The 144179-nt window shown below is 36.9% G+C and overlaps 7 protein-coding genes across 8 annotated transcripts in view; 3 read left to right on the plus strand and 4 right to left on the minus strand.

Moving 5' to 3' along the window:
• The first annotated feature begins 3670 nt into the window (after positions 1 to 3670).
• On the plus strand, positions 3671 to 18108 carry LOC105438948 (plexin-B1-like). Of its 2 annotated transcripts, XM_030983044.1 has the most exons (21): positions 3671 to 3841; positions 4284 to 4383; positions 4862 to 5098; positions 5752 to 5940; positions 6636 to 6858; positions 7367 to 7509; positions 7862 to 7983; positions 8579 to 8644; positions 9503 to 9577; positions 10101 to 10167; positions 10750 to 10896; positions 11406 to 11559; positions 12237 to 12346; positions 12866 to 12965; positions 13755 to 13846; positions 14602 to 14691; positions 15249 to 15412; positions 15724 to 15871; positions 16864 to 17004; positions 17399 to 17476; positions 17883 to 18108. In XM_030983044.1, exons 1-21 carry the CDS (start codon positions 3711 to 3713, stop codon positions 17913 to 17915), a joined length of 2610 nt encoding a protein of 869 aa, XP_030838904.1. In that variant the 5' UTR covers positions 3671 to 3710; the 3' UTR covers positions 17916 to 18108. The 2 variants fall into 2 exon arrangements, with proteins under 2 accessions (XP_030838904.1, XP_030838905.1); XM_030983045.1 differs by lacking the exons at positions 15249 to 15412; positions 15724 to 15871; positions 16864 to 17004; positions 17399 to 17476; positions 17883 to 18108 and adding an exon at positions 14914 to 14990.
• A 7374-nt stretch (positions 18109 to 25482) lies between these two features.
• Positions 25483 to 26800, plus strand: LOC115923319 (plexin-B2-like). Its single transcript, XM_030983771.1, has one exon. The coding sequence runs from the start codon at positions 25736 to 25738 to the stop codon at positions 26768 to 26770; it is 1035 nt and encodes a 344-aa protein (XP_030839631.1). The 5' UTR covers positions 25483 to 25735; the 3' UTR covers positions 26771 to 26800.
• Positions 26801 to 28248: 1448 nt separating this feature from the next.
• LOC100890886 (plexin-A4-like) lies at positions 28249 to 61640 on the plus strand. The gene is made up of 35 exons (XM_030983046.1): positions 28249 to 28558; positions 29338 to 29475; positions 30715 to 30830; positions 31100 to 31232; positions 31966 to 32119; positions 34925 to 35024; positions 35757 to 35871; positions 36293 to 36430; positions 36799 to 36897; positions 37510 to 37603; positions 38076 to 38266; positions 38907 to 39061; positions 39504 to 39618; positions 40168 to 40301; positions 41314 to 41490; positions 41928 to 42027; positions 42517 to 42753; positions 44157 to 44345; positions 45111 to 45333; positions 45831 to 45973; positions 46703 to 46824; positions 47413 to 47478; positions 49658 to 49732; positions 50069 to 50135; positions 50800 to 50946; positions 52654 to 52807; positions 53805 to 53911; positions 54435 to 54534; positions 55175 to 55266; positions 55860 to 55949; positions 56498 to 56661; positions 57488 to 57635; positions 58700 to 58840; positions 60273 to 60350; positions 61238 to 61640. The coding sequence occupies exons 1-35, from the start codon at positions 28529 to 28531 to the stop codon at positions 61268 to 61270; spliced, it is 4365 nt and encodes a 1454-aa protein (XP_030838906.1). The 5' UTR covers positions 28249 to 28528; the 3' UTR covers positions 61271 to 61640.
• A 9508-nt stretch (positions 61641 to 71148) lies between these two features.
• Positions 71149 to 111416, minus strand: LOC588557 (plexin-B1). Its single transcript, XM_030983048.1, has 35 exons — positions 111195 to 111416; positions 110392 to 110529; positions 109398 to 109513; positions 108968 to 109100; positions 108018 to 108174; positions 106844 to 106943; positions 105195 to 105309; positions 104600 to 104737; positions 103814 to 103912; positions 102045 to 102138; positions 101384 to 101574; positions 100959 to 101113; positions 100435 to 100549; positions 99779 to 99912; positions 99029 to 99205; positions 98490 to 98589; positions 97770 to 98006; positions 96594 to 96782; positions 95641 to 95863; positions 94989 to 95131; positions 94496 to 94617; positions 93968 to 94033; positions 93115 to 93189; positions 92524 to 92590; positions 91805 to 91951; positions 80547 to 80700; positions 79786 to 79895; positions 79165 to 79264; positions 78285 to 78376; positions 75207 to 75296; positions 74651 to 74814; positions 73951 to 74098; positions 72806 to 72946; positions 72331 to 72408; positions 71149 to 71915 (listed from the first exon to the last, which is right to left on the minus strand). Exons 5-35 carry the CDS (start codon positions 108064 to 108066, stop codon positions 71883 to 71885), a joined length of 3846 nt encoding a protein of 1281 aa, XP_030838908.1. The 5' UTR covers positions 108067 to 108174; positions 108968 to 109100; positions 109398 to 109513; positions 110392 to 110529; positions 111195 to 111416; the 3' UTR covers positions 71149 to 71882.
• Positions 111417 to 111560: 144 nt separating this feature from the next.
• LOC105438254 (plexin-B2-like) lies at positions 111561 to 114103 on the minus strand. The gene is made up of 3 exons (XM_030983574.1): positions 114019 to 114103; positions 112410 to 113463; positions 111561 to 111581 (listed from the first exon to the last, which is right to left on the minus strand). The coding sequence occupies exons 2-3, from the start codon at positions 113421 to 113423 to the stop codon at positions 111561 to 111563; spliced, it is 1035 nt and encodes a 344-aa protein (XP_030839434.1). The 5' UTR covers positions 113424 to 113463; positions 114019 to 114103.
• An 11294-nt stretch (positions 114104 to 125397) lies between these two features.
• On the minus strand, positions 125398 to 132257 carry LOC105444132 (plexin-B1). The gene is made up of 8 exons (XM_011677976.2): positions 132161 to 132257; positions 131517 to 131607; positions 130679 to 130761; positions 129392 to 129502; positions 128682 to 128848; positions 128022 to 128160; positions 127558 to 127695; positions 125398 to 126627 (listed from the first exon to the last, which is right to left on the minus strand). The coding sequence occupies exons 1-8, from the start codon at positions 132185 to 132187 to the stop codon at positions 126541 to 126543; spliced, it is 843 nt and encodes a 280-aa protein (XP_011676278.1). The 5' UTR covers positions 132188 to 132257; the 3' UTR covers positions 125398 to 126540.
• A 492-nt stretch (positions 132258 to 132749) lies between these two features.
• LOC105444137 (plexin-B1-like) overlaps positions 132750 to 144179 on the minus strand; it is a 20180-nt gene continuing 8750 nt past the window's right edge. The window contains exons 8-18 of the mRNA XM_030983575.1: positions 143794 to 143893; positions 143058 to 143294; positions 140724 to 140912; positions 137210 to 137432; positions 136520 to 136659; positions 136093 to 136214; positions 135388 to 135453; positions 134891 to 134968; positions 134132 to 134198; positions 133539 to 133685; positions 132750 to 132920 (exon numbers count right to left, since the gene is read on the minus strand). Of these exons, the coding sequence (XP_030839435.1) occupies positions 132750 to 132920; positions 133539 to 133685; positions 134132 to 134198; positions 134891 to 134968; positions 135388 to 135453; positions 136093 to 136214; positions 136520 to 136659; positions 137210 to 137432; positions 140724 to 140912; positions 143058 to 143294; positions 143794 to 143893 (1540 nt within the window). The remainder of the gene's footprint in view (positions 132921 to 133538; positions 133686 to 134131; positions 134199 to 134890; positions 134969 to 135387; positions 135454 to 136092; positions 136215 to 136519; positions 136660 to 137209; positions 137433 to 140723; positions 140913 to 143057; positions 143295 to 143793; positions 143894 to 144179) is intronic.

Below are 144179 nucleotides of genomic sequence, written 5' to 3' on the forward strand. Positions count from 1 at the left end.
TTAGGGTTAAGGTTACGTTAAGGGTTATGATTTTTATGATGTCCAAGTTATGTACTCGATAGGGTTAAATGGTTATATATATGCCTTCTTTCCACCATTTCTTTCTCCTTCCTGCCCTATATTTTCTTCCCATCTTATTCTTCTTCTTTACCCTTGGCACTTTTTTGTACCTCTTATCGCCATTTAGCTGCTTCTCCATTTTCACCATTTTTTCTTCCCCTTTTTTCTTTTCTTACTCCATCTTCTGCAATGCCTCAGTATTTTAATAAAAATCCAATGGCAAGGGTGCATACATGTATCGTATGATAATAATAACGATATGTCCACTGATATAGCGCAGGTACTATTTAAATATACTAATCTACGCTACAAAGTATCATATTATTACCCCGGCTAGTTTTCAAGGAATTGTTTTTCCCACCTGGCACCAATTTACTTCAGTTTGTGGATCCGTAGTCCGGTGACATATCCATTAAACCATGACCCCTATCATGTATTTGGAAATGATTGCCCCGACCTTTTCATCTATATATCATCTTTACCTTCATTTATGCTAACGAAGGCATTCTCATTGCACCTATTTATCAATTCAAACTTTACACTATATTTGTTTGAACCTTTTATTTCAGTACATGTACAATGAGAATATCCTCGAGAAGAATGTAAGCGTCTCGGTTCAGTGGAATGGGCAACACGACATAGATGATCCGACAGACACTTATGGTATGACACCCTTTTCGTTTTGTACCAAACATTCTTTCATCAATTCAAAAATATTCTTTGGATATACGATCAAAACAAAATGTCACCTCAGCCCTTCTTTAAAATAAAATAATTATCTCAACTTTCTAATGCATGAAAATGTACTTGTCCTTTTTTTAAAACTTAGATGAAACCTTATAAAAGAAGCCAAGCCTTTGATTTCGTACAAATCTACTGTTAATGTTAGGAAGAAAGTTGAAAAGAATTTCGACCAAATTAATTACCATTTATAATTGGAACATCGCCTATTAGGCTTCATTTGCAAATTCAACTTGAAAATACTATTATTTGTTCTGAATCATTTTATCATAGCTCAGGCATATCATACATGCATCTTGAAAAACGCATTAGACTAAGGGAGTAATTATGTTCGATTTAAATAGAAATTTACTCCCATATTCTCCCTCCTATTTCATTGAAGTGACCCTGTACAAGTGCTCGGTTAACAGTGGAAGTTGCAGCCAGTGCCTGTCAAAAGAAGTGACTCCATCGAACTTAAACTGTGGTTGGTGTGATGATGACTGCAATGTCATTCAGAGTGATGTTTGTCAGAATAGTCAGTTTCTCAGCCAGAATGAGACCCAGCTCTGTTCAGCACCAGTTATCACTGACGTAAGAAAATAATATATCACTATCCGATTCAAAAATACTTACGTGATATATTATGCAAGGTCCCGTAAGATATCATATCATTTTGGTTTTTATTCTAATTTGTTAATTCTAATAATATATGAGATATGTAAAGTGTCAAATCAAATTGAAATCAAGTTGTCAATATGCACGAAATCATTCATTTTAGTGCGTGATCTATGTGTAATAATTTTATCAATCATCTAAAGTCTCAGTTACTTCCAAATATCAAATAGTCATTCGTGATTATTGTAACAATGAATAAATTAATTTTATAAAATAATGTGCATGTGTTTTTAATAATATTGTCGTGTTTTTGGTGTTTAGTTTTATCCCATGTCAGGTCCTATCAATGCTCAAACGAGACTAGACATTAAGGGAACCGACCTAGGAGTAGAATTTGATGACGTACTGGAAATAGTCATAGGAGACCTTGTGTGTAATCTGACTGACATGGGCTCGTTTTATCAGGCAGGACAGAGGTAAAAGAAACTAACAAAGCTTTCATGTGTTCGATGTATTCGTGTTAATAAACGTCTCATGAATGGCCACAGAATGACTACTACTATACCGGATGATGACTTTTATTAGTTCCTCCATGAACTTGCCGTTATCACCGAGAGTGCTAAAATGCGGAATATATGTTGGCAATACCGTCTGCATCAAATGGTTCACTCAGTTGATATGCTCATGTACTCTAATTTGGCATCCCCTTACATATATACAAAATTCTATTTGCTATTCAACACATAAAATGTGCATGAACGTTTGAGTTTTTTCAAACTTTATGATATCATCGCGTGAATATAAGAAAAACGTACATAATAAAACCATTCAAAAATAAACAATTTTGGCTGCAAAAATTGATATGTCAAATGATCGTTTGTCTGATTTCTTTCTTATTGTCAGTGTGAGCTGCATGACTGGGATATCAAATGAACTAATATCAGGACGCATTGGAATCACAGTTAGGTCTGGTGAAAGTACTAAGAACGGAAGGAGTACTGCAGAATTCTTTTACAGGGTAAGCGAATAGCAAATCACATTGATATTCCAATTTACGAACACATTCCCGTTCTAATTCTTTGAGAACCATTGCCGCGGGCTTTTCGGTTGATTAATGCGATGTCATAATATAATACGCAAAAATGTTGGTGGACTTTGAAATATCTTGATTCATGACTTGTCAAAAAAACTGTTATAATAACGCCAGTCGTGCCAGTGAAGTAATATGAATGGGCCAATAAAACAATACAAACTTACAGGTAATGTTACCTCTTCTGATATTTCTTTGACAACAATTCTGTTTTGAGGTTTAATTGGTATTTTCCCAGTGAACAGTTTATAAGGCTTTTCATAATAACGTATTGGGAATTTTCCCTACAAGAATGAATAGATATTATTATGAAATATCGAATTCTAACATCGGGCTTTGAGAGGAAACTATTGTAATAATTGAATACAACATGAAAAACGATTCAGCTATAACCTACTTCGTATTGATGTGTAATCCTCTGAAATGATTTATACGATTAAGTAATTTTCTTGCTATAGGATCCCATTATATCAGGGTTTAGTCCCATGGAGGGGCAGGTAGCAGGAGGTGCAGAGATCACAATTACTGGGATGTATCTTAACACCGGGAGGAACATTGAAGCTACATTTGGAGAAGCACAATGCACACATTTGTGAGTATCACTTATATATATATATATTATGTACCTTAATGGTCAATTTTTTCTATAAGTTTTCAGTAGCATTTATTGTGTGTTGATAGATACAATTGTAAGATTGCAGATGAACTGGTAGATGTACCTCGAACTGCATTTTACTGACAGGTGGATATTTTTTTATGTAAAAGGATTATGGAATTTTAAAATTTACAATGTAATCACAATCACCAAGTAGAATTCAGAAAGACGCACGCACACATAAACACACGCACACACGCACAGACGCACACAACATACACATTGCACCCACGCACACATGTACTTGCGCACACCTACACTGACCGGCCAGGAGAAGTGAGTCGCATTCATAAACATTACCAATACATATACTTAACACTAAAATATTGAAACACATAAGTATTCGGAAGTTAAATACCCCCCCCCCCACTCTTCCAGCATGATATATAGAGCTGTAATATAATGAAATGTGTTCAGAAGACAGTTCTAGCATTCTGATTTGAATGATTAATAATTTCGATGAGCCTGTTTCTAAGACATTTTCATAGATAGTTCTTATGTATAGATTTTTTTTTCTTCAGGATTGTTGAAGATACGACAGCGACTTGCGTCACAAGCAGCTTACAAATGAATGAACAAGTCTCTGAGTTCTTGACCATGACATTCGATGGAGTTGAAAAAACTTTCGAAGACTTCACATTTACCTACTACCCAAACCCAATTATCGATGGCATTGACAGAACTGTGGCTATCATGTCGTAAGGAACAATATCTTTATTCGCGTGTCGAACTGGCGGGAGCCTTTTCAAATACTAAGACAAATGGATCCTCTTGCTATTCTTAATCAATGTATTTTTTGGCAGATATCTTATACACAAAATGTAAAGAAAATATGTGTAAAGTCAATAGTTTATATTTTAATTGAGCGTGTAACGAGGTGTATTTTTGGGTTCTGTGAAACTCTAGTGGGGACAAATAGACAACAGTGAACGAATGGACTGAAAAATAAGTATTCTCAATTGTATCTAAATATCTCTCCACTTTACAATTCAGATATTATTGTACATCTTTCCCCAGATAATCTTTTAAGTTTGTGGTCCATTCCTCAAGTGAGATTTTTAAACATAGCTGCGTATATGCAGTTAAAATGTTCTTTCAATAGTTTAAATGAAACATGTGATATTTCTTCTTTTGATACAGAGGAGGTCTCGATATCAAACTAACAGGACAAAGATTTGATGTCATCCAGGAACCCCGGATAATAGTTTCGTCACTTACAACAAATGCTAGTGACTCTGAGGTATGTATGTATTACTCTGCTCGTTGTTGTCTGCTTTTTCGCAAAGCAGACATGGTCTGCTAGTGTACAAATTGAAAACATATCATGCAATATTCAGACCGTCAACTTCCCAGGAATCGAAAGACCTCGAGAACGACAGACGTCAAAACCCTTAGACAACTACTTGAATCATTTTCAGAGGGTTCGCTAAACTAACTATGTCGGTCTCGTAAACTGTCGGTCGTGTGGGATGATGGTCCCGTGGGATTCCGATCAACTGGGATGCCCCTTTTGTCACATGAATTTGGCTTAATCGTACCGCTTGTTGTTGGGACGCTACAATCAAATTTCAATACTTATATTATTTTATGATTTATATGGTACCGTGGAAATTAATAGCGAAACATTAGATCTTCTTCCGGTACTTGATATAAAAGTCGCTATGAATAAACGTTGATTTTTTTTTTAAATTCAAGACATGTCGATTTATGTTCTACAGCTCTGCAATGGAACGGAAACTCTTCTCATCTGTCCAACCCCAAGCTTTCCTGACGAGGGTATCTCTGCCAGAAGAAGACGAGCTACAAATGGCGTTATGACAGCAAATCTGACCTTTGACTTTGATGGATACATCATCGATGACGGCTTAATAGAGTACTACCCAGACCCTATGTACGAAAGCTTTATTGGACCAAACAGAATCTATGAAAGTGGGAACAGCCGGCTTGAGATCGCAGTGAGTCGTTCCCGTTTAATCTAAAATATTTATTCTAATTATCGTTTCACACTTTTTCACGAATGAAACAGTGGCTTTCTAGAAATGTAATTCTGTTGTCATTATTGAAAACCCATTGACTACTGACTCTTCTTATTCCTACAGGCTAATTGCAGGAGCCACCTGGTTCCTGTAGTCAATGGATTATAGAATTATGCATTATCATATGAGAGACTTGAAATTACTGTTTCCTCCCCATGAAAAAATTAGTAATATCGTTTATTGTGTATTTTGCCATTTTATATATTTTTTAAGTTCCCATCCGAACCGCCGAGTGAAAAAAGGGTATTTTTGTGTGTTTCCTGTCTTTATTTTTCCGTTCATTGCACATGCATCTCTTGGGGAAAGAGAGTTTGACGATCTAGTAATATGAAATAAATAAATAACCTTCAATATTCGTTATCTGGCATCACTATTGAGAATTAACATTAGTAGGAGAACTATACTCCCGCCTAAGGCTTACCTAAACTCGTCAGTGATTGAAAGCAATGTACTGCTATTATCACAACATATCGTGTATATTGTGAGTGTAATTTGTGTTTTCACTCATTGACAGTGTCTGCTAAACTGTATACATACGCTCCTTGCACCAATTATTTTCTTTTCATTTCTAGGGAATGAATTTGGACTTAGCAAGCACAGAGGATGATATTCAAGTTTTGTTGGGTCCCGATGGAGTTTGTGATGTTGATGATCTTGAGATTGATGTATTACGATGCCAGCTACCAAATAAGAAGCCTCAACCAGGAAACATCAATGGTACAGTGGAGCCTGGACCTACCCAAGATCTACCAGCTGTAACGGTATGTCTTTTTACTTATCTAACTAATTTCCTATCATCATTTTACTACCAAAAGATGTCTAACTTACTTATTTCCAAAATTTTGGGGATGAATTTGTAAAAGATTCCATTTTGAGGTCTAATCTGAATGTATGTATTTGTATTTTATTCGTATTTCAAAAAGAACTTTGAGATTCTCATTTTTAAAATGATTTCAAAATCGTAAACATAGTTAAATTTCTTTCCCCCTATAAAAACAGTTACTGATTACGTCCTACCTTTGAATATTAGAAGTAATTTGTTACAAGAGTGTCAAATATTTTGTAACCCTTTCTATTGGCTACTAGTATCGAAACTCGATAGTGTAACAACACGAGTGAACACTTCTCCTCTCAACTACCTGATGTATATTTCTCAATCATTAGGACAGTGTTGACAATTTGTGTACGATTTCATTCGTCTTTTTATTTTCCTTTTCCGAATAGTCAAATCAAAATGAAAGAGTTGAAATTATTAGGACATTATAAGGCTTGTGAATAACAAAAAATGTTTTCGATAGGCTGGGAAAATTTGAAAAATTTACAGCAAAAATTGATCATCTTTGATGACTCTTACATTGAATGTATCAAAAAATATCAATCAAGTGTCACTTTCACATGAATGCACATGATGATCGGATGATGATAGAAACCAATCAATCATTTAATTCAATTACAGGTTATCCATGGAAACTTGGTATTCTACCCTGGATACGTAAAGTACTCTACGACGTCCATCAACATCGGTGCCATTGTCGGTGCTGTGATTGGGACCGCTTTGCTCATCTTCATCCTCGTCATCATCGGCGCCATCATCTTTAGACGAAGTCATCAACGATTAAACAAACAAGTCCAAGTGTTTGAAATGCTGGAGAAGAAGATTCAAGACAGAGTGGAAACTGGTAAAGTTGACATATTTCATTGTTTGTTAGAAACGCTATCCTTTTTACTGTAACGGAAAAATTCTACACCCAAGGATACAATTCATTAGTAATAAATGATTGTATTATGACAATAATACATATTCGGTGTTTCTCAATATAGTAATTACTGTCATGTTTCGCTAAAATACTTTGATGACGCAATCCCTTCTTTGCAAATAATTGTTTAAGTTGGTCTTGCATCTCCCGCCAACATGTCTCTAAACTGGAGGAAATTTTCAGGAACATGTCTGCAAGATGACCATTTGTGGACTCTCAATCCAAGAAGTAGCGAAAGAAGTAATATTCCTCTCATTGTTTTACGTGTTGATTCATGTGGATGAGATTAGGTAAGTGATTTCGAGTGACAACTTGCAATCAATTTATTGAAGGTCCATGTATGTCAAAATGGGCAAATTTATCCCAAAATTTGTAGTATTTGGATATTATTGATCGATTATTTTACTCTTGTTTAATATGTTTGTTGCAGCTTTTCATGAACTACAGGCTGACATGTCTGAAGTAGAGGAACAAATCAGCCATCTTGGTGTACCCTTTGTGAATGCACTAGATTACTCCAAGAATATGCTCTTTGCAGGACTGGCTGTTTTACCACCAACCACGGATCCTGAGGTATATATTTATTCATTTTAATGTGGCCTATTATCTTGCCAAAAGACATTAGAGTCGGGTTGAGATTCAGCTGAGCACACAGCCATCTACTACAAGTTGTTTGGAAATGTCTGAATCCCAATCGATTTAATTATTGCTTGGAAATTTATTTACGGTGGGATATAAACCACATGTTTATGAATTTGAACATTGAAGAAAGGAACAAGATGATTGGAATGGATGGATTTGCGAATGGTCTGTAATCAGAACCTCTTTCGACTCTTCATCTTCACAGTCTAACCAAACGTTTTGAATGAATAACATAAGCTTTGCAATTTTCTTGATTATATTTACAATTGTTTTTAATCTGCAGTACATGAACTCTGACCTGGAGACTGCAATGATCATGTTCTCTAGACAACTCGGCAATCCTGACTTCTTGACTAATTTCATCAAGCAACTTGAAGAACAAAGAAAACCCAAGAGACGGGATAGGTTTGTAACAATCTAGTGCTCTTTAGATTGCCCAAATCATTATGTTAATGAAGTTATGAAATGAAGAAAAGGGTTTTTATCTGTAAATGTTTGTTTAGTCCTCACACCCTTATGTCTTATTAATATGTAGCATCCAATTTCCCCCCTGATGTTGTCCTTTCTCCTGTTCCCTTCTCTGTCGGTCTGCATACATGTCCGTTTGTCCACCATTCTCTGCCTGTCTGTCTTCTGTTTGTCTATTTGTGTGTGTTTTTCTGTTTCTTTCTTTCACTCCCTCTCTATCTCCTCGTACCTTTATCTTCTCTCTTTCTCTTATCTTCTCGTTTCCTCCCTCATTGTCTCTCTCTCTCCATCTGATCTGTTGATCACAACTTCTTTGTTGACAATAATCGTCCTTGCTTTCACGAAGTGACGGTAGTGAGGAAAATCGTAACGCAAAGTGAATGTAATTATTTTCCCCTACCGTCACTTCTTGAAAACAGCGACGAATTGTGTCTGCAAAATATTAATGGTAATCAAACAATGCACACATATGAAGAAGGAGAAAGAAAGAGACTCTCCTAACTGATAGACATTTTCTTTTGGTCTATCATAGAGTCAACATCGCCTCACTGATTACCGCCCTCTTGGTGACTGAAGGAAAGTTTGGATATTTCACAGAGTGAGTACAATATATCACATCCACATCTTATGATAGCGCTTACAGCTACAAAGGTGTGATTGGTCGACAGCTCGTCACGTGATATCTACTGCGAGGATCGTAATTTAGGATGTTGCACCCCCAGTCATTTTTCTCGATCATTTGTCGATGGTTATATTGACCATAGTTATGATCAAATTGGTACATACTTATAACCCCTCGGTGAACATATAACTTCATTTTTGGCGGTCCAAAGACAATACCCTATCAGGCAATATCTTTATATTTGTAATATGATCTACTGTGCCTATTCTTTTATAAATTGTGTGTATGTTGAAAGTTATTTTCAAGCTTACTTATTTACAAACAATTCATAGAATCAAGAGAATAGAAATATCATCATTATTAAGATTCTAATTGCTACCGAATTCTATACCAATTGCAATATACATGTTGAAAACTATGAAAAATAGAGCTATAGATGGAAATATCCTCAAAAAGGCAATTCGCTAAAAAGGGTTTTGAGCACATAACCAAATGATAAACTTGTGCAAATTTCATCGACTCTACTTTGCCAACTAATGGTCGCCAGAAAATGTATTTGATTTAGGACTCATGAAAAACAAGTTGATGACAAGATTTATTATAGAAGAGTGTAGCTGTTGTATACGACATTACAAAGATAATCATGATGATCACTAACATGGTAACTGCAATGACACTCAGACTTTCATGTTGATAGTGAAGAGAATAGCGATAATTTCAGTTGAAAGCTTAGATTATTCATTCTTATTTGTTATCTTTTTGTTAACCATATACTATCTCTCATCTAATGACGAAAGAAATGTGTGATATTTGTATTGGTCTATTTCTTGACAGGACTCTGTTCAAGCTCTTGGAAGAAAGTATTGAAGAGGGGGCAGAGAGCGGTAGAGCAAGGTCACTCTTCAGAAGGTTCGATACATTAAGAAGTTCAATTAGTAATACTTCAAATTAAAGATTATCACGATCGCAAAAAAATGTAAAAAACAAAATCAAAATCAATGCAATATCAATAGCATTGCCCTTAAGTTGATTTTTCTAAACTCATTGCAATCGTGTTGTTTAAAAAAGTAAATATAATGTGTAGGTTGAAAAGAATATATGCTGTGTAGGTTGCTTAAATTAATAAAACTATTTTGATATCTTATTGAAAGTCATTTCAATATTTTTGTCTTTTACAAATAACCATGACTCACTCTAATAACCTTGCAAAAAGTAGCAATTACGAAAATTTGTTGTCAGATATAAAACACTTCTTTCTTCGGAGGCAAGAGCACGTTTCTTTATTATACAGTCTTTAATATCTTACTTTGTAGTACTGATGTCTAAACCTTTTTCTTTTGTATCTACTGTGATGCAAGTATAATGAATAAAAATCACTTTAAATCACGATTTAGCATCCGTGTTGAATATTACTTTAATTGTATTTGTTCAGGACTGAGACCATCGTTGAAAAGCTCCTCTCCAACTGGATCTCCCTCTGTATGTATCAATATCTGAAGGTAATTAAAGTTTTACAAAATTTCATTAGCATCGAGTATAATAATACGCTTATACGTATATGGGAAAGTAATACCAAACCCGCTGTGACCATTTTGATGGTGTTATACTTTAGACATGGGATCAAACTAAAGAACAACAAAATACTTTTAAATGGGATGTATCATGCGTAATATAAATGACGGTACAAAGTGAAATGGTTCATCCTCATGATACATTTCACATAAATGCCAAAATCTAGTCTAACCAGAATTAAATAAAATATTGTAGTCGTGTCGTATGTATATCACGAATTATCAATGGTCTCACATCTGACCAAGATGCGGGTCAAATCAAATTAATTCAGATTCCAGGATATCGTGCATAACGTTTTCGAAACATCTATTACTAAATGTAAATTTTGCTACAATATTTCTCACATTTAACGAACAACATCAGGTATAATAGTTAATTGTGTCATATCATACTTCAAAAGATTACAGAACGAAAATTTGCTTTGGCTTCCAATGTTTATTTTTATACCCATATATTTTAATGGATCTAATCGTGTTCTCCGCGTTGTATATCTGAATAAAAAAACACAGAGGCAAGTGGCTGAATCTCTGTACCTGCTGTACCAATCCATCAAGATTCAGGTTGAGAAAGGACCTATTGATATCACCACTGGACAGTCTGTATTTTCTCTAAACTTTGAATGTCTCTTGGAAGAAGAGGTGGAGTTCAACGAGTTGGTAATTTAGCTTTTTAATTGTTTCTGAGAAGAAGGGGGGGGGGGGGAAATCGATTCTACATTTCATTGTATTAAACTTGTGACTTATATTTTTAGGTTCATGATGTATCACGATGATGATGACTTTCAAACAAGTCAATTTGAAAGTTAAGGCATTGTAAAAGGCAAAAATTGCGTTATTAAACAAAGGTTAATTTGGACTTGGAGAGAGAGAGAGAGAGAGAGAGCGAGTTATATACCCGATTCCTTAAACATGACCATTGGTTGTTGTTGATGAAAATGATGGTGATGTGAAAACTATAAAGCTTGCGAAATCAACGTGGACAAATACAAAATTACGGTACAATTAGTACGTTTTTTTAAACGATAATGTGAATGCAGGACCTGTAACAGACATAATAAATGGTTATATCATGTCGTTTAGACTTCAAAAGCATACGGGCGAGGCATATTTACTGATAATTGATAAAATGGCTCATACTCATCGATCATTTTGGAATAATTTCACAGACCTTGTCAGTAGTGGGCAGGGACAAGCACCACAAGTACTACGTCAAGGTTCTAGATGTTGATTGCATGACTCAAGTCAAGCAGAAGATACTGGACGCTGCCTACAGGAACAGCCACATTGTACAACAGAACAGAGCTCATGAGATGGATCTTCGTGAGTATGCCATTGATCCTCGACTTTCTTAAAGTTTTAAGAAAAAAAAAAAATTCTTAAAGTTTTAAGAAACCTTAAGCCACTTCAGGAGGGGGGCTTACAGTCCTCATTAGTACATAGGATAGAATAGAATAACATCGCAAAGATAGGATCCCCTGATAGGCGCCCCTGTTATACATGTATTTACACGCTAGTCTCTCTCGCTTTGTTCCCTTAGCTTCCGATTATTTTGTCAGATTCTGGCTTTCTGTTTATTATTGCTAACATTATGCTTCCTTAAATGCAAGACAACAAAATTTAATATGTTTGCATCACGAGGAAAGTAGTCACATTTCTAAAGCGCATACTATTACGGTTCTAAGCGCTTCTCGTGTAGTTATTAGTACCTCAGTCACTGGATTCAATTGCTGATCTGCATATGATAGTGCACACGCTCTGCTCCATGGGGAGTATTTCAGCCGACCACATTTACGTTCGCATCTTACCGGGTGTTTTTTTAATACATCGATGCATAATTTCAAATGTAGTTTAAAGTCTTGACAAAGGACATTAGTGCCGTGACAAGATTCTAACCGCAAACCATGTAACACCTCGACAGTATTTTAGCTCCTACTCATGCATTCATGTAAACCACTAGATGTAAACCTGACATCAACATCTTTTTGTTTTTTTCATAGTGTGGTACCATCCCGGTGGGGAGGAGAGAATCCTGAAAGATCGAGACGAATTGAACAAAACCATTGGGAACACCAAGGGTTTATTCATCAATACAATCAAGACTTACGGGGTAAAGAAATACTACAACTTTTATAGCTCTATGTTACCGTACACATCCGGGTCCCAAGCTGGAGAAAACAATCACAAAATTGCCATCGACTGTTTCACATCTGCAATGTCTGCCGACCTTTTTGTGACGAGGGTTTGAGTAACAAATCCATACTCCCTCTAGTGGTGAACCTGTTCATATGGTAGATAGAAGATAAATATATCTCAGAATGATATTGTTTAAATGCGATTTCCTTTCTTTTTAGCATGATGATGACTGTTTATGCTCTAAATTATTTCGTGTTTCGGATTAAGAATTACTCATTGTTCCTGTCATAACTAGTATATACAGAAATTGGTTCCAATTGATATCAGGATGTCATTTGCAGGTCTTTAAAATGATCTACACAAATGAATAATCACTGAGTCTCAAAAAGACTTAATTCGGAAAACAGAAGATGTTTGTTTATCATATACGACAGTGGTCTTGCCGAAGCTAATACGACTTCATAATAAGGTTTTGTTTATTATGATTATGCAGGTATCTGATGGGTGTCAAGTAGCTCTGATTGTCAAGGCATCAATGAATGAGACAGGGACGTATCAACCTGTTACACCAGGGGTACAACTCTTCCAACAATGTAGGTTACTGGTATAAAGAGAGAGGCATGTCGCTGGCATGTCCAGCATCTGATGCAGCCGTCATAACCAGCCCTCCTCTGGCTGAATGTTCAGATAAAGACAACACGCCCCCAAAGGAAAAAAAGGAATATATTTTCCTCAGTGTTTGTGGCATACGCACATGATCATAACACCTTCATGTATAATACGCCCATTATTTCACCCCTTCTCCAGGTTTGGGCAAGAACGTGCATCCACCGTTTAGCAATTTCTAGAAACGCCCCTGCACACTCAAGTATTTTGATTAATCAATATGAATATAGCATCAGAGACTGTAGTAAAAGCTCCTGGGAGCGTATTCATCTACTCTACTCCCCTCCGTCATGTCTATAATAATACAAGTTACAAAAAGGAGCACTTTTCTATTCGTTACTTCTCGCAATGCCCCGAACATCCTCCACCCCTTGTAATTAAATCGCAAGTTTGAGATCGTGCATTTACTAACGAAACATTGTACGTAATGTACATGTGCATTTAGAAAGTTTGAAAGCGTTAGTTTTTTCCTGGCGGGTCGATTCCTAGAGCAGTGTTGTAATGTTTTCAAAGCACAGTGAATGGATTTATTTCTCACTATGGCATGTGAATTTGAACGAGGTACATACATGCCTCAATTCATTTATCGATACTTTAGGCTTCTTTCATAATACACCATTCCATGATACATCACCCTATTTTAGTGCAAAAATTTCTTAAAACATTATTTTACAATGAATAACTTTAGACTATACATTTGATGATATATTATCTAGACCAAGAACATGCTGGTCCGGATGATGTCCGTGATAGAGACTACATTCGAATCCGGACTATGGAAAGTGGCGGATCTCGGATCATGCACTTGGTAAGAATAATCATTTTGCTAGCTGTCATCAACAAGACATTGACAGTAGACTGACGAATGTTAAGATGTTAATACAGGAGATAACTGTAAGGCAGACAATAGGATAGAACAAGGGTGCATGACAGAGCGTGATAGAGGTGCATATAGCCGCCAACACGTTCCGAAGGGACGGCACTAGATGATGATGATCAGAAGGGATAGGCAATTGCCTGAAGAATCGCGAACAAGTAAACAAATGTTGTGTGTGTATATTTAAGGTATGCCACATTGGGGTTGCACAAAATAAAGGGGTGCTGCTTTTGTTCACCCCGACCCTCCTCATAAGACCTGTCTAAAACTCGACAGTAATTTTAATGTGAGACTTTTCTTTAAAGAATATATTCTGTACACATACCGTTAGGTATCGAGAGCACAATTATTAAACGAGTGAAAAGCCTGCATACCTCAGTTTTGCGTATGTGAATGGAACAAAAAATAGACAATTAGGCCCATTTTCTTTTCCTTTTTTTCTTACAGTTCAAGGTAGATTGTGCACTCTAATTCAAATACAGTAACGACTATTAAACACAAACCCTAGTCTTCCCATTCGTTCAACAAAAGGTAGATGTATAGATGTATCGAACTCATACAATTGAAAGGTGTCTTTGATTTTGATAGTCTTTACACTATTTTGTTCTGTGATCATTCTAATATATATATATATATATATATGAGAATTAAATAATATCCACTATTTCGATTTGTTCACCTTTTAGGTTGCCGAGAACCAAATACCCACAGAGAGCAGTACATCCCTGACCAAGCTGGATCGTGAATTCTTAGCCCCGCGTTTGCTGGTTACTAAAGTAGGAAAACTTAATGCTTTGTCACACGATTTATCTTCTTTTCAAGCTGTATTTATGTATGTGTGTTTACACGAGCCACACAAAAGCAAACAATGGCTTTCCTTAAATATCAAACTCAACTCGAAATCGTGCACACATTTTTAAATATCATACCAATGACAAAGACATAACGTGATCATGATTATTATTTGTTTTAAATCTATTATTATCTCTTCTTACCAGAAAACGATTCAGACTCGCCTTGATGAGTTCCTTGCATGTGGCTTTCCTTAAATCTCAAACTCAACTCGAAATCGTGAACACATTTTCAATATCATACCAATTACAAAGACATAACGTGATCATGATTATTATTTGTTTTGAATATATTATTATCATTTTCTTACCAGAAAACGATTCAGACTCGCCTTGATGAGTTCCTTGCCTGTGGCTTTCCTTAAATCTCAAACTCAACTCGAAATCGTGAACACATGTTAAAATATCATACCAATGACAAAGACATAACGTGACCATGATTATTAAATGTTTCAAATATATTATTATCATTTTCTTACCAGAAAACGATTCAGACTCGCCTTGATGAGTTCCTTGCCTGTGTCTTCAAGAAGCCCGCCGAGACTCCACTCACCATCAAATATCTTTTTGACTTCTTTGATAAGATGGCCAATAAGTACTGCGATGAGAAACCCGAGGAGATTGCTGAAGCATGGAAGAGTAACAGGTATTTGATTTAGCAGGAGTATCCACCATTTAGGGCGGAACCAGCGGGCATCGCTCCCGCCTCCTGCTCTCCTCATTTTCGGGGCGATATAAGACTCCCTCTTCCGGTAAAAACTGGTCAAGCCTAGAGGGGCGTCAGTAATGGCCTTATGATCAAAGTATCAGTACAGTTTCTGTACAAATAGTCGGATTATCAAGGTGATTGCAGTGTTACCTTATTTACATACACATTGCCAATTAATTGATTCTTGAAGGTCTTGATGATCGATGTATTCGTTTTTTGTTTATTGCATCATTCCTTCCCATTCTCAGCCTACCACTACACTACTGGATGACTACATTGACGCATCCCTCCTACGTCTTTGACATGCGTCAGTCACGGTCTGCTGACCAGAGCGTTTCGGTCTTGGCTAACATGCTGGACAATGCCTGCAAGAAAATCCGCTCAGAGAATACGCAGGTCCGTATAGAAATAGACAAGCTGAAGTAGTCATTCTTCATATGTATTGGATCATTATTCGCCAGACATATTCTAGTTCTTTGTCCTACCCAAAGTAGTTTGTTGGAAGATTTCTTATCAAATTTACGTTCTTCAAACACGTCGACTGACAGCTTTGTATGAGGGTCTTTTAGATTTGCACATCGACATAATGGACTACTACGTGAGACGTCCTTTTAAGGCACCGGCACCGGCTTAAAAGGACGTCGCATTACCTGAAAAAGACGTCACACGTAGCAGTCCACTATGTCGACGTGCGAATCTAAAAGTCCCTATTGTCAATGGCAGTCACGGCCTCCTTGAAGGCAGACGACTTTTATCAGGTCAATGTCTTCTTTTTTTTAAAGTGATTAGTCATAACAAAACATTTTAAAATATTTTTCCTAAATGATTGATAATCAACTGAAACGTACATATTTCAAAAACATAGTGAACATATAAATGTGTAAATTGTCAACATACCGCGCATATCATTCAAATTGTGTTTCTCTTATGTTTAAGTGTTACATGAACTATACAAAATACCATTTATATTTATTTAAACAAAATTACAAGATATTCAACAATAATAAAACATAAAATCGGGCCAGATTTTCCAAAGTACAGGAACAACAAAGCAAAACATTCAAATGAATAAGACATACAGCCAGGTCTGACTGGAGTGATAGGTTGTAAGTTTCCAACAACATGTTTGTTTATATTCCGTATGTATAAAATTAGCAATATTAATGTTAGTGTAGTTTCAACTTCAATGTGAGACTTCCAATACCGGTACATTGTTTACTATCAAGGATTAGGTTTGCATAAGATACAAGCATCATATTTCAGTTGATAATGATTATTAATAACATACAAAAGCAGAATTCACACTGCAACTACTTCATAAACTTATCCGTTTGTTTAAAGTTTACCATTCGTCGACAAATTAATTGTATCTTTGAACCCTCTTTCAGGAGTCTGCCCTCAATCGGGTCCTGTTTTACAGGGATCTTCCAGGCCACATCAGAACCATCGGTGAATACTACGAGAACATCAAAGGGTTACCGCCACCAACGACAGAAGAACTCCAGGAGGATTTCAACAGAATTACACAAGTGATAATTAATTGTTGCTCTTCATTAACTTTGCACTATTTTGCTCGTAGCCATATTTCTTCAGCAAACGACACATCCAAACAGATATTTGTCTGTTGCAGTTTCCTTGTTTATTGTTCAGAACGCTTCATTAGATGTATAGAATATATACTGATAAATTAAAGGTAGCTCAACCATGGGCATTCAAAGTTTAACCAATTACAATTTTGTTTAATACGCCGTAGAACTTCAATGTAATTTTTTTTTATCATTGTAATGATGAATGTATTCCGTATGACTTAAGAGTTGTTGGCTTGACGTAGAAACATGGCTAGTCTCCTTGCATGACAACATGATACAGACTATATTAGAACTAAATAGCATTCCTATGTTTGTCTGTTTGTTTTTTCTTTAGGACTTTTCTGGTCTGTTCAGTCGAGTGGCAACCCTCAGCAAGTTGTATGACTTCACATCTCATGACACAGGTCCTCTGGTTAGTAGGCCGATGATTACTTCATGAATGTTTAGCAAAAGTCAGGAATTCTGTTTAGGTGTTTGGTATAATAATACTGGATATTTATACAGCGCACATATCAACCATAAATGGTGCTCATGATCAAGGCGCTCCAACTATTAACCCGGCTCTGCTAGGCTGCCGATTTCGGCGCTCACAGCATTCAAGGAATTCCTTCCTACCGGTACCCATTTAACACATAGGTGGAGAGTGGCAATGTAGATTAATATCTACAGATCTTAATTGTTCCGCTTGAACTTACCCTCTCCCTTCTCTCTCTCTCGTTTTTATTTCTAAATCTTTTATGATGCTACCAATGTTATTTTGTCATATTGATTTTGTATTTTTGATGCTTGTATTTTCTATCATTTCCCCTAATCCACAGTTGGATTCGATCACAGAGCTGATGCCAAACTAGAGCCTTAGTCATCATCGCACTTTCCAAGCTCTCCTCGTGGTTCATGGTACTACATCGTGATTACGACTTCAAAATGCTTGTATCCAGATGGACCGTCAAAAAGGCGGCAACATTGTGTATAATACAGGAAAATATTGATACTCAGATTTTTGCTCTTTAGTTTTATAAATGCAAAGTACTTTAGGTTTACTATTAAAGGTGATGTGGAAATAAATGTTTAATTACACTAAGTAATCGTTGTGTATTCTAACTTCAGTAAAACAGTTACCATTTCAATTCAAGTCGTATTCTTTTCTCGCAGTTTGCTATTGTTTAAAAATTGTAATATCTTCTATGTTTATATATACATATTGTAGTCTATATATAGTTTTGTTAAGCCTACTAAACAAAATCGTCAGATTTCCTTTGGTTATGTTATGGTTATGAGAAAACAATTAAAAATGTTGAGTATTTTTCGATTTTTGTCTCTTTTTCCTCCCATTTAGTGTTAGATAAGGCTAACAATTTGGTTAAATTTAATTTAGATCACCTAGCCGTTTATATCGAAATTACATTTTTTTTCCTCACGCTGTCAATACAAATTTGAATCGTATCTTTACACATGTATCATAAATGAACGACTTTCTGGAATAGACTACATTGTTCAAATGACTCCAAATGTCCTCAGATCTTTTACACATAGGGTAGACCTAGTCCACACTTCATACATCATAGAATAGTCATCATTCTAGAAAGCCTCTTGTTTGCCCTCTTGGGAAGAATAATTTCAGCCGCGTTCCATTGAATGTCCTGTCTGTGCACAAATAAACAATGATTATTTTTATCAGCACGTATCCAGTATTCGTCTTGGTTGGTTTTACAATTTGTGTATGAATAACGTTTATCTGCCCATGTGCACCATAAAGCTACGAACTGGCTTATTGATATTTCTCTATAAAAAAAAGGGCTGAGACTACACATGTATTATGTTTTTATCACAATAGCGGATTGATACCCTTCCGTTTAATAAAAATCCCTGGATGTTCATGATTCCAATGCATTATCTTATCAGTATAAATCCTAAACATGAAAGCGTATACGAATATTTTTGTAATGGTTGTTTTGGTCTTAAATTTGCGAAGAAAATGTTTACATAGGGAAATGTAAAGTTAAAGATACTTCGTCCAAAAATAGAATTTATTTTAAAATACATTAAAGAGAAGGATGAGTTCTGGGAAGAGGTGAACAATAATTTATGAGCATTTTCATTGTTATTATGCAAGTGTGGAAGAAAATTCAGAGACAAAATGCTCCCTGTAAAGCATGGCTCTTCAAATGCCTTCTCATTCTAAATATGACAGGTAAGAGCTTAAAAATGAGGACCTCGGTTTTTGGCCACACGTTTGTGTAGTCCCATATACATCTTTCTGAGTACAGTGCTTTAAATATTAACAAAAATTATAAACCAAAGAGTTGATATTCTAGTATGGTATGCCAATATTAGGTAGATCATAACTGGGAGAAATATATCTTTCTAAAGTTAACTCTCCCATGAAGCACCGAAGCCATGTAATCTCTGTATTGACTAAATTATACGTGCGAATGAAAATGCATGCTGCAACGGTGCAGCATTTTGTGTATACAAATTTGCTCTACTGTTTTGAGGTGTCGTTTTTAGTTATCAAAAGTGGTGCATGCATTGTAAAAAAAGTTTTTATTAATAAGTTAATGTTTTCCTTATGATCAGTCTTTCATTTAATATTTTTACGAATAGATTTGCTGTACATATCAAGCGAGGGAATGTCAGGAAAAAAGAACTATTGTGTTTTCAGATTAATTGTACCTTAGATTAAAAGCATGTATTCAGGAAAAACTGTTCGTTTTCTGAGAACAAAGGATTAACCAAAATCTGAAAATAATCTATAAAAGTAAAGAAATTTTCCTTGATCAAGTTTTAAAATGCTAAGGAGTTAAACTAAATAACAATCATGATAATTCCTTTTAAATTTCGCATTTCCCTCTTATTTGTTTCTCTTGCTTTATTTCTCTCCTTCCTTCTGTTTCCATTCCCCTTCCTGTATTTCTCTGATCAGCCTCTATCTCTCTTTCTCTCTCTCTCTCTCTCTCTCTCTCTCTCTCTCTCTGTATGTCTATCTCTCTATCTGTATCACCTTTTCTGTCTTCTAAGAAAAATTTGGTGTATTCTATCTATAATATGAGCTGCTCTTCTGTTGTCATAATTGGGTGATAGTGAATAATAATAAAGTATCGATTATAACCAGGGATTCTGTGTTCCACTTTGTTCATTTCTTTTTTAAAACTGAATTAGTAAGCACCAATCTTGATGGCTAGCTGAATGACATGATTGAGATCATAAAGCAGTTTAAATGACTAAAGAATAAAAACAGTAACAAAAAATACAGGATGTTATAATTTGAACCATTTCCCTTGTATTTAATAAACATACATGTAACATGTAAACACATAAAATATATATGAGAAAGAAACATGACATAGTAGCAGGACATAAAATATCTTTGTCTTGTTCGACTGGTGATGCATTTTGACAAATAATTGAGCTTCACTATGCTAAGCAATAAATAACACGTTTAGAATCTACAAAAAAAAACTACGTTATTTAATTCCATACGGCAGTACGATAATTATGCAATAGACGGCACTTCTACTAATAATACATCAATATTATTGTGCGAGCAAGACCATTTCCATTATTTTCGGTTCACTTCAAATAGATTAATCAATATAGGTCAGTTTGGAATACGTAAATGAGAATATGTAAATGGAGGGCATAAAGATCGCAGGATTGCTAAACAGTTTTCTAGTACATGATACATGAGATGGATTAAGTATATCACATGATCATGGTACTCCTCCCCCCCCCTCAAAAAAGTAAATAATAATAATTAAACATACAAATATATATGATATCAAATCATGATAATAATAATAATATTGATAATAATAACATCAATAACAATAGAAACATAAATAAATATGTTGTTGGAAATTATATGACTGGTATGCGAAGGTATTGAAAACATCTTTACTATGAATAAATCCGGGTATATAACGATCTATAATTATTTTCTTTAGACATGTGACCTTACCTCTTTAAACGTTTGAAAGATTATAAGGTATTTTATGTGTATGATATGCGATGGTTTCAAGGGCTGTTATTAATTATTTTACATGTATTTTTTGTTAAAGCGAAGGTTGAGTACTGGTAAAAAAAAGAAAATTATTTCTCACAGAATCAAACGAAACTTACACTGAATGTTCAAGATTACAAATAAATGACAAGTGCCAAACAATTTTGGAAGAAAATGTATACTGGCTGAGTAATGAGCATAGAAAGACAAGGAATCAAGGTAGTACCAACCCCGACACCATGCGTGTTGTCCCATACATAGCTTTCTGTGTATGTGCTTGTTACTTTACCAAGACTCGGTCAAATTTATTATGATTTTGATGACTCCAGAGCCTTGCAGTGCACACCAATACTTACATGCTACATGATCAACTGTTTCTGATCCTTTCCACACCTTTTCTTTCACAATGCAATCGCATTACCAGTATTAAAGTTTATCTTTAACATACACAATCTTTAACTCCTCATTAAACCAAGGTTGTTTTTGTCATAACACAATATTAATGCATATATATGCATTCCTGTCACATTAAGATGTGCGAAATATAACAATGAGGTTAGGGTTAGTTTGGTCGCAAAGGCTTTACAGCCCCACTGCACTACGTATAGCTTCTTGCGCCCTCTATATTATAGTAGTGAGCACTACACAAAATAAAAAACATTTTGCCTCCGACATGAAAAAAGGTCCGCCCAAGGGGGGGGGGGGAGGGTTAAACCCCCTAAGCACCCCCCGAAGATCCGCCCCTGAAATCAAATAAAAGATGTTGCGCTTGCATTCATGTGTGTGTGATACATGAGAGAGAGACAGAGAGAGAGAGAAAGACGAAAGAGAAAGGTAGGGAGAAAGAAAGACCAAGAAAGAAAAGAAAGATAGAGAAAGAGCGAAATACACATGTATAAAAGCCTATATCTAGCAAGAACGGGAGACGGAATAAAAGGGGAAAGGGAGCATGGGGGGGGGGGTGGTAGGGAGATATACATATACATATATATATATATAGAAGCAAGATACACGTATACATCTATACGAATGTGCATAGTGCATAGGAATGAAATTACTGGTTAGAAAGAAAGAAAAGAATATAAAATAAGTACATTAGTGGGATGGATTTTGTTCCTTTTTTAAGATCAATAACCTGAAAGATTTGATTACACTTGAAACTTCAACAGATAGAACGAAACCTCTTCATGCTTCAGTCGAACTTTATTTTCTGATCTCGAGGGGGGGGGGGGGCGGTGTTATTAATTTTTTTCTCTCAAACAGATCCTAAAAGAAGAGTAATAAGTGGAAAAAATTGATTAAAGTCACGCATAGTATACACCATCCTTGAAACTGTCGATAGTCTAAAACGTCTGATCACAGGGGGAGGAGACAATACTAGCCGCTGTATGGTATCACGGGCCACATGAATAGAGTTTTTTTTCTTCTTAAAAAATGACGTCAGAACTTGTAGTGTTTCCCACAATGGAGGAATCAACGTCAGATTATGACAATATTCGCTCACTCATCTGTGACATGTTTTTCTATACCTATTCAACGTTGTATTTGCCATGAGAACATTTAAAGGAGAATGCAACTATTCTAAAAGAGAGCATAACAATCAGAGAAGTACATCGGTGAACGTTTGAAGGAAATCGGACAAGAAAACTTGATTTTTTTTGGTGTGTGTGTGGAAAGTTTTCATAACTATATATATATGGGCACTCCAAATTGGCTTATTCAGTAACATTACTGTGACGCAACGCCATAAAACTGTCCTATTTTTGTCAACACAAAAGCTTACTAAAATTTAATTTTCTTTTCAAAATTCCAATACACAGTAGCGAGTTTAATTCTCCTGAAATATAGGGGCGGATCTAGCTTTTTACTAAAGGGGGATCCAGCCCGAAATTTGAAAATCGCGCCGACCCATAATTCGCTCAGTGGGGGGGGGGGTGGGGGGAGTGAGCACTACACACAAAAAACATCGTTTTGCCAAGGGGGGGGGGTAAACTCCCTGAACGCCCCCCGGAGATCCGCCCCTGAAATCAAATAAAAGATGGTGTGCTTGTATGTGTGATACATGAGTGAGAGAGAAAGGGTGAGAGATATAAAGACAAAGAAAGAGAAAGACAGAGAAAGAGCGAAATACACATGTATAAAGGCCTATATCTAGCAAGAAAGGGAGACAGAATAAAGGGGGAAAGGGAGCATGGGGGGGGGGGGGGAAAGAGATGTATATATCTATATATATAAAGAAGCAATATACATGTATAAGTACATCTATTCCGAAAGAGAGGGAGAGCGAATGTGCATAGGAATGAAACTACTGGTTAGAGAGAAAGAAAAGAATATAAGAGTAGTAGGCCTACATTGATGGGATGGATATTGTTCCTTTTTTAAGATCAATAAACTGAAAGATTTTATCACACTTAAAACTTCAACAGATAGAACGAACCCTCTCGATGCTCCAGTCGAACTTTATTTTCTGATCTCGGGGGGGGGGGGGGGGTAATACATTTTCTTCTCTCAAACAAATCCTAAAAGAAGAGTAATAAGTGGAAAAATTGATAAAAGTCACGCATAGTATACACCATCCTTGAAACTGTCGAAGTCTAAACATGTCTGATCACAGGGGGAGGAGATAATACTAGCCGCTGTATGGTATCACGGGTCACATGAATAGAGGTTTTTTTCCCTTCAAAATGACGTCAGAACTTGTAGTGTTTCCCACAATGGAGGAATTCAACGTCAGATTATGACAATATTCGCTCACTCATCTGTGACATATTTTTCTATACCTATTCAACGTTGTATTTGCCATGAGAACATTTAAAGGAGAATGCAACTATTCTAAAAGAGAGCATAACAATCAGAGAAGTACATCAGTGAACGTTTGAAGGAAATCGGACAAGAAAACTTGATTATTTTTTGAGGGGAAGGTTGTCATCACTATATATATGGGCACTTTGAATTGGCTTAATCAGTAATATTACTGTGACGCAACGCCATACAACTTTCCTATTTTTGTCAACACACAAGCTTACTAAAATTTAGTTTATTTTCAAAATCTTTAACTCAGGATAGTCTTATATCTTTAATTTATAGAAGCTATGATAATATTTGTATACTATGCATGAGTACTCAATTGATACTTTCATGCTTGATCTGTTTAATAACGATTTGCCTGGATTTCAATCAAGTATTGCGACATTCTGGAGCATAGGTACTTCACAATACAAAATAAAGGTGGGCAATCACGTTTTCCAATTTTAAACGACGCAAATACTTTGTAAGTAATGGTGAGAGTACCCTACCCATTCTCCCTACCGAGTTTTTATCTATCTACAAGCTTCAGTGGTTAACAAATAGATGTTTTTTTTGGTCAAAGCACAACCTCTTTTTTGTAATGTAAATGGATGACAATGTATGTCCTAAACTGATAAATCTAGCGAAAGGCAGACTTTGTTTATTTTGGACGCCTATGTCAATATAATCGTAAATCGACCAACAAATCATTACGATCTTTATTGTTTGAATAGAGGAATCATTCCATTATGCTGTGGGGGGAATGACAAAAATAGGTCTGTATTTTATAAACTTTCTCATAATCAAAAGACAAGCATATCATTCTTCCGCCCACGGAATATCCCATAATAAAATGAACAGAAAAGTAAAAACGTCATTTGTATTCTGAATATTTCTCCTGTCTTCATTAAATAGAGTAATGATAGAAACACATTTTGTAAATGAATGGTACATTCTAAAAGCGGAAGTAGTGCTATTTCATCGGAGCAAGTTCAATTAAAAGGGCAAGATTTTACAAGACATTGCCACCTGATTGTTGATAATTACTGATTCAGCTTGATCTCTTCCTTCTGTTAAAACTAGTACAAAGAGTAAACAGTACTAAGAGTGAGTATTGACTGACCATTCATATATTTGCATAATAATATTATTTTTACCTTTTTTCGGCGTTATGAGAATTCATTATATTAAACATTTCTGATTGGATTTTGGTCAATGCATGGCCCGAGTTGGATATTGCAATTCATTTAGAAAGAAACATAGAGTAGTATCGTCATGATATTTATGTTTTGCTTTGTGGAAGGTGGGGTGAGTATATCGTTCGCCGAAGAGCTTCCATGTAAAATAGCAGCCCCTTTAAAACGTGATATAATACTCTTGGGGGGAATGTGATTATCTTGATGTCCTTTTTATTCATGTTCCCGCGATGTGCTGATGTTTTATATTCATCGATATGTGAGTAAAAAAAACGACACCTCAGCATTGATAAATTAATGCACATAATCATCTAATTAATTATGATTAGAATACACTAACTCGTTTGCACAGTACCTGAGGCTTCCTTAATATACCTATACGAATTTGTCGATAATCGACTTCCTCCACTTGGTTCTTTCAATTGACTCTCAATCCAACGGTTGTTGGCTCTAATCCCAACCCGGAACTGACGTCAATGGCCAATTCGTTAGTCCACTGTTGCCATCTCATCACTATTAGTGGGGTAAGAATAATAGCAGGCCCCACAGGAAGAACATCATTGATGCCGATGAGGCTGCAGGGGGTAAATGTAATATATTGTTATCATAAACAAAATCATCTAAATTTCATTTTTTTTTTGACTTGTGTACAGATTGTTTATTGACATAGAAGTCTGCAGTGCACGTAATGTCGACAGGCATGGCTTGGAAATACATGGGAGCGTTACGGCTCTTCCTGATCCTCATATCATGTCACCCTCGGTCCATCCAATCGGCTCCTCTCTCCTCCTACCTGGTATCATCCTTTACCCCTCCTGACTCTGACTCCTCCCTACCATTCAACCACATCGCCATCAACGACATCACTGGAGATGTCTATATTGGAGCACGGGAGAGGCTCTACCAACTCGACTCAAACCTGATCCCTAAACATACAGTGAAAACTGGAAAGTGTACTGATCATCCCAACGTTAATGATAACAAACTTCTTGTTGTCGTGGAAACACCTCAAAACAACACTCTAATCACTTGTGGAGGCTGTGACGGTTTCTGTGAGACAAGGAGCTTAGCCAATATATCACATGATGTAGTGCGATATGGTTCAAATGATTGGCAGTTAGTTGTGACAACTAAAGATCTACCTACTGTTGGAGCTGTTGTTCTGGGTGCTGACTATGTACGTACAGGTGAGGGTACCCCTAACCGAGCCTTTTACCTATTCACAGGGGTTAGTGATGGAATTCCCTTTATTTCAAAGCACAATCTTTTAGACCTGAGTTTAGATCAAAACATACCACGGGGGTATGTCAAGTCGGAGAGTTTATTCAAATACCTGGTTGTTTACAAGGATTATCTGTACTATTTCATATCTAGAGAAGACGGTGTTTACTTGGGACGTCTGTGTCGTAATTCACTTGACCAGTTCTTTACGTCATACACAGAAATAGAGCTACAGTGTGGATCTTACAATATGATCCAAACTGCTCATATCGGACCAGCAGGATCGCAGCTAGCTGACTCACTGAATATCAACGATACGGATGTCTTATTGTACGCGGTATTTTCAAATGAGATCTCCTCTGCCCTCTGTGTCTATAAGATGAGTGATGTCCAGCAGAGCTTTGAAGATGCTGTCTTAGGATGTCTCCAGGAAACTAGCCGAAATGGAACAACAAATAAACACTTTACTTCTGAATCAATGTGCACCCATGTGAGTAAATGAAAAAGAAGCCCGTATCGTATGATTAATAGAGAGTATTACATAGTAGACCTCATCAGTGAACAAAGTCCAATTAATACCAGTTAACAAATTAGGATATATATTTATTATTTATTTTTTATTTATTTTTATTTTATTTATATTTTATTTTTTATTTTTTGTTGTTTTTGTTTTTGTTTTGTTTGGGGGGGGGGGTGCTCCGTTAATTCATTGGCCGAATATATCTATATTAATCTACAGAAAGTAGTCAAGTAATCATGGAACTAGCACTGACACAAAAAACAGCTACCTGGATCACAACGTGTATCCTTCAGTGAGTCAATACAAAATAATTATCATTAGGAAGTCATTGTTTGTCAATTTTTATTAACTAATCTAACAGTAATATCCGTACCATGGGTGTTGTAAATGTATGTTATGAAATCGATTTACAATAGTTTTTTCATGAATTTAAAAACCCTAATTTTCAGTCAGCAGCCTTGGGAAATTGATCCGTCAGGAATAATTCTTGCCCACCTATTATTCCTTCACCATTCCAACCACTTAATGTTAAAGTTATTTATGGGAACCTATAATCTACAAGCTGAGCTTTTTATAGGTTCCTCATATTTCACCCTGTATAACCTTCTATTCAATACAATTAATTTCGACGTCTTTTCAAAGAATTAATTGTATAATGTGACACTTTTAGTATATTTCATATTATGTTCTAATTTTGTCAATTATGTAAATTCTTTTTTGTGAAATGTGAAACAAATAAACTTGAAACTTGAAACTTGAAATCCACAGGAAAAAGCTTCAAGGCTGAGTAGCGAATTTTGCCCAGCATATGTATGGTCCTATATCTGTCATAAGTTTTCTGGCAACCTAATTTACCATTCCAGATCGAAATTAGGAGTCAATTCGTAAATCTTTTAATTGAAAATACGGTTGTCCAACTAAACATTATTGAAATTATAATCCCTTCCTGCACGTCTACTCTTAATTTGGAATCATGTTTGTAGAACATAAAAATAAGAAAAATGATGAGCGGTGGAGCAAATCGACTTGGCGTTGTAAATGTTATACTTTGTGCATTTTCAATGCATGGCAACTTATTCCAGGAGTAAACAGGGTACAATCACTGTACGCTAGTGTAATTTATCATCTTTCACTAACCTTAGTTAGTTACCTCTCAAATAAACTAAAACATGCAACGTAAACAATTATTAAATGGATATGATTTAGGGTATTGATACACTATTGGGAAATATTTGGGAACTGTGTATGTGTTCAGATTTTTGCGTTTGAACAAGAATTGTCATGCAATGCATTTAGCTTGTATTTGCAAATGCATATCTGCGTTCTGTTCTGCCAGTACCATCCAGAGTTCAATCCACCATATTTAGTTTGAAATATAGACAATATGGTGTAGTGACAGTCACACTTTTCACCTGTATGCCAGCTGAACGGTATCCTTATTTGTGGCAGCCACCATGTGTACCATGTAGTAAGAAACATCACGCAGTGATACTCTTTGGAGGTAGGCAGGGGCCAATAAGATGTGTGATTTAATGACTAATTTTTTTTTCCTGACAGTTTGGATTCAAAATACCAGATTCATTCCAGTGCACAGCGTTTTTTGAAGAAGAAGAGTGGCATCCTCTCTACCGGTATGTCAGTGGAACGGTTCCCCTCTTTGCTTCACCCATCATCACCGTTCCTGGTGTGATACCCACCTCCATAGTGACCACCATAGAGAGACAACATACAGTGGCATTCATGGGAGATACACAAGGAAAGCTCCATAAGGTACCTTCATAATGTAAATAGATTATCAATATAAATTTTCCTGCCTATATGGTACAGTGCCAGGGAAATTAATGGATAATATTGTATACAGCTATTTATCTTTTTCGGTAAAAACACATTTTCTGTATCCACCCGATACGTTTCAATAAATAGTGAATTCACTAAAGGAATTATTCCTTTAGAATAAATCTCACTATATTAAACACAGGGGTCCCTTTATTACATATATTCACAATTAACAACTAAAAAGAGACTATAAACTTGAGTGTGTTTGTCATACAAATAATATCCTGGACGTACAAATATCAAATGAAATGATAAACATAAGTGTAGCAAGATACGATTTGTATTCAAATTATATTAACAGGCAAAAACATTTACTATAAAAAGAGAAAGATATAAATTATTGATATTTCATTAGAGTAATGATCAACTAAACGTATAATTATATCAAGATCCCGTGATATCGTGCCATGTAAACAGTATTGAAATGACTTTATGCCCCCCAAGGGGGTGTTATTTTAAGGATTCAATGATTTTGCAATTGTAGGTAAGGGGGTATCTACCCGTGAAGCCTCATTGTTCAAATTTTGTTTGGCTAAAATGACTAGGCTTAAATTATTACGATAACAAAGATGTGACCTTATTCATGTATTACTGCCTTCACTGGCAGACTGCTCTCTTCATTTACACCATGACCACTTTATTTTGTTTATTAGGGACAACATTTTTTTTTTAAATACCAAACTATATTTTTGGTTGATGATTCCTCTAAATAGTTGAACATAGTGAACGGTTCGTCAGGCTACGTATATGAACATGTCTTTCTTGGAGATGGATCAGTCTTACAAGAGATGTTCCTTGATGAATCGAAAGAGCAGCTTACCCTTGCTACAAGTTCAGAACAAGGTTCAAAGGTAAGACTTTTGATAAAACTATAATGAACACGTGATAGATAAGAGGAAAATTCGTTGATATTAGATGGTTGCAGTATAAAAAAATAACACATCAATCTTTCTCATCATTTAGTTGTTCTTTTGTAGAAATGAGACTGCCCGGTACACTCTTTCATTGTTTCTGTTAATTTGCATGTGCTTACGAATCACTGTGAAAAGTGCAAAAACAAGGGATGTTGGTACGCAGTCAGTCCCATTAGCGGTTTGCCATAGTTTCCCAATAGCATTTTTCATGGCGCTATTGTTCAGCAAAGCCAACATTTGTACCGTATACTAGTATATACACCATATATGTGTAGCCTTTCCAATAACCTCAATTAAATTATGGCAAAGATATATACTTTGCATTAAAAATGTTTGTTTTAATAAGAATGTTAATCTACATCTGCACAGTTCAACTTCAGTTGATGCAGTAAAATTGATTGAGCATCCCATTTGGCTTTCAATATTTAAGTCATTCGTAAAGTCATGCGTAACTTTACGAACAGCTTTATGAAACACCCCCTGGTTATATATGCATTATGCGTGACCATGTGTTGTGAAAATAATCGAAAAATTAAATTCCATTAAAGTATTAGGTATTGTTAAATCTATATTAGCCTAACATTATATTGGTTAGTAAAAATGAGATTGACTAGCAACTTGAGAATTATAAAAATATTTATATGCCAATATATTTATTACATTTATATTATACAACAAAGGGAGGATTTGCTTCCCAATCATCAATTAACCGAAAGTCGTGACAAAGCGCTCATTTTGTTGATATTGGAAAGCCATTACTTTGCTATATCTTTTGAAGTTTCTTAACTTTGTGAATGTGACTAAACTCCCGATACTTCTTTTATGGAAGTGTAGCTTTGTAGATGAGTTTTGAAGTGTCTCATGCATATCATTAGGGAATCCTTTCTACTTAACCAGTTTCTTAAAGATATTACAGCCTTGCTTGTACGGATATTTTGAGGAGAGGTGTTTATTTACGACCTTCTGTGATGCTTGCCAAGTAATGTATGGACGGTAGAAGTTATCTATGTTATCTTACATTGCAGGCGATTTAAATACCTCCACATTTTTGTTTGAAGGAACATCCATAAAATATCTTAGTTATGAAAGGTAATAGCCGACAGCTGATCTCAGCATCGATATGACTTCTGACATTATGCGATTGCTTTAAATTTTTATTTTCATATGATGAATCAGGTTCTCACGTTAGAGTTAGTCAACTTTGGCCAGTACCAGAGCTGCGAGGAATGCATTGGTGAGGACGGAGGAAATGATGGAGACCCTTACTGTGGATGGTGTACCCTAGAGGCGAGGTGAGTGCATTATATGGGTCGAAAATGATGACTGATTTTCCATTCCTCTTCTCTCATTAACTTTAGTTAATTACATGTTGCATGTGTTAGGTTGACTTTACTTCCTAACAGCAAGGGGATGAAGGATCATCCATAGCGTTGCCAACCCTTGGAGAAAACAACTATATCTTGATAATATTGTACTTATTACGTGTGCATCAAACACTTTCTCTAACATCTTTATTTCTATTTATCTTTTTCCTTCCTTTCCACACCATTTCCCCTTCAAGATGTACAAGATACGAGGAATGTCCTTTCCCTGACGAGTCAGCTCGATGGTTATCTTACAATGCCTTCCAGTGTGCATCCATCTCCGATGTCCAGCCTGATCACAGACTGCCTTATCAAGACACAGAACAAGAAGTAGGTGCTATTGGGACTTCATGAATATGAAATGTCAATAACGATATGAATAAAAGACTACGGCTATGAGCAGAGAGATAGAGCCTGCATACGCATTAAATCTGAAAAATGCATATCTCTTTTCTTAAATAGGAGTATTGGCAACAGGATTATGAGTCGAGTTATCATTGAAGCTTCAAGTATACCGTAAATATTCAGAACATAATCATAATGCAATGTACATGTTGCCCATTGGAGATGCATTATTTTAAAATTATATCTGCCGTTGATTCTTTTGGCGAGAAATCATTCATTTACTTCAATCTTGCACTTCGTACATAATCTATTCAAAAAGTAGTAATAATAAATTTGATGCAAACTTAATGGGTGAAACGCCATGAGGCCCTTCAATAAAGTCGTGTCCATTTGTAGGCTCCTGAGATAATATTTTATGTCTATTATTAGCTATTTTGCAGGGAAATCATTGAATTTGCCATTCAGTTTCGCAATTACTTTTGACATGTAATGATCGGCTTCTTTATAAAATACTTTTCATCGCTATCGAGATCATGAACGGGTCAAAGAAATGATGTATTGTATCTAACAGAAAAATTCGAAGATAGAAATATTATTTAGAAATTTTGACATCATTTTATGTTGTTCATAGTTTTGCTGCGATATGTAAGTAATAGTTTACATGCTCCATCTTATGTACGCCAGATATCAAATTTAATCTTGTTTTTACATGTACTAGATCACCATTACCGTTCACCAGCTACCAACCCTCAAAGAAAACCATCAATACCGATGTGACTTCGACTCCTACCAGATCAATGCTGTTACTACGGTCAATACAGTCATGTGCGTCTCTCCTCCTGCAAGTGAATTGCCTACGATTCCAGAAGAAGGTAAGGCAATATATAATTTATTTCTTGTTTTTATAGATGGAAATTCTCACTATTCTACAAAGTCTGACATAATTCCTCTCTTTACGCAAAGTTTAAGTTTGCGAAACCTCGAAGTTATAAGAACGACCTCGATCTCACCCCGACGAGGGTTCACACAGTTCAAAACGAGTAATCAAAGTTCACTACAAGCATGGCAAGCCAAGGCAAGTATTCAGTATTATATCCCTCATGTATAGTTGTTTGCATTGCGATTGTACAGAGCACGAAAAAGGTATAGATAAGTACTATCTACCTGAGATAGTACTTTTGTAATTTTTTGCTGCTACCCCACTTGCCCACCCCTGCCCATTGAATACGCATAGCAAAGTAGGTTACGCGAAATGTCAAAGTCAATGTCAATGTCAAATAAGCGCATCGACTGTATTACATGTATGCATGTTGCGCTTTGTAAAATCTACAGTCTGCAGAATCAGTTCTTATTATTGTTATGTAAAATTCACTTTAAATAGACCTTATTGCCGATGTGGGATATAAAACAAATATTAACCTCCTTTACTCGGGCAATGGATACAAATTTTCATCGCCTTGGTGATCTCGGCGATGATAGTATAGTATTAATGACTGCTTTGAGAGAAATAGTTGTTTTTATCACTCAAGGAAAGGTTAGAATTGTGCTATTGCCCCGAGGCGTGCCGAGGGCAATAGCCCAATTGTAACCTTCCCGAGAGCGTATAAAAACAACTATTTCTCGAATATTAAAGCAGTCATTAATACTTTTATATGCCGAAAACAAAAGAGGCAACTAATGACACCACCTTGGCCTTTCTCTAGTTTATCTGCACGGTTGTTTTTTATGAGTGTATCTTTGAGAGTAGACTAGATCTAGATTCTAGTCTAAGCAAGATATTTTTACAATTTTGGGGGGGGGGGACCGGCCCTGTGGGGAATAGAGAGAAGAACCTGCGCTTTCATATGACACCTCACTTATTGAGTATCACCTTCAGGATCACAACAGATAAAGGTTTGAATCTTGAATTGAAAAAAAAACTTGACTCTTTTTGCATGGTCGCGCAATGCACGTAGACTGCATAGAGACTGCATTGCGTGTAATCTCTATGGGAAGAATATAGCACACAACATCGGGTGCGCGATCAGACACCCTGACAACTAGATCTATTTTCGTCTACGTCTATGCTGGTACTCCATTTTCAGCAACTAAACTAACATGTTTATGGATAATTTCACGTACCCTTTTTGTTGTTCTTGCTGTCAGCGAGTCTTGCATTTGATAAGTTGAAATCTTGGGACAGATTCTTTAGCCATTTTTGTCTTGTTTGGAATTGTCTTGTCTTGTATGAAAAAACCGACCAATTCTTCGTACACGTACGGTATCCTCGATCGCTCAAACCATTTTTTAACATGTACACCTATGGGGTAACCATGGAGACTGAACTATTTTCCCGGTAACAATGGTTACTGGGATTTTAGAACTGTTTTAACCATGGTTACTGGGAATTTTACAGAAATAGTTAAAGTTTATGAATGCAATTTCGACCAATCAGATGGCTGGATTTCTTAAGTGTGGTATATAATTTGCATACCTCACTTAAGAAATCCAGCCATCTGCTTGGTCGAAATTGTATTCATAAACTTCAACTATTCCTGTAAAATTCCCGGTAAAATTCCAAACCCATGTAATAGTTCAAAAATTAGTTCTAAAATCCCAGTCACCATGGTTACTGGGAAAATAGTTCAGTCTTGGTGAAATACCCATAGGTTCACATGTTAAAAAATGGTCTGAGCGATCGAGGATACCGTACGTGTGCGATGAATTGGTCGGTAATTTCAATACAATTGAATCTCGATCGATCTTATCGACAATTTTATCTTGCATTGTTGACATGAAGACGAAAATAAACTTCCAAAAACAACATCTGCCGATAGATCTTGATCTAAGTTCGTGCCAATGCATTGCAAAAGTAAAAGAAGGGCCCGTTTAATGGAGCTACCGCGAAGCATCCAGCACGCGAAGCCGTTTTCAATCCATTTTAATGTATAAATCAGAGAAAACTGCTAGGAATGGAATCAGAGCGCGATGGCCGAGCGGTCTAAGGCTGTGATTTTAGTCATATCATCGTTGGTACGCAAGAGATCGAATCCCATCTTCAACACAATATATATATATATATATATATATATATATATTTTTTTTTTTAGTCTTCTCTCAAAGATAAACTAGATAAACTAGATAAAGGCCAAGGTGGTGTCATAAGTTGACTCTCTTTGTTTTGGCATATAAAAGTATTAATGACTGCTTTAATATTCGAGAAATAGTTGTTTTTATACGCTCTCGGGAAGGTTACAATTGGGCTCTTGCCCTTGGCACGCCTCGGGCAATAGCACAATTCTAACCTTCCCTTGAGCGTATAAAAACAACTATTTCTCTCAAAGCAGTCATTAATACTATACCATTACCCTCGTAGTCGATTAATATTTGCTTACTATAAGTATATTAAACTTTTCATTTTCTCCCTATACTGATTTCATATTGTGTTGAGGAGGGTTTAACGGGGAAAAAAGGTAGACACATTTCCTCAATGATCATAAAAAAAAAAAAAATCAAAATATTAAATGAACCTACCACATCACCTTTCAATTTATGCCAACATTACGATGACATATTATATTACCCCAATTTGATTCATATCGGAAATATATAAGTGTACTGAAATTTCGCTTGAGGAGACTTCTTTAACAACTTTGCAACTGTCTAATCTCTATCTCTTTGTTTATATTTACAACAAGCGGACCACGTAACATTGACACTTTCTATTTTCTCAACGGAAACTGAAGTGAGCTTCTTGAGCACGGATTTTATATTGTTTGACTGCACCCGTCTTAAATCGTAGGTTCTTTGGTTTATATGATTTTTTTCAATATGCCACCTTTGCTTTTATGATATAAAGATTATTATATTTACACACTTGGTAAGTCAAAAGTAATTTGTCCCATACTTTTACTGAATACATAATTTCTTTTATAGTATGTCTAAGGATTGTATGAATATGGCAATCCTATTCTAGTTTAGATTAGAAGAAATATCATGGGTATTAAACTGATACATTCAATGTAATATTATTTCACTATAATTCCATGCACTTGGTAACATACTGTTGGCAACTTGTCCCCCTCCCCTTCCCCTCTTACCCTCCATCATTTACGCAAGTGACTCGCTCCCCTATCTTTACAATGGTTATCAATCCAAACGTTCATGTAAGGTGCTATTCATTTTAATTGGAGGTATGTAGTGCAATGTCATGAAATAGATTAAAAGAATTGAGGGGTCCGCGCAAGAATTGCTCTACACTATTTTTCGTCTAATACATAGGGCTAGGGATTAGTATTGCAATCGGGTGTTAGTTTAGGTTCAGTTTAAAGCTGATGTTTAGTCTAGAGATTAAGTTAAGAGTATGATTAGTGTAGGATATTGACGGCGTCACAATATTCACCGAGCGTATGTTGTACAATCTAATTGCGGCTGGGTAGGAGATGCAAGTAAAGACTCTTAATTTTGAACATCACAGACTATGAATGGTATGATTATTTAAGTTCAGGCTACTTCTTTTGTTTATTCCAGTTGTTCCTCTTGTGTAACAAGTCCTTGGCCATGTGACTGGTGTGTTTATGACAACATGTGTACACATGATAGCAGCTCATGTCAGCCGGAAGAAACAGTGGTGATTGGAGAAAATGTAAGCAGATTTGTTCACCTTGAAAAGGGTCATCTCGCTCTTTCTTTGAGTCAATACATTTAAATCATTTGATTGAAAAGAGTTTAGGTTGAATTTGATTCTACTTTATTCGTATATCATGTCAAGGTGTTCTCTTCTAGCTTTTACCACATGTTAAAATAAAGATTTTTTTCACTTTAGAATTTCAAGGTCAAGTACTGGAAAAAATATTTTTCCAAAATGCAAAGACATAGACTTACTGAATTCAGTAGAGTCTGAATTTGAAAATGAATTGTACTTTGAAATCATGCCATTCAGTGAATCCTTTCAGTGGGATACTAAAACCATACAAATACATACACAATTATTGATAATAAGCTACAGGTGCAATGTGTTTGCTTTTGTTTTTCTTTTTTATCTTGTATCTATTTCAAATTTATAGAACGCCGTAGGTTCTGGAAACAAAGGCCAGAGTTATTGCCCTCAGCTTCTAGCGACATCAAAACGGTTTTTCATACCAGTCAATATTCCTTCTGGTTACTCACTCCTAGCAGACAATCTCCCCACAGAGCAGACAAAGGTTTGAATATCATCCTATTTGTGCTATGATGATTGTAAACTTTACATAATATTACTACTAGTAATACTACTACTACTAATACTGCTGCTACTACTACTACTATTAATGAACATTATCACTCCCGACGCTCCATTAATCTTAAAGAGTATTATCATTAATTTGTTATTATCGTTGATTTTAACGAGTATTAATTTCAAACTGGTACTCATTTCATAACTCACCTGGGTCGAGTGTGGCAAATGCGGAATACTGTTTTGCAAAAGATATGAAATAAGTGATAATCTCTGATAAAAAACATGAAAATGTTTACCTTGTATACCTGGTTCAATCATGAAACGACTCTGTTTTCAAATTTAATATTTCATCAGATCCAGTCGTTTGATTGCATTCTTCGTATTGATGGAGTCGGGATACGAGTACCTACTTCCTTCTTCAATGAAAGTTACATTCTCTGTACTGCTGAAGAGGTAAACATGTGTTTGTAACCTTGGAAGAACAATTTTGTAACCATTAATTATCAATATTATTGATAACATATGGATAAAAAGAAATACCCTTCAATTAAACTAGATGAAAACTACTATAGTGACTTATATCAAATAACGTGGTGTTAGTAAACTGGATATATATATATATATATATATATATATATATATATTTATATATAACTTACAACTTAATAAGACGGACATCTTGCGAAGGACATTAAATTGCCGCGGCTGGATTCTAACCGCGAACCATGTGATCCACAGTCCGGTGACATATATCCACAAGACCAGGAACCCGTTTCACAAATTTTTTTTCAATGACAAATGACAAAAACCAGTGACAAGTCTGCAGATAACCAATCAGAAGCAAGGATGTCACTAGTTTACAAAAAAGCTACCATTTGTCAGTGTCACTGATGACAATTTTTTTAGAATTGGGTCCGGGAAACTTATCCTGTATTTGGAAACTATTACTTGACCCTTCCCCCTATATATCATCTTTATTCTCATTTACGCTAACGAAGACATTCGCATTACACCTGTTTATCAGTTTAACCGTAACACTGTGTTTGTTTGAAACTTTTATTTCAGTACATGTATAATGAGAACATCCTAGAGAAGAATGTAAGCATCTCGGTTCAGTGGAATGGGCAATACAACATAGATGACCCGACAGACACATATGGTAAAATACCCGTTTAATTTTGTGAACAATACATTTTTCAACAATTCCATAATACTCTTGGGATATACAATAAAACAAAAATGTCACCGCAGCTCCTTCAAAACGATAAAATTATCAAATACAAAAATGTCAAATGCGGGAAAATATATATATGCTTTTTTTTGTTGCTCTAATGAAACTTCTTTTTTATCCAGTAAAGCATTTAATCTAATGAGAATCTACTGTTTATGTTAGGAAGAAATTTCAAAGTCATTTCGAACAACTTAATTACCATTTTTAATTGAGACTTCACTTCTAAGTATTCAGTTGCAAATTCACCCAGAAGATACCATCTATTGAATAACTGTTCTCAATGTTATCATAGCTTAGACATATTGGAAAGAAATTTGAAAAATGCAATAAAACTAAGGAATTGATTACGATCAGTTTGAATAGAGAGTTCCTCCAATATTCCCCTTCTTTTCCATTGAAGTGACCCTGTACAAGTGTTCGGTTAACGGTGGAAGTTGCAGCCGGTGCCTGTCAGAAGAAGCAACCCCGTCGCACATGAACTGTGGTTGGTGTGGTGATGACTGCAATGTAATTCAGAGTGATGTTTGTCAGAACAATCAGTTTTTGAATCAGACCGAGACCCAGCTCTGTTCAGCACCAGTTATCACTGACGTAAGAAAATAATAAATTAATATCCAGTGTATGAATACTAACCTGTCATCAAACACACTATGCAAGGTCCTGTAAGAGATCATATAATTTGAATTTGTACTAATACTAATTGATAATACACAAGATTCAAATATTCAAGACGCACGAAATAATACATTGGTGTGTCCGTGTGTGTGTGATCTATGTGTATCAATCAACCAGAGTCTTACTGCCAAATATCAAATAGGGTTCTAGAACACCTACCCCCTGGACACCCACCCCCAGGATAACCACCCCAGTCAACTACCCCCTAGGACAACTACCCCCTTGGGCGACCACCCTATTGGACGACTACCCCTGGACAACTACCCCAGACAACTACCCCCTACGACAACTACCCCGGGACAACTAACCTATGGGGGTAGTTGTCTGGGGTGTAGTTGTCCGGTGGGTAGTTGTCCAGGGGTAAGTGTTCTAGGGGGTAGTTATCCAAGGGTAGTTCTCCGGGGGTAGTCGTTCAAGGGATGTCCAGGGGGTATTAAAAGTGTCCGGATACGATCAAATAGACATGCATGATAAACATGTTTGTACAAACAATTATCGAGCTAATGTTACAAAATAATGTGCACATGATTATAATCTTGTGTTTTTTTTTCTATAGTTTTATCCCTTGTCAGTTCCTATCAATGCCCAAACGAGACTAGAAATTACGGGAACTGACCTAGGAGTAGAATTTGACAACATTCTGGAAATTGTCATAGGAGACTTGATGTGCATTCTGACTGACATGGGCTCATTTTATCAGCCAGGACAGAGGTAAAAGCAACAAAAATAGCTTTAATTTGTTCGATGTATTCGTGTTTATAAACGTCTTTAAAATGGCCTCTGAATTATAACGGAAGAGTGATTTGTATTTGTTCCTTCATTAAGTTGCCGTATCATCGGCAGTGCTATATAATGCTATATATATGTTGCCAAAACTTTCTGCATCAAATGGTTTGGCGTGTTAGTATTCTCATGTACGCTTATTTGAGCACGTTCCTCCAAAATATATATGAAAAGTTGTATTTGTTATTCAACACATTAAATGTATTACATACATGAAGGTTTCCGTTATTTCAAACTTCACGATGACTTTATCGCACGAATATAACAAAAACGTACATAATGAAAACATAAGAAACGAAAAAAAAAAACTTGGCTGCAAAAAATGTACATGGCAAACTATCGTTGGTCTGATTTCTATTGTTGTTTTCAGTGTTAGCTGCATGACTGGTATATCCACTGAACTTATCTCAGGACGCATTGGAATCACAGTGAGGTCTGGTGAAAGTGATAAGACCGGAGAAAGTACGACCAAATTATTTTACAGGGTGAGTGCGTATTAAATTAATTACATGGCCTACTTTACTTTAACATGAGATTTGCTTAATGATGTCAATAAAATCACATTGAATATCAAAACCAGAAATACACTTGGAGAACCACAGCCGCTGACTTTTCGTTTGGTTTATGCCCTGCCATAGTACGCACAAATACTGGTGGCCTTGATTTTTTTATTTTATTCATGACTTGTCACAAAACCTGTTATGATGCCAGTCTTGCCAGTGAAGCAGTATCCATGAGCCAGTAAAACAATGCAAACTTACAGGTAATATGTTACCTCTCCTGACATTGCTTTGAATTCATATTTGAGATTTGGTATTTCCCCCGTGGAAAGTTTCTTATGGATACGGTTCTTGGAATTTTCTCTATGAGAAAGAATTTATATTAGTATATTATTATAATACTCTCATATCGGGGTTTCAAAGGAGATTATCGTAATACTCGGATACAACATGATAAAACGTTCAGCCATAACCTACTCCTAATTGATGAAATCCTTTTAAACGATTTATAAGATTAAATAATTTTCTTGCTAGGATCCTATTATATCAGGGTTTAGTCCCACAGAGGGGCAGGTAGCAGGAGGTACAGAGATCACAATTACTGGGATGTACCTCAACACAGGAAGGAACATTGAAGCTTCATTTGGAGAAGCACAATGCACAAATTTGTGAGTATCACTTATATATATTATGTACCTTAATGGTCAATTGTTGTTATACATGTTTTCAGTAACATTTATAAGGTGCTGCTAAATACGATTGGAAGATTGTAGATAAACTAGTAGATGCACTTCGAACTGCATTTTACTGAGGATATTTTTTTATGTGAATGAATTATGGAATAAATAAGTTTACAATGTAATCACAATCACCAAGTAGAATTCAGAAACACACGAACACACACACACACACCCTGGGCACTTTTTTAATTTTAAAGCATTTTTGTTTTATTTCTCCAAATGTGTAATACAAACCATAACATACAATTGAATAAAATAAACGTGTTCAATATTGATTGCTTTTACATAAACATATTAAACGTATAAGTACCTAAACATAATATATATGTCAATTGTAAATGTTATTCACTTATATAAAATAAAAAAAACTTAAACAAATCTAGAGGTAATTTTACTGGAACAATTTCTGCTCCTCCCTGCCCCCTCCCTCACACAAACACCCTCACCCACCTACCCACCCACCCCCCACACACACACACACTACTCACTCAGTGGATGTCTGCAAACATGCACCCATGCACACCTACATTGATTGGTCAGGAAAAGTGAGTCAATTTGATGTGCCCATATGTATAGCGATTACAATTTTCAACAATTCATAATTTTCTTATATAAGCAGATTTAATTGAAACTTTCATCAGTTTCCTTCTCTGATTTGTCTGCTTTCTTTTAGAGTGGTTGTCCATTTGGGTTGGATTTCCCTTCCTTCAGCACTAAAATAACGGAACACGGAAATTAAACTTAAACCCCCCCCCACCCCCCCCCCCTCCCCCATTTCGTCCTGTATGAGATATAGAGCTTTAATTTAATGAAATGTGTTCAGAAGACAGTTATACCGATCGGATTTGAATGATTAATCATTTTGATATGCCTGTTTCTACGTCTTAAACATTTTAATTGATATTATTCTAATGTATTGATGTTTTCTTTTCTTATTCAGGATTGTTGAAGATACGACTGCGACTTGTATCACAAGCAGCTTACACATGAATGAACAAGTCTCTGTGTTCTTGACTATGACATTTGATGGAGTTGAAAAAACTTTCGAAGACTTCACATTTACCTACTACCCTAACCCAATTATCGATGGCATTGACAGAACTGTGTCTATCATGTCGTAAGGAACAATATCTTTATTCTTGTTGCAAACTAGCGGGAGCCCTTTAGAATGCTAGGAAAAAATGATCGTCTGGCTATTCTCAATCGAACTGCTTTTTCTGCACATTAAATGAAAAAATTGTAATGAAAATATTTTTAAAGTCAATAGTGTAGAATGTTAATTGAGCGTTTAACGAAGTTTTAAAAAAATGGTTGTGTGAAGCTTCAGGGGGGGGGGGGGGGACAAATAGACAACATTGTGCGAATGGGCTGGGAAAATAATTCTCAATTGATTCTAAATATCTTTCCACTTGTCCACAATCTTAATTTTTCATGGATAGTAACGCATTAATTGTTGTCAGTTTTGCAAGTGACATTTTATTGACAAAGCCGCGTTTATGCAGTTCAATTTTTGTTTCAGCAATCTGAAAAGTGTAATTTCTTCTTCTAATACAGAGGAGGTCTCGATCTCAAGCTATCAGGACAAAGATTTGATCTCATCCAGGAACCCCGGATAATAGTTTCGTCACTGACAACAGATGCTAGTAACTCTGAGGTATTTATTTGTTAGTCTGCTGGTTGTTGTCTGCTTATTTATAAAGCAGACGTAGTCTGTTAATGTAGACATAACAAACACATCATCATGACCATGCAGCTTTCAGACCGTCAACTCTCCAGGAATCGACAGACTTCGAAAACGACAGACTTCTTTAAAAGTTTTTAGAGGATTCGCTAGACTGACGCTGTCGGTGTCGGGGACTATCAATCGCGTTGGATGATGGTCACGTGTGCTGTCGGTGTACTGCAAATTTTCTTTTTTGTTACATGAATTTGTGCTATTCGTACCGCTTATCGTTGAGACGTTAAACTCAACATTCAGTACCTATATCATTGTATGTTTCACTAAGATCATGATTTATCCGGCATCGTTGAATTTGATAACGAATCATTAGATCTCCTTCCAGTACTTGATTTCTAATTCCCCTTCAATAAAGTTTTGTTTATATTCATTTTGATTCAAGATGTTTCGATTTATGCTCCACAGCTGTGCAAAAGAATGGGAGTTCATCTCATCTGTTCAACTCCAAGCTTTCCTGACAATGTCCTCTCTACCAGAAAGAGACGAGCTGCACATGACGCAATAAAAGCAAATTTGTCCTTTGACTTTGACGGATACATCATCGATTACGGCTTAATGGACTACTACCCAGACCCTATTTATGAAAGCTTCAGTGGGCCAGACGGAATCTATGAAAGTGACAACAGTCGGCTGGAGATTGCAGTGAGTTGTGCATGTTTAATTTAAAAGTTTTATTTCAATTATCGTTTCATACTTCACGAATGATCTAGCTATTTTGGGGGAAGTGTATGTGGTATTTCCCTTTCTTCCTGATTAGTAAACTCCACCATCTGGTGTATTCTTGAACTGTATTTGTAGAAAAAATTGAATCCTGCATAATGAGTGGTATACTGCTGTCTAATCGTTAATATAATTATGCGTCATGTTACAGATTTGAAATGCTGTCACTGTTTCGTTACCATAGACAACTAGTAATTTCGTTTATCATGTACTTTGCCTATAACTACCATCCGAATTGCAGAATAAAAAGTGATATTTTTTATTCATGTCTTAAAGCCCAAATCCACTCCAAAAATAACTTACTTTCAATAGAAAAAGTCTGAGCAAAATCGGATAACTAATAAGAAAGTTACGAATTTGTAATGACTTTAAAAACTTTGAAATTCACTAGACAAAATTGGCACCTTACTCATGAGTCTGTGACGTCATATCCTCACGATCCACTAATTATTTTCTTTATACTGATGATATAAATTGCCTTTGTTCTCCTGAAGAATCTTATTTCTTCACACCAGCATCTAAGTTAGATTAATATTAATATGTTTTTGTGTGGATGCACTCATAAAGATTAATTTTTCCAGTTAAATCATGAAAAATATCAATTTTAATTAACTATTTATAACACTCAATAATTATGAATATACAATATTCAGGAAATATTATAAAATCTTCAAAGTACATACAAGATTTTGTGAAATGTCATGCACGCAATACGATACAAATCATATAACCTTGGCAAAGGCATGGGGAAATCAAGTTTTGGGGAATAAAAAGGGAAATTAATGGGATTAAACCATACAGATCAATTGACAAATAGTGAGGACACGACGTCACAAATTGACAACCATCTTGGCAATTTGTGTTGTGATTCTCATTTTTCCATGGTTTTACATACTTTATTCAAAAATTCCTAACTTTCTTATTAGTTATCCGATTTTGCTCAAACTTTTTTTGATTGGTTTGTCTGATTTTTCTGCTTTTATTGAAAGTAAGTTATTTTTCGAGTGGACTTGTCCTTAAATTAATGGTACTTCTATCTTTTGGAGAAACAGAATTTTAAACCTAAACACCACAGGATTGATGAAATAATAAATACCGTTCAATTTTCTTCGTCTTTTGTCACTATCGAGAATAAGCCTTAGTGGGGGGAACTACCGAAGTGTTAGGCTAAGCTAATCTCGTCAGCGATTGGAAGCAATCTACTACTAGCAATATTATCATACAGTGTATATTGGGAGAGTCATTTTCATTTTCATTCACTGTTAGTTGTTGGTTAATCTATACCTATACGCTCCTTCCATTATTTATTATCTTGTCATTTCTAGGGGGTGATTTTGAACTTGGCAAGCAGAAAAGATGATGTTCGAGTTGTGTTAAGTACTGATGAAGTCTGTCATGTTGATGATCTTGAGATTGATGTATTGCGCTGCCGGCTACCAAATGAGAAGCCTCAACCAGGAAACGTTAATGGAACAGTAGAACCTGGACCTACCCAAGATCTACCAGCTGTAACGGTATGTCTTCTTACTCATCTGGAAACTTGCTGATTTCCATTCCTCGTTTATTACTAAAAGAAGTCAAACTTACCCATTTTCTTAATGTTGGGGATGTGTTTGTGTAAAGATTTATTGTAATATCTAATCTGAATGTTTTTTTTTTTAAATTCGTATTTAAAAAACACCTTTCTGCAAATTTAAATGATTTTTAAAATTGTACACGAAATTCCTTTTCTGATACCCTCTAAAACCCAATGTTTGTAAATAACAAGGAAATCCGTAGCGATGAGGACGTCCTATCTCTGACTAGTACTACTAGTAGAAGGGATTCGTGTAAAAGAGTGTTAAATATTTCGTAATATTGTCTATTGGATACTGGTATCAACACTCCATAGGGTTGTTGTCTTTTTACTTAACTTGTGAGGGTGTTTATTGACAAGACAGTATCCTTTCTACTACCTGAAGTTTATTTCTCGATCATTATACCATTAATATTGGTTTTGGGGCAGTGTTGAAATTTGTTGTAGGATTTCATTCGTTCGTTTATGATTTTTTTTTAAAATTCATACCCTCATACGTATACATCTACTTTCGTCCATTATGGTAAAATTTGGAAAATTCACAGCACCATTTGATCTATTTAAAATCTTTGAATACTTTTAAATTGAATGAATCGAATTTTTTAATCAAGTGTCACTGTCACATTAATACTCATAAATATGTCTGTTTGAAAAGGTGATCAGAAGATGATAGAAATCAATCAATGAATCAAATCAATGACAGGTTTTTCATGGAAACTTGGTATTTTACCCTGGCTACGTGAAGTACTCTACGACGCCCATCGATACCGGTGACATTGTCGGTGCTGTGATTGCGACCGCTTTGCTCATCTTCATCCTCGTCATCATCGGCGTAATCATCTTTAGACGAAGTCATCAACAAATAAACAAACAGGTCCACGAGTTTGGGATGTTGGAGAAGAAGATTCAAGAGCGAGTAGAAACTGGTAAAGTTGTAATCGTTAATTGTCTGTGAGAAAAGCAACACTTTTTACTGTAACGGAAAGTTTTTGTACCCTTAACCGAAATTAATTCCTAACAATTAAGTCCAAATAAAGGTTTATTTATCAGTTGCGTTAATGATAAATGATTTTATTGTGACATTACTACATATTTGACGGGTTTATCAATATATTAATCATCCTCAGGTTATCCTAATATACTTTGATGACGCAAGTAATATCCAATCTAAGCGAAGAATTGGTTAGGTGGGTCTGGCTTAAACATTTCAAGGGTGGGGGTCGCACTGAATTTGCAAAAATAATCAGTCAAAATATTGCCAAAGTAACAAGTCTCCAAATGGGAGGAAATTGGTAGGGAACAAATTGCTTTCAATTTATTGAAGGATCTACCACCAAAAGGTAAATTTATGCCAACGTGTTTAGTATTTGGAAAAACATCTATCGATTATTATACTCTTGATTTTTTATTTTTTTCGTTTCAGCTTTTTATGAACTACAGGCTGACATGTCTGAAGTAGAGGAACAAGTCAGCCATCTCGGTGTACCCTTTGTGAATGCACTTGATTACTCCAAGAACATGCTCTTTGCAGGATTGGCCGTTTTACCACCAACCACAGACCCTGAGGTATAAATGTATTCACTTTTAATCTGGATTGATGTCTTGCCGACGGAATTAAGTGCCTGATTGAGATTCAAACCCTCAACCCTAGGGTTAAGAGTCAAGTAAATAAACCATCATACCACGACATCTCCACTATGTCTATGATTAATGCATATTGGAATAATGCATGCATTTGAAACATGACAAGCATATATTACATTTTGCTTGTAAGTATCGGATTGCATGGTGATGTAGATATACAGTAGGCTTGCGGATGCACCAGGAGTCAAGGACTCCTCGATCCTCAGGACTCCTCAATCCACTCTCTCTCTCTCTCACATGGTGCATCCGCAAGCCTACTGTATATATATATATATATATATATATATTACATTTTTGTTATCCTACCCTGTTCTGGTAACATTGAGTATAAAAAGGGGCAAAGTGACCCTTTGTTCATTCAAAATATTTCTGACAAATATCTACTATAACTATTATAACGAATCGATATGTTGCTAGTTACTGATGGCGATATATAAACCACATTTATTTACATTTCAGTCTGGTTTCAAATAAAACCAACACTATCAACATTGAAGAAAAGAAAAAAAAAAAAAGATTGAAATGGATGGATTTGCGAATGGTCTGTATAAATCAGAACCCCTATGATTTATCTTCACGGTCCGACCAAATGTTTTTATTAACTTAAGTTTTTCTATTTTCTTGATTATATTTAACATGTTTTTTCTGCAGTACATGAACTCTGATCTGGAGACTACAATGATCATGTTCTCTCGACAACTCAGCAATCCTGACTTCTTGAGCAAATTCATCAAGCATCTTGAAGAACAAAGAAAATCCAAGAGAGGGGATAGGTTTGTAACCATCTAGTGCTCTTTAAATTGCCCAAATCATTTTTGTTATTGAAGTTCTGAACAAGAGAAAGGGTTCTCTCTCTCTCTGTAACTGTTTTCTGTTATTCTCTCACAATGCCTTCCCAACATTTAGCACATGCCAAGCCCCCACCTTCCCAGATTTAGTTACTTTCTCCTCTCCCTGGCTCTATTTATCTGTCTGCTTGTCTGTCTTTCTCTCCCTCCCTCTCTTTTCAAATTCATCTTCTCCCTCTCCCTCTTTTTAAATTTATCTTTTCTCTTTCTCTATTTCTGTCTACTTTGTATTCCGTGTATCCTTTTCTCCCTCATTCTCTCTCTCTTTCTCTTCCTTTTGATGTGTTTATCACAACGTTTTGGGTTACAAATGAGTCTGTAATTTACCAATATTAATCAATCAAAGCACATATGAATGTCAAAAACATATACGAATAAGCTTTATCCATATATTTCGAACTAAAGATGAAAGTTAATACTAAACATCTTATTTGATAAGATTAAGTTACCGAGTCTACAGAAAAAACAAAAGAGACACTCCTACCTGATGGATTTCCTTATTTTCTATCATAGAATCAACATCGCCTCATTGATTACCGCCCTCTTGGTGACTGAAGGAAAGTTTGGATATTTCACAGAGTGAGTAATTTTTATATACCTCTCTTTAGTATGTTCAATAAAACTTTTAAACAAAAAAGATGTGTATTGCCCTTTAGGTGCCAAAACATGGGTCGGTCGGAATTTATGTTTTTGTTTGTTTTTGTTTTACTTTCTTTTTCTTTTTATCGCTCTCCCCCTTTGGGCTGATACTTTTTTCCTCTAAAAAAACGGTTTATAACAAAATCGAAATCTTTGGGTCGTTCGGAAAGGGCAATACATCTCTTTTTTAAGGCCTAAATCTAGTCATCTGATTGGTCGAAATTGGAGTCATGATTGCAGCCATGTCCGCAAAGAAAAAAAAATGCCCGTTGCCCCGGGCAAGGGGCAAAAGTTAATGACAAAGATGCCTGTTGCCCAGGGTAACAGGCCGCATGGTTAAATTTTGCTGAGAACCCCATTGGTTTACGTGTTAAAAGCTTCTTTGAGCGAGCGCGGATACCATACAGTGTGTTTGCGCGATTCAGGCAACTTACCAGTGAAGATTAACAGACAGTGTCTCAGATTTTTTTCTGTGATGTTTTAACCAATCCTCAAGATTTTTTTTTTTTTTTTTTTTTTTTTTTTTTTTGGGGGGGGGGGGGGATTCGGTATATGGACTGCTTTAATATTCGAGGCAAAGCTGTTTCTATACTCGCTCTTGAAGATGCCGCAGCGCACTTCGGGGTCATAGCAGGATGCAACGTCCCCTTGAGCCTAAAGAAATATGTATGCCTCTCATAACAGTCAATATATCTATAATATCACATCCACACCTCATGGTAGCTCTTACAAATACAAAGGTGTGATTGGTCCACAGATTGTCACGTGATATCTGATGTAAAGATCGTAATTCAGGATTTCACTCCCGGTCTTTGTACGATCATTTGTCGACGGTTATATTGACCATAATTATGGTCAAATGGGTATAAATTTAAAACCCCTTGATGAAAATACAACTTCCTTTGGCAGTCCAAAGATAATACCCTACCAGGCAAAACCTGTATAACAGTATTAGTATGACCTACTTTGTCAAAAGTATTCTATTATGAAATTGTGCATGTTAAAAGTTATTTTTAGGCTTACTAAACAAATGATCCATGAAATCATGACATAGAAATGCCATCATTATTACGATTCCTAATGCTACCGACCACTATACCAATTGCAATAGACATCTAGAAAATATAAATTTGTTGTGCTAAAGATAGGGGTAATGGTAGTGGTGGTTATTTTACATGACTGCTAAGAAGGCATAAATGCTTGTTAGTAAGCAACCAGAGGACCGACGGCTTTAGGTCCTCAAGGGGCCTTGTCATGAGGATTCATACCTTACCAAAGTGCACTAGCGAATTGACTTGATTTCGAACCCGAATTGCCGAATTACGAGACCACAGCTCCACAAACTGAGCAATCGCGCCTCCTCAAATATCCTTTAAAAGGAAGTTTGTTGAAAATGGTTTCGAGTACATTCCCAAATGTAATCAACTAAATCAACTTTGACGGACTCTAACTTTGCACATCAATAGACACTAGAAAATGTATTTGATTAGGACTCACAAAATAAAGTTAATTCCAAGGTGAAATAGAGAAGAGTGGAATAGTTGTAAACGACATAACAAAGGCTGCGTTCATGCTTAAATTTTGAAGGCAGAATGAGCGATCTGAAACGCTCATCGTAAACGCTCATCGTGATCGCAGTTCCACGATGTAGTGTTCATGCTTACTTCTCTGGCTCCCCAGGCAATTCTCCGTGTGTGGCCTTAATTGGTCTTCCAGCTGGATTCGCAAACCTTCACTGTGCATGCTACGTAGACCCACTAGAGGTCAGTGCGTTGACCCCATTTAAACGCGTTTACAAATTGTAAACGCATCTTTTTGTGAGTTTACGATCGGCGATCATGATCGCCGTTTTTCGGTGATTCTACAAAAGTGAGCTAAGACGCAACCGTGTTTTAAACTAAACGCGTAACAGATGTCTGATTCTGGCCGTCAAAATCAAGCATGAACGCGCCCAAAGAGAGTCATGAAGGTCATGAACATGATAACTGAAATAACGCTTGCCCTTTTTTTTTTATTGAAGAAAAATAGCGATAATTTCAGTTAAACATTTATATACTTGTATTTCTTTTTTAATCATACATTATCTTTCATATAAAGAAATCGGTCTGTTTCTTTGCAGGACGCTGTTCAAGCTCTTGGAAGAAAATATCGAGGAGGTAGCTGAGAGTGGTAGAGCACGGTCGCTCTTCAGGAGGTTCGACACATTGAGATTTTGAATTAGTAATATTTGAAAGGAATGCTTTTCACGATCGCAAAAAACTTTATATAAATAAGGTTAATGCGATTTCACTAGCATTGTCTGTCACCTTTTCGCACTTTGCAGTGACGTATTACGTACGTATTCTGAACATGATAAGCATGCAATAGGGTTTTGAAGTAGCCCTCGAGTTGATTTTCTAAAGTGGTTGCGAACGTGTTGTTTATAAAAAGTACATATGATGTATAGGTTGTTTGAAAGTGATAACAATATTTTGATATCGGATTGAATGTCATTTTTATTTTGAAAACGACTATTATTTTATTGGTTCAGGACTGAGACCATCGTTGAAAAGCTCCTCTCCAACTGGATCTCCCTCTGCATGTATCAATATCTGAAGGTAATTAAAGTTAAATAAATTGTTTAATTACAATCGAATAATAAAAATACGCTCATATATATATATATATATATAAGTAATACCAATGCCGATGTGATCATGACGATGGTGATATTCTTAAAACTAGGGATAAAACAAAATAACTATAAAATGTGACTTTTAAATTGGATGTATTATGCGTACTATAAGTGACGGTACAAAGTAGTTGGCACATCTACATGAAACATGAAGACCAAAATGTAGTCTAAACAGAGCATAATAAGTGCTTTCGTTATGTCATTTGTGGGACCAAATATGTCCATTGAAAATACTCTCAAATCTGCTTGAAGGATGCGAATCAAATCCAATTATTTCAGGATAAAGATTACCGTGCATAAAGAAAATCGAAATATTTACTACTATTGTAAATTCTTGCAACAATTTTTAATATATTCATCTTTTTGCAACAATACTTTTCACATTTGAGGAATTATATTATGTTTAATAAATTCATCTAGTCGTACTTTACAAAATTACAGAACGAAAATTGTGTCATGTAGCGTAAACTCGATTATTACCAACTTGCTTTGGCTTCCAATTTTACGCATATCATTTTGCATCAATATAATATCCTATTGAGTCTAATCGTGTTCTCCTCGTTGTGTATTTGAATACAAAAACACAGACGCAAGTGGCCGAACCTCTTTACCTGCTGTACCAATCCATCAAGATTCAGGTTGAGAAAGGACCTATTGATATCACCACTGGACAGTCTGTCTTCTCTCTTAACTTTGAATGTCTCTTGGAAGAAGAGGTGGAATTCAACGAATTGGTAATTCAGCTTTTCGTTTGTATCTGTTTAAAATAAAAGTATAAAACCTCGATGCTAATTTTCATTGCATTGAACTTATCACGTGCAGTCTTGCATCCATGATATTTCATGATAATTACGTCAAATAAAGTTAAAATATTTGTGTAACAAGGATAAATTGCGTTAACAGTGCTCAATTTAGAGTTGGAGAGAGAGAGCACGAGAGAAACAAATATAGAACAGCGTATTAAATATAAATTCCACTACTCACCTACCGTTCACTGAATGGATTTGTCTCTAAATATATTTCCTTTCTTCTCAAAATCTCTTCAAGTTCTCGTGCAAGTCTTCGTTCCTCCATTTCAACAAAGTTTATGGAATTAACAACAAAGAGAAGTTGGGGTGAAAGAACTTTTATAACTGCTGCACCCCGGTTTAATATGGAACTCCCTACCCCATTCAATCAAAATGTCAGCCAAACTTGAAAACCTACATGTATATAATGTCTGGATTCCTTAGTTATTAAAGATTTAGTGTATTTCACAATTAATTATATTTAATTATGTTTAATCATTTTCGTTCTCTGTAATTTCTAATGTACACTGCCGCTCAATAAGTTGGATTCTTTTTTTTTACCCCAATTTATGGAATTATTTTGACAATGATTTATTCCTAATAGATCTAGATTATAGTATACATTCTCAGATTTTATTGAATAATAATTTTCCAGTGCTTGTTTTACGTGACTGCTAAAGCATGTGTATGCTACTATGCTTATCAATTAGGGGACCTACGCCCTTAAGTCATAAATGACAGTAATGAGGATTAATGCCCCACAAAAGGGCACTAATATGGCACATCGACACGGTTTTGATCCTGGGGCCTCACATTTACAAGGCCGTTGCTTGGCCACTGAACCATGACTGTACGCAGCTGGGGCTAGGGTAGGAGGCATTTTCCACAAATATATATTTTTTTTAAATGCAATAAATTTTCAATAATTCATTGAATTCCCCGCCCTCCCCCCCCCCCCAGTCCCCAAAATAAATAAAAAATCCTCTTTACGGCCATGCATTATGGCTCAAGGCATGGGCACACAGAAGATTTGTTTCTGCCATTTATGACTAAAGGGCGTCCCCTAGTTGATAAGCATAGTAGCATACACATGCTAAAGCAGTCACGCAAAAAAAAAACACTGGCAAATTATTATTCACTAAAATCTGAGAATGTATACTATTATCTAGATCTATTAGGGATAAATCATTGTCAAAATAATTCCATGAATTGGAGTAAAAAAAAAAATATTCCAACTATATGAGCGACAGTGTACTTTCATATGTTAAATGTATCCACCTCGGTAGGGGCCTTAAGCATCCCTTGGGATGGATATGTTCGCATTATAAATTTTGATATTATTATTATTATAGAGAGTTGGATATGTTACATATCCACAATAACTGATCCATTAGAAATGACCAGTGGTTGTTCTTTTTGTTGATGATGATATAAAACTGTTAAGCTTTCTTTATCAACGTGTAGAGATACAGAAGTATGGTAAAAGTCAATACGTTTATCTAAACGATAATACGAATGCAGGATCTGGTGCATGCATACATAATTGATTGTTATATCACGTTCTTCCGACTTTGAGAAATATAGCCGCGGCATATGTATTGATAATTGATAAAATGACTCATACACACCGATTATTTTGGAATATTTTCACAGACATTGTCAGTAGTGGGTAGGGATAGGCAGCACAAGTACTACGTCAAGGTTCTAGATGTTGATTGCATAACTCAAGTCAAGCAGAAGATACTGGACGTTGCTTACAGGAACAGCCACACTGTACAACAGAACAGAGCTCATGAGATGGATCTTTGTAAGTATGCCAATGATAGTCAGCTTTTGCAAGTTTTCAAGGGAAATAACCTTGCAGAAACCGTCATACACTTCGGGAGTGGAGCCCTTTAATCGTAAGTCTTAACTTCTGAGGATGCAGTCCCCATGATGTACTAGGAAGGCATTGTATGGATAAGATCGCCTGACAGATGTCCCCGTTATATATATTTAGCCCGCTATTCTCTCTCGCTTCGATTCTTAAGCTTCCGTTAATATTATCAAATTCTGGCTTTCGGTTAATCTTTGCTATATTCCGATAAAGGCAAGACAGATAGATGTACATGTAGTATGTTTGTATGAATACTGATAGTAGTCGGATTGGTATATATATATATATATATATATATATATAGCGCTAGTCCACTGCCTGGACTGTTTCCTTGTCGCGCTAAAAATCAGCTGAGAAAAAAACATACCTCAACGCTAGACCAGAGACAGCCTTGCCTATCATTCCTTCACTCAATTTCGACGGGTGTATTTTCTGGAGCCGCGCGATCTGACAAAGATTCGACATAGCTGATTGAATAACAAAAAATATATGTAAAAACGGACAGTATATGGACTAGTATAGCGCTTAATTATACTACGTTTCTAAGCGCTTTACGTGAAGTTATAGTACATTGGTCACTGGATTAAATTACTGATCCGCGTATGAAAGTGCACACGCTCTGCTCCCTGGGGAGTAATCCAGCCAAACGCCATTTCAGTAGCGCACAAGCACTTACATACCAACCCAACAACATTAACGTTCGCATCCAACTGAGTGGCCGTTTTAACATATCGGTGGAGAGTTTTTAATTTAGATAACTGTTTTGCCAAAGGACATATTAGTGTCGCTGCGAGACTCGAACCGCGAACCATGTGATCCAAAGACCGCGACACCTCGACAGTATGTGTATTTCAGCTCCTATTCTTAGTTTTGTGTGAAAAATCAGAGGTAAACCTGACACCAGCATCTTTTTGTTTGTTTCATTTAGTATGGTATCATCCCGGTGGGCAGGAGAGAATTCTGAAAGATCAAGAATTAAACAAAACCGTTGGAAACACCAAGGATGTATTCATCAATACAGTCAAGACTTACGGAGTAAGAAGATGCTACAACTCAAATAACCCCTTATTATGTTGAAATTACAGTTCACACCAGTGGCATTAAATGGGCACGAGCCTTATGGTCATCGGAGAAAACAATTATAAGTTTGCCAATCAACTGTTTCAAATTTGGAATGTCTGCCGACCTTTGTGACGACAAGGGTTCGGTAACAATTCCATACTCCCTCTAGTGGTAAACCTTTTCATATGGTAGATAGAATAAATAAATATATCTTCGAATTACATTTTTACATACGATTTACTCTCTTCTTGCATGATGATGATTATTAATGCTCCAAATTGATTTGTGTTTCTAATTAAGAGTTGCTCCTTGTTCCTGCCATAACTAGTATATACATGAATTGATTCCGATTATTATCAAGATGCCATTAGCGCTTCTTTAAAATGACCTTCACCAACAAAGACGAAATCCGAAAACAGAAGATTTTTTTTAATTCGACAGTGGTTTGCCGAAGCTTATGCGACTTCATAAGATTTTGTTTGTTATGATTGTGCAGGTATATGATGGGTGCCAAGTAGCTCTGATTGTCAAATCATCAATGATTGAGACAGGGGTGCATCAACCTGTTACCCCAGGGGTACAACTCTTCCAACCATGTAGGTTACTGGTATAAAGAGAGAGGCACATCAGTGGCGTATCCAGCATACACGTAGGATGCAGTCGTCATAATCTGCCCTTCTCCATTTGAATGTTCAGATAACTAGACAACACCCCCCCCCCCCGAAAAAATGTAACTAGCTCAAGGTAGTGTGGCACACGCACATAGTCAGAACACACTCATGTGTAATTCGTTCAAGATTTACCCCCTCCCCGGGTGCGGGTAAGAATCTGCACTCACTGTTAAAAACTGTTTAGAACCTTCTAGATACCCAACTGTATACTTATGATTTTGCTTAATCAATATGAACAGCACCAAAATTCCTTGAGATCATGTTGATTTACCCTACCCCCCCTTCATGTATGTAAGAATAAAAGTCACAAGAAACGCGTTCTTTCCCGTTCCTTACTTTTCGCTACCCTCCATCTCCTTGTAATTAAATTACAAATATGAAATCTTTAATTTAACTATGACAACATTTGAATTAAACAAGATACATAAATTCCACGAAACATGATGTAGATAATGTAGGCCTTCATAATACACTTTTTTAAGATGCTTACCTTCATAGTACAAAATACAACATTTTAGACAATACATAATTGATGATATATTATTTCTTACACTATTTCCTCCAGACCATGAATATGCTGGTCCGGATGATGTCAGTGAAAGAGACCACATACGAATCCAGACTATGGAAAGTGGCGGATCTCGGATCATCCACTTGGTAAAAAGAACTAATTTTACGTCTCTCATCAACAGGCGAATTCCCGATAAATATCGTCTGTTCAAAACCAGCAGGGCATCAACTAATACACTTTAACACAGAGTCAACGCCCTTATGGTCACAAATATACGATTTGTGTATGTGTATATTTAAAGAAGTCCACATTGGGGATTTACAGAAAAGGGATGCCGGTTGGTTTTGCCCACCCAACCCTTCTCGTAGAAACAATAGTTTTAATGTCAGAAATTTCATGAAAAAGTCTATTCTCTACGCCTACCTTTAGGTACCGAGAGCACAATTATTTAACGAGTGAAAAGTCTGCTTACATTAATATGTGTATGTGGATGACTTTTTGTTCTTGACAATTATGCCCTTTTGTAGGAAATGAGCAGATATAGCAACAAATAACACTCCTCTGTCCATTCGTTCCATTGTTCAGTAGAATGTATAGAACTCATAGAATTGAAAGGTGTCTTTGATTTTGATATTGTTTTCTTTACATTTATTCTGCGATTATACTAATGCATATGCCTATTAAAGATAACTTAATTTCCATTATTTCTCAAATTTGCTATACATGTTTTATTGTTTAGGTTGCCGAGAACCAAGTACCAACACAGAGCAAAAAATCACTGACCAAGCTGGATCGTGAATTCTTAGCACCGCGTTTGCTGGTTACTAAAGTAGGAAAACTTTAATCTTTGTCACACGATTTATTTGTTAAAGCTTCATTTATGCATGTGTGTTTACTCGAGCCATTATACATTGATAAATAGAGTGATTGCTAGAGTTGATATGACAACTGTTAGCTTGGTATATTATCCCGAAGCTCGAAATTGCGTCTTCACCAGACCGATACGCTCATCACAAACTAGCTTGGACGGGCACAAATTAGCCCGCTATTTCCCGAATAGCGGGATAATTTGGACAGAAGACCATGATTTCTTGGGATATTTTCTTGACCAAATATTCCGCTAAGTGCAACTGCGGGCTGATGAAGACGCAAATTAACTGGTTTAATTTGCGATCGGGATAGTTTAAATAGCGGGTTAAGTCATGATGAATCAATCAAAATCTACTTATCTGGATTGAACGTAGGTGTAGTCGACCTATGACGATCTGACACTCAAGTCCAAAACGTAAACACACTTTTAAATATCAATACAATTAAACCGGCATAACTTTATTATTATTATTATTTGTTACTGTTTCATTATCGTTTCCTTACCAGAAAACAATTCAGCCTCGTCTTGATGAGTTTCTTGCCTGTGTATTCAAGAAGCCTGCCGAGACACCACACACCATCAAACATCTTTTCAATTTCTTTGATAAGATGGCTGATAAGTACTGCTGTGAGAAACCCGATGAGATCGCTGAAGCATGGAAAAACAATAGGTACTTCGCTGCGGACTCACCGTAATAGGGATGCTAGCAGGCATCCCTTCCGCCCTCCATTTCTCCTATTTTTGTGTGATATGAAGCCGCTCGCCAAATTTCGATGCTATTGGTCATTTGTTAAATTTGCGGCTTTTCCTTTTCTCTTCCTCCCCCCCCCCCCCCCCCTCCCCTCCTTCAGTCAAAAGTAATCTAGCGTAGTTTAATGGATTTGCGATAAGATACAGTACCGTACAGGGCCTGTCATACAAATAGGGTACATACATGTAGGTCTAAAGTGACAAAAGGTGTCATTTTACACATAATTAACAAACTTCCGTCAGCATATTAAGTTTTCATGTTTCAAAGCGGTATTTAACTTCAGGAAATATTGCAACCTATTATGAATAAGTTCAACAAATTTGAAAAAAGGGTTCTAAGAAACCCTTTATGGGAGTAATGTCAGTATTATCACATGATACCTCAGTCACTCTTATACGTTCGATACTGGGGCTCATATTCATAGAACTATACTAAGTCTAGTTGTTAACTATGTTCTATATACAGTCTATGTACATGTAATTTATTTTATGAATATGGGCCCAGAACGACAACAGAGCAGTCAAGTCATTAAATCATCCCCAATATCGGTCTGCTAAGGGGTGGATTAGGAGTTGGTTTAGCGATGTGGCTGAGGGCCTACAAATGTAAAGTTGTTCGGCTCATTAAGTTGATTGTTAGGGTTATATAGGTGATGGGCTTGAATATTGAAAATTCCCTAGTCAGATTTTCTTTAAAAGTTTGACCACCATTTTGTATTTGTTGTTTAATCCGTTTCCATTCTCAGTCTACCACTACACTACTGGATGACTACACTGACGCATCCCTCCTACGTCTTTGACATGCGTCAGTCACGGTCTGCTGACCAGAGCGTTTCGGTCTTGGCTAACATGCTGGACAATGCCTGCAAGAAAATCCGCTCAGGGAATATACAGGTTAGTCTAAAAAAGACAAGCTGCATTTAGCCTTAAAAGTCGGGTGAAATCCAAGTATAAAATGATTCCTGTTGATGTGCAGAACGGCATTTAACTCATGTTTTGCTATTCAAACATCTAAATATATTTCATAGATTTTTTAATATTTTTTATAGTCACAGTATCGCACAAATCCACTGGGATAGGTGGGATGTGGAGGCCTTAAATGGACAGTCCACCCTAATAACAAGTTTGTTTGAACAAAGGGAGAGAAACGACAAGACAAGATCTGTAGAGGTTTGAGAAAAATCGGACAATAAATAAGAAAGTTATGGATTTTTATTAAAATCCATAACTTTTAATGAAATAGTTCAAATCTGTGACCCAAATGCGGCAACGCGGATTCTAAATATGATGTCAACCCCTCACATTTTATCCTTTGTTGATGCAAGAAATGTCATGAAATTCCATTATGATCTGAAGATATATTTTCTTCATGCTTAGCTCGATCATATTTCACGTATAACATTTTCTTTCATGCACCCCCAAATAAGATAGGTCTACTTTTCTATTCACATTCAGAGAGATTGAGACTTTTGGTCATTCTGTCATTTATCACAATTTCTGACCGCATTGCCAATTTGTCTCAAAATTCCATGATTTTCATGATTTTGAAAGATTCATAACTTTCTGATTTGTTGTCCGATTTTTCTCAAACTTTCACTGAATTGTTTCTCAGGGTGGATTTCACCTTAAACCCTTCTGTTCCGTCTAGGACCTTTAAGCGATCTAACGAACAGGTGTGGTGGGCACTTTTATGGCCCCTGGCTACCCCAATGTTCTATTCTTCAAACAAACCCACCAATACAATTTTTATTACGAATGTTTTTTTCATTTATAATGTGCATTAGCTGAGGATTTACGTACAATACCAATATCATCATTTTCAATCGATACTCATGATTAATAAAAACAATAGTTGTAAAACAAAGCGGAATTCCGAGTACATCCTATTTCATGAACGCAAGTGTTTTAAAAGTTTGCCTCTGGTCAGTATTTCATGGAATCGTTGTACCCTCTTTCAGGAGTCTGCTCTCAATCGGGTCCTGTTTTACAGGGATCTTCCGGGCCACATCAGAACCATCGGTGAATACTATGAGAACATCAAAGGGTTGCCGCCACCAACGACAGCAGAACTTCAGGAGGATTTCGACGGGATCACACAGGTGATGATGCATGTCCTTTCTTATCTTTGCTCTGCATTAGCCTGAACCATATTTTTCAACAAACCACACATCCAAACATATACTATGCCAGTCTCTTTGTCAATGGTTCGGACACCGTTATAAGATGTTTATACTAGTATTAAAATAATATTAATATCAAATTACTTAATCGATGAATATTAATATGAATATGAATATTAATTTTAACTAATATTTATTAATATTGATATTTATTAATTAAAATGAATGAATTTTTATATCAATATTGGTATCAAATTACTATACCAAGCCTTTGTTAGCCTACATGTATAGTAGATTTGATATAAATTTGCAGTCGGGAGCGTTACTATTTATGCCTCTTCATTAGCTCATGTTTTTTTTAAAATACCTTTAATGCATTAATATTGAATACTTGTTTTATATCCCTCATTAGCGTGAGACATGAGCATCTCACTATTATTACATTTACAAAGAAGCATGTAATGTGAGCATTCAGCAGCATAGACTAGACTCTAGACCCTAGGCCTAAACCAAATAAAAGGGGAAGAAAAGGTGAATGACTTACCACATTAAAATTCCTTCTCCTTAGTTTCCAGGAGATTTAGATATCGATCGCAGAAATATCGGTTATCGCGGGGGGGGGGGGGAAGTGGATTCCGATATATACCACGCAAAATAGTTAAATTTCTCCCGCTCTCGATCCTGCAGTGAAACTATCCCCCGCTCCCCCCCCCCCACACCCAGTTTTATTTAGGGTACGCATATGCTTGTTCCCTCTTTTTGAAAGCACCCCCTATCTGAGGACTGCCAACATTTCCGAACCTCCCTTTCGCGGGCGTTTCGCGGGCGTTTCGCGGGCTTTTCCTGCACTGGAGACCCCCCTAAATCATGAAAAATGCTCAATTTACCCCCCTAAATTCGGAATAATTTCTCAGGAGTCCAAAGAGATGAGAGAGAAAAAAGAAAAAACACCCCCTTTTTGAAGAAATCTCCGGATGAAAAGTTAATACACCCCTTTTTTTTTTACAATTCTCGGGCCGGACTTTGTCGCACGAAAAGTACCCCTTTACCGGACATTTTGGTAGCACGCATGGGGTCCGTCCGTTCTCGGAGTGGGGGGGGGGGCGGGAACTATCCCTTTTTCGTGCTCTGTACAATCGTAATGCCAAAAGCTATACATTAGGGATACAATATACAAATTATACTGATAAATTGAAGGTAGCTGAACCATGGGCACCAAAAGTGTAAAAAAAATAACATCTTTTCTAAACGCTGTAGAAATACAATGTATTTTATTCTGGTTTAAGGTTAATATTGATGAACTTCTTATCATTTAGGAGTTGTTAACATGCACGGATAAATTGATACAGATTATGTAGGCCTAACAACAAAATAACATTCCTATGTTTGTCTTTTTGTTTTTTTTCTTTAGGACTTTTCTGGTCTGTTCAGTCGAGTGGTGACCCTCAACAAGCTCCACGACTTCACATCCCATGATACAAGTTCTCTGGTAAGTAGGCATATGAATTCTTCATGAATATATAGCAACCGTCAAGAGATTTGTCAAGGTGTTTGGTATCTAAAGACCTTCTATTACCTGAATGCAACTATCTCGTCTTTTCTCCACTCTCTCTCTCTCTCTCTCTCCCTTTCTCTCCCTCTTTCTCCCTCTCTCTCTCCCTCCCTCTCTCTCTCTCCTCCCCTTTCTCTCTCTCTCTCTCACCCGCTTTCACCCCCTTTTGTTTAGCCTTCCGCTTCCATTATGCATTGTTTATATATGTATTTTGATTTTATGAACAGTTTATTTATGATGAGGAATCAACTCAAGTTGTGCTTTTGACAACCCCCTTTTTTTAGAGATCATATATTTGATTGAAACTGTGATGATAAATAACATATTTAAAATAAATGATCATCAAATCAAATATTTAGAAAGCTCGTGGGATGTATATAATCTTGATTGGCCCATAACCAATTAGTTGAAACTTGTAAAATATCATTTTTGCGCACATTTTTTTCTTCTTCTTGTAATTAAACCCATTTTTGAATTTGTGTCTGTATTTTCCATGATTTTTATCACTCAATTCTACTTACTCTTATTGGGACTACGTAATCAATTCATTATTTGTTTTCTCACAAAGCTCATGTAGACACATCTTTTCTATGAGTTGTAATCTGTAGCTGATGAGAAAGTTTCGAAATCATAACTTCACCATGTTGACGTGTACAGTTTACAGTCAGCACAGAGACACTGAACAAAAGATACAGGCGATTAATCCTACATTGTAATGAAACCACTTTTATGCATCGAGTTAGGTGCAATGATCATGAACACAATTTTGATTATTAAATTCAGAGAGTCTTCGTATTTTCCAATTATTTCCCCCTTATCCACAGTTGGGTTCCATCACAGAGCCGAAGCCAAATTAGAGCCTTTATTAGTCATCATCGCACTTTCTAAGCTCTGGTTCACGATACTACATCGTGATCACGGCTTCAAAATGCTGTTATTCACTGAGATGGAATGGCTAAAAGGCGGCAACATTGTGTATAGTAAAAGATTATATTGATACTCAGATTTTTGCTCTTTAGTTTTATTAATGCAAAGTAATTTAAGTTTACTGAGGTGGTGTAGAAATGTATGTCTTATTACACTAAGTAATCACAATGTATTCTGACAACAGATACAATTTTAATTCGAGTCGTATTTATGTCGTAATTTGATATTGTTTCAAAAAATGTAATGTGGTTTATGTTTATATATATCATACAGATTGTAGCCTATGTACAGTTTTGGTAAGCCTCCTTATAAAAAAAAACTCGTCAGATTAGAAAGGAATTAACAATTTAAAGCTTATTCGATTTTGCATCTTTCTCCTTTCTCTTGGTGTATAAGATTAAACTTCTAGAAAATGATAACTGGATCACCTAGCCGTGGTCGAAGTTACAATTTTTGTTCGTACTGTCAAAGAAATTTGTATCATATCTTTACACAATATGTATCATTGACTTATCTTCTTATTGGAATAGACCAGATCGTGGTTGTATATATATATATAGCAGATTGTACAAAGGACTCCAAATATCCACATATCTTTACACATAGAGTAATTGTTTTAATTTAAATAAAAACAAAAGAAACCCAAGAGTAGATACTCGGGTATGGTATGGCGATAATAGGTAAGTCATAACTGGGAGATATGATGATGATGATGATGATGATGAACAGAATTTGAATGGCGCCATATATCTGTTTAAAAAAAACTATTCAAAGGCGCGAGCTCCTCCAATAAAATAAGCATTTAAATGTCTTTCTAAAGTAAACAATCCTGTCAATGGATATGTATTTCAGACCATTCAGCTCTTAAAATGACTCGTAACATTTTTTAAGATTGATGAAAAAATGTGTATTTTTTGTGAAATGTTATTTATCATATATTCCTTCTACTGTACTAACCCTCTATCATGCAAAAAAAAAAATCGCAGACCACAAAGATAGCTATGGTTTTCTTTGAAGGCGTCACTGTGCAAAACCTTCTAGCAGTAAATTCTCCCAACCATTTTTGAATTTCCCCAACCGTTTTTCCATGAAAAAAAGACACAAGACAGGCTTTTAAATTCGTTCAACACTTAAATGTCTGGAATGGTATATAGAGCCAAATCGTTGCTTTGTGAGGATTTACATTTGCCTAAAATGTAATTAAATTATAATAATTTAGTTGGGAGAATTAAGGAATTGATCAGATCAGTTTTTCCCAATTTTTGTCATTAATAATAGTCCGTTTTCACTCAAAATTTCATATTATCTTTAATTGTACATCTAGCATTAAAGTCACTACCTTTATAGCACCACTTTCTCTAATCTGAACAATGTTACAAAGTCCCTGTAAGCACCAAAGCCATGTAATCAATTTTTTGTTTTTAAATTCTTTTTGACCGAGTTCTTAATGCAAATAAAAATGTATGCTGCAATTGTGCCGCATTTTGTGTATAATTATTGGCTCTACATAATTATCAGAGAATAATAATGATATTTAGTATTTCATGTAATGTTATTACGACTATATTTGCTGTACATATCAAGCGAGGGAACATCAGGGGGAAAATACTATTGTATTTTCAGATTAACTGTACCTTAGATCAAAAGCATTTATTCAGGAAAAAATGTTAATTTACTGGGAATAAAGGATTAATCAAAATATGAAAATAATCAAGAAAAGTAAAGAAATGCATTTCTTGATCAAGTTTTAGAATGCTAAGGAGTTATATTAAATAGCAATCATTAATATTTCCCTTTAAATTTCGCATTTCCCACCTGTTTCTTTCTCTTGCTTTATTTCTCTCCTCCCTTCTGTCTCTGGACCCCTCCCTCTATTTCTCTGATCGGTCCCTCTCTCTCTCTCTCTCTTTCTCTCTCTCGCTCTTTGTATGTATCTGTCTATATCTGCCTGCCTGTCTCTCTCTTTTTGTATTACTTGTTCTATCTTAAGGAAAATTTGGTGTATTCTATTTTAATGCAAAGCTCTTCTGCATTCGAAATTGGGTGATAATGAATACAAATAAAGTATTGATTATAACCAGCGATTCTGTGTTTCACTTTGTTCATTTCTTTGTTTAAACTAAGTTATGTGTTGATGGTTTTTAGATGTACGCGAGACGAAATCATAAAGTAGTTGGAATATCAGGGTGGACTTCACCTTTGACCCCTATAGGGCTTTTAGGCAATTCAACGAACAGATGGGGGTCACTCTTGTGGCCATGTCTACCCCAAATTTCTTTCTTCAAACAAACCCACCAAAACCTTACTTTATTCTACACGTATTCTGTTGTCATGTGTAAAATTTGCAATGTTTTTTTTTTAAATATTTGTAAAAATGAAAAGAGAAAGAAAATCAAACATAATTAAATAAATTAAATCAAATCAAATATAATTGTTATTACATATATTTTTTCATCTCTAATGTGCATTAGCTGAAGACTTTTCCCAAAAAAAACTTTCAGTACCTTTACCTTTCAGGAACTCAAATGTATATTTACGTACAATGCCAACATGATCATTTTCAGTTGATACTTATATTAATTAATAATACCAATAGTTGTAAAACAAAGCAGAATTCCGAGTACATCCTATTTCATAAACGTGTTTTAACAGTTAACCTCTGGTCAGTGTTTCATGGAATCGTTGTACACTTCATTCGGGAGTCTGCTCTCAATTGGGTCCTGTTTTAAAAGGATCTTTTAAGCCACATCAAAACTATCGGTGAAAACTATGATAACATCAAAGGGTTTGCCGCCACCAACGACATCAGAACTCCAGGAGGATTTCGACCGGATCACACAGGTGATGCCTTGAGCCATAGTGCACGGCCGTACAGAGGGTTTTGTTTATGTTGGGGACCGGGGTAAAATGCAATAAATTATTGAACATTTATTGCATTTTTTAATTTTTTTATTTATGGAAACTGCCCCCTACCCTAGCCCCGCTGCGTACAGTCATGGTTCAGTGACAAAGCAATGGCCTCGTAACTGTGAGGCCCCAGGATCAAAACCGTGTCGATGTGCTATATCAGTGCCCTTTTGTGGGGTATTAATCCTCATTACTGTCATTTATGACTTACAATTAAGATTTCAGAAAATTTATTGTCATGTAAAAATACATACAATTATCCTTCGGACATTAAAAGGTGCTATACATCTACATAAATATATAAATATAAATAGAGACAAAATAATTACATTTCAACATAACATTTAACAATCATCACAATGTTAAAAAAGGCAGTGCAGTTTAAAAAGTTATGTTTTGTTATTGATCTCGTTCATCCAGGCACTTCCACGCCAGAACATCTCTCCAGCTATCACGCATCAACACACATACACAGACACACATGACACACCCCTATACACACCTCTTACGCACACGCACAATGTAACCGTACACGCCATACACACACACGGACACTGTAATCAACAGAAGTGCTCCGGCATAGAAATGCCTGGGTGGATGCCTTGGTGGAGGGCGTTGGTCCCCTAGTTGCAGGCATGTAGCCATGGGGAAGGGGGGTGGGGCACGTGCCCCCAAAATATATACAAGATCGGTTGAACTTTTTTAGACCCCCCCCTTTTTTTTTACCTCGATCGATTACATGTATGTCCCCCCCCCCCCCCAAACATTAAACTCTGGCTACGTGCCTGCCTAGTTGATAAGCATAGTAGCATACTCATGCTTTAGCAGTCACACAAAACACACATTGCCTAATTATTATTCAATAAAATCAGAGAATGTACACTATTATCTAGATCTATTAGAAATAAATTATTTAAAAAGTAATTCCATAATTGGGGTAAAATATTAAAAATATATAAAATATTGCAAATATATCAGCGACAGTGTATTTATGCCTCTTCATCAGCTCGTAGTTTTTGAAATGAGCATCTCACTATTATTAGTATTGTATTTACAAAGAAAGATGTAGAGTCTACGTTGAGCATTTAGCAGGATAGGCCTAAATTAAATTAAAAGGGAAGAAATGTGAATGACTTACCAGACTAAAATTCCTTCTCCTTAGTACCAGAAAACTCGTCTTTGGTAATGTCCACATTTCTTGACTCCCAGAAATGTATTTGTAGGCTAAATTGCAAAGCCTGCATTGTTTTCTTGCTGTAGTATTCCCCGTTTTGATTCCGAGCTCCAGCGTATAGATCTACTATACAGAAATGCGAGAGAAGGAGGTCTGGGGCTTCGTTATCCAAATCATCATCAAAATCGGCTTGTATTTCCATTCAGAAGTCCCGAAACACAGAAGTCAGTACCTGACCTGTTTCTTTGTGTTTTTGCTGTCATTTCCTTCGTTAAATTTCAACAATTTTTTCCACATTTAGCAGGTAAACGCGGGAAAAGATGGCAGCCATTTCACCACGGTCACTACTGGAAGCAGCCATTTTGTCGAACTATGTTTTTCAGCTGCGTTTCTCTATGCGTTCTCCTATGCGCAGGTAGCGCCGGAACTCTTCCGATAACAATGCACACCGGCTTAAGAAAGTTCAAGCCGGAATTTTATTTGCGCACATATTTTCTTTTTTTGTAATTTAACCCATCTCTGACTTTTTGTCTCTATATTTCACGATATTTCTCACTCACTTCTACTTACTCTTATTGGGACTATTTTATCAATTAATTATTTTTTTCACAAAGCTCATGAGGACACATCTTTCTTATGTGTTGTCATCTGTACCTGATGAGAAAGTTTCGAAATCATAATTTTACCATATTGACACCAAAAAAGGCAAGATACGGGCATTTAAACCTTCATTGTAATACCACCGCGGCATCAAGTTAGAAGCAATGATAATGAGCACAATTTTAATTATTCAAATCAGAGAGTCTTCTATCATTTTCCCTTCATCCACAGTTGGATTCGATCACAGAGCTGATGCCGAACCAGAACCTTAAGCTATGGTCACAACGCCCAAAAGTAGCCTGCTCGGCGGCCGGGCGGCGAGTTTTTAGCCAATTTCGCCGGGAACCGACCGGCAGCCGCCAGGGCAACCTCCCCCCCCCCTTTTTTTGTTAGGGCATCGCTCGGTCGCCGCTAAAAGTTTAGCGCGAAGTTAACAAATTTTGGCGCCTGCTCACATTTAAGTCGCCGGCCAAAATACACTCGATGACGGGCGGTCGCCGACCGGGCACCGACCCAATCGAGCGTTCGCCGTCAAACGATTTAGGTCAAAAAAACGAATCCACTAGGTCAGAGCAGGCGCGCCGGAAGCAGTTTGGGATTGGGGGGGGGGGGGGCGAAAATTCCAGGGGGCTCACCTTCCAGGGGCAGTGACGTAATGAAAAAAAAGTTCGGAAGGGGGGGGGGGCAGACGAAAAATCTGCATCACCACCAGTCTTACACGTTACATGCAGGTCCCGCGGAACGTTTTTTCAAAGTGGAGTATTAACGATCAGGTAGAGCGTAAATTGGCGTGGGGTCCAGGGCATGAGCCTCGGCAGGGGGTCAAAGGGCTAAGCCCCCGGAAGCTCAGCTTTTTTAGGCATTTACTTACGGTTAAATGAGCATCCTGGGGCCCTCTTTAAGGCCATTGACGTGTTCCAGGGAGGGGAGAGCTCCCAGAAGCTCAGAGGTTTTAATATTTAACTACGGTCGGATGAGCATCCAGGGGCCGCCTTAGGGCCCTTGGTGGGGTCCAGAGGGCAGAGCCCCCGGAAGCTCAGGGGTTTTAGGTATTTATTTACAGTCGGATGAGCGTCCAGGGGCCCGCCTTGGGGCCCTTGGTGGGGTCCAGGGGGGCAGAAGCCCCGGAAGCTCAGGGGTTTTAGGTATTTAATTATGGTCAGATGAGCATCCAGGGGCCCGCCTTAGGGCCTTGGTGGGGTCAAGGGGCATAACTCCCGGAAGCTCGGGGTTTTAGGCATTTAATTAAGTCAGATGAGCATTTTTTATACCTTATTTGTGACATTGGCAGTTCACTTATTTTTTTCTCTCCGTCTTTCTTTCTTGTTCTCTTTAACATACTTTTTCAAAAAGTGAGGGGGGCCTCGAGCCAAGCCACTCTGCAGACCATGACATTAAGGCTTCTAAATAAGCGTATTTTCCGCCCGACTGTAATTTGGAAATTTCTTATTTTCCAACAAACGCATAAAATGGTATGACTTACCCAAAAATGGAGAAAAAATACCGGAAAATCATGTCTTAACAGCAAAATTTGTAAATCACTGGTATCGCATAAGAGATAACCCCCCCCCCCCCCCCATCAGTACGCCAGCATTCAGGGGCTTGTGTCTTCTCACCCCTATAACAGCAAAAAACAGACACGCTTTCCCATTCTCGCACAATATGTCAACGATATGTGCGTATCCCTATTAAAAAGACCTCTATTGATAAATACCGTATAGGTGGCATGCGCAATGTTTATGAAATTTAATTCCTGTGAACTTTCCTTTTCTTTGAATGGAATTGTATATGTGATTTACTTCAGGTTTTTATTATTGTTATGTTCTTGTGGGTTAAAAATACAAACCATGTTTACTCCTTTACTGCTTTTTTTTATCTTGGAGGGGGGGGGGGCGTTTTGGAGGGACAAAAATGCGTTTTGCCCCCCCCCCCCCCTTATTTTTTTTTTTGGGGGGGGGGGGCCCACTTCCGGCGCCTATGGGTCAGAGGCTGCGGAGCGGACGTCGCCCAGTCGCTGCCCGGTCGTCGCTGGGAGATCAGTCGGTCACTGGGCGGCGAGTTCAAATTCGGTCGGAATTGACCTATTATTAGTATTATTTATTGCTTAGCATAGTGAAGCTCAATTAAAATACATCACAAGTCGAACAAGACAAAGATATCTTATGTCCTGCTACCACAGTGTATGTTTTGTTTCTTTTTCATATATATTGTATATGTTTATATGGTACATGTAACAGGGGCGGCGATTTATTTTCATGACCGGGATGGAGGGGGGGGGGCGAGGGATGAGGGAGCAGTGGCGTAATGAGGAAAAGGGTGTTTGTTTGTTTTGTTTTTGTTTTTTTTTGGGGGGGGGGGGCAGAAACAATCTGCATCACCCGGAAGAAGGAGGATACTTTGGATGGACAGTCCAAAGTTTAAAATGGGGGTGGGGTAAAATATTTACGATCAGATAGAGCAAAGCGAGCGAAGCAAGTGGAGCGTAATTGGCGTGGTGTCCAGGGGCGAAGCGTCATGAAGCTCAGTGATTTTAGGAATTTTATTACGGTCAGATGAGCATCCAGAGGCCGCCTTAAGGTCCCTGGTGGGGTCCAGGGGGCTGTGTCCCCGGAAGCTCATGGGTTTTAGGCATTTAATTGCGATAGGATGAGCATATTTTGATACCTTATTTGTGACACTGGCATGCAGGTCACTAATTGGAGTTGGGTAAAGGGGGTGTAGCCCCCATAATCTAAGGGGTTTTATGCATTAAATAACGATCAGATGAGCATCCAGGGGCCGCTTTAGGGCCCTTGGTGGGGTCTAGTGGGCAGAGCCCCCGGAAGCTCAGGGTTTTGGGGCATTTAATTACGGTCAGATGAGCATCCAGGGGCCACCTTAGGACCCTTGTGGGGTCCATGAGGCGGAGCTCTCTAAAGCTCAGGGTTTTTAGGCATGTAATTACGGTCAGATGAGCAGCCAGGGGCCCTTGGTGGTGTCCAGGGGCAGAGCCCTCTCAAGCTCAGGGAAAAACCATGCCATTTCAGCAACATTTGTAAGCCACAGGTATCGAATTAGAAATAAACCACGTTTGGATTTTATTTAGGGGGCAACTGCCCCAAAGCCCACCTCCCCCCACCCTCATCAGTACGCCAGTGCGAGGGAGCATAGTAAACGAGAGGGGTGAAGGTGACAGAAGTGACTACCCCCTCACAGGTTTTTGAAGTATTGTTGTATTGAAAAATTACATTCCTTAGCAGAACTATAGTATAAAAAAAAAGTATATACCTATTTCACACCACACTGGTGTACACTTTGAAGGTTATTATTCGAGGGAGCGAGAAGAGTTTTTCTTTTTTATTTATCTAAACGCTCCACTCCTGGGCCCTCCAGAGCCTAAAAGCGTGATGATGGTCTTTAATCAGCATTTGCTATACATTTGTGTAGGTTCCCCCCTAAAAAAAAATGAAGGGAGACCCCCCCCCCGGATCGCCGCCCCTGCATGTATGTATATTAAATACAAAGTAAATGGTTCAAATTATAATCTCATTTATTATTTTACTGTTTTTATTCTTAAGTCATTCAAACTGTGTTATGATGTCACATGTTTCATTCAGCTAGCCATTAAGATTGGTGCTTACTAATTCAGTTTAAACAAAGAAATGAACAAAGTGGAACAAAGAATCCCTGGTTATAATCGATACTTTATTATTTTCCATTATCACCCAATTTCAAAAACAGAAGAGCTTTTCATTTAAATAGAATACACCAAATTTACCTTAGAAGATAGAAGAAGTAATACAGAAAGCGGAAAGAGATAGAGAGGCAGACAGATGCATACAGAGACAGAGAGGGAGAGAGAGATAGAGAGATCAGGGAAATAGAGGGAGGGGAAAGGAGACGGAAAGCAAGAGAAAGAAACAGGATGGAAATGCGAAATTTAAAAGGAAATATTCATGATTGTTATTTAGTATAACTCCTTAGCATTCTAAAACTTGTTCAAGAAAAGAAGACACGCACTTTCTTAACTATTCTGGATTATTTTCATATCTTGATTAATCCTTTGTTCCCAGTAAATCACCAGTTTTTTTCTGATTACATGCTTTTGATCTAAGGTACAATTAATCTGAAAATACAATAGTTACTTTTTTCCTGACGTTCACCCACTTGATATGTACAGCAAACCTATTCGTAAAGATATTAAATGAAAGACTGATCATAAGAAAAACAATAATTTCATCAACTTAACTTATTAATGAAAACTTATTTTGTAATGCATGCACCACTAACTACAAACGACACCTCAAAAAATTTGTCGGTTCCATGAAGTAAAAACAATTTAAACAAAATGTGGATTACATGGTTTTGGTGCTTCATGGGAGAGCTTACTTTAGAAATATATATTTATCCTTGTTATGATATACCTAATATGGGCATACCATACCAGAATATCACCTCTTCGGTTTATAATTTATGTTGGTATATAAGCACTGTACACAGAAAGATGTATATGGGACTACACAAACATGTAGCCTAAAAACGAGGTCCTCATTTTTAAGCTGTTACGTGTCATATTTAGAATATGAAGGCATTTAAAGAGCCATGCTTTTCAAGGAACATTTTTTCTCTGATGTTCTTCAAAACGTGCATAATAACAATGAAAATGCTCACAAATTATTGTTTACCTCTTTCCAAAACTCAACCCTCTCTTTAATATATTCAAAAATACATTATATTTTGGACGAAGTATCTTTAACTTTGCATTTCCGTATATAAAGTTTTTTCGCAAATTTAAGACCAAAACAACCATTACAGAAATATTCGCATATGCTTTCATATTGAGGATTTATACTGATAAGATAATGCATGGGAATCATGAACATCCAGTGATTTGTATTAAACGGAAGGGTATCAATCCGCTATCGTGATAAAAACACAATACATGTGTAGTCTCAGCCCTTTTTTTTTATAGATTAATATCAATAAGCCAGTTCCTAGCTACAAGGTGCACATGGGCAGATAAACATTATTTATACCAAAATTGCAAAACCGACCAAGACGAATACTGGGAATGTGCTAATAAAATTATCATTGTTTATTTGTGCACAGACAGGAATTCAAATGAGACGCAGCTAGAATTATTCTTCTCAAGAGGGCAAACAAGAGGTTTTCTAGAATGAAGATTATTCTATAATGCACAAGGTGTGGACTAGGTCTATCCTATGTGTAAAAGATCTGAGGACATTTGGAGTCATTTGTACAATGTGGTCTATTCCAGAAAGTCGTTCATTTATGATACATGTGTAAAGATATGATTCAAATTTGTTTTGACAGCGAGAGGGGAAAAAAAAGTAATTTCGATAACGGCTAGGTGATCTAAATTAATTTTTACCAAATTGTTACCTTTATCTAACACCAAAGGAAAGGAGAAAGAGACAAATCTAAAAAGCTTAAAATTGTTTTCTAATAATCAACATAACCAAAAGAAATCTGACGATTTTTTTAGTAGGCTTACCAAAACTATATTTAGACTACATTATGTAAATATAAACAGAGAAGATATAACGATTCTTAAACAATAGCAAAATTGCGACAAAACTACGACTTGAATTTAAATAGTAACTGCTGTACCGAAGTAAGAATACAGAAAGATTACTTAGTGTAATAAGACATTCATTTCCACATCACCTTAGTAAACTTAAAGTACTTTGCATTTCTAAAACTAAAGAGCAAAAATCCGAGTATCAATATATTCCTTTACTATACACAATGTTGCCGCCTTTTAGCCATTCGATCTGAATACAAGCATTTTGAAGTCGTAATCTCGATGTAGCATCATGAACCACGAGGAGAGCCTGGAAAGTGCGATGATGAAAAAGGCTCTAGTTTGGCATCAGCTCTGTGATCGAATCCAACTGTGGATAAGGGGAAAATGATAGAAAATACAAGCATCAAAATACGAAAGCAATATGACAAAATAACAATGGTAGCATCATAAAAGATTTAGAAATAAAAACGAGAGAGCGAGAGAGAGAGAGAGAGAAGGAAGAGGGTAAGTTCAAGCGGAACATTTAAGGTCTGTAGATATTAATCTACATTTGCCACTCTCAACCCAGGTGTTACATGGGTACCGGTAGGAAGGAATTCCGTGAATGCTGTGAGCGCCGAAATCGGCAGCCTAGCAGAGCCGGGGTAATAGTTGGAGCGCCTTGAGCACCATGCATGGTGGATATGTGCGATATATAAATATCCAATATTATTATACCAAACAACTAAACGAAAGTCCTGAATTTTGCTAAACATTCATGAAGTAATCATCGGCCTACTAACCAGAGGACCTGTGTCATGAGATGTGAAGTCATACAACTTGTTGAGGGTCGCCACTCGACTGAACAGACCAGAAAAGTCCTAGAGAAAAAACAAACACAAACATAGGAATGCTATTTAGTTCTAATATAGTCTGTATCATGTTGTCATGCAAGGAGACTAGCCATGTTTCTACTTAAAGCCAACAATTCTTAAGTCATGAGGAATACATTTATCAAAACAATTAATATAAAATAATATACATTGTAGTTCTACGGCGTATTACAAAATGCGTTCATGTGTTACACGTTCAGTGCCCATGGTTGAGCTACCTTTAATTTATCAGTATATATACTATAAATACATCTAATGAAGCTTTCTGATCAATAGGCAAAAAGACTGCCATAGAAAATATCTGTTTGGATGTGTTGTTTGTTGAGGAAAAATGGCTACGAGCAAAAAAGTGCAAAGTTAAAGAAGAGCAACAATTAATCATCACCTGTGTAATTCTGTTGAAATCCTCCTGGAGCTCTTCTGTCGTTGGTGGCGGCAACCCTTTGATGTTCTCATAGTATTCACCGATGGTTCTGATGTGGCCTGGAAGATCCCTGTAAAACAGGACCCGATTGAGGGCAGACTCCTGAAAGAGTGTTCAGAAAGTCAATTTATTTGTCGACGAATGGTAAACTTTTTTTTTTACTAACAGATAAGTGCATAAAGTAGTTGCACTGTGAATTCTGCTTTGTTTTTTTTTGTTTTTTTTAATCATCATTATCAATTGAAACTTAATATGATGCTAGCATCTAATACACAAACCTAACCCTTGAAAGTAAGCAATGTACCGGTATAGAAAGTCTCCAGATCAAATTAAAGACGAAGCTATACATGGACTAACATTAATATTGCCAATGTTATACATACGGGAAAGCAAACATGTTGTTGGAAACTTACAAGCTATCACTCCAGTCGGACCTGGCTGTATGTCTTATTTATTTAAATGTTTTTCTTTGTTTTGTTTCTTGCTTTACTTCGGAAAATCTGGCCCGATTTTATGTTTTAATATTGTTACATATCCTGTGATTGTTTTTTGTATAGTTCATGTAACACTTAGACATAAGAGAAACAACATTTGAATGTTATGCGCGGTATGTTTTACATATTTATATGTTCACTATGTTTTTGAAATATGAAGGTTTCAGTTGATTATCAATCATTTAGGAAAAACATTTTTTTTTAATAAATTGTTATAACTAATCACTTTAAAAAAAAGAAGAAGATATTGGCCTGGTGAGAGGTCGTCTGCCTTCAAGGAGGCCGTGACTGCATTTGACAATAGGGACTTTTAGATTTGCTCGTCGACATAGTGGACTGCTACGTGTGACGTCTTTTCAGGCAATGTGACGTCCTTTTAAGCCGGTGCCGGTGCCTTAAAAGGACGTCACACGTAGTAGTCCATTATGTCAACGTGCAAATCTAAAAGTCCCTTATACAAAGCTGTCAGTCGACGTGTTTGAAGAACGTAAATTTGATGAGAAATCTTCCAACAAACTACTTTGGGTAGGACAAAGAACTTGAATATGTCTAGCGAATAATGATGCAATACACATGAAGAATGACTACTTCAGCTTGTATATATATACTGACCTGCGTATTCTCTGAGCGGATTTTCTTGCATGCATTGTCCAGCATGTTAGCCAGAACTGATACGCTCTGGTCAGCAGACCGTGACTGACGCATGTCAAAGACGTAGGAGGGATGCGTCAATGTAGTCATCCAGTAGTGTAGTGGTAGGCTGAGAAAGGGAAGAATGATGCAATGAAGAAAAAACACACGAATAAATCGATTGTAAAGACTTTCAAGAAATCAATTAAAGGCACACTGTCCTACTTGTAGCTACTTGCTCCCTCTATATGGAAAACTGCCCCAATCGGTGCCCGTTGGTCCCCTATGATCCTCTTTTTCTTATGTTAAATGAGAGCTGAGTTAATGAGATATCCACCTGTCACAGTGACCTCGCTGGCTCGCTGGGCGGTCTAATCCCTTCTGGCTGAAGTAGTAAAGCCTACCTTTAATGGGCAATGTACCTGTAAATAAGGTGACACTACAATCACCTTGATAATCCGACTATTTGTACTGATACTTTGATCAGCAGGCTATTTCTGACGCCCCTCTTAGCTAGACTTGACCAATTTTTACTTGAAGGGGGAGAGGTATTCCCATGATATACACTAGCATCAAAATTTGCCTTGTAGTCTTATCACACCGAAAATGGGGAGGGCAGGAGGCGGGAGCGATGCCAGATGGTTCCGCCCTAAATGGTGGAAACGCCAGCTTATTAATATACCTGTTACTCTTCCATGCTTCAGCGATCTCCTCGGGTTTCTCATCGCAGTACTTATTGGCCATCTTATCAAAGAAGTCAAAAAGATATTTGATGGTGAGTGGAGTCTCGCCGGGCTTCTTGAAGATACAGGCAAGGAACTCATCAAGGCGAGTCTGAATCGTTTTCTGGTAAGAAAATGATAATAATATATTTAAAACATTTAATAATCATGATCACGTTATGTCTTTGTAATTGGTATGATATTAAAAATGTGTTCACGATTTCGAGTTGAGTTTGAGATTTGAGGAAAGCCACAGGCAAGGAACTCATCAAGGCGAGTCTGAATCGTTTTCTGGTTTAAAAAAAATGAAAATAATATATCTATATTTTTTTAATAATCATTGTCACGTTATGTCTTTGTCATTGGTAAGATCATTAAAGATGTGATCATGATTTCGAGCTGACTTTGAGATTTAAGGAAAGCCATCGCTTGCTTTTGTGTGGCTCGTGTAAAAAACACATGCATAAATACAGCTTGAAAAGATAAACTGTTTGACAAAGACTAAAGTTTTCCTACTTTAGTAACCAGCAAACGCGGTGCTAAGAATTCCCGATCCAGCTTGGTCAGAGATGTACTGCTCTCTGTGGGTATTTGGTTCTCGGCAACCTAAACGGTAAAAAAGATCAAGCAAATTTTCGAAATAGTGAATATTATTTAATTCTCATAGATGTTAGAATGGTCAAAGAATATATATAGTGTAAAATTGTAAATACTATCAACATTAAAGACACCTTTCAGTTCTTTGAGTTCTATACATTCTAATGAACGATATCTAACGCAGTATCTACGTTTTCTTTAACAAATGTGAAGAAGTAGTAGAACTAAAGTAGAAAAAGAAAAGAAAATGGGCCTAATTGTCTATTTTTTCATCCACATACACAAAACTGAGGTATGCAGACTTTTCACTCGTTAAATAATTGTGCTCTCGATACCTAACGGTATGTGTACAGAATATATTCTTTAAAGAAATGTCTCCCATTTAAATCATTGGCGAGTTATATACGGGATGGTTCTAGGACAATTACCCCCTGGGCAATCACCCCCCCCCCCGGAAAGTTACCCCCCGGAAAACTACCCCCAAGGACAATTACCCCCCGGAGAATTACCCCCCGGAGAATTACCCCCCGAGGACAATAACCCCCTAAGGACAATTACCCCCCGGAGAATTACCCCCCGAGGACAATTACCCCCCAAGGACAATTCCCCCCGGAAAATTAACCCCCGGACAACTACCCCCGAGGACAATTACCCCCCCCCCCCCCGGGGACAATCAGGATTCAATAGCAAAAGACGATCTGTCACGTTGAGAGATGCTGTGAAGGCTACGAGCCCATAAAATCCCGTGCATGAACCCACATTCGTTCAAATACTTGCGCGTGATCTTCCTCATTACTACACATTTTTCTTATAAACTATAATCTATGCAACAACACTGTGGTTGCTGTTTTCTACGAAGGATTTCTCTTGTGCAGCGTTATTTCAACTTTTTGTTCGACACGATGCCCTCTTAAGAAATGAAAATTTTCGCCCAATCTTAAATTCTTCACAAACTATTTATTTTGCATCACTCTGGCACTCGTCAAGTGCTATGTACACACGTATGGGCACATTTGTTTCTTGATTTAGTGAACGAGCAAGAAAAACAAGGACAAGACATTTTCAAAATGGTAAAACATAATGTTGTAATCAACACACTAGCACAGATTTAAGGTATGCGGGCGCCTCACCGCCGAATGTACACGAATATAAAGTGAAATATTCGGTCATGACCTTGATACACGAATATGAGGATATTCGGGCCTCTCGTTGCCTTGATTCATCATGTTTATAATTGTGATGAGTGTGGTAACAATGTGATGTCGAAATAAAAGATATATATTCGCAAAATATTGTCAGTGAGCAAGGAAGAAAGACATTTTATTATTTGTTTACATTTTATTTTCTCATGAAAATAAATACTCTACCCGTTTCTGATTTTCAGAAAATCAACGTTTGCCAAAAAAATTGTCATGTAACTAACATTCTCTTGCGGCACCCCAGTTGAAAAAACGCTGCTCTGGAATTACAAAATCATTGAGATGAATGTACCCAAGTGCGGATACTTATTTTCTTTTAATATGGCACCGTACATAACATATATTTAACTTGAAGGCAATTTTTATTTCAAAATAAATTACAGTACAAGAAAACATATTTTAGTTCACCATGACAACAGAAATATATATATATATATATATATATATATTACATTACATTTATAAACATGAAGAGAACCTTAATTTTGGAATAGATCATGGATGAGGGCCCATTATACATACAAAGACAAATATACGATCAGCTGATTAGAAAAGTTACAGAGGATGCATAAATAATGATATCTTACAACCTAATTTCTTTGTTGGGCCATTTTTGGGGAGACTAGCTGTATTAACGCGTACTCATCTGCGCGCAATGTATTGTTAAATTTCTAAGAAATGTAAATTCCGTACTTTGATTTGATACATGCGTCTTCTGGCAATTGAATTCGATTTTATACATGCGTCTTCTGGCAATTGAATTTGATTCAATACACGTGGCATATTAAGTCAAACTTCACAAAGGTGGAATGGATACAGAGCGAGAGGGGTGGGTGAAATCTCCTCCTAGGAGGATACATGTACGTCAAGCAAAAAGATTTGGCAGATGGGTACGAGGGCTTTGAATGTGAGCTACGAATATAAATATAATTTATACACAACCCCTGTACGAAACAAATCTATTCCGTCATAAATAACTAAGAAAATGAAAGTTCATGACATTTTCTCTAAATAGCAATTTGAAGAGGAGCTCGCATTATACGTCACAGTGTTACAAATTCCCTGGGGGTGATTGTCCTCGGGCCGCGGTAATGGTGTTTCGAGGGGGGGGGGGTAATTGTCCTCGGGGGGTAGTTGTCCTCGGGTGGTAATTGTCCTCGGGGGTAGTTGTCCTCGGGGGTAATTGTCCTCGGGGGGTAATTGCCTTCGGGGGTAGTTGTCCTCGGGGGGTAATTCTCCGGGGGGTAATTTTCCGGGGGGGTAATTGTCCTTGGGGGGTAATTGTCCTCGGGGGGTAATTCTCCGGGGGGTAATTTTCCGGGGGGTAATTGTCCTTGGGGGGTAATTGTCCTCGGGGGGTAATTCTCCGGGGGGTAAATTTCCAGGGGGTAATTGTCCTTGGGGGTAGTTTTCCGGGGGGTAATTTTCCGGGGGGTGATTGCCCAGGGGGTAATTGTCCTGATACGATACGGGATATATGACAAGGGTAGGAGTGAGCAAAACCAGCACCCCTATGCCTTCTACAACCCCGATGTGGCATTCCTTAAATATACACACACAACATTTGTTTACTTGTTCGCGATTCTTCAGGCAATTGCCTATCCCTTCTGTTCATCATCATCTAGTGCCGTCCCTTCGGAACGTGTTGGTGGCTATGCACCTCCATCGCTGTTCTGTCATGTACCCTTGTTCTATCCTATTGTCCGCCTTACAGTTATCTCCTGTATTAACATCTTAACATTCGTCAGTCTACTGTCAATGTCTTGTTGATGACAGCTAGCAAAATAATTATTCTTACCAAGTGCATGATCCGAGATCCGCCACTTTCCATAGTCCGGATTCGAATGTAGTCTCTATCACGGACATCATCCGGACCAGCATGTTCTTGGTCTAGATAATATATCATCAAATAATGTATAGTCTAAAGTTATTCATTGTAAAATAATGTTTTATGAAATTGTTGCACTAAAATAGGGTGATGTATCATGGAATGGTGTATTATGAAAGAAGCTTAAAGTATCGATAAATAAATTGAGGCATGTATGTACCTCGTTCAAATTCACATGCCATAGTGAGAAATAAATCCATTCACTGTGCTTTGAAAACATTACAAAACTGCTCTAGCAATCGACCCGCCGGGGAAAAAAAAAAGCTTCCAAACTTTCCAGATGCACATGTACATAATACGCCAAATGTTTTCGTAAGTAAATTCAAGATTTTATATTTGTAATTGAAATTACAAAGGGGTGAAGGGTGTTAGCGGCATTGCGAGAAGTAACGAATACAAAAGTGCTCGTTTGTTGTGTTGTTTGTATATACATGACGGAGGGGTGGGGGTAGAGTAGATGAGTACGCTATTGACAACTGTTACTACTGTCTCTAATGCTATATTCATGTTGATTAATCAAAATACTTGAGTATGCAGGGGCGTTTCTAGAAATTGCTAAACGGTGGATGCACATTCTTGCCCAGACCCGGAGAAGGGGTGAAATAATGGGCGAATTATACATGAAGGTGTTATGACCATGTGCGTGTGCCACAAACACTATATTTCTTTTTTTCTTTGGGGGCGTGTTGCCTTTATCTGAACATTCAACCGGAAAAGGGCAGATTATGACGGCTGCATCCTTTACTGGTTACGCCACTGATGGGCCTCACTCTTTATACCAGTAACCTACATTGTTGGAAGAGTTGTACCCCTGGGGTAACAGGTTGATACGTCCCTGTCTCATTCATTGATGACTTGACAATCAGAGCTACTTGACACCCATCAGATACCTGCATAATCATAATAAACAAAACCTTATTGTGAAGTCGTATTAGCTTCGGCAAGACCACTGTCGTATATGATAAACAAACATCTTCTGTTTTCCGAATTAAGTCTTTTTGAGACTCAGGGATTATTCATTTGTGTAGATCATTTTAAAGACCTGCAAGTGGCATCCTGATATCAATTGGAACCAATTTCTGTATATACTATAGTTATGACAGGAACAATGAGTAATTCTTAATCCGAAACACGAAATAATTTGGAGCATAAACAATCTTCATCATGCTAAAAAGAAAGGAAATCGCATTTAAAAAATATCATCCGGAGATATATTAATCTTCTATCTACCATATGAACAGGTTCACCACTAGAGGGAGTATGGATTTGTTACCCAAACCCTCGTCACAAAAAGGTCGGCAGACATTGCAGATGTGAAACAGTCGATGGCAATGTTGTGATTGTTTTCTCCAGCTTGGGACCCGGATGTGTACGGTAACATAGAGCTATAAAAGTTGTAGTATTTCTTTACCCCGTAAGTCTTGATTGTATTGATGAATAAACCCTTGGTGTTCCCAATGGTTTTGTTCAATTCGTCTCGATCTTTCAGGATTCTCTCCTCCCCACCGGGATGGTACCACACTATAAAAAAAAAAAAAAAAGATGTTGATGTCAGGTTTACATCTAGTGATTTACATGAATGCATGAGTAGGAGCTAAAATACTGTCGAGGTGTCATATGGTTTGCGGTTAGAATCTTGTCACGGCACTAATGTCCTTTGTCAAGACTTTAAACTACATTTGAAATTATCCTTCGATGTATTAAAAAAGCACCCGGTAAGATGCGAACGTAAATGTGGTCGGCTGAAATACTCCCCATGGAGCAGAGCGTGTGCACTATCATATGCAGATCAGCAATTGAATCCAGTGACTGAGGTACTAATAACTACACGTGAAGCGCTTAGAACCGTAATAGTATGCGCTTTAGAAATGAGACTACTTTCCTCATGATGCAAACATGTTCAATTTCTTTGTCTTGCATTTAAGGAAGCATAATGTTAGCAATAATAAACCGAAAGCCAGAATCTGACAAAATAATCGGAAGCTAAGGGAACAAAGCGAGAGAGACTAGCGTGTAAATACATGTATAACAGGGGCGCCTATCAGGGGATCCTATCTTTGCGATGCTATTCTATTCTATCCTATGTGCTAATGAGGACTGTAAGCCCCCCTTCTGAAGTGGCCTAAGGTTTCTGAAAACTTTAAGAAAGTCGAGGATCAATGGCATACTCACGAAGATCCATCTCATGAGCTCTGTTCTGTTGTACAATGTGGCTGTTCCTGTAAGCAGCGTCCAGTATCTTCTGCTTGACTTGAGTCATGCAATCAACATCTAGAACTTTGACGTAGTACTTGTGGTGCCTGTCCCTGCCCACTACTGACAAGGTCTGTGAAAATATTCCAATGTAATCGGTAAGTATGAGTCATTTTATCAATCACCAGTAAGTCTCGACCGTAATATTTTTTTTAAGTCTAAGCGACATGAAACAACCATTTATTTTATTGTATCTGTTACAGGTCCTGCATTCACATTATCGTTAAAAAAAAACGTACTAATTGTACCGTAATTGTATATCTTTCCACGTTGATTTCGCAAGCTTTATAGTTCTCACATCACCATCATTTTCATCAACAACAACCAATGATCACTTTTAAGGGATCGGGTATCTAACTTTCTCTCTTTCTCTCTCCAAGTCTAAATTAACCATTATTAATGCAATGTTTGCCTCTTACAATGCCTTGACCTTTCAAATTGACTTGTTTGAAAACCATCATCATCATCATTATACATCAAGAACTAACTGCAGTTATCACACCAAACAAGACCCCGTTCAAGCGTAGGTTTAACTTTGCTAAGGCAGACTGGCCTGCTTTCACCAAACACCTTGATCATGCCCTAACACATCTCACTGCAGATCCAAAGAATTATGAATCCTTCATAGACATAGTCAAGAAGGTGTCACGTAGACATATCCCAAGAGGCTGCCGCACGACATACATTCCAGGCATCGATGAGGAACCAAGTCAGTTTCTGGCAAACTACACCACAGCCTACGACACAGATCCCTTCTCAGAGGACACCATCAACCTTGGAAAAGAGCTCATATCAAGGATATATCAACTACATAGGCAGATGTGGCAGCAAATGATTGAAACGACAGCACACAGTAGCAGGAAAGCGTGGGCCATCATACGCAAACTCGGAATTGACAGCACCAAAGCTAAACAGCATTATAACGTTACGGCAGACCAAGTAGCATAACAGCTGTTGAAAAATGGAAAGGCCCCCAAGACGACTAATTCGCACAGGCACAAACTACCTGGAGTTGACCAGAACATGTCTCTTTTCACAAGACCTATTTCTGAAGAAGAACTACAGAAAGGTATCACCACGCTACAGGTCAACAAGGCGGCAGGCATCGATGACATCAGATCGGAGCAGATCAAACACATGGGCTCTGTAGCACAGAAATGGCTGTTAGACAACCTCATCACAGGTGTAGTGTTTGTGGATTTATCTGCGGCTTATGACGCTGTCAATCACCAATGGCTACAGACAAAACTTCATGAGATCACACATGACCTCAAACTCACCAGATTCATCCAGAAGATGATGCAGAACAGACGCTTCTTTTTGTCGAACTTGATGGGCAGAAGAGCAGATGGCGGAAACAGAAAAAGTAGGTGACGTCACGCTATGAAAGCTACAGGTTGTGCCGCTTAAAACTTGCTGATAAAATCCGTCGAAACCTCATCGATCCGTGATGTTTTACACCCGGAAATATCAGAACTAGCATGAGTAACCGTCGACACAACAAACCATTGGAAAGGGAGCCTTATTCTCTTCGTCAAAAACACGGAAAGCGAGATTTAACATCTTCCCAACCTAGCAGCGGTGCCGCACAGAAAACAGCAACCCAAATCGCAGAACAAAGCTCACGCCCTGTTAAGGACGACATTATGGCGTCGAATAGTGAGTCTGTTAGTCGCACTGAATTCCTTGAATCTATTAACAAAATTATAGAGAAACTTGATAGTGTTAATTTGAATGTAACATCAATGAGGAGTGAGATAGCAGAAATCCGTAAGACGCTAGCCGATGTGGAAACTGCGGCCACGGACACAGCAGCAAGGCTGACCACCATAGAAAATGTCACTTTGCCTAAAATGGAGGGGAAAAGGAAAGAATCTGAAAGTGAGTTGAGAGAGATTATTCTTGCTATGGAGATTCATGACAGGAAGATGAATTTGTTAATGTACGGCGTCGCAAAAAGCAACGATGAATGTGTGGCTAATGTTGTTCGGAAGAGCTTTGAGGAGATTGGGTTTACACATGAGGAAGCTCAAAACGTCATAATTGTGAATACACATCGACTTCCTCGACGGCCGTTTCAGCACGTTCAAGGAGAGGAGCAAAGGATGCCTACACCTGATCCCATCATAGTTCGGTTTGCCATCGCGCCTGATCGCGACGCGGTCTTGTCAGCGTACCAGAAGTTGCAAAAACCGGATACAACGAGGAATCAAGGAGCACCCCGCCCTGCTCGCCCAGCGTTTAGAATAGTTACTGATCTACCTGCAAAGTTAAAGAAAGAGCGGTTCTTGTTAAAGCCCCAGTCCCATATAAAGCCGGACCAGCACGGACGAGCACGGACCACTCCGGACCATCCCGGACCATGGTCTAGGGTGATCCGGGATGGTCCGGGATGTTTTGTTCAAAAAAGTGTGATGCTTTTAAGCTACAGTCCCATATACGTCCCGGACCGTCCCGGACCATCCCGGACCCCATCCGGGGTGATCCGGGATTCGGTCCGTGTTGACACCGTGTTGGCACCGGGGTGGTCCTGGATGGTCCTGGATGGTCCTGGATGGTCCTGGATGGTCCTGGGCGGTCAATAACTCACTCCCGGACTGCCACGGATCAGCACGGACCGCCCCGGCGCCACTACGGATGACCCCGGACCCAGCACGGTGGCTACACGGATCACCCCGGATCAAACTATTGTCCCGGACCGTCCCGGACCACCCCGGCAGTTTTTGACCGTCAAAAACTGCCGGGGTGGTCCGGGACGGTCCGGGACAATAGTTTGATCCGGGGTGATCCGTGTAGCCACCGTGCTGGGTCCGGGGTCATCCGTAGTGGCGCCGGGGCGGTCCGTGTTGATCCGTGGCAGTCCGGGAGTGAGTTATTGACCGTCCAGGACCATCCAGGACCATCCAGGACCACCCCGGTGCCAACACGGTGTCAACACGGACCGAATCCCGGATCACCCAGGATGGGGTCCGGGATGGTCCGGGATGGTCCGGGACGTATATGGGACTGTAGCTTTTAAAGCATCACACTTTTTTGAACAAAACATCCCGGACCATCCCGGATCACCCCAGACCATGGTCCGGGATGGTCCGGAGTGGTCCGTGCTCGTCCGTGCTGGTCCGGCTTTATATGGGACTGGGGCTTTAGCTACAGTCCCATATACGTCCCGGACCGTCCCGGACCATCCCGGACCCCATCCGGGGTGATCCGGGATTCGGTCCGTGTTGACACCGTGTTGGCACCGGGGTGGTCCTGGATGGTCCTGGATGGTCCTGGATGGTCCTGGATGGTCCTGGGCGGTCCGGGAGTCGACCCCGGATGTTTTTGACGGTCAAAAACTGCCGGGGTGGTCCGGGACGGTCCGGGACAAAAGTTTGATCCGGGGTGATCCGTGTAGCCACCGTGCTGGGTCCGGGGTCATCCGTAGTGGCGCCGGGGCGGTCCGTGTTGATCCGTGGCAGTCCGGGAGTGAGTTATTGACCGCCCAGGACCATCCAGGACTATCCAGGACCATCCAGGACCATCCAGGACCACCCCGGTGCCAACACGGTGTCAACACGGACCGAATCCCGGATCACCCCGGATGGGGTCCGGGATGGTCCGGGACGGTCCGGGACGTATATGGGACTGTAGCTTTTAAGCATCACACTTTTTTTAACAAAACATCCCGGACCATCCCGGATCACCCCAGACCATGGTCCGGGATGGTCCGGAGTGGTCCGTGCTCGTCCGTGCTGGTCCGGCTTTATATGGGACTGGGGCTTTAGAGAAAACAGCGTATCAAATCAGACGAAATGATCATAAATCAACCAGAATCCGGCTGGTGGGCACCAAGTTGCGACTAGAAAGTAGAGAAAAGGGAACAGCAATGGCATGGAGGCAAGTGGTTGATTAAAGTACAAAAATGCTTTAAGCATAATGTCAAACAGAATTCACTGAAGAAAAGAAAACACCTTACATTTCGACATTGTAAGATTAATGAAACTGTCCTGAAATGAGGATTACATGAGCCATAATTATGTCAGGAGGCAAAGGATCGATTTTTGTTTTCTTTCTTGTTTTTGCCTTCGGAGAAAATAAATCGGAATAAGTCTTCCTCAGAAAAGAAAATAGACAAGTGTGAATGTTTGTTCTACATAATGTATGCCAGTTCGAAATACCTGCAGAAGAATACATAAGAAGTGAATATTAATGCTGTGTATACACTGAATCGGATTTGTGCGGTTTTTTGTTTGTTTCCTGTTATAAATATGAACGAGATTTCGAGTACCTATGACTTGTGAGGCGGTAACCTTCAATTGAATCTTATAGGACGACTCAGCATTTAATGTCAAGCACCCACGACACTGGAGAAATGAATAATACCTTGTCCTTATTTGAGAATACTATACAAAATGACTTTCAAGAATTTGAATTCTCTGGATTTTTATTTTTTTCATTTTAAAAAGTAAATACTGAATTTCTTGTTCGTCAGTGCTGAAAGAAATGACTTTATTCATTGAATTTATTGAATTAGTTCTTTCGTAAAAAAGCGATGTGTATCGATACAGCACTATTCTTTTTGTTAAGTGATAATATATAGATATTTTGGAAAGATATGAGATCATATAAATTGATTTCTCCTTATGCTGTGAAGCACCAGTAATACTATAAAATTTCGAATAAGGTAGCAAGTATTGCAAATCTGAATGTGAGTGTTTAAATTTGATATATCTTTGATTTTGTAATGTAATCAATATATCAGGGTAAAGTAAAACAATCAGCAACTTCTGTGACAAAGATCAAGATCATAAAAGAGTACCCATCGTTTGCTCGTGTTATATATATAATATACAACTTATGTGTTTAGTACTTATTGGTGTTGCTATTGGCTGGATGCCTAAAGACTGATGTTGAGTACTCGTGTGTGTCTATTACATAATCTGCTAAAGATTTACATGTAATAAGAATAGATATAAGAGCATTTTTAATCATCTTTTTCCTTGTTATTATGGATGCATATAAGAAAAATGACAAATATTCTTGAACGAAGCTGAATGTTTTGTTCTCTTGTACCTCCGGAAAAAGGTACGAAGAGAAATTGGTTCTTATTAAAATAAAAAAATTGCTGTCTCTTTCAAAGAGAAGACGTTATTTAATCAATAGTTTTAATCATATGAAAGCAACGTGTTCTTCACGGATTAATTCTTTTTTTGAAGATATCAGAATATTGATGTGAGACTTGTGAAAGCAAGAGATCATACAGTTTTCTTGTTCTTTAATTCTCACAAGCAGTTCCACTGTATAATTTTTAATACGTTGATAATCATGATAAATCCTAATATGGAGGTTAATATTTTAATTACCTTTGTTTTTATATCTTGTTATCCAAAGCCAGGTTAAAGGAATATCACATAGCAATGTATATATATGTATGATACGAATTAAGACTATTATCAAGGGCTAGTCGTTTCCGCAAAAGTACTACGGTCAAGCTATCGATCTTTTTTATTATATTTGACCTCTTCTGTGAAAGGGGAGTTTGTGTTCAGGTTATCCGTGTGAATTACAAATTTACATTTGTAAATATGTAAAATAATTAAGTGTATACATTTCCCGGACATGACAAAAGTTATCATACAATAAGCAGGAATGTGTGTGATTTAAGCCGGTGTGCCTTCTTTTCAAGGGAGAAACGTTCGATACATTTTTCCCTCTTAGTTGGATTGGTGGGGTTTCGGGGATCCACAGCAAATATGTGGTCACCTGTGGCTTTCTTGGTATTGCGTCTTGTCTCGCTAACAGAGACATATGTGTTTTTGTATTGTAGTTTCGTTTGTGCTAGACATCGCTGTAATTGTCATAGGTGTTGCAGTGTAAGCTGTTTCGGTGGACTAGTGCTTAGTGCTGTCAGTGTTATTTGTTTAATGTTACAAAAGAAAAACTCCACAGGATTTGATTTTCATAGTACCGAGGTAAAGTTAATATTCAATGGCTAGTTTCAATATAATTTCTTTGAACTGTCGAGGTTTGGGAAATCGCGAAAAAAGAAATGATGTTTTAGAATTTGTTAAGTTAAAAAAGTTCCAAATATGTTGCTTGCAAGATACACATTTTGTAGCTGAGGAAGAAGCTTCTATAAAACGATTTTGGGGAGATAATTGTTTTTTCAGCCATAAAGCGTCAAATGCCAGAGGTGTTGCTATTTTGTTTGGGGAAGGGGTGCAATTTAATGTAAATAAGATTGAGCGATCAAAAGAAGGGAATTTTGTTGCGTTAGACCTACAGATATATAGCTATGACATAACATTAATATCCTTGTATGGTCCTAATCACGATAGTGTTAGTTTTTATGCAGATATTGAAAGACTTGCTTTGGATTTTGATAATCCATTAACAATTTTATGCGGAGATTGGAACTTGGTTCAAGATTTTGATAAAGATACATATAATTATATTCGCCTTAATAATAATCCTAATGCCAAGAAAAAAGTCGATCAAATGAAGAATGATTTAGATTTGATAGACCCATGGAGAGAATTACATGTCCTGGAAAAAATGTTTACATGGCGGCAACCTACTCCCTTTAAGGCGGCTAGATTGGATTATTTTTTGGTCTCCACTGAACTACTGTCACTCGTTAATAAAATAGAAATTTTACCTGGGTACAGATCCGATCATTCCCTGATCAAGCTATCTTTGAATTTAAATCATTGTATGGTAGGTCGAGGTTACTGGAAATTCAATAATTCGTTGTTAAGGGATGATAGTTATGTGGAAAAAATTAAAGATGTCATTCAACAAACGATTGAGACCTATTCTGTCCCATATAATAACAATGCAAATAGATTTGAGGTAGAAGGACAAGATACACAATATGAATTTACTGTAAATGATCAGTTATTTTTTGATACGTTGTTGACCATAATTAGAGGTGAAACAATTTTATACTCGGCCAGAAAGAAAAAAAAGATTGGTAAATTTAGAATATGATTTAGAGAAAGAAATTATAGCTTTGGAGAAGGCATTGATATCAAAAACGGACAAAAATAGAGCTTTAGTCATATTAAATGAAAAGAAAGTTCAGTTAGAATCACTAAGAAAAGAAAAAATGGAAGGAATAAAGATGAGGTCTAAAATTAAATGGATGGAATATGGCGAGAAACCATCAAAATATTTTTTGAATTTAGAAAAAAGAAATGCTGTGAATAAACGTATATGCAAATTGGTCACTACTGAAAACAAGGAGATAACATCGCATGATGATATTATATCAGAAGTTGTATTATTCTACTCTAAATTGTATAAAAATAATCCTGTTGTTAATGTAGACTTAAATACAATATTAAATGATCCAGATATAAGTAAATTAACCGCTTCAATGTCACAGAAGCTCGAAGGAGAACTCTCCATCGATGAAGTTCATCAAGCACTTATAAATATGAAAAATAATAAATCACCTGGTCTAGATGGATACACCGTCGAATTTTTCAAACACTTTTGGAAAGAATTACACATATTTTTAGTGAGATATTTGAACTCTGCATATTCATCCGGAATGTCCTATACACAGAAGTTAGGAGTCATCACTTTAATTCCCAAAGGAAAAAAAGATAGACATTATTTGAAAAATTGGAGACCCATATCTTTATTGAACGTGGTGTATAAATTAGGTTCCTCTTGTATAGCAAACAGATTAAAGAACGTACTTCCTTTTCTTATACATGAAAACCAGAAAGGCTTTATGCCAGGGCGCTTCATTGGAGAGAATATCCGTTTGTTATATGATTTATTATTGTATACTGATATCAATGACATTCCTGGTTTATTGCTGCTTATAGATTTTGAAAAAGCATTTGATTCTATTTCTCATGATTTCATTAGAAAAGTATTGCACTTCTTCAAGTTTGGTCCCTCTATTGTAAAATGGGTTAATGTATTCTATGAAAATGCTCAATCCTGTGTATTAATCAATGGACACCTGTCTCCAAGATTTTCAATAGAGCGAGGTTGTCGTCAAGGAGATCCCATGTCAGCTCTTATCTTTCTGTTATGCGCCGAAATACTAGGTCTCTTGTTTAGAAATTCCGATTCCATTGTTGGTTTGAGCTTACCTGGTAGACAACTTAAAATAATTCAATATGCAGATGATACTCTTCTAACATTGAACGGGTCAGTAATGGAATTAAACAGTGCATTAAACATTTTAGATAAATATAATGCAATGTCTGGTTTAAAAGTTAATATACAGAAGACACATGCGATTTGGATTGGAGGATTTAAAAACAAGAAAGATGGTGTTCTTTTGAATAGAAATCTAAATTGGGTGTTTAATGATTATTTCAGATATTTAGGTATAGACTTTTGTACGGATTTGCCCAAATTGATAATTCACAATTATAATGAAAAATTTAAAGAAATAAAAAGTCAAATGACATCGTGGTTAAGACGATACTTAACTGTTCTTGGAAGAATCACTGTTGTCAAGTCATTGTTGGTATCCAAATTAAACTACCTTTTTTGTCCCTCCCTAATCCTGGTGAAAATCTTTTGAAAGATATAAATGCTCACTTTTATAGATTTATATGGGGGGAGAAACCTGATAAAATAAGTAGAAATCAAATGTCACAAAGTTACTCAGACGGAGGGGTTAAAATGATAGATATATACACACATTGCCAATCATTAAAAATATCCTGGATTAAGAGATTAGTAATAGGCTCAATAGATAGCAATATCCTCTGTCTTTTGCAATCTTTCTTGCCTGAACGGCAAGATTTAAAATTATATATGGGAAACAATTATTTTCGGGAACTGGCAGGTAAAACAAAGAACATTTTTTTGGAAAGAAATGTTCATGGCTTATAGTACGCTCTTGTCCATGCATTATGATAACTTTTCTTGCCAACCCTTATGGAATAATGATTACATTAAAATAGGCAATAGCTCAATATATAATAAAAAATTGTGTCAAAAGGGAGTTCGTTTTGTTAACGATATTTTAGACACAAATGGTGATTTTTTCTCTCTGGAACACTTTCAAGAAAAGTATAATATTCAAATACATTTTCTTTTTTATCGTGGATTATGCGATGCATTTAGACAAGGGTTTAACAATTGTACTATTTTTAACAAGCTGCCACAACCTCTTTTCCCAGATACAATGGCATTTGTTATGAAACGTATTAAAGGATGTTCACATATCTATGCAATTTTATTAAAAAGAAGAAAAGGACAATGTAAAAGTTTTCTTAAATGGAAATGCATTTTTGACCTGAATGATAAGAGTTGGGAAACATATTGTTCTATTGGATTTAATTGTACTATTGATGTGGGCTTACGATGGTTTCAGTTAAAAGTCTTGCAACGCATATTATATACGAACGATCTACTGTTTAAAATGAATTTAGTCCCAAGAAAAGAATGTACATTTTGTAATGAACAGATTGAAACAGTTATACATCTGCTATGTGACTGTACGCATGTTAAAAATATTTGGGGTAAGTTAGAACACTGGATTAATACTGGAACCGGAAATAAATTAACATTTTCATTACAAGATAAATTATTTGGTTTAAAAGGTTCAAATAATTATGCATTGAATTGTATACTGATTGTGGTGCGACAGATGGTGTATACTTGCAAAATAAAGAAACAATTGCCCGACTTTGATAATATTAGAGTTTCGATTATAAATTACTTCAAGAACGAAAAGTATATTGCAAATTCGAACTGTAGAAATAATAAATTCACAAGAAAATGGTTTCAATTCAGGAATTTGTTTACTTAAAATGATATTTTTTCTGTATTTGTTTTTCTTTCCATGAGTGTTAGAAATGAATTATTGATTTGTTATTTTGTGTTAACTCAACAGTTCATCAATACTTGTATCTTGAAAAGCCAATTTTATTTTATTTATGTTATTATGTAAATTACCTTGAATATATATTTTTGTATGTGTTTCAAATGAAAATCAATAAAATCCCTGTGGAGGGAAAAATATGATGAAAAAAAAAAAAAAGAAAAAATGGTCTCCCCCAGGGTGGCGTCCTGGCGCGAACACTCTACAACATCTACACTGCTTAAATCCCTTCAACAGAGAACACTCGAAACTTCATCTATGCAGATGGCACCTGCATCACAGCCCAGCGTAGTACTTTCGAAGCTGTTGAACTTCATCTCAACACAGCGCTCGCAAGCCTTTCGAAATACTACAGAGCACACTACCTACGGGCAAACCCATCCAAGACTCAGGTGTGTGTTTTCCACTTGAAGAACAGGGAGACAAAGAGAGAACTGAAGCTAAAGTGGAACAATGTGCAGCTAAACCACTGCGAGCATCCAGTGTATCTAGGTGTAAAACTTGATCGTACCTTATCCTTTAAGAAACACATCAAGAATACAATAGACAAAGTAGAATCTCGAAATGCCATCATCGGGAAGCTTTATAAATGTACTATTATTATTATTATTATTATTGACCCCAAAACTGTACAAACTGCAGCTGGTGCCCTCTGCATGTCATCCGCAGAATATGCTTGCTCAGCTTGGAGCAGATCAGCCCATGTGAAGAAGCTTGACACCACACTCAATAACACATATCCAAAGATAACAGGCTGCCTGAAACCAACAAAAGTTGAGGAGATATATCACCTCGCTGGCATTGGAACTCCTAACCAAAAGCGCACTAACACCTGCCTAAAGGAACGGATGAAGCAGTCGACAGATGACAGACACATGCTATACGGATACTTACAACCCTACAAACGATTTATATCCCGACACAGCTTCCTTGATTCTGGCCCACCACCTGAACAGAATCCTCCACCATCAGCCAAGCGGCCGAAGCGGCCGAAGTGGCCGAAGTGGCAATGCCTAAGTCGAATATGGCAAGAGGGGGCTATGCCCATGAAGGAGATACTCTCTGTGACTGCATCTTGCAGTGCAGCGGAACGGGATGCACAGATGAAGATCTGGCTCTTGTTAATGAAACGGCCATTGCAGCAATCGAGCGATGGAAGAACTTGATTTAATTTTAATTTAATTTTAGTTAAGGAACTTTACATAACTATCTTGATCTAAGGAGACACGAACGAACGATCAAGAACCTTAAACTATAAGTCACAAGTTTAATACAGTGAAATGTAGGATCAATCTTTTTTTTTTCCTTCTCAGATACAAATAAAAAGCTGAATTACCAATTCGTTGAACTCCACCTCTTCTTCCAAGAGACATTCAAAGTTCAGAGAGAAGACAGACTGTCCAGTGGTGATATCAATAGGTCCTTTCTCAACCTGCATCTTGATGGATTGGTACAGCAGGTACAGAGATTCAGCCACTTGCCTCTGTGTTTTTTATTCAGATATACAACGCGGAGAACACGATTAGATCCATAAAAATATATGGGTAACATTGGAAGCCAAAGCAAATTTTCGTTCTGTAATCTTTTGAAGTATGATATGACACAATTAATTATTATACCTGATGTTGTTCTTTAAATGTGAGAAATATTGTAGCAAAATTTACATTTAGTAATAGATGTTTCGAAAATGTTATGCACGATATCCTTTAATCTGAATTAATTTGATTTGACCCGCATCTTGGTCAGATGTGAGACCATTGATAATTCGTGATATACATACGACACGACTACAATAATTTATTTAATTCTGGTTAGACTAGATATTGGCATTTATGTGAAATGTATCATGAGGATGAACCATTTCACTTTGTACCGTCATTTATATTACGCACGATACATCCAATTTAAAAGTATTTTGTTGTTCTTTAGTTTGATCCCATGTCTAAAGTATAACACCATCAAAATGGTCACAGCGGGTTTGGTATTGCTTTCTTATATACGTATCAGCGTATTATTATAATCGATGCTAATGAAATTTTGTAAAACCTTAATTACCTTCAGATATTGATACATGCAGAGGGAGATCCAGTTGGAGAGGAGCTTTTCAACGATGGTCTCAGTCCTGAACAAATAAAATTAAAGTAATATTCAACACGGATGCTAAATCGTGATTTAAAGTGATTTTTATTCATTATACTTGCATCACAGTAGATACAAAAGAAAAAGTTTTAGACATCGGTACTACAAAGTAAGATATTAAAGATTGTATAATAAAGAAACGTGCTCTTGCCTCCGAAGAAAGAAGTGTTTTATATCTGACAACAAATTTCCGTAATTGCTACTTTTTGCAAGGTTATTAGAGTGAGTCATGGTTATTTGTAAAAGACAAAAATATTGAAATGACTTTCAATAAGATATCAAAATAGTTATTAATTCAAGCAACCTACACAGCATATATTCTTTTCAACCTACACATTATATTTACTTTTTTAAACAACACGACTGCAATGAGTTTAGAAAAATCAACTCAAGGGCAACGCTATTGATATTGCATTGATTGTTATTTTGTATTATACAGTTGTTTGCGATCACGATAATCTTTCATTTGAAATATTACTAAATTAAAAACTTATTAATGTGTCGAACCTCCGGAAGAGTGATCTTGCTCTACCGCTTTCTGCCCCCTCCTCGATACTTTCTTCCAAGAGCTTGAACAGAGTTCTGCCGATAAATAGATAAATACAAATATCATTCATTTCTTTCGTCACTAGATGAAAGATAATACATGGTAATGAAATAGGAAAATACGAATGAATAATCCAAACGTTCTACTGAAATTATCGCTCTTTACTTAACTATCGCAATTAAAGGCCAGGTGTTAATTTAATTATAATGTTTGTGATGTTCATGACTCTCTTTCTAATGTCGTCTACAACAGCTACACTCTTCTATAATTCATCTTGTCATCAACATGCTTTCATGAGTCCAAAATTAGATACATTTTCTGGCGACTATCAGTTGGCAAAGTGAGTCAGTCAAAGTTTCATAAGTTTATAAGTTGGTTATGTGCTCAAAATCCTTTTCAGCAAACTGCCCTTCTGAGGATATTTCCATATAAAAATAGCTCTATTTTTCATACTTTCTACATGTATATTGCAATTGGTATACTATTCGGTAGCAATTTGAATTGTAATGATGATGACATTTCTATTCTCTTGATTCTATGGATTATTTGTATATAAGTAAGCTTGAAAATAACTTTCAATATAATACACAATTTATAGAAGAATACTGTAGGTACAGTATTATAAGTATGTACCCATTTGATCATAACTATGGTCAATATAACCATCGACAAATGATCGAGTAAAATGACCGGGAGTGAAATATGTTAAATTACGATCTTCGTAGTAGATATCACGTGACGAGCTGTAGACCAATCACACCTTTGTATTTGTAAGAGCTATCATAAGCTATGAAACTGATATATTGTACTCACTCTGTGAAATATCCAAACTTTCCTTCAGTCACCAAGAGGGCGGTAATCAATGACGCGATGTTGACTCTATGATAGACCAAAAGAAAATGTCCATCAGTTAGAGACTTCTTCAATAGAGTCTCTCTTTTGTTGTATTCTTCTTCATATTTGTGCATTGTTTGATTAATATTGATATATCGCAGACACAATTGTAAACGAAAAAGTTGTGATCAACAAATAAGATGGAGAGAGAGACAATGAGGGAGAAAACGAAAAGATAAGATAAAGAGAGAAGATAAAGGTACGAGGAGATAGAGAGGGAGTGAAAGAAAGAAACAGAGAAACACATACAAATAGACAAACGGCAAACAGACAGGCAGAGAATGGACACAACATCAGGGGTAAGAATGGATGCTATATATTCATAAGACATAAGGGTGGAAGGACTAACAAACATATACAGATACATGTAGAACCCCTTTTCTTCATTTCATAACTTCAATAACATAATGATTTGGGCAATCTAAAGAGCACTAGATTGTTACAAACCTATCCCGTCTCTTGGGTTTTCTTTGTTCTTCAAGTTGCTTGATGAAATTAGTCAAGAAGTCAGTATTGCCGAGTTGTCTAGAGAACATGATCATTGCAGTCTCCAGGTCAGAGTTCATGTACTGCAGATTTAAAAAAATTGTAAATATAATCAAGAAAATTGCAAAGCTTAATTTATTCATTCAAAACGTCTGGTTAGACTGTGAAGATGAGCAGTCGAAAGAGGTTCTGATTACAGACCCATCCATTCCAACCTTCTTTTTTTCTTTCTTCAATATTGATAGTATTGTTTTTATCTAAATCAGACTGAAATCCATAGACATGTGGTTTATATCTCACCGTAAATAAATTTCCAAGCAATAGTTAAATCGATTGGGATTTTGACATTTCCAAACAACTTGTAGTATATGGCTGTGTGCTCAGCTGAATCTCAACCCGACTCTAACGTCATTTGGCAAGACAATAGGCCACATTAAAATGAATAAATATATACCTCAGGGTCCGTGGTTGGTGGTAAAACAGCCAGTCCTGCAAAGAGCATATTCGTGGAGTAATCTAGTGCATTCACAAAGGGTACACCAAGATGGCTGATTTGTTCCTCTACTTCAGACATGTCAGCCTGTAGTTCATGAAAAGCTGCAACAAACATATCAAACAGTGGTAAAATAATCGATCAATAATATCCAAATACTACAAATTTGTTGATAAATTTGCCCATTTTAACATACATGGACCTTCAATAAATTGAGTGCAAGTTGTCGCTCAAAATCACTTACCTAATCTCATCCACATGAATCAACACGTAGAACAATGAGAGGAAGGTTACTTCTTACGCTACTTCTTGGATTGAGAGTCCACACATTGTCCTCTTGCGGACATGTTCCTAACAATTTCCTCCAGTTTAGAGACATGTTGCGTGGAAAATGCAAGACCCACTTAAACAATTATTTGCTAAGATTGGATTGCGTCATCAAAGTATTTTAGTGAAACATGACAGTAATTAGTATATTGAGAAACACCAAACATGCACTATTGTTATAATAGAATCATTTAGTACGACTAAATTTTATCCTTGGGTGTAGAATTATTCCGTTAAAGTAAAACGAGTAGCATTTATCACAAGTAATGAGAGATTACAACTTTACCAGTTTCCACTCTGTCTTGAATCTTCTTCTCCAGCATTTCAAACACTTGGACCTGTTTGTTTAATCGTTGATGACTTCGTCTAAAGATGATGGCGCCGATGATGACGAGGATGAAGATGAGCAAAGCGGTCCCAATCACAGCACCGACAATGGCACCGATGTTGATGGACGTCGTAGAGTATTTTACGTAGCCAGGGTAGAATACCAAGTTTCCATGGTAAACCTGTAATTGATTTGATTGGTATCTATCATCTTCTGATCATCATGTGCATGTAACAGTGACATTTGATAGATATTCTTTGATTACTTCAAAGTAAGAGTCATCAAAAAATTTAAGAGATCAATTTGTGCTGTAAATTTTCCAGATTTTACCAGCCTAAATTTTGTTTTGTTATTCACAAGCCTCATAATGTCCCAATTATTTCAACTCTTTCATTATGAAAATAAAAATAAAAGGAGGAATGAAATCGTACAAAAATGTTCAACACTGTCACAATGCCATTTGTTAGGGTATAATGATCAAGACATATAGATCAGGTAGTTGAGAGGGGAAGCGTGGACTCGTGGTGATACACCCTCATAAGTTACGTTAACCTCAAGCCAGAATAAGGAAGACAGTTCGAGTTCTGATACTAGTAGCTAATAGAAAGAGTTAAAAAAATTTGACACTCTTTTAACAAATTACTTCTACTATTCAAAGGTAGGACGTAATCATCACTACGTAAATACCTTAAAGTTTATCAACATTGTTTACGATTTTAAAATAATTTTAAAAATGAGAATCTCAAAGGTCTCTTTGAAATACGAATAAAATACAAATACATACATTCAGATTAGACTTTAAAATGTATTTCTGAAAAATTAATCCCCCAAATTATGAAAATAAGTAAGTTAGACATCTTGTGGTAGTAAAACGATGATAGGAAACTAGCCAGATAAGTAAATTGACATACTGTTACAGCTGGTAGATCTTGGGTAGGTCCAGGCTCCACTGTACCATTGATATTTCCTGGTTGAGGTTTCTTATTTGGTAGCTGGCATCGTAATACATCAATCTCAAGATCATCAACATCACAAACTCCATCGGGACCCAACAAAACTTGAATATCATCCTCTGTGCTTGCTAAGTCCAAATTAATTCCCTAGAAACGAAGAGAAAATAATTAATGCAAGGAGCGTATGTATACAGCTTAGCAGACACTGTCAATGAGTGAAAACACAAATTACACTCACAATATACACGATATGTTTTGTGATAATAGTAGTACATTGCTTTCACTCACTGACGTGTTTAGGTAAGCCTAAGGCGGGAGTATAGTTCTCCTACTAATGTTAATTCTCAATAGTGATGGCAGATAACGAATATTGAAGGGTATTTATTTCACTCTGAACATGACTGACAAAGAAAGCGGACAAAATATACAGTTCCTCAGGTAGACAAAGGAACATCCCTTCACTGCTATTATGTAAAAAGTGAATATGCATGTGACACCTGTTCTACACATTTTTACATAATAGCAGTGAAGGGATGTTCCTTTGTCTACCTGACGAACTGTATATTTTGTCCGCTTTCTTTGTCAGTCATATTCATAGTGTGTATTTTTTTATTACTAGATCGTCAAACTCTCTTTCCACAAGAGATGCATGTGCCATAAACGGAAGAATGAAGACAGGAAACACAAAAAATACCCATTTTTCACTCGGCAGTTCGGACGGGAATTTTAAAAATATATACATTTGGCAAGATACATAATAAACGAAATTAAAAATTTTGCCATAATGAGGAAACATTAATTTCAAGTCTCTCATATGAAAATGTATAATTATATAATCCATTGACTACGGGAACCAGGTGGCTCCTAATCTTTCTTTTGTAACGCCATATTCTGTAAACTTGTTATGAAAGAAAGATAAATAAAACTTGAACTTGAACTTGAACTTGAACTTGATACAAGTTTGAGAGACAAAAAAAAATTAGCCTGTAGGAATAAGTGAAGTCAGTAGTTAATGGGTTTTCAATTATGATTATGATAACATAAATACATTTATAGAAATCCATTGTTTCATTCGTGAATAAGTGTGAAACGATAATTAAAATAAACATTTTAGATTAAACAGGCACGACTCACTGTGATCTCAAGCCGGCTGTTGCCACTTTCATAGATTCTGTTTGGCTCAATGAAGCTTTCGTACATAGGGTCTGGGTAGTACTCTATTAAGCCGCGGTCGACGATGTATCCATCAAAGTCAAAGGTCAGATTTGCTGTCATAACGCCATTTGTAGCTCGTCTCCTTCTGGCAGAGATACCATCGTCAGGAAAGCTTGGGGTTGGACAGATGAGAAGAGTTTCCGTTCCATTGCAGAGCTGTGGAACATAAATCGACATGTCTTGAATTTTAAAAAAAAATCAACGTTTATTGAAAGCGAATTTTAAATCAAGTACTGGAAGAATATCTAATGTTTCGCTATTAATTTCCACGGTACCAGATGAATCATAAAATAATATAAGTATTGAAATTGGATTGTAGCGTCCCAACAACAAGCGGTACGATTAAGCCAAATTCATGTGACAAAAGGGGCATCCCAGTTGATCGGAATCCCACGGGACCATCATCCCACACGACCGACAATTTACGAGACCGACATAGTAAGTTTAGCGAACCCTCTGAAAACGATTCAAGAAGTTGTCAGAAAGGGTTTTGACGACTGTCGTTCTCGAGGTCTTTCGATTCCTAGGAAGTTGACGGTCTGCACATTGCATGCTGGTGTGTTTTCAATTTGTACACTAGCAGACCATGTCTGCTTTGCGAATAAGCAGACAACAACGAGCAGAGTAATAGATACATACCTCAGAGTCACTAGCATTTGTTGTAAGTGACGAAACTATTATCCGGGGTTCCTGGATGACATCAAATCTTTGTCCTGTTAGTTTGATATTGAGACCTCCTCTGTATCAAAAGAAGAAATATCACATGTTTCATTCAAACTATTGAAAGAACATTTTAACTGCATATACGCAGCTATGTTTAAAAATCTCACTTGAGGAATGGACCCCAAACTTAAAAGATTATCTGGGGAAAGATGTATAATAATATCTGAATTGTAAAATGGAGAGATATTTAGATACAATGGAGAATACTTATTTTCAGTCCATTCGTTCACTGTTGTCTATTTGTCCCCACTAGAGTTTCACACAGCCCAAAATACACCTCGCTACACGCTTAATTAAGATATAAAGTATTGACTTTACACATATTTCCTTTACATTTTGTGTATAAGATATCTGCCAAAAATACATTGATTAAGAATAGCAAGACGATCCATTTGTCTTAGTATTTGAAAAGGCTCCTGCCAGTTCGAAATGCGAATAAAGATATTGTTCCTTACGACATGATAGCCACAGTTCTGTCAATGGCATCGATAATTGGGTTTGGGTAGTAGGTAAATGTGAAGTCTTTGAAAGTTTTTTCAACTCCATCGAATGTCATGGTCAAGAACACAGAGACTTGTTCATTCATTTGTAAGCTGCTTGTGACGCAAGTCGCTATCGTATCTTCAATAATCCTGGAAAAGAAAATTTATACATTAGAACTATCTATGAAAATGTCTAAGACGTAGAAACAGGCTCATCGAAATTATTAATCATTCAAATCAGAATGATATAACTGTCTTCTGAACACATTTCATTATATTACAGCTCTATATATATCATGCTGGAGGAGAGGGGGGGGGGTAAGTTTAGCTTCCGAATATTTATGTGTTTCAATATTTTAGTTAAGTTTATGTATTGGTAATGTTTATGAATGCGACTCACTTCTCCTGACTGGTTTGTGTAGGTGTGCGCAAGTACAAATGTGCGTAGGTGCAATGTGTGTGTTGTGTGCGCGCGTGTGCGTGTGTGTGTGTGTGTGCATGCGTGTGTCTTACTGGGTGATTGTGATTAGATTGTAAATTTAAGAATTCCATAATCCTTTTACATAAAAAATATCCTCCCTTCAGTAGAAATGCAGTTCGAAGTACATTTACCAATTCATTTACAATCTTCTAATTGAATATATCAACACACAATAAATACTACTAAAAACTTGAATCAAAAATTGACCATTAAGGTACATAATATATATAAGTGATACTCACAAATTGTTGCATTGTGCTTCTCCAAATGTAGCTTCAATGTTCCTTCCTGTGTTGAGGTCCGTCCCAGTAATTGTGATCTCAGTCCCCCCTGCTACCTGCCCCTCCGTGGGACTAAACCCTGATATAATGGGATCCTAGCAAGAAAATTACTATAAATTACTCGTATAAATCGTTTCAGAGGATTACACATCAATAAGGAGTAGGTTATAGCTGAATCGTTTTTAATGTTGTATTCAATTATTACAATAGTTTCCTCTCAAAGCCCGATATTAGAGCTCAATAACATGATAATATGTATTCTTTCTTGTAGGGAAAATTACCAATACGTTATTATTAAAACCGTACAAACTGTTCAATAGGAAAATACCAAAGCTCAAAACAGATTTCAAAGAAATATCAGAAGAGGTAACATTATCTGTAAGTTTGTATTGTTTTATTGGCTTATTAATTTTACTTCACTGGCACGTCTGGATATATTATAACATGTGTTTTGACAAGTCATGAATCAAAGGATTTCAAAGTCCACCAGCAATTTTGCGTATTTTATTATGGCAGCGCATACATCAAACGAAAAGTCCGCGGCAATGGTTTTCAAAGAATTAGAGCGGGAATGTGTTCGTAAAATTGAATTTCAATGTGATTTGTTATTCGCCTACCCTGTAAAAGAATTCTGCAACACTCTCTCCGGTCTTGGTACTTTCACCAGATCTCACTGTGATTCCAATGCGTCCTGATATTAGTCTAGTAGATATCCCAGTCATGCAGCTAACACTGACAATAATAAAGAAATCAGACAAACGATCATTTCACATATACATTTTTTTGCAGCCAAAATTGTTCTGTTTTTTTATGGTTTTATTATGTACGTTTTTCTTATATTCACGCGATGATATCATGAAATTTGAAATAATTCAAACGTTTATGCATATTTTATGTGCTGAATAGCAAATAGAATTGTGTATAGATATAAGGGAATTCTGAACGAATTAGAGTACATGTGATACAGACGGTATTGCCAACATATATTCCGCAATTTAGCACTCTCGGTGATACCGGAAGTTCACGGAGGAACTAATAAAAGTCACCATCCCGTATAGTAATAGGCATTCAGTGGCCATTCATGACACGTTTATGAACACGAATACATCGAACACATGAAAGCTTTGTTTGTTGCTTTTACCTCTGTCCTGGCTGATAGAATGAGTCCATGTCAGTCAGATTACACGCCAGGTCTCCTATGACTATTTCCAGTACGTCATCAAATTCTACTCCTAGGTCAGTTCCCGTGATTTGTAGTCTCGTTTGAGCATTGATAGGACCTGACATGGGATAAAACTAAACACCAAAACACGACAATATTAAAAACACATGCATATTATTTTAAAGATTAATTTGTTCATTGTAAACATAATCATGAATGACTCTTGGACGTTTGGAAGTAAGACTTTTATAGATGATTGATAAAATTATTACACATAGATCACGCACCAAATCTCATATATTATTAGAATTACTCAAATTAAAATTATATGATCTCTTACGGGACCTTGCATAATGTGTCAGGTAAGTATTTATGAATCGGATAGTGATATATTATTTTCTTACTTCAGTGATAAGTGGTGCTGAACAAAGCTGGGTGTCGTTCTGACTGAGAAACTGATTGTTCTGACAAACATCACTCTGAATGACATTGCAGTCATCACCACACCAACCACAGTTCAAGTGCGATGGGGTTGCTTCTTCTGACAGGCACCGGCTGCAACTTCCACCGTTAACCGAACACTTGTACAGGGTCACTTAAAAGGAAAAGAAGAAAACATAATTATGATTTATAATTCAAACCAAAGTAGTCAATCCCTGAGTCTAATGCATTATTAAAAATTCCTTTTTTATATTTCCAAGCTATGATAAAATGATTCAGAACAGTTAGTTAAGTGTAAAGTATCTTCCAGGTAAATTTGCAAATGAAGACTTAGAAGTGAAGTCTCAATTGAAAATGGTAATTCATTTTGAAATAATTTTGAACTTTCTTCCTAAACACTAACAGTTGATTTTTATCAATTAAATGTTTGATAGGATGAAGGGAGAAAAAAAATCGTCGATGAAAGGAAACAAACCCATATTTTCCCGCATTAGGAATGTTTTCGAAGTGATAATTTCACCGTTTTAAAGAAGATCTGCGGTGACAATTTTGTTTAATTGTTTAGCCGAAGCGTATTTTTGAATGGATGGAAAATATCGGTACAAAACGAAATTGGTGTTTTACCATTTGTGTCTGTCGGATCATCTATGTTGTATTGCCCATTCCACTCAACCGAGACGCTTACATTCTTCTCGAGGATATTCTCATTAAACATGTACTGAAAAAAGTACAAACAAACATAGTGTAAAGTTTAAAATGATATACAGGTGTAATGTGAATAAGGGTATAGATGATACAGGATAAGGTAGAGGGTAATCATTTTCGAAATACAGGATAGGATTCCTGGTCTTGTTGTCACCGGTCTGTGGATCATAATGGTTAGTGGTTAGAGTCACTGTTGCCAATGGTAATATTATCTATAGTTGCCACTCTCCTCACAAGTGAAGTTAATTAGTACACGGTAGGAAGAATTTCCTAGAGTATATAGATTATAGTAGCTGCACTATATAAATGGACATATTATTATTATCAAATGATACAAGTATTCACTTTGCAAACGGATTAGTTTAAAAATACTGCGGGTATTAGAGAAGATGGAAGAAATACTACGGTCACAAAGGTTCGTACGAACGATAATTTCGTACGAATCTCCCTGTTTTTCCATTGTCTGAAAAACGTTCGTACGGCGTTCGTAACAGTTCGTAATGACATTTGTGACCGAGGCTAAAAGAAGAACGGTTAAAGCCTCGGTCACAAATGCCATTACGAACTGCTACGAACGCCGTATGAACGATTTTCAGACAATGGAAATTCGGGAAGACAATGAAAAAACAGGAAGATTCGTCCGACATTATAGTTCGTACGAACCTTTGTGACCGTAGCATAAAAGAAAAGGGTGAAAGGCGTAGAAGAAGCAGCAAGATAACGATAAGGAGAAAAAGAATGTGAGAAGGGGAAGGAGGAAGAATAAGATTAGAAGCAGATAGAATAAAAGATAGGACAAGAATGAGGAGGAGATGGTTAAGAGGTAACACAAATCTAAGAAATAATCATGCAATTAAATTGTTTTAATAGAGCCCTAAGTGCATCAATATTTCTTGTACTTTTGTGTATTCTATTGAACTCCGAGCAGAAATCTAGAATTGTGTATAATGTATAATATATATAAGAATTACTTAAGGCGCAATCGGACGAACATTTGGAGTGAAAAAGTGAGTCATTAAGTAAACATTGTCATTAGCAGGACAATTAGTCTACAGACAAGTTGTTACACGAAATAGGGAATTTTTTTAAAATTGGGTTGATAGTAATTCTTTAAAATGTTGATATATTTGGATGCCCCTGTGGATGTATTATAAGCACTAGAAAATTTAGCACCTAAAACACTTCTGCTTTCGAGAAATTGAATAATCAAAAATTCAAAGGCCATTCCATGGTAGCTGCGATCATGAAAATCTCAGAATATGCAGTTCTGATATATAATTTCCAAAGGGAATAGCAACAAGAAACATTGTTTTAGAGCGAAAGTAATATCAGTCTTGAGAGGGTGCTATACAACATAAAGAGTTTACTGTTTACAATTTCATTACTTTAGACTCGATTTCAACCGCGACAACGATCATTGAATATTGTAGAATCGCATATGTACCTAATAGGTTCATTTGAACTAAAGTCATGACCCCATACCAAAACTTTGCCATACCTTTAATGTACCATGTAGGGTTATGTATTTCCACTTAAATAACTTCACATTATTTGATAAAAGTGACTATAAATACTAGTTTTAATCTAGTTTAGATAACTATTTTTTATCCATATAATGTCAATAATATTGATAATTGATAATTGATAATGTATGAATTGTTCTCCTAAGGTTCCATACACATATTTACCTCTTCCGCACTACAGATAATGTAACTTTCATTGAAGAAGAAAGTTTGTACTCGTATTCCGACTCCATCAATACGAAGGATGCATTCAAACGACTGAACCTGAATAAATATTGAATTTATAACAAAATAATTTCATGATTTTAGCAGATGACGAGGTACAATCTGCAACTTTTTGTCAGAGCTTGTTGAAATATTCCCTGTCGACAGACAGTACTCCACATTTGCCACACTCGACCAAGGTGAGCTATAAAATGACTACCAGGTAGGAATTAGTTCTTTCAAATTGAGCGCTGTAATGAATGCCGTGCTAAAGCCGGCTAATAATAATGGAGCGTCGGGAGTGGTAAAATGCCTTACCGAAAATGATCGTTAGTCGAAGTAGCAACAGTAGTAGTAGTAGTAATAGTAGGTTAGTAGTATAAAGTGGCGGATCCAGGGGGTGGGCCTCCCCTCCCCCCCCCCCCCCTGGGAAAAAAACGTGTAAAAACACGTGATTTTTACCTTTTTGGGGTTGGGCCCCCTGACCCCCCCTGGCGCCCAAGGGGGGGGGGGTGCAAATTTTTACATTTTCGAGGGCCAAAAAAAAATGTGCTCACTACCCCCCCCCCCCCCCCCCCTCCCCCCTCCCCCATTTTCCACTGAGCGACTTTTCGGCCGGCGCAATTTCCAAATTTGGGGGAGCAAAAAAAAAAAAGATTGGGCCCTCTCCCCTAAGAAATCCTGGATCCGCGCCTGGTAGTCTAACAGTTTACAATCACTAAACCACAAATGGGATGATGTTTATACCTTAGTCTTCTCTGTGGGTAGATTTGTTGCTAGAAGTGAGTAACCAGAAGGAATATTAACTGGTATGAAAAACCGTTCTGATGTCGCCAACAGCTGAGGGCAATAACTCTGGCCTTTGTTTCCGGAACCTACGGTGTTCTATAAATTTGAAATAGATACAAGATACAAAAGAAAAAATACATCAAACACATTGTACCTGTAGCTTATTATAAATATTTGTTATGTACGTGTATGATATTAGTCCGGGGTATTAGTATCCCATTGGAAGGATTCACTGAATGGCATGGTTTCCAAGCATAACTCATATTCAAATTCAGAGTCTACTTATTTCAGTAGGTCTATTTCTTTGCTCTCTTTGCGCATCTCTTTGGTCTCACGTTATTTCGTGTTTACATGTCTGCTTTTCCAATACTTGACCTTGACATTTCAAAGTGAAGAAAACATAAATTGTAACATTTGGGAATAGCAAGAGGAGAACACCTTGACATAAAATATGAGTAACGTAGATACCAATTTAACACTCTTTAATGAAATTATTAAAAGGTATCGATCAACGAGAGAGATAATGTTTCTTTAATTTAACAGATCTGCTTACATTTTCTCCAATCACCACTGTTTCTCCCGGCTGACATGAGCTATTATCGTGGGTACACATGTTGTCGTAAACACACCAGTCACATGGCCAGGGACTTGTTACACAGGAGGAACAACTGGAAGAAACAAGTAAAAACAAGTGCAAGAAATAGCTAGAACTTAAAGAATGATACCATTCAAATTCTGTGATGCTCAGAATTAAAAGTCTTTACTTGCATCTAGCTACCTAGCTGAAATTAGATGGTACAACAAACGCTTGGTGAATATTATGACGCAGTCAATATCATACACTAAACAAACTCTAAACTTCAACTCTAGACTAAACATAAGCTTAAATCTAAGCCTGACCTAACACCCAATTGCAACTCCAAATCCCTAACCCTATGTTTGACGAAATATAGCGTAGAACGATTTTTGCCAAGGCAAAATGTCAGGCCTCCTTAAATCATTAGGGACTTTTAGATTTGCACGTCGACAGCTTTGACTGTAACGTGTGACGTCATTTTAAGTCTCTGTGCATGCGTCACATCGTCTCAGTCGGCGATCGAGAATGTGTCAACCTTGATTTTCCTAAATCTAGTACGGTACTAGTATATGCCGCGTGTGCATAAAATATACAGTTACTCAGGTAGACAAAGGAACATCCCTTTCCTGCTATTATGTAAAAATGTGTAGAACAGGTGTCACATGCATATTCACCTGTTCTACACATTTTTACATAATAGCAGTGAAGGGATGTTCTACCACAGCAATAGGCCAGTTTCGTAATGTAACCAAATTTAATGCATACGTCTTTGTGAAGTGCCTCAATACAAATTATTTCATTCACCTGATAAGAATAATAGTATTTCATTAGTCATAATGCAACTGCATATATTAAGTGTTGCTAGGTAGGTCAAGCCATAACGTTTGTCCAACCTGGTAACAACTAATGTATGCAGTTCGGATTCTGCCTATTGAAATACTATTATTCTTATCAGGTGAATAAAATAATTTGTATTGAGGTACTTTACAAAGACTTATGCATTAAATTTGGTTACATTACGAAAGCGGCCTATTGTTGAGGATAGAATGAGGAACTGTATATTTTGTCCTCTTTCTTTGTTCGTCACTTCCTGCATGCATGTATATCGTCGATCTAAAAGATTTCTAATTGTAGTCAACATGGGCAGTTGAGTAGGTTGACATGCATGATCAGTCGGCGTTCGTCGTGTTCTCGTCCACTCAATCTAAAAGTCCCTATTTAATCTATTCCTAGACATTGCACTTTATAACTCACATTAAAATGTATAGCACGTCACAATAATATTTGATTTATAGCCATTGTAAAGGTAGGAAAGTAAGCCACTTGCCTATATGATGGAATGCTGAAAGGGGGGTATTGGCCCACAGTATGTTACCAAGTGCGATGGAATAATGAAATCATATTTCATTGAATGTATCTTTTTAATATCCATGAATTTCCTTGATTTAAGCAAGCAAAGGATTGTCAAATTGATAAAATCATCACAAATACTTAAACAAATATGTAGTCAGTAAAAGTTTGGGACAAATTACCTTTCACTTGCCCAGTAAGTAACAATAAGTATCTTAATATAAAAAAAAAATCAGAGGTGGCATATAAAAAAACGTAGAAACCAAAGAACCTACGATTTAAGATGGGTGCAGTCAAACGATATAAAATCCGTGCTCACGAAGCTCACTCCAATTTCCGTTGAGACAATAGAAAGAGTCAATGTTACATGGTCCACTGGATGTAAATGAAAGAAGATGATATAGATAATCGGTTACAATGTTGTTCAAGAATTGTTCTTAAGGGAAATTGCAGTACCTAAATATTGCGGATAGGAATCACGTTGGGATAATGTAATATGTCGTCAAAATCTTGGCACTTTTAAATGTGACGTAGTAGGTTTATTTAGTATTTAATTTTTTTTGCAATCATTGTTTATTTGTTACCCCCCCCCCCCCCCTCAACATAATATAACATGAATATCATTTTATGTTAAGTGTAATATAAAAACAATATTTAGTGATAAGGAAAAAATACATTCGATATTTAGTACTAAATAAATACAAAGATAATGAAAAGGGAAACCACAGTATGCTACAATTTGTTGTCACATATTTTATGTCTCATAGGAACCTTTTTATTCAGTATTGAATTTTCTCCAAAGTTTCAATTGTCTTTTCCTGCTCTTCTACTCTTCTAGCAATATGCTTCTAAAACGACAGCCTTTGGAGTCTTAGTCGTGGGTTTAAACTTCAACGTTATGCGCCGTACTGACGCAATTAACTTCGATGTTTGCAAGCTTGTATTTGAATTGTGATTACTCTTTGTTTCGCAAACTTAAAGGTAAAGACCAGTATTGGAAACGCCCCAATTTCAAAAAAATGAAATGGAAGCTCTCATTACCATTCATGTGAAAGAATATGTTTTGGCTAATACATGATGATAAAAAATTACGCCGGGAAACCGCCTACTAATTCATATATTTGGTTAATTTGTTTCTCTCATGGTCTGTGAGAGATATAGGGTAGTCCCATATACATCCTTCTGTGTATAGTGCTTGTAACTTTACGAAGAATGGGCCAAATTTCTTATCATTTTGATGATTCCAGAACCTTGCAGATGCTAGATGCTAGATGATCAACCTTTTCTGATCGATTCCACAACGTTTCGTTCACAATGCAATCGCATGACTATAACTGGTCTTTACCTTAAAGCCAAGAAAAGAACCGTGTCATATTTTGTAGAATAGAGAGAATTTCGACTTAAAAAACGAAATAAATTCATAAAGAGATAATTGATATATTTCCCTACCTTCTTCTGGAATCGTCGGCAATTCACTCATGGGGGGAGATAAGCACATGACTACATTGGCCGGAGTAGTAGTAGCATTGACCTGGTAGGAGTCGAAGGCACATTGGTATTGATGTCTGTCTTTGAGAGCTGGTAGCTGCTGAACGGTAATGGTGATCTACCGCATGTAAAAACAAGATTAGATTTCATGTCTGGCATACAGAAGATGGAGAACACACCATGTAAGTTATATAGCGCGGCAAAGCTATGAAATGTATAAAGAGGTCAAAAACTCATTTCATTTCATCGACTTTTTGTTTCTTCCTTTCTTCGATTGTTTAATAAATAAAAGACAATATTTGTTTGACCTGTTCATGTTCTCGATAGCGAAATAAAGTTTTTCTATTCCATTTGATGGCTGACAAACACAAGAGGAGAACAAAACTATTAAAATATAATGAGGTCAAAATAAAATGTAACTTCATCGACTTTCTATGTCTAAGTTTTTCGAGTATTAGATAAAAGACAAGATTTGTTTGAGCTGTTCATGTTCTCGATAGCGAAAGAAAGTTTTTCTATTCCATTTGATGGCTGACATACACAAGAGGAGAACAAAACTATTAAAATATAATGAGGTCAAAATAAAATGTAACTTCATCGACTTTCTATGTTTAAGTTTTTCGAGTATTAGATAAAAGACAAGATTTGTTTGACCTGTTCATGTTCTCGATAGCGAAAGAAAGCATTCTTATTGCATCGCGATTTTGTTTGGAGTGTTAATACTTCAAGCATCAACGATAATTCTATGCATAATCAAGTTGCCAATATTCCTATTTATAAAGGGAAGGAGTATTAGAATTTAAGCCGAGTCTGTTGTTTAATATTCAGCGATCTACAATTTTTTTTTGTTAGATGGACATGAAGTCCCAATATATAATGAAGTCATAATAATTATCATTTCATCGACTTACATCTCGTTCTGTTTCTTGATAAGGCAGTCTATGGTCAGGCTGGACATCTGAGATGGATACACATTGCAATGCATTGTAAGATAACCACCGAGTTGACTCGTCAGGGAAGAGGCACACCTCGTATCGTGTACATCTTAAAGAGGAAAGGGTGTGGGAAGGAAGAAAATTATGAATAGAAATAAAGATGATTTGAGAAGGTGCTCTTTCGTTCACGTAGCCTAATAAGTACAGAATTATCAAGATATAAACTAAGCAAAAGTGAAATCCGTATTTGTTGTTTTCTCTAAGAGTTGACAACACTATGGGTCCCACATCCTACTGCTGTGCGGAAGTAAAGTCAACAGAATAAATTTTAAATGTATTCAACTCAAGTTAATTGGAGAAAGGGAGCGGGGGAAAAAGTCATCATTTTCCTATACAATGCACTCACCTTGCTTCTAGAGTACACCATCCACAGTAAGGGTCTCCATCATTTCCTCCATCCTCGCCAATGCATTCCTCACAGCTCTGGAACTGGCTGCAGTTGACTAAACCCAACGTGAGAACCTGATTCATCATATAAAAATGCAAGTGCATAATATCAGAACTCATATCTGTGCTTTCATCGGCTGTCGAGTTTTTTCCTATTATAACAAAGATACTTTAAAGATGTTCCTTTCAAAAACCCATAGTATAGAGGTATTTAACTCATCTGCAATGTCAGGTAGCACAGTTTGCTTCGACCGGCTATACATTATTAGTTCTTGTGTTGGGCAAGCATCACAGATGCTCGTCAAGAATTCTATATAATCAGGGAGTTACTCCTCGATATAATCATGGCAATAAAATGAATAGAAAATTGGTTCAAGGAGTTACTCCTTGATATAATCATGGCAATAAAATGAATAGAAAATTGGTTCATAAGATGTAAGGATTCGCTAAGAATATGCCAGAGTCACTTCTCTTATGAAAGTAAACCAATGCGTATTGTGCATTTCTGTAAGATAAAAAGGCTTATCTAAGCCACACATTAATGATAGAAGTATCGACAGTTACACGGCTACCGTACGTCGGGCGTACGGTGGCCTTGCGTTTTGTAGGCTCCAGGGGTGAAGCGGTAGCATCAGTCTGGCCGCACGGTCGCCGTATGCCCCCCCCCCCTGGCCGCATTGCGGGCACATTGCGGCTACCTTGCGTCTGTCTTAGTATTTGTCAAAAATCTACGGCCGCCGCAGGGACGCCCTGAGGCGACCGTGCGTCATCACTTCAAAGGCTGTACGGCAGTCGCAGATTTTCTGTCTCCACAAATTCAAAATACCACGTGCGGCTACCCTAACATATGTGACCGCTCCGTATATGACCGTGGGAATTCTGCGGCGGTCTTATAAATGTGACATACGTATTCCCAACCACATTTACATTGTATCTTTCTAAAGAGTTTTTACCTTCGAACCTTGGTCTGAAGTTGTAGCAAGGGTTAGCAGCTCTTTCGATTCATCAAGGAACAACTCTTGTAAGACAGATCCACCTCCCAGAAAGACATCTTCATATACGTAACCAAATGTACTGTTCACTATGTTCAACTGTTTATAGAAATCACAAACAAAATAACGTTCCGTGTTTTCGATTTTGTTCCTAATAAGCAAGATAAAATGTTCAGGGTATTTATAGGGCAGAGAACGGTCTGTCAGTGAAGACGGTACAAATATAAATAAGGTCACCTATTGTATATCGTAAACATGTAAGCCTAGTTATTTTAAGCGAAACAAAATTTGAATATGTAAAACACTTTTTACATAGCACAATATAATAGAGATTTTCAAGTAATTAGGCATTTTGTTGATCAGTACTCAAATGAAATATCAATATCTTATATTTTTCTGTTAACTCAACGTTTTTACATTTTTTTTTTATACAATCGTAATACAAATCATATCTTATGTTTGTCACTTAATGTAAATTTTGTATTGCCGATATATTATTTGTATGACAAATATACTCGAGGTATTTATCTTGTATAAGGTTTGTCATTGCTTATTCATAATAAAGGAAAACTGTGGAAGAGTAAATTTAATGAGAAAAAATGAGGAAAATTAATTTATTGAGTTGAAAAATTAATCTAAACTTATCTGGTGGATATATACAATATATTGTTTACAATAAATAGAGTTAATTGTATACAATCTTCGTGTAACGTAAGGAGGTACAATTTTCTTGATGATCTATATACATTGTGAAGGTACCAAACCTTATGGAGTTTCCCTTGCGTATCTCCTATGAATGCCACTGTATGTTGTCTCTGTATGGTTGTCACTATGGAGGTGGGTATCACATCAGGAATGGTGATGATGGGTGAGGCAGAGAGGGGAACCGTTCCACTGGCATACTCGTGAATGAATTCTGCCGGACGATCACCGTCTAAATAATAGGCGGTACATTGGACTGAATCTGGTGGTGTGACCAAAAGCTGTCAAGAAAAGAAAAAGAAAGGATTTATCACATTAAAAAAAAACACGCATCTATTCAACCCTTCCATATGTAACATGAGCGTTATTGCGTGATGTCTCTGTCTATGGTAAACATGATGGATCACATTTATAATGGTGATGATGGGTTAGGGGTACTGTTCTACTGACTGTACATTTAAACACATTAGACTGAATCCGACAAAATGAAAGCGGGAGGATACTACTAGTAAAGATCGCCAATATGCTACTTGCGAATACAAGCCAAAATACATTACGTGACTAAACTGTAAACACAAAAAACTGAACATACCCATAGTCCCCACGTATCTTTCGGTATCAAACAATGGCGGTGGTGCATATATGGCGTGATACCGAATTCGTTTGCCTTGAATTATATATGCTGATTTTGTTGTAGTTTGTGCGAAAGGTAACTAAGGTTGTTGGAAGTGGAAGTGGAAGTACAATGGTTTCAAGGCAATAACTCTGGACACCCATGCGTTGATACAACATTCACAACGCCCGATCGATATGCTCCACTGCTCGCCATATGTTTCTATTGTATTAGTTGCTTTTTTAAACCTGGCTCCGAGTTCAGAGTAGCTGTGCAGGTAATGGTTCTATCATGCTCAGTTGGAATACTGTTTGTGAATTAAACGGTTTACGAATTGACTCGTAATTTGTATCTGGTAAATTGAGTTACTAGATAACTTGTCATACAATTCTACTTCAGGCGAAATTCGCTACTCAGCTTTGATGCTTTTCCCCATGGATTCGTCCCCGCCTGATCAATATTGCAGGGCCGCTTACAGATTGTGTATTGTATGGTTTTTTTTTTTAATTATGAAAAAGCTATTGCTAGATTTCACAACAAATATTTACATCATATATGGTAAACGTTGCGGAAACTATTGTAAGATTACTTCTGTTAGATTAGTTAAGAAAAACGCACACATTATAACCTTCATATTTATGTTAATTATTTTACGTTGACTTACTAGAATTTCACGACACCTGCTATCAAGCAGGTAACTGTTCGTTGTACCAGTGCTAGTTCCTTGAAAACATCCTAAAACAGCATCGCCACAGCTCTGCTCGACATCACTCATCTTATAGACACAAAGAGCAGATGAGCCCTCTTTTGAAAATACCGCATACAATAAGGCATCCGTAGTGTCGATATTCAGTGAGTCGGCTAACTGGGATCCTGCTGGTCCGATATGAGCAGATTGAAACATATCGTGAGGTCCACACTGCAGCTCTATTTCTGTGTATGACTGAAAGAACACGTCTAGTGAATTACGACAAAGACGTCCCAAGTGCACACTATTTTTTCTGGATATGAAATAGTACAGATAACCCTTGTAAGCAATCTGATGTTTGAATAAACTCAACATCATGACACCAGATCGTGGTATGTTTTGCACGGTATCCAAGTCTAAAAGATTGTGCTTTGCAATAAAAGTATCTACGCTACCACTGACCCCTGTGAATAGGTAAAAGCTATCATTTGGAGTGCCCACACCATTTCTCACAAATTCAGCACCCAGAACAACAGCTCCAACAGTAGGTACATCTCCTGTTGTCACAACCCCCTGAGAATTGAATGTATTGTACCTCGTTACATCATGCGATATATTAGTCAAACTCCTTGTCTCACAGAACCCGTCACAGCCACCACAAGTGATAAGAGTGTTCTTCTGGGGTGTTGTCACCACAATGAGTAGTTTATTATCATTATCTTTATTTGAATCACTACACTTTCCAGTATTCACATAATGTTCGAGATTTAGGTCTGAGTCGAGTTGGTAGAGTCTCTCCCGTGCTCCGATATAGACATCTTCAGTGACGTTGTTGATGGCGATGTGGTTGAATGGTAGGGTGGAGTCAGAGTCAGGAGGGGTAAATGATGACACCAGGTAGGAGGAAAGAGGAGCTGATTGGATGGATCGAGTCTGGCATGATATGAGGACCAGAAAGAGCAGCAACTCGCTCATCTTTTTCCGATCCATGCCTGTAGAGATTTCCAGAACTGCAGGTTTTTATGTCAATCTGTAAAAACCATATTAAGAAACTTTAAAAATACAATGAAATATAATATAAATAATAATAATAATGTTGTTCTACCACGGCAGCCTCGTCAGATTCAGTGCTGTTCTTCCTAATTGAACTGCTATTAGTATTTTGCTCGTGTAGAGTGGCAGACGTGGATTAATTTAATGTATTGTACTATGCACCCAATTAGATGGAGACTAACCATAATTTATTTATTGATTATGTGCAATGAACTATCCACGAAAAGGTGTTTTTTTTTTTTTTATTACATATCGATGAATAAACATCAACACATGATATAAACCTTGGTAAAAAGGACGTCATGGTGATTAAACTCCACAAAAATAATATGTCACTTTTAAATGACCTGTCATTTACCATGACAGCTCTTCAGCCAACTTTTAACACCCTCCACATTCTACAAAAAATGTCGTGACATGTATTACTCATATCTAATAAGAAATGGTTAACATAGTGAATGTTTAATCTTGCCGAATAAAGATTGTAAATCATTTGATTATCTAAATATATAAATGTTCATATACTGCTCACCCTTAGTCCTGGTTTCAACAGAAGGCAGAGATCAAGCTGAATCAGTAATTCTCAGCAGGCAGGTGATGATGTTTTATAAAATGTCGGCCTAAAAACTGAATATGCTTCGATTAAAAGCACTACTTCCGCTTTTAGAATGTACCATTTATTTACAGAATTTTTTTTTACCATAACTATTTTTTAATTTATACAGGAGAACTTTACAGAATAGGAATAACCATTTAATTTTTTTCTGGTCATTTATTTGTGGGATAAAGTATATTCTAAGTGCACAAAACTATATTCATGTATTTTGAAAATGTGAAATTTGATAAAATAAAAACATGTTTGTTATTTTTCCCCATACCATAATGGTATGAGCCCCCTTTTCCAAAAATAGATCAATACATCATATTTTGTGTATTGCGACACAGGCGTCCCAAATAGACGGTGTCTGCCCTAGACATGAATAACAGAGTTTATATTTGTAATGTCGGTATGTGTTTGTTGGCTAGCGCTGTCAAGTTAGGATATGATTTGTATAGCACAATATAAGATTTTCAAGTAATTAGGCATTTTGTTGATCAGTACTCAAATGAAATATCAATATATTTTATATCTTTTGGTTAACTCAACGTTTTTAGAGTTTTTTTTTATACAATTGTAATACAAATCATATCTTGCTGTAATTATGTTTGTCATTTAATGTAATTTTTTTATTGCCGATATATAATTTGTATGACAAACACACTCGAGGTATATGTCTTGTATGAAGTTTGTCATTGCTTAAAGGAAAACTGTGGAAGGGTAAATTTATTGAGAAAAAAAATTCATAGGAAAATTAGTTTATTGAGTTGACAAATTAATCTCAACTTATCTGGTGGATACATAACATATATTTATATATATATATATATATATTTATATATACAATAAACAGAGTTACTTGTATACAATCTTCGTGTAACATAAGCAGGTACAATTTTCTTGATGATCTATATACATTGTAAAGGTACCAAACCTTATGTAATTTCCCTTGCGTATCTCCTATGAATAATAATAATAATTACAGTGCTTATATAGCGCCTAACACTTACTTTGTCAGAAGTCTCTAAGCGCTCTACAATAATGCAGCATAATTACCCTGGCTATAGCAGTGCAGCTGTTACGCGCGCTGCGTTTCAAGGAATAAATTCCTACCAGGTACCCATTTATTTCACCTGGGTGGAGTGTGGCAAATGTAGATCAATGTCTTGCCAAAGGACATTAGTGCAGCGGCGGGACTCGAACCGCGGACCTTGTGATCGGCAGTCCGGCGACGTATCCACTCGACCACAACACCTCTGAATGCCACTGTATGTTGTCTCTGTATGGTTGTCACTATGGAGGTGGGTATCACATCATGAATGGTGATGATGGGTGAGACAGAGAGGGGAACCGTTCCAGTGGCATACTTGTGAATGAAATCTGGCGGACGATCACCATCTAAATACTAGGCTGTACATTGGACTGTATCTGGTGGTGTGAACAAGACCTGTCAAGAAAAGAAAAGGAAGGGATTTTTCACATTTTTGAAGAAACACGCATCTAATCAGCCCCTGCATATGTAACATAAATGTTATTGCGTGATGTCTCTGTCTATGGTAAACATGATGGATCACATTTAAAAATTGTGATGATAGGTTTATAGGGATACTGTTCTACTGACTGTACATTTAAACACATTAGACCGAACCTGACAAAATGAAAGCGGGAGGATACTACTAGTAACGATCGCCAATATGCATTTGCGAAGACAAGCCAAGACTATACTTGTTTAAACGCAAATGCTGAGCATACCCTTAGTCCCCACGTATATTTCTGTAGCAAACAATGGTGGTGGTGCAAATATGGCGTGATACCGAATTCGTTTTCCTTGAATAATTGTGTATGTTGATGTTCATATCGTTTGTATGAAAGGTAACTAAGGTTTTTGGAAGTGGAAGTACATTGGTTCCAAGGCATTAACTGTGGACACCCATGCGTTGATACAACATTCACAACGCTTGATCAATATGCTCCACTGCTCGCCATATATTTCTATTGTATTAGTTGCTTTTTTAAACTGGGCTCCTAGTTCAGAGTAGCTGTGCAGGTAATGGTTCTATCATGCTCAGGTGGAATACTATTTAGTAAATTAAACGATTTACGATTCGACTCGTAATTCGGATCTGGAATGGTATATTGGGTTACCAGAAAAATTATCAAAGATCTTTGGCTATATGTACCGCGAAATTCGTTACTCAGCCTTGGTGCCTTTCTCTATAGATTCGTCCCTTAATGATCAAAATTGCAGGGCCGCTGACTGTGAATTGTATCTGTGTTTTAATTATATGAAAAAGCTATAGCAAATCGATTTCGCAACATATATTGTATACATCATCCGTTGTACACATTGCGGGTACTCCTTCTGTTAGATTAGTTAAGAAGAACTGACATATTATAACTTTCATACTTATGTTAATTTTTTTTGCATTGGCTTACTGGAATTGAAGGATCACGACACATGCTATCACGCAGGTAACTGTTTGATGTGCCATTGCTAGTTCCTTGAATACATCCTAATACAGCATCTTCCAAGCTCTGCTGGACATCACTCATCTTGTAGACACATAGGGCAGATGAGCCCTCATTTGAAAAGACCGCGTACAATAAGGCATCGGTGCTGTCGATATTCAGTGAGTCAGCTAGCTGTGATCCTGCTGGTCAGATATGAGCAGATTGGATCATATTGTAAGATCCACACTGCAGCTCTATTTCTGTGTATGACTCAAATTCTTTATCTAGTGAATTACGACATAGACGTCCCAAGTTAAAACTGCTTTCTCTATAGATGAAATAGTACAGATAATCCTTGAAAGCAATCAGTTGTTTGAATCCATTATCCGACGGGTCAGTAGATCGTCGTATTGTTTGCCCAGAACCCACGTCTAAAAGACTGTGCTTTAAAATGAAGGTGGTTTCGCTACCAGGACCACCTAACCCTGTAAATAGGTAAAATGATTTATTTGGAGTACCCACACCTTCATCTTCATAATCAGCACCCAGAGCAACAGCTCCAACAGTAGGTAGATCATCTGCTCTTACAACTGACTGACCATTGGTTGAATCATACCTCACTACATCATGTGATATATTAGTCAAGCTCCTTGTCTCACAGTAACCTTCACAACATCCACACGTGATGAGAGTGTTCTTTTGAGGTGTTGTCACCACAATAAGGAGTTTATTGTCATTAACATTCCCATCATTTGGTGGATCAGTACACTTTCCATTATTCACGGTATGCTTTAGATTTAGTTCAGAGTCGAGTTGGTACAGCCTCTCCCGTGCTCCAATATAGACATCTCCATTGACGTTGTTGATGGCGATGTGGTTGAATGGTAGGGTGGAGTCAGAGTCAGCAGGGGTAAAGGATGATACCAGGTAGGAGGAAAGAGGAGCTGATTGGATGGACTGTGGGTGGCATGATATGAGGATCAGAAAGAGCAGCAACTCGCTCATCTTTTCCCGATCCATGCCTGTAGAGATTTCCAGAACTTCAGGCTTCTATGTCAATCTGTAAAAATCATAATAAGAAACTTTAAAAATACAATCAAATATAATATAGATAATGATAATAATGATTTTGTTTTACGAGGGCAGCCTCATCAGATCCAGTGCTGTTCTTCCGAATTGAACTGCTGTTATTATTTTGCGCGTGTAGAGTGTCATACGTGGATTAATGTAATGTATTGTACCGTGCACAAATTAGATGGAGATTAACCATAATTTATGTATTGATTATGTTCAATGAACTATCCATGAAGTGGTGTTTTTATTTTTTATTACATATCGATAAATAAACATCAGCACATGCCGGAAACCTTGATAAAAAGGACGTCATGGTGATTACACTCCAAAAAAAAAGAGTGTCACTTTTAAGCCCTTCAACCATATTTAAACACCCTCCAAATCCTATAAAGAAAATAACATTAACAAATGAAATATGGCATGACTTGTATTATATTACTCATATCTAATCAAAAATTGTTAATATAGTGAATATTTAGTCTTGTCGAATAAAGATTGTAAATCATTTGATTATCTAAATATATCAATGTTCATATACTACTCACCCTTAGTCCTGGTTTCAACAGAAGGCAGATATCAAGCTAAATCAGTAATTCTCACCAGGCAGGTGATGATGTTTTATAAAATGTCGGCCTGAAAACTGAATATGCTTCGATTAAAAGCACTACTTCCGCTTTTAGAATGTACCATTTATTTACAGAAAATGTTTTTACCATAACTATTTTTTAATTTATACAGGAGCACTTTACAGAATAGGAATAACCATTTTTATTTTTTCTGGTCATTTATTTGTGGGATAAAGTTTATTCTATGTGCGTAAAACTATATTCATTTATTTTGAAAATGTGAAATTTGATAAAATAAAAACATGTTTGTTATTTTTCCCCATACCATAATGGTATGAGCCCCCTATTCCAAAAATAGATCAATAGATCATATTTTGTGTATTGCGACACAGGCGTCACAAATAGACGGTGTCTGCCCTAGACATGAAATAACAGAGATTATATTTGTAATATCGGTATGTGTTCGTTGGCTAGCGGTATCAGGTTAGGATATGATTTGTCCTCCATTCAGAGTTTTAAAAGTTGTGCTTTAACATAAAATCATTCTTCCTCCTTTGACGCCTGTGAATAGGACAATGCTCAGTTTTGGGGATACCCTCAAACCATTTACAAAGTCAGCACCCAAAATATCAGCTCCAACAGTAGGAATGTATTCTGTTGTCATAAAATGGAAATAGTTTTCCTGTACATCATGATATATTAGCAAGGCTCCTTGTCTCACAGAAAGCGCATCAGCCATCACATGTGATGGACGTGTCGTTCTGAGGTGTGATCACAAAGGCAATGAGTTGATTTTCACTTACAATCTCTCCATTTGGATCAGTACACTTTCAGTATTCATGGTATGTTTCAGATTTAGTTTCAAGTCGAGTTGGTAGAGCCTCTCCCGTGCTCCAATATAGACATCTCCAGTCAGAGGCGGATCCAAGAAGGGGGCCGGGGCCCCCTCCTCTGGGAAAAAGAGGGAAACACGTTAATTTTACCTGTTTTGGAGATGGACCCCCTCCCCTGGCGCTCAATGGGGGGGGGGGGGGGTACGATGTTTCAATTTTTCAAATGACCCGCTAAATATTTTCTCACGAATTGGGCCCCCTCTTAGATCCCCTCCCATGCCGCTGGCTGGATCCGCCCCTGTCTCCATTGATGTTGTTGATGCCGATGTTGTTGAATGGTAGGGTGGAGTCAAGAGTCAGGAGGGGTAAAGGATGATACCAGGTAGGAGGAGAGAGGAGCTGATTGGATGGACCGTGGGTGGCATGATATGAAGATTAGAGCCGTAACGCTCCCATCTCCTTCCAATCCATGGCTGTAGAGACTTCCAGCACTTGAGGCTGCTATTTATTTACAAGTTCTGTTTAAAAAATAACATGAAAAAGTTAAGAATAGAATTTGATATAAGAAAGATAAGCATTAATTGTTTTACCCAGGGGGTGTTGTATCAGTGCTGTTCTTTCTAAGGGCCCTGATATTATTATCACTTCACTGATTACCAGGTACCCAATTACATAGGTATAGATTTGCAAAAGTGGAATTGATGTCTATCCAAATTACGTCAGTTCTTAAATTGATAGTGAAGGAAATGCAGTCGATAGATACTGTACACACAATTGCAAGATGTTTATACTATAAACCATATAAATTAAAGAATTATGCGTTATGAATTATCCATGTGGGGTTGTTTCTTTCCTATAAATCGATGAATAAACATTAGCACATGGCAGAACCTTGACAAAAAGAACATTATTATGATTACATTCCAAACAAAATACTATGTCACGTTCGAAAAGGGCCGTCATCTTATATGACAGCTCTTCAACCAACGTTTAACCCCTTCCGACACCAAACAATCTTGATAATAATGATGATACTCATGTATTTTTAAGATGAAAATTAAACTCTATTTAACACGGGGCATGTATTTACTAATCTAACCAGACATGGTTTTAATAAACGGCATCTTTGTTGTTTGCCAAAAATAGTCAAAGTCATTTCATAATCGAAGTATATGGTCATTCAATACTCAACCTTAATCTGGGTTTCAACAGAAGGCAGAGATCAAGCAGAATCAGTAACTCTTAATAATCTAGTAATGATGTCTTACAATATGGCGGCGAGCAACTGAACATGCTTCGATTAAATTAACACTACTTCCTCTTTAAGAATGAACCATTTCTTTACAAAAAGTGTTTTTATCGTTTGTTATCTTTAATTAAGACAGAGTACATATTCAGTATTTCAATAAGCATCCCTAACCTTGAGTTCGTTTGATTGTGTGATAAATTATGTCTATATGCAGAAATGATATGCGAGTATTTCGATAATGTAAAATTTGATAAATATAAACCTACTTGTCTTTTTAACCCACACCATAATGGAATGTGCCCCCATTCAAACGACACAGTACAAAACAACCGCAGAAAGAAATTTTTCTGCCAGTTATGATCGATCTATAATAATTTTTCGAACTGTAAGGGGTTATGAAATTCACTGTTACCTGTAGAGGGCGGAGTGCTGAGACAAGCCGACACTCTTTGCTTGTGCCTCTCACAGGTGAGTTGATCGAACTTGGACCACTTTAATGTTTAGTAAATATTGATATTGTTATGCTAAATATTCCTTGTTGGTGGAGCCGTCGGTGTAGCTAACTATTTAAGGAAAATCCAACCTTTGTAATAGGCCTAAGTTGTTTTATATTAACGAAGAAAAATGCTACATGTTTGCGAATTTCATGTAGGCAATTTCGTCAGCGCATTGTCATGGACAACTCGTTCGTTTGTCATTTTAACAAAATATATTTATTTTATTTCCTAAGTAACTTCCTTCTTTTTAGGGCACTACTCAAAATATATTATGGATAGTATATCATCATTGGTGATTTACAAAATCTTGCTGAGTTAAACATCTTAGTCATTGACGTTAGTCGTTCTTCTGTGTGTTTGAACAAATAGCTAAGTGGTATGGCACTACGTCACAATGAGTATAACGATTCAGCCAATTTGAAGTGGCCGTATGTACATGTATAGTCATTACAATTTTCAAAAATCGTAACTTTCTTATCTGTTGTCTGATTTCATTCAAACTTTTGCCAGTGTGCATCTCTGATTGTTTTTTTGTAACGTTTAAATTACTTGTCTGTTTAGGTTGGATTTTCCTTTATGAGTGAATGATATTTTCATTCCACAAATATGGAATAACTTTTGTCGTATCGAGTTTCGCATGTACAGTAAACAATAAAGATTTTTCTTTTTATGTAAAAAGAACTCTGTCTTCATAGAAAATAGAAATGTGCCTCTCTGTTTGGTATGTTTTCTTTTTGAGTAGTTGTCTATTAAAGGGCAATCCACCCCTTGTAATAAATTGGTTTGAATGAAAGCAGAAAATAGGAGAAACAGGATGGCAAAAGTTTGAAATGAATCGGACCAATAGTAAGGAAGTTATGAATGTTTGAAAAAGAGATCACTTAGTCTATGCGAATCTCAAATTGGTAGTTTGGTCAGTGGATTGCGACGTAGGACGTGGATAACTCTCCCATTCGCCGTGTACAAAAAATATCATTAATTTCTGTTTTTCTCGCGAGTTCCTTCTCCATTGGGGCACTACTCAAAATATATTATAGACAGCATATTATTATATTTATTATATGTCCTTTAAAAGGAATTGACCCTCCTGAGCCATGACTTTTAGAAGGGAAACAAATTTGAGTCATTTTATATGTTGGAACAGATGAGATATTACTCCGGCGCATCACATTGATATTACTGCTTCAGCCAATTTGAAGCGCTCATACCTATAATGATTTAAAAATAATTCATAACTTTCTTATATTTAGTAAGATTTAATTGAAACTTTCATCAGTTTAATTCTCTTATTTGTCTGTGTTTTATACAGTAGTTGTCTGTTTGGGTTAGATTTTCCTCTAAATATATTCTGCATGGCATTGAGTACCAGGGAGCGATCAAATACACCGTTGAATAGTATAGAAACCCATGTCACAGATGAGCGAATAACTATTGGCATGATCTGAAGTCAAATTTCTCTATCGTGGGAAAAAAACTGGCAATTCTGACGTCGTAAAAAAAAAGGATTGATTCATGTGACCCTTGTAACCATGAAGTGGCTTGTATTGTCTCCTCTCCCTGTGACTAGACGGGTGAATCTATTGTTATACTGCCATCAGTTTTCAAGGATGGTGTATACTATGCCTGAATAATATCTATTTGTATAGGTGATTGAAAATAATATTTGGTTAAGCGGTTTGTTCTATTCATGATGTAAGCGTTGATAGACCTCAAGAGCGTAGCCAGGATTTTATTTTAGGGGGTGGTAGTAAGCACGCGTAGCTCGCTCCCTAGGGGGGGGGGGGTGCAGAGACGGGGAGCTTCCCCTCGCGAAGCGCGGAAGCTTTGACGTTTCATTACATTATTAGAGAAAGAAGAAGATTCGTTGTACCGTTCTCGACTCTTTAATCCTTATCTGAATTCAGTTTTCCCCCTCCTTTCTTTCTCTTTTTTTTCTTTTGGAGGCTGGCGTTTTGGGGCGGCGACCACCCCCCCCCCCTCCCGCCCACCTGGGTACGCGCCTGATAGACCTCCACGTAATGGTGATATCTTATAAAGTAGCTTATTGTGATGATAGACCAAAAGAATGCTGCCATTTGCCCTTAGATTTTTTGTGTTGTAATACCAGTGGGTTGCTTGCCTTTGCTTCGAAATATGCATATCTATTTTGTTGTTATTTTGCCTATTCATTGCTCTTGGTTTTGTTACAAAGAAAAAGAACTCATGTGACGTATGTGTGCCAGCCCTCCCGCTCCCCTCGAGAACAGAAAAGGAAGTTCTATTAAAACATGGACATGTTTCTGTCTCTGCTTATGTATTGAGTGATTTTAAACTAGAAAAAATAATCATACGAAAAATGTACCACTCTTACACTCTTTTATTTGTTTTACTCTTAAAATCCTCTATTTCCTTAGCATATCTGTTACCTTCTCTCTGTCAGAATGGATGGATTTTTATTTCTCTCTCTTATGTACCACAGACATTTCTTTTTTTAAAAGTAATTTTGCTTTATTCCTCCAAATGAGTAATACAAAAATACAATTGAATAGTATAAATACACCTTTACAATATTGATTGCTTATACATAGACATAATTAAACAAAAAACATAGACATTAAATATAAGTCAATTGTACATATTAATCACTTATATACAATTATTTTTTTTTAACTGGAGGTTATTTTACTGGTACTGCCAGCTCCCCTCCCTCACACAAACACGCACATACACACACACACATAGTACTCAGTGGATGTCTGCTAAAATCCTCAACTCAAGAGAAATATACTAAATAAGTAAGTTAATAAACAGGCTTCAAAATAGAGTTACAGTATAACAAGATCACGGTTGAGAGGAACTATGATTAAAAATAGTTTTCTTCATCTTTTCTAAAGTTGGTACGTGTCCCCCGATCTTTACATATACCATACTTCACCATGAAAATTATAGTATTACAGATTTTTATTCTATTTAAACTACCTGCTAACCCGGCAAATATATCTCGCCATTCTAAATCTTTAATTTCATCTGACTCAAAAAGTTGTACTAAAGCCTGCCATATCTTTTGAACGCTCCCGCAAGATAACAATTAATGTTTGTATGTTTCTATTTCCCGTTTACAAAGCGAACATAAATTATCACCAATAAAAACAAATCTATAAAGATGCTCATTAGTATATATGCCTCCATTCAATAATCTAAATTGAAATTCTGGTTGGTTTTAAATGAGTATAGTAATTATTGGTCTAAAAAATATATATTTTATTTTTTTATCTATAAAATCGTAATTATGCACATGCACACACACGCACACACGCACACACACACGAACACACAGGCTCACCCAGGAACCCCCCCTGTCGATTTGTTGTTTTTGTTTTGTTTTAATTCTAAAAAAGAAGAAAATAATTATGCCAATGGCTGACTTGAAAAAGATGACCTTAGCAAAATGTCAAATTTTCAAATTTTGAGACCAAAAAAAAGTGTCCTCTTACCCCCCCCCCCCCCCCCCCCCCGCTTATTTAGCGGCTGGCTGAGTGTCGTTGCGAATTTTTTGGCCCGATTTTACCCCCCCCCCCCCGCTTATTTAGCGGCTGGCTGAGTCGTTGCGAATTTTTCATCTCTCTCTCTTTCTCTCTCCCACTCTTACTCATGTTTTTTCTATCTCGCACACAGACACACACACACACACACGCACACTATCTATTGGTTGTATGCAAAAGTAAATATACTATGTTTTTGAATAAAACGATAATATGATCAAAGCAGTTTAAAGTGATCAATTGTAAAAGAAAACATTCTCAGATAATTCTTAAAGAAAAAACGTTTCCATTTTTTAAAGGAACGATTATTACATAAATATAAATCATTTAATAAATGAGGATGAAAACATTTTGCCGCAAAATCTAGTAGTATTGGACTCGTGTCTACCTTTCTCTCATGTTTTAATTGCACGGTCACTTTTTATTCCAATGATATGAAGGAAACCAGTATGTTTTGCTTGAACTAAGAATTATAAAATGAATGTCGCTGTACATATGATTGGTACATGATATAGACAGAGATGAAAGCAACCTGTTTATTAAGCTTCTAAACTGTTTATAAACGTTTTTGTGTGTTCATACATGTCATAACTTAATATTGCTTTGATGGTCCGGAGCCATTGTTCCTCTCTCGTTTTCTATCACAAAGTCACTTTACCCAGGGATTACAAAGGAACGTAATTCTTTTTGATGGAATAAAGTTTCAAAGTTGTGGGCGTCTGCATATATTTGTTGAGTATAATATTTGTTTTTTATTGATCAAGGATGATTTCAATTCACATTGCATACCATTGTATGTAGCAAAGTTTGATGTAAATATGGAACTATTAAACTGCCAGTAGACGATTGTTTTATAATATTTACAACTGTTATATCATACTAAAATATTGGGCAACTGAAGGGCAAATGTCAATACATTATTAAATATCCCATGAAACTCATAGTTGGATTACGTAACAACTTTGTAATGTTTTCGGATCAAGGTGGTGATCAAGGCTATTGTAATTAGCGTAGACTTTTTTTTTTTAAGCGTGAGCGTTCAAACTTACCATTACCTAATCATTAAAGCACGCACATTTCAATTATGTGACATGAATACATATATATATATATCTATATATATATATATTAATAATTGGTACATATCATCTTGATTTATATATAACCTTTGTTTAAAAGTGGGTAATTGATCATATATCATAATATAAATTAATTATCAAATTTATTTTTAATTCAAAACAAATGGCAATTTTATATCATCAATGAAATTGTAAATCATATTTAAATATGCACAGTATTTGTAAGTTTTCTATATCTTGTTATGTTTCATATGTTAAATATATGCCATGTACCTTTTACTCTGTAAATTGAATAATTTCAGCTATCAGTGTCATCTGTATATTCGATGACATTTATCTCAATAAACCAATGCAATACAATAATATAATATACCCGGATATATTTAGAGTAGGTATGTTTTCAATACCTTCGCATATCAGTCATACATAATATTCAACAACGTTTCTAAAGTAAAATTGTTAGAGGTGCAATAATACATCCCAAATACAACCGAAAGTTCCATATAACAAATCAATTATATCACAACATTCTTTATATCCCTCATATTCAGTTGAAACGTGGTTAAATACAAGGCAATGCATATAACATAATTCTTAGACATGAAAATAAAGTGCATGACAAACTATGTACCTCTTGTGTACAGACGAATACTACTAAATAATGCCATACAAATGACATGATAACCTCGTTTTCTGTTTCCCTTTTTCACAGCTTAAACATTCTAATGGTCGTAAAGATGAAAATGTTTAGTTCCAACATAGTGTATTTATGTACATGATAGAGTTCAAATGTAGTTTAAACAGAAGGTATAGGACTATTACGCTTTGAGTATTATGCACTTTGTTGTATAAAGATTTATATATAAAACTAACAGAAGAATATATCCATCAAAACGAGGGGAAAAAAAGAGAATAATAGTTCGATGATTATGAGGTACAGATGAACATTCAAGATATATCTGTTTTTTCCATCTGTATAAATGAATCATGTTGCATTCTAAGCATAATTCGTATCCAAGTGCGGTAATACATTAATTTGTATGACTGATTAAAAAACTGATATGTTCATCTAATCCATCGAAATGGAACATGGAAGGTTAAGGTTATGGGGGTACTAAAGGTATTTACGGCGGGGTGTAAGAGGGTACTTAAGTCGTTGAATGTGTTATGACGTCACGATGTAAATTTATTTCAAAAGGCCCTCCATGTCATTCTTGGTGAGATTGTAAAGGTGCAACAAATTCGACAGATGACTGAATTGACCTTTGAACTCCTGTATCAAATGAAGAAAAAAATGAAATGTCGTATAAATGAATCCGTAAGAATACTTACGTGCAAATCCCGCTTCACCTGTTTATCTCGTAGACGTTATACTATTATTCCGTCACTAAACTTATATACAGAGGTCATGTCAGTATCAAACCAATTTCTGACTTCCATTATATGACTTTATTTATATTCACTCAATGATTTTGCCGTCAGATTATGTAGCGCAGAACAGACAGCACGTGGCAATTCGTTAATCAAAATTTAAACTAAATCCGTCTTTATCACTATTAAGCGACCCTAGAACCAACACTTTATTTAACCCTTACCATGACCCTAAACCTAACCTAAAATCCGATTGCAACCTGGACCCTAGCCCTATACCTTTGAAAAAATAAATCCCAGGGGCATTTGTCAAAGGAGCTAATGTTCGGACACTGGTCACCTTCATGAAGTTACAGATATTTTTTGGTCTCGTGAGCTATTATCATTATCTCCACCTAGGTGTAAATGGTTACTTGATATAAAGCTCTAACAAATGGTAAGAACGGTCCAGGAGTGTGTTATACAAGAACAAATTACCAACAATTATTTCTCCGTCATCGTAGTCATAGCCGGTGGCCTAATATCTATCGCACCAGCAAATTTGAAACCTATTAACACTTTGGTGAAGAGTGACGAACATGGGTCAATGTCTTGTGAAAGTAAGTTAGTGCTGGGCTGGGATTCGATTCTCATTAATCGGACTGAGCTTCACATGGATGAACCACTAAACAACAATAGGGACTTTTAGATTTGCGTGGACTGATGCGTGTGACGTCCATTCAAGGCAGTGCATTAAAAGGACGTCGATCGTAGCAATCCCCATGGTCTTCGTGCGAATCTAAAAGTCCCTATTACTTCATCATTAAACCCTATCCGTATTATACTAATATACCTTAGAGATAGAGGAGCAGGCCTTGTTCAGCTTTCCTGGTCGGACCTTGGGTTGACTTGTTACCTGGGTGCAGTAATCAGTCATCATCTTTCTCTGGAGTGGATGTTCATTGTAGTAGGGAAGGTGATCCGATTCAGCCTAATGTGAAAGATCATACATTTAAGATGAAAAAATGAATGCAATATGAGTACTTAGGTGTTGCATTTTGGAGATCTATATTTCCCAAATTCAGTATATGGAGACTTGAAATGTCACACCAATTTCCCATCACCAAGATCAGAATTAGAAATGTAATGATTAAAACGAAGGTTTCTACATGGTTTAGGAACCAGATACACCAACCATCCTGGAGTCTTTCGGATCTAGGGACCAGTTCAATAAAATCCATTCCATCTCATTTGAAAGGCAGTATGGATTGTGACATGACAAAATCAGTATTATTATCCTCACTGATGTCGAATTACCTGTCTCAAGGTGTTGGTCGTTGCTGCGTCATTAAGAGCACCAGCGAGAGCGATGACACATCTATCTGCTGTTTCTGATCTCGGCATCTCAAACATCGATGGTAGGTTGGTGAGAACTGAACTCCAGAAGTTAGACAAGCTGTGAATGGAAGTTATTCACACATCATGAGATTACACAAATTGGATTTATTTTCTTACAACTCATTGTTGGTAGGGGTGTGAGTAAACAATTCCACTCCTCTAAAAGGCTTTAAATGAAAAATATGTTAGACTGGGGTAGTTCTCTTTAATATATCTGTTGACTTTTGTCAGGAGGGGAGAGGTATTTGGTGGAGCAAGACGTAATATCGGCGGAACGTATTCCCAAAACGCCGAACGAACTTGAGTAGACAGATGTTTCGCTTCACCACGGTTGTTGCTATTGATGGGTGGTCATAAACATAAAAACGAGGTAGCTTTTCTCGGTGCACTGATAATTATGAAACTGTTTATCGTCATAGGCATGAATTTATGGTAATGACTGAATATTTTTGCCAGAATAATGTACTATTTACATACTGTTTGAAGATGACTACACACAGGTGAACTATGAAATACAACACTGTAATAAATTATAATACATAATGTTTTCAAACACTTAAATACATGAGCCCTGCTCACCAATTTTTCTTCCATTTATCCGCGCAATCCTCAGGCAATCCTCCACCCGCATACTTCATAGCCAGTTCATCAAATGTGTCAAAGAGATGCTTGACAGGTAGAGGGATCTTAGCTGGTTTCTTGAACATCACTTCAAAGATACCATCCACATATGGACTGATAGATGCCTATAGCAATGATATAAAGACGACCATACTAACATCAAATGGAAATCCTTTCCGTGAACCATGTATGATATTATAGAATAATTATTAGTATTTCACCTTTACAACACTATACAACATGTTTACATATTAGAACAAACATATTTCAAATTACATCAACACATAAAAAGAGAGATTTAATGTTTATTCAAGAAATTTGAGTTCCTTTTAATTTCTAATGATAAACATATATAGTTGAATGAGACTACATTTACAATGACTGGAATGTGAAAAAAATAATGATTAATTGATTGATTGGTGGATGGTGAGATATATTGAATCAGTTTTTGTCATAATAACACTGAATATGCAGCTCAAGTGAAGGGCTGAACATGTTCAATTAACAAAGCAAAACATACAGAATACATACAAGTCGAATTCAAACTCAAGACGTATCGATTATAAAATAGAAAATTAATTCTCAGGATTTCAAGAAGCCGAGAGAAATAAGTTTCAAAGGATCAGTATAGAACCGAAATCCGCTACGAAAATCTATTAAAGACTCACCTTCATAGTTAGCATATGGGGGATCGCTAGATTTCGATCGAGGTTTGCTTTCATTTTATTCATATGATCAGGCAGGTTACCCCTTTTCCTTGTTAGCTCTTCTTCACCACCCTGCAAAAAAAATGAACAGCGAACTTTTATTTTGCCTCTATTTGCTCTTCCACCATATTTCTCCTTTTCTATTTTGTATCTTCCCCTTTCTCTCTTTCCCTCGCTTTATCTCTATCTGCCTCTTGTTTTTTCTCTTTCTCTTTCTGTTATCCTGTCCTCTCCCTCTGTATGTCACTATCGCTTTCCTGTCTTCTTCTCCTGTCTCTCTCTCTCCCTGTCCTCCTCTCGTCTCTCTCTCTCTTCGTTTCCATTTCTCTATTTCTTTGTTTCTGCTCTGCAATGTTTATCCCCCATTTAATTATTGCTAAAGTCATTGAGAATTTAGACAATCAATATGGGATTTTACAGAGGAGTCTCAGGGTTGCGGACTTGGGGGAGTTTCGAATCCATGAGTGGGTTGTGCAGACGGACAAGCAGCCCAGACGGACAAGCAGACGGATAAGCAGACCACCCATGTCCACTCCCGATGACTCAAGCCCACACGGTCATGTATAATTTCCCCCACGTCCGCACACCGGTGATTTAAGCTTACGCACGCCAGATATTCTCCACTCCTGACGACGAATAGTCAACCTGTTCGAAACGTCGAGCCAGTCCCGCCACCCATCCTCTATAAGCTAAGAAAGATAGCCAACAATCTTTTTCAAGACTAAACCAACAGTCCTTTTCGGGACTACACACCCTCAAGAAAGATTACCGAGAGTCCTTTTCAGGTCTCCTCACTCCTACCTCTCTCTCACATGGTGCACCCGCAATCCTACTGTATATGTGATTAAAGGTGTATTGTAAACCAGGAAAATATAAGCAAAATGCTTTCAACCTTTAAAGCCACACTGTCCTACTTGTAGCTACTTACTCCCTCTATATAGAAAACAATGCCCAATCGATGACCATTGGTCCCCCATGATCCTCTATTCTTATGTTAATTGAGAGCTGAGTTGATGAGATAATCACCTGTCCAGTGACCTTGCAGTGTGGTCTAATTCCTCCTATAAACTAGTACAGATAAGCTTTAATATTTCGAAAGCAGGTGCACATAGAATAAGTAATCCATGATATTAATCAAAGTCCCCTACGGATCTTTGAAAGTATTAGAGTATTGAATTGAATAGTATAATAAATTTATATCCACATACAGCGTGAAAAAAATAGAATGGTAGAAGAAAAGTTACTAACCTTCAGATGGATAGCATTTAAAACTGGCTGTGAGGGCTGTGATTCAGGGATCATCTCCACGGTCACATATTGCAAGGATTCGTCTGTAAAAAAAAAGATGTTTATAGTATATGCCTGAATGTCAGTGAAAGGTGCAATTTCCGCTATCGCCATTACCTCCAAAATGCTCGGATGTAATTTTCAAGCCCGATTTCAAAAGCACTCTGGTCTCTGCAGGGCCGGAGCCGCAGTCACCGAGCCATCTAGCTGCCTACATGCCACCTTTCACTTCGTCTTCGGTTCTATTTGATTGTATATCGTAAGCAACTCTATACTTTTACAAACTGAATTGTCAGTTTGAATAAGGTGCGATGCTGTGAGTCTGCTGTGTGCTGGTCGCTTGATAACAAACGCGAAAACCTTCGGAGATATCCTTAGATGAGAGATGTGACTTTGGTAAAATTCTCAGCAAACCCTACATAGCGCGCTAATTGAAAGAAATTGCTCAGAAGGCAAGACAAGTTTGAAATCAAGCAAGATAGCGACTTTATTAGTGGCATTTTGACAAAGAACAATTACTAAAAGGTGAAAAAGGAGTGGTATTCCCTAAGTATTTCTTCTGGAACAATTATGGACTTGTAAAATGTTCAAGGAGGTTGGTAGTAGCCGACAAGAGCGCTCTTCGGATACGTTTACCGTATGCACCGTTTTCACGGGAAGCATATAAGTACCGGAAGTAGTTCGAAATTACGTCCAAGAGGTCCACATCGGGGCATTTTGGGGAATTTGCGATAGCGAGAATCAATACAACGCCTCGTGTGCACCTAACCTCATAGTAATTGAATATGTCTTGTCTTACATGTCTCTGAAGATACTTCTTTCAGATCGAGGGTTTGATATTCATCACCATAGTTCTTCGGTATCAGTGCAACGTGGGATCCGTTTCTAATCTGGAAGTACAAAATATAGTTATAAATTTGATTTAATGTTCCGCAGTAATATTTATGACCACCCTATCTGCACAGGGTCAATAAGTTATGTGTTCACCGTGCACAGTGCCTGGAGTTAAACAAATATTTGTGTGAAAAAAATTACATGATCAGCTAGCCCTGCGCAGCTAGGGTACATACGACATTACTACTTTAAAAAAATGCTTAACCATTGTTTACATGCGTACCTCTGTATTAGCCGGGTACGAAAATGATGTGTATCCTCGATATTGGTCAAAACATAAACTATTCCTGTTTATGAGAGTTATTTAACAGTTTCATTTATTCAGTGCTTAAACACCAATACCATTAATACCCCGGCCAATGCCAGATTGATATTCAGGATAATTATCCTGGTATATCAATACAAACACGTCCATAATTATAACAAAATTGCAAATCCCCTTGTCAGTTCTACAAGGTCAAATTTAGTGCTTACACATAGCATTTACGATTACTAATAATATAATTATGCATAAACACACTGCTAATAAACTTTAAGCTAGTAACGTACCCCAAAGCTCTTCATTGTATTGATCATGGTTTTCCCCGGTGTCTCAGAGGATTTATCTATTTCTTGTAGCAAAGTGATCCTGTCAGAAGTTTCAATCCACACTGTAAAAAAACAAAAGATAGAACGAGGGGAAGTTTTGATATCTCGATAACAGCAATTATTATGCTTTGATCATATCAAAATTCTCTATGGCATAGTCTATAGTCCATCCCTCATGGTCCCCTTTTTCTTATGTTAATTGAGAACTAATTTGTTGAGATAATCACCTGTCAGGGACCATGCAGGGAGGTCTAATCCCTCCTGGCCAAACTAGTGCAGAAGGGCTTTAAAGGCTCATTACATTATTAGTAAAATACATATATTTTCCCCACAGTTATTACGCACTGTTCTGTTTTTTCAGCCAATGATTGTGGAAATGTTTCAACTGCTCCCGACTTTGTTTTTTGTTAAAGATATGGGGTTGGAGTTCGCATCGAGTTATGTGTAAGGCTTATGGTTAGGCTTCGTTTTGGTCCATGTTCTAAGCAAGCAAATCGGTTGGTGTACGAAATAAGCCGCAGATTATTATTCATTAATCATTATTATGATTTCATTCATTACTCTCACCTAGATCAACTGCATCTATGTCCCTCGGCAGCAAGCAGTAACTCTTCTTCCAGAGTGAGTCTAGGATCTTCTGTTTGGCTTGTTTCACAGTATCAACATCCAACACAGTCATATGAAGATAAACATGTCCGTCTTCATCAACAACATCAATGCCCTAGAATGGCAAGGGAAATAGAACGTTGATAGCAGATATTGATATTGTTTATTCTCTTTAAATAATGAAGGCTGAAAATTGTGTCAATCTGCCGGTCAACTGAATATGGTCTCGCCATAAACACTATCCTGTCTCTGTGGCCTAGTGGTTAAGGCATTACAAGCTAGGATCGTGGGTTCGATTTCGAAAGAGACTGGTTTTAACCTCCGACCCCCCCCCCCTCCCCACTCAGTGTTATTTAGGGAACGCGTATGCATGTTCCCTCCTTTTGAAAACATCCCCCTAAGTCCGATATGTAAAGTCAATACGGGCCGGATTTGTGTGTACTACGAGCCGGACTTTGGTGCGTGAAAAGTACCCCTTTACCGGACATTTTAGGAACATGCATGCGGTCCCTCCGACCCCGGTGTGGAGGGGGTGGGTTTAACCTTTCTAACAATTTTAATGTATGGCAGCACAGTGGAACAATAATGTAGCTACAGACCGCGAGGCATGGATCTTAAATTACGATGGAAACTCTTTGGGTATTTAGATATTTAGCTTTGAAGCCGGTCGGGGCAATTTATTCATACACAATCAGTCACTTATATTATCACCCATTATAGGCAGCCAACTTACGAGAGAATAAAATTCAATTTCCTGATCAAGGAGTTTGCTAAACTCTAGTGTGTAGTATGCATCTCCAGTAACGACATCTATAGGACCTTTCTCTGCCTGGGCCTTTACTGCTTGGTACAGCATGTACAATGGGTAGACGCCATACACCTGAGGTAGTACCAACAAAGATGAGGAGAAAAAAGGGCTAAATAGGAAAGGGTACATAGGCCATGTAATATTCATATTCGACTTGAGTAAGTCGGCAGTGTGGATAAAAGCGCTGGTAGTATTCGGGGAATAAAATTCCTGTCAGATACCCATTAAATACACCAGGATGGAAAGTGGTAAATGTAGAGTCAGAATTAAAAGATCAGATTAATTTATTTACTATGTCCGTAATAGTGCTTAGCATGAATAATATGACAAATAACATAAATCGAAATGTCACAATGTTTTCATGTTATTAAAATGAGAATTGCCATTCATAAATATTTAAGAATTTATTCGTTTATATTAAGCGTGAAGACACAACCGAGTTTATTGACTTCACTATAAAATATGTAAACTATAAAAGAAGATAAATATGACATATTATATTTGAGAACAAACCTCACCTTCAAGTACTCGAACATAAACAGGGCAAACCAGTTGTTGATCAATTTCTCTGCGATTGATTCAGTGCTGAAAAAAGAGGAAATATTTTCAAAGAAAAATATGAACAAGAATTCGGATTCTAGAAATTGATACTTTTAAACGTAAACATAACATTAAAAGTTAGCTTACTAAAGGGCCCATGACATCGAAATACAAGTGTATTCCTGTTGGTGTGTAGTCCTGCATACATCTCATATTTTGATATGTAAACTTTTGAATTTGTTTCATAGATTTTGAAATATTTTTTGAAATATTTGTTTTCAAACTTGCTAAGCTCCACCCCAAAATCCTCCAGATCTCATTTCCCTTGTGACATCACCTGTCAGTCATCAATGAGCTAATTTGAGAAAGTGGTGTGTATCTTTGCCGAAGTCGACCAACTGTTACAATACGTAATAAATATCAACACACAAGTTGCTATGTCAGACATGCTGTAGCATCACCAGGAAGACAAAGGCAATGATGATGTATTGTACATATGTATGGAAGCATGCAATTCTATTATGAACTTTTGCTAAGCTGGGGGAAATTACATACCATTGTTTATTCTAGAATATTAGTTTAGTCTGACATGACTGACATAGCAACGTATATCTTGCTATTGTTTGTAGTATTGTAACAGGTGGTCAACTTTGGCAAAGTTACATGCCACTTTGTCAAGTTAGCTCATTGACGACTGACATAAAAATGATAAAGATGTGTGTAAACAAAATGATTACTTGGTAAATAGGGTATCCATCCGTCTTCTGGACTTAGATGCTGTTACGATTTCATCTTCAACAAGTGATGTCAATACACTGAAGATAAACACGAACAGGGAGGAAAGAAAACATTACAAAATGTTAAGGAAAATATCCGGGTAAATTATGACAATAATAAAAACACGTGTTTATTCCTCTAGGAAAGCGCAGGTGAGCATTTTGGGAAAAAGTGACACAAATTATAATTGACTATTTGCTGTTGACATGATCGCCGTGAGCTTGAAGAAATCAACTAAATGGCAATTTCAAGACGCTATTGTTTTTATCCGATAGAAATTATATTCGGATTATGTAACGTTTCATTGGAACATTCAATAGCTAGTAGAGAGCCTGTTGAAATTGCGTTGTGTTGCTTTTTCGAAAGTCTTTGCTTTGTTTCACTTCAGGTTGTCAAAGTTATTTGCTTTTACAATATGTTTTACAATATGGAATTCAACTACAAGACGTAAACTTACTTTGTAAAGTGGATCGACTTTCCCTCGCTGACGAATGTGATTGCCAATAGAGATGCAATAAGCTCCCTACAAAAGAAAGGGGAGAAGCCGCATATTGCTCCGTTATTTCTGACCATGTTGAAATCAACAACAGACAGTTGTCGAGGTGGAAAGGGAGTTTATAATTCGTATATATAAATTCATTAGATTTATGACACAATAATAACAATTATTTTGTTGGGGGGGGGGGCTGGGTCAAATTTATTAAAGTAAATGTCTTAGGAATTAATCAGAAACACACTATTTGGTATCGGCTTTATACAGGTGTCGTAGCCGAGAGGTTGATGGGTGTTCGTGTACTTGACTGAAGATGCTAACTTCATGAAGCCCAAGTACGGCATTATTGTCCTTTAACAGGATATCAATTAAACTTTGCCATTCTTGCCTTTAGTCCTGGCGGTCTGTTCATTAAATAATGTTATAAGAATAAACTCGAAAAATGCAGGGTGTACTGACGTTTAATAGTATCCGAGCAAGAACCATGGTCGTAACGGAACGTTTATATGGTGTATACAGGCTTTATACAAGAAGCAAAAGCTTTAATGAATGTTATGACCTTATATTATCTCGTTGAAAATAAATATGTTTTCTAATATGCAATGCTTCTAACTTGTATATATCGTAGAGTATTCACATTCAGCACCAAAAGAAAAGATATTCGTGTACCTTTCTCGACCCAGTCCCGTTTTCTTATTTTCGAGTTGCCTGATGAATTCTATCATTCCGGCCTTCTCCTTCAGCATACGATAGAACGATATCAACGAATGCTCCATAAAGTCTTCCATGTACTGAAACAAAATAGACCGGAATATCATTGAGCAGAAACATTTACAGAAGATACAATCAAGCAGAAGAACCGATGCAAAGCATTTGAGTGAACTGCACACTTTTAAACATCAAGCACCGTGTTATCCATCTATTTATATATATCCTATGTAAACCTTGAAGACGAACCACCGTAAGTCTCTTATAAGATGCTTAAACAGAATAGCTGCCTATAAATCACTAGTCTAATATGTTTACAGTTAGCATTTCTTTGTGATATAAAACTTATTGTTTAGAAGAAAGCCTTTTCATATCAAGATTATTTTACCTCTGGTTCTGTTGTTTCTGGATGAATACCGAGCCCAGCAAACAACATCATTGTGACATATTGGACATGCCCTACAAATGGAACTCCTTGCTTCTGGACTCTGTCGTCAGCCTCAGATAAATCTAAGCTGGTATTTGAGACTAATGGACAAATGCGATGAACAAAGACATCATAATTAGTGTGGGTTTTGTTTAAGTCTATCTAAGGCGAAAGGGTTGCATGGGGGATATATTTCATACAGATATGCGGGTTAGATATTTCAATGTTCATGTTTTTTTCAAAGGAACGGGCGTAAAATAATCATACATCTTTTGTCCGCAATATAAAAATTGTTTATATCATTTGATTGTATCTACACTGTATTTTTGGACACCTAAATGAAAACTTGAATACTTCTTTTATTTGATACAGGATAGAGTTATGGTATGTGCTAAGGAAGCGTTATAAGGGCAGTTCATAGTCGTTTGAAATGATCATACCCGGTTATCACGATTCTTTTGATTGTGGAGTCGATCAGGTCCAGAAGGACTTCTTTCCTCATAGCATAGCAAGTTAATTGACGTTACATGGGCTCTATCCACGGGAGAAGACTAAACACCATTCCCGAAATGTAATAATATAGCCAAATATGATGCCTTTACAGCTGACGTGGTATTACTAGAAAGGTTTGTAGCAAATAATAATTAATACCTTCTCGAACTCTTTTCAAGATGTTCAATCGGATCATTTTGACCTCTTCCTTAGCTCGTTTCACTTCCAGTTGTTTCTTTCTGAACCACCAAACTAGAATAATCATCGGAATGATGATCAAAATGGGGACGATAATGACCACAGGTATTACAATGGCTATCAAAGGGTCAGTAGCCCATGCTGAAACAAAGCCTGGAGAGAACCTTACATTCCCGTGCAACACCTGGGTGAAAGTAAAACAAGATTTTGTTAATATAATAAATGATAAATTTGTATAGCGCATAATTAATACATTATAATAATTCTTTATGCGTTTCAACATAATACAGAAAAATTTAAATACTAAGGTATGTCTTAAGTGCTTTTTTAAAAGTGTCGAGAGAATATATGTTCCTAATTTTCATGGGTCGCGAACTCCATAGAGCATTAACTAATGCCTTAAAGGATTGAGTTCAAAACAAAAACGACAACAAAATACATCATAGTACTGGTCAAACTAGTTCAGCGATGTCTTTGAAATCCGTTCCACAAACCAGCAACTCACATGCCATTCGCATGTGCTTATTTAACACTGGAAGAGGCTGAAAAGGATTTATAGAACTATTTTAAAGTATCAAAATAGTGTTAGTAGCTGCAGACTGTTTACGTATATAAACCCATTCCTACAAAAATCGTACTGCGGTACACTATCGAACGCCAAACCTCACATTCCCATGCCCACATCTCAACACACTTCAAGCGGGACTTATATCCGCGTGCCTAACCTAATAACCTCACATCCCAGATCTAATCATGCATATATTATGTACCTCACTGATGTACATCCACATTCCAAACCTCGATCACGTTCTCTTTACCATATTTTTGTTAAAAGTAATTTTGTTTTATTTCTTCAAATGTGTAATACAAACAATAACATATCCCCTACACACACGCACACACCTACACGCACTCACGCACGCACATACACACACGCGCACCCGCCCACGCATTATACACCTCACCTTTCTCTCACACCTCCATACCCTTACACATCTCGCAAACACACACGTACACTCACCCACATGGTTGTAGGACTCGTTGAACGCACACGCTAACCAAAGCACACACATATTTTTTTAATTTGTTTTAATGTAATTTTGTTTTATTCCTCCAATTGAGTAATGCAAACGTACAATTGAATAAAATAAACAAACATATGCACTCCCACACGTACCACATACACACACACACACACACACACATCGATCAGCTGCACGCCCACCCCACCCCCCCCCCCCCCTCCCATGTAAAAATGTGTCAAGACCAATCCCAAACACCCTATATCATCATGGAAACACCTTCATAAACCACTCCCAATTCATGTATCAGTACGCCTACCCACCATGGGGGGGGGGGGGGGGTGGGGGACGTCCGGAAAATGTGAAAAGGTGCAAAAAATAAATGTCTAGCAAATACTGACGAAAGACTGCAACACACTTTTAGGCTCTGAAGCGTTTAGACTAATACAAATGCAAAAGTCTTCTCGCTCGGTCGCTACGCTCCCTCGCATAATATCCTTCAAATATACAAGTAAATATTGAAAAAAAATCTGTATTCCGTTTGCATCACGTAAGCACAGTTTACTTTGTATGTCTACGAGATTAAGAGTTATAAAAATAGATCAATGGTACAAAAAGTGCCAGTTTGCATGTTTCAGGTATTCCGTGATATTGGTTGGTTTTAATAGTTCACTACCACATAGTCTATATATTTGCCATTTCAACTCCCATAGCGATATCAATATATGTCTACATGGCAGAGGCCTAGAGTGTAAGATATAAATCCCATCCATGGCAGGTAGCTGTAGTAGTAGTAATATACATTTACTACTCCATACCTTGGTGAAATATGGGAAAGCCTTGGTGAGAGATAGTCATTATCATATGTCCCCACGGCTACATATTTACCGTGTTCACACAGTAAACCGCATCGAGGATTGAAGCCGGGTTGAAGCCGCGAGGGGATTGAAGCCTCTAAAGCGCGCAAATGTGATCGTGTTTACACAGCAGAAAAAAAAAAGGCGGCTTCAACCCTCGAGACGGATCACAATGACGTCACAATGCGGGGAATTTGACCTACATCAGCTTCAGCTGGGGGTCCAGTAACATACGCGCGGCCTATTTATACTTTTAAGGTTGCGCTTAAAGGAAAGCTATGCGCGAATACCTTAACTTTGCCTTATATATTACCTTTGCCTTATTTGTTACCGTTTTGGCACGAAAGATAGTTTGAGAAATAGATTGGGATCTATCGGTGTTAACTAGCATATTTCTCCCCTGTGCATCGTTTCAACGTGTACAAAATTGTAAAATCCACTCAGACTAATACTGGATACATGCTCACGAAAGTTATGTAATATTGTACAACAATTTTACCTAAGATACATTCTATTGAACACAGCTTCATGAACATGAGTTTCATTATTTGTTTGTATGCCCTACCTTTCGTTCAGAAAGAAAATTGTTCATCGATAAATATTTTATTGAAAGACCAAATACACTAAAAATGGGTCAGCTTTTTAACTCCAATAATGTACATACACGTTTAAACTTAGTAAAATTCTGTCGAAAAATAATGCTTCGTTTTCATTAATTTAAGTATGTGCAAAAACATGTTATGAGTTCAATATTAACTTTATGTTTCTCATTTTTGTTTTATATCAATTTATTAAATTGATATCAAGAATATTTTCAGTAATTCATTAATTCAGATATCAATTTACTGGTGCCAGTAAATCTCTTTTTCAATTGCTTCCATTAATTTCGTCATTAATTATCGTTTTAATTAATATTATCGTTTTGTTTTTGATTATTATTATTATTATCATCATCAATATTGTTATCATTATCATCATAATTTTTCTCACTATTGTCGATAGTGTTATTTTGTATCGATTAATATTAATTCTATTTGTATTGTATTGTATATTTCACAGTGTTTAATTGACAAATTCTAACTGATTGTAACCTTCTCCAATACCCCAATGTGGGTGACATGAGAATAAATTGTCATTGTCATTGTCATTGTCATTGTCAGTACTACCATTGTCATTGGCTGCTCACGTCGGCCCACCGGCTTCAACCCCCGAGGCGGATTGAGAGCCCGTTTACACAGCATAAAATTGCAGGGTTGAAGCCGCGAGGTGGATTGAGACCTGCAATTCTGGTGGATTCAAGCGCGGCTTCAACCCGGCTTCAATCCTCACTAGGATCCCGTTTACACACATAAAATTGCAGGCTTGAAGCCGGCTTCAATCCCCTCGCGGCTTCAAGCCGGCTTCAATCCTCGATGCGGTTTACTGTGTAAACACGGTAATTATAGGAGTGTAAATGGTGCACATTGTACGCGCGAATGAATCTGATGACAGGGGTAATAATGATTTTTGGTAATCGCTTTGAGACGGAATTCCGTTTTAAGCACTATATAATCCAGATTTATTTTTTTCAAAATCAGGAATATAATTTTGACTTACTGTCACGGCTGGTAAATTCTTTGCTGGTCCCTGACCCAATGTTCCATTTTCGTAACCTGCTAGAGGCTGTTTCTCTGGCAGCTGGCAACGGACTATATCAATTTCAAGAACATCCACATGACATACACCATTCGGCCCTAGCAGAACTTGAACATCATCCTCCGTGCTAGCCAGATCTAAGCCAATACCCTAGAATGATTAAAAACAAAATCATTACTACGTATATTCATCTATTTGTATATGTACCTTTAACGTATTAATTATATTATATTGACTGGGCTTGCAGGGTATATCAGATATATTGACCAAGCTAAGATCATATTGCCCCGAGTCGAAGACGAGGGCAATATGGTCTTAGCGCGGTCAATATTTCTGATGTACCCCGAAAGAAGCCCTGTCAATATAATTATTATTACCTAAACAAGGCATCTTTAAGCAAATTAATGATAGGGGTCTATACAACTTTGGTATCAATCTTGATTTTTTTACTCCCGTCTGTTTGCCGGTCCATCTGATTTCAGGTTATTCAGGCAGGTATGTAATTGTGACGTAACAATGATTGTTACCGCGCATACACTTTAACGCCTACACAATACTGCGCGTAAAGCGCACTGGCAAGACGGAGTGGAATATGGCTCATTATTACCCGTATCAGACATCTGAGCTGGTCATTTACAAAACCGTATTGCCCTAGTTTTCACTAGCAGTGCAGTGGGAACGGAGGGGTATATTCTTTGTATTTTCCTTGGTCTCCCTGCGCGTATTGACTTTGCGTGGAGAGACGAGTGAAAATATACCTTGGTATTTTCCACGGTCTCGCATTTTTATTGCGCATCTATTAATATTATGCGTACGAGAACCTGCGCACTTTGCGCGCACTCTATTGTGACGTAATAATCACACCAAATACACACTGTTTGTAGTGTATCGAAAATTTTGTCAAGCACTGGATGCACAGTGTTGGTTTGACAAAGTTTGTTCAGTTCTTGGGAATGTCATGGTGGATGTCTGTATTTGCTCTAGATGTCTGATTTGGATAACAATAAAAATATTGACTGGCTTTACTTTCGGGGGATATCAGAAATATTGACCGCGCTAAGACCATATTGCCCTCGTCTTTCGACTCGGGGCAATATGATCTGAGCTTGGTCAATATTTCTGATATACCCCTCAAGGCCAGTCAATATTATATAATTATATACCTCACTTAAGTAATCCAGCAATCTGATTGGTCGAAATTGCATTCATAAACTTTAACTGTTCCCGAAAATTCCCAGTAACCATTGTTAAAACAGTTCTAAAATCCCAATAACCATGGTTATTGGGAAAATAGGTCAGTCTCCATGGTTACCCCATAGGTTTACATGTTAAAAAATGGTCTGAGCGATTGAGGATACCGTACGTGTGCGAAAAATTGGTCGGTAATTTCAATACAATTGAATCTCGATCGATCTTACCGACAATTTTATCTTGCATTGTTGACATGAAGACGAAAATAAACGTCCAAAAACAAAAAAACAACATCTGCCTATAGATCTTGATCTAAGTTCGTGCCAATATGCATTGCAAAAGTAAAAGAAGGGTCCGTTTAATGGAGCTTTTGCGAAGCATCCATCACGCGAATCCGTTTTCAATTCATTTTAATGTATATATTGGAGAAAACTGCCAATCATGTTAACAGTGCGCGATGGCCGAGTGGTGTACGGTGTTGTTTGTAGATACATCACCTCATGTACGCAAGAGTTCGAGTCCCATCTTCGACCAAATCAAAAATATTTTTTATTTTTTATTTTTTAGTCTATTATTTTTCGGCATATAAAAGTATTAATGACTGCTTTAATATTCGAGAAATAGTTGTTTTTATACGCTCTCGGGAAGGTTACAATTGGGCTATTCCCCTCGGCACGCCTCGGGAAATAGCACAATTCTAACCTTCCCTTGAGCGTATAAAAACAACTATTTCTCTCAAAGCAGTCATTAATACTATAATATTGCCCTCTGATTTAGTACAGTGGTCTACGGGGCAAACCCGGAAGAGGGCAATATGGCAAATATTCACCGCTCCGGTTTCATATTCGGAGCAGCGTGCAAAACACGACTTTATATTTAGCAGCTAAAATGCCTTGTATAGGTAATAATGCTTTATATCTATTTCTGTTTTCGTTCACTATGTCGGTGCTTTCCGCTTGTTTGTGAGTAAATCATTTGCCCATGTGATTTATTTTTTTAAAATATTTTTTAACAATAAAAATGAAAATTCATGTAGTTTTTTTAATAAAAAAATATTTATATCCAGGCAGGGCAGCGCTATTACAGGGTCCTTTCAACACTCACTGTAATATCGAGTCGTCCATTACTGCTCCCATAGATCCTGTTTGGCCCACTGAAGCTTTCATACATAGGGTCTGGATAGTACTCTATAAAGCCACCATCGACGATGTAACCATCAAAATCAAAATTTAGATTTGCTGTCATAATGCCATTTGTAGCTCGTCTCCTTCTGGTAGAGATACCATCGTCAGGAAAGTTTGGGGTTGGACAGATGAGAAGAGTTTCCGTTCCATTGCAGAGCTGTGGAACATAAATCAACACATCTTGAATCAAATTGAATAGATAAATCAAAGTTGTTTATGTTGTAGTTGATAATGAATTATAAATCAAGTAATAGAAGGAGATCTCATGATTCGCTATTAATGTATATTCAAGTCACCGGATTAATCATAAGATTAATGAAACATAAATTATTAAGCCATGAATGTTGATTTACATCCCAACAAAGAGCGGTACAAATTAAGAAAATTAAAGGAAAAGGGCACACTAGTAGACCGGAAGCCCACTGGAACAGTATCCCAAGCGAATTGATAATCCAAGAGACCGACAGCGTTAATCTAGCGAACCCTCTGAAAACTTCAAGAAGTTGTCAAGGGATTTCATGGACTGTCATTCTCGAGGTACGTCCATTCCAGGGAAGTTGTATGGTCATGATGATGTGTTTGTAATTTATACTTTAGCAGACTACATTTGCTTTGTGAAGAAGCAGACAACAACCGGCAAACTAATACATAAATACCTTAGAGTTACTAGCATCTGTTGTAAGTGAAGAAACTATTATCCGAGGTTCCTGGATGAGATCAAATCTTCGTCCTGTTAGTTTGATATCAAGACCTCCTCTGTATTAAAAGAAGTAATATTACGTTTTTCATACTATGAATCAAACATTTGAACTTCATATACGTAGCAATGTTAATGAAATGTCACCTGCAGAAGTGAAAACAATCAATGCCTTATTATCCTTGAAATATTTGTGTGGGGGAAAGATGTATAATAATATCTGAATTAAAAAGTGTAGAGATATTTCAATGCAATTGAGAAAGCCTTATTTCAGCCCAATTGTACACTGTTGTCTATTTCTTCCACTAAAGCTTCACATGACCAGAAATGTACCTCATTACACGC

Source organism: Strongylocentrotus purpuratus, unplaced genomic scaffold (genome assembly GCF_000002235.5).
Source record: "Strongylocentrotus purpuratus isolate Spur 01 unplaced genomic scaffold, Spur_5.0 spur5_scaffold_13, whole genome shotgun sequence".
Classification (NCBI taxonomy): Eukaryota; Metazoa; Echinodermata; class Echinoidea; order Camarodonta; family Strongylocentrotidae; genus Strongylocentrotus; species Strongylocentrotus purpuratus.

Coding starts and splice junctions, on each gene's coding strand:
- LOC105438948 (XM_030983044.1), top strand. CDS start 3,711: ATGAATGAACAAGTCTCTGAGTTCTTGACCATGACATTCGATGGAGTT. Junction 7,510..7,861: donor CACCAACCACGGATCCTGAG/GTATATATTTAT, acceptor TTTAATCTGCAG/TACATGAACTCTGACCTGGA. Junction 10,168..10,749: donor GTATGTATCAATATCTGAAG/GTAATTAAAGTT, acceptor AAAAAAACACAG/AGGCAAGTGGCTGAATCTCT.
- LOC115923319 (XM_030983771.1), top strand. CDS start 25,736: ATGTCGACAGGCATGGCTTGGAAATACATGGGAGCGTTACGGCTCTTC.
- LOC100890886 (XM_030983046.1), top strand. CDS start 28,529: ATGGGAGATACACAAGGAAAGCTCCATAAG. Junction 42,028..42,516: donor CAGATGCTAGTAACTCTGAG/GTATTTATTTGT, acceptor TATGCTCCACAG/CTGTGCAAAAGAATGGGAGT. Junction 57,636..58,699: donor TCCGCTCAGGGAATATACAG/GTTAGTCTAAAA, acceptor ACCCTCTTTCAG/GAGTCTGCTCTCAATCGGGT.
- LOC588557 (XM_030983048.1), bottom strand. CDS start 108,066: ATGTGCTTATCTCCCCCCATGAGTGAATTGCCGACGATTCCAGAAGAA. Junction 92,591..93,114: donor GCAAGATCACTCTTCCGGAG/GTTCGACACATT, acceptor TTATTTGTTCAG/GACTGAGACCATCGTTGAAA. Junction 72,947..73,950: donor TCCGCTCAGAGAATACGCAG/GTCAGTATATAT, acceptor ACACTCTTTCAG/GAGTCTGCCCTCAATCGGGT.
- LOC105438254 (XM_030983574.1), bottom strand. CDS start 113,423: ATGGATCGGAAAAAGATGAGCGAGTTGCTGCTCTTTCTGGTCCTCATA. Junction 111,582..112,409: donor GCAGGTGTCGTGAAATTCTA/GTAAGTCAACGT, acceptor TTAAATGTACAG/TCAGTAGAACAGTACCCCTA.
- LOC105444132 (XM_011677976.2), bottom strand. CDS start 132,187: ATGATCAATACAATGAAGAGCTTTGGG. Junction 129,503..130,678: donor TAAATGCTATCCATCTGAAG/GTTAGTAACTTT, acceptor TTTTTTTTGCAG/GGTGGTGAAGAAGAGCTAAC. Junction 128,161..128,681: donor GATAAATGGAAGAAAAATTG/GTGAGCAGGGCT, acceptor TTCCATTCACAG/CTTGTCTAACTTCTGGAGTT.